General features: G+C 38.7%; 2 protein-coding genes across 2 annotated transcripts; one reads left to right on the top strand and one right to left on the bottom strand.

The window, feature by feature from the left end:
• Nucleotides 1-4,926: 4,926 nt before the first annotated feature.
• LOC100376163 (uncharacterized) lies at nt 4,927-56,392 on the bottom strand. The gene is made up of 5 exons (XM_006816203.3): nt 56,251-56,392; nt 21,691-22,075; nt 6,772-7,008; nt 6,453-6,671; nt 4,927-5,873 (listed from the first exon to the last, which is right to left on the bottom strand). The coding sequence occupies exons 1-5, from the start codon at nt 56,293-56,295 to the stop codon at nt 5,593-5,595; spliced, it is 1,167 nt and encodes a 388-aa protein (XP_006816266.1). The 5' UTR covers nt 56,296-56,392; the 3' UTR covers nt 4,927-5,592.
• A 10,217-nt stretch (nt 56,393-66,609) lies between these two features.
• LOC100376317 (uncharacterized) lies at nt 66,610-98,646 on the top strand. The gene is made up of 7 exons (XM_006816204.3): nt 66,610-66,740; nt 69,373-69,577; nt 69,729-69,823; nt 86,236-86,312; nt 87,194-87,280; nt 87,587-87,666; nt 97,667-98,646. The coding sequence occupies exons 1-7, from the start codon at nt 66,650-66,652 to the stop codon at nt 98,442-98,444; spliced, it is 1,413 nt and encodes a 470-aa protein (XP_006816267.3). The 5' UTR covers nt 66,610-66,649; the 3' UTR covers nt 98,445-98,646.
• Nucleotides 98,647-121,061: the final 22,415 nt, after the last annotated feature.

Here is a 121,061-nt window from a genome sequence, read left to right as displayed (position 1 = left end):
TGACTCTACAGTGTTATCCCAGAGGTGAGACACAGTATTATCACAGAGGTGAGACAGTGTTTTCCCAGAGATAAGACACAGTGTTATCCCAGAGGTGTGAGACAGTGTTTTCTCAGAGATAAGACAGTGTTATCCCAGAGATAAGACAGTGTTATCCCAGAGATAAGACAGTGTTATCCCAGAGATAAGACAGTGTTATCCCAGAGATAAGACAGTGTTATCCCAGAGGTGAGACACAGTATTATCCCAGAGGTGAGACACAGTATTATCCCAGAGGTGAGACAGTATTTTTCCAGAGATAAGACACAGTGTTATCCCAGAGATGTGAGACAGTGTTTACCCAGAGATAAGACACAGTGTTATCCCAGAGGTGAGACACAGTGTTATCCCAGAGGTGAGACACAGTGTTTTCCCAGAGGTGAGACACAGTATTATCCCAGAGGTGAGACACAGTATTATCCCAGAGGTGAGACACAGTATTATCCCAGAGGTGAGACAGTGTTTCCCCAGAGGTGAGACAGTGTTTACCCAGAGATAAGACAGTGTTTACCCAGAGATAAAACAGTGTTATCCAAGAGGTGAGACACAGTGTTATCCCAGAGGTGAGACACAGTGTTATCTCAGAGGTGAGACACAGTGTTATCCCAGAAGTGAGACACAGTGTTATCCCAGAGGTGAGACACAGTGTTATCCCAGAGGTGAGACACAGTGTTATCCCAGAGGTGAGACACAGTGTTATCCCAGAGGTGAGACACAGTGTTATCCCAGAGGTGAGACACAGTGTTATCCCAGAGGTGAGACACAGTGTTATCCCAGAGGTGAGACACAGTGTTATCCCAGAGGTGAGACACAGTGTTATCCCAGAGGTGAGACACAGTGTTATCCCAGAGGTGAGACACAGCGTGCTCTGGAAATGTATACATGTAAAGTGCAATAGCCATGCATACACAAGTGATTAGATTGACTGTCAAGTAATATATTGATATGTATTCACATCGACAATTCTAGTTAACAACAACAAACTAGATTTATTTTCGCCATGCAGCACTGTTCTATTACAAAAAGCATGAGCTCTATAGTATCAATGTAGCTTATCAAATTAAAAACAAATCACTAATTGCACTAAAGTCTTGATTAAATAAATAAATATAATTACACAAAAATAAATGCATGCATGTCAAGAATTTTTAAAGCTAAAAATGAGAAACCCAAAATATGGATAAATAAGAAGTTGCATAACTTAGTTTTACTGATTGATAGAATACAAATCTATCAGTCTGTGTCCATGACACAAAACCTACTGGAGTAAATAAATACGCACACATCTACGTAACTATCAGCTGCATAACTTGTTAAAAAGAAGATGAAATTATACTTTAAATATTTTTCATAAATGAAGCTTAATTTTGCTTTGCATTATGGGGATACCCATCTCAGTACAACAAACAATACCATCACCAATTTAAACACCATTTTAAAACTATTAATATCTTGTACAAAAATTACAAGACTATCAAAAAGAAAATACATGCAAAAAAGTATAAGAAAATATTTTTAGTTACATTTTCAGATCATAAATGATATATTCTGTATGCATTTTAACCTCAAAAAGAATTAGTAACAGTTTTAGTCCACAGTATCAATTTGGTCCATATTTTGCATTGATAAGTTTGCAAAGTTTCCACGTAGCAGTAATCACTGGAACAAAGATTCATGAGTAGAGACAAGAAAATAAATTGCCTCAAGTACTGTATCTAGTAGCAAACAGTATGTGTATATCAAAACCCAATGTCATGGGTAAATATAAAGCAGGTCACTGTGGCACCATATATGGCATAGTACAGTATAACATCATAAAGTAACACCATATATGGCATAGTACAGTATAACATCATAAAGTAACACCATATATGGCATAGTACAGTATAACATGATACAGTAACACCATATATGGCACAGTACAGTATAACATGATACAGTAACACCATATATGGCACAGTACAGTATAACATGATACAGTAACACCATATATGGCACAGTACAGTATAACATGATACAGTAACACCATATATGGCATAGTACAGTATAACATGATACAGTAACACCATATATGGCACAGTACAGTATAACATGATACAGTAACACCATATATGGCACAGTACAGTATAACATGATACAGTAACACCATATATGGCATAGTACAGTATAACATGACACAGTAACACCATATATGGCATAGTACAGTATAACATGATACAGTAACACCATATATGCCACAGTACAGTATAAGATGATACAGTAACACCATATATGCCACAGTACAGTATAACATGATACAGTAACACCATACATGGCACAGTACAGTATAACATGATACAGTAACACCATATATGGCACAGTACAGTATAACATGATACAGTAACACCATATATGGCATAGTACAGTATAACATGATACAGTAACACCATATATGGCACAGTACAGTATAACATGACACAGTAACACCATATATGGCATAGTACAGTATAACATGATACAGTAACACCATATATGGCACAGTACAGTATAACATGATACAGTAACACCATATATGGCACAGTACAGTATAACATGATACAGTAACACCATATATGGCATAGTACAGTATAACATGATACAGTAACACCATATATGGCACAGTACAGTATAACATGATACAGTAACACCATATATGGCACAGTACAGTATAACATGATACAGTAACACCATATATGGCACAGTACAGTATAACATGACACAGTAACACCATATATGGCATAGTACAGTATAACATGATACAGTAACACCATATATGCCACAGTACAGTATAACATGATACAGTAACACCATATATGGCACAGTACAGTATAACATGATACAGTAACACCATATATGGCACAGTACAGTATAACATGATACAGTAACACCATATATGGCACAGTACAGTATAACATGATACAGTAACACCATGTATGGCATAGTACAGTATAACATGACACAGTAACACCATATATGGCATAGTACAGTATAACATGACACAGTAACATCATATATGGCATGTCACTGTGGCACACACTGGCACCATGTAATGGAAATGTGGCGCTGTGCTTGGCATGGCACATAGGCTAACAATGTGTGAGGCTAACAATGTGTGATGGATGACCTTTAAATCATACATTACAGCTAATCGTGAAACAAGAGTGAAAGACTTAAATAACAAATGAGTAATTGCAAGCATGTTGCATCATTGAGTTAAGTTAGCTTTGGTCTGTAAATCAATTATACACATTACAAATGCAGTGAAAATATAAATTATGTACTCATTTTGCTGGATTAAAAATATCATCAGTACTCTATATATTTACAGATATGTTACATCTTATTGGGCAACAGAAGTATTCATACATTGGTAAGGTTTGGAAGGTCAGTGAAGTGGAAGGTCAGTGCTGGACATGTGCAATTGATTACCCAATGGGTGGACATGGGTGCTGGGTTACCCAATGGTAGACATGGGTGCTGGGTTACCCAATGGTAGACATGGGTGCTGGGTTACCCAATGGTGGACATGGGTGGTGGGTTACCCAATGGTGGACATGGGTGGTGGGTTACCCAATGGTGGACATGGGTGGTGGGTTACCCAATGGTGGACATGGGTGGTGGGTTATCCAGTGGTAGACATGGGTGGTGGGTTACCCAATGGTAGACATGGGTGGTGCGTTACCCAATGGTAGACATGGGAAGTGGGTTACCCAATGGTAGACATGGGAAGTGGGTTACCCAGTCGTAGACATGGGAAGTGGGTTACCCAGTGGTAGACATGGGAAGTGGGTTACCCAGTCGTAGACATGGGTGGTGCGTTACCCAATGGTAGACATGGGAAGTGGGTTACCCAGTCGTAGACATGGGAAGTGGGTTACCCAGTCGTAGACATGGGAAGTGGGTTACCCAGTCGTAGACATGGGAAGTGGGTTACCCAGTCGTAGACATGGGAAGTGGGTTACCCAGTCGTAGACATGGGTAGTGGGTTACCCAATGGTAGACATGGGTAGTGGGTTACCCAATGGTAGACATGGGTAGTGGGTTACCCAATGGTAGACATGGGTAGTGGGTTACCCAATGGTAGACATGGGTAGTGGGTTACCCAATGGTAGACATGGGTAGTGGGTTACCTAATGGTAGACATGGGTAGTGGGTTACCCATTCTGTAGACATGGGTAGTGGGTTACCCATTGGTAGACATGGGTAGTGGGTTACCCATTGGTAGACATGGGTAGTGGGTTACCCATTGGTAGACATGGGTAGTGGGTTACCCATTGGTAGACAGGTGCAGTGGATTAACTAATGGTAGATATGGGTAGTGGGTTACTCATTGGTGGACATGGGAAGTGTGTTACCCAGTGGTGGACATGTGCAGTGTGTTACCCAGTGGTGGACAGGTGCAGTGGGTTACCCAGTGGTGGACATTGGTAGTCGGTTACCCAATGGTGGACAGGTGCAGTGGGTTACCCATTGGTGGACAGGTGCCATGGGTTACCCAGTGGTGGACATGGGTAGTGGGTTGCCCAATGGTAGACATGGGTAGTATGTTACCCAGTGGTAGACAGGTGCAATGTGTTACCCAGTGGTGGACAGGTGCAGTGGGTTACCCAGTGGTCGACAGGTGCAGTGGGTTACCCAGTGGTCGACAGGTGCAGTGGGTTACCCAGTGGTCGACAGGTGCAGTGGGTTACCCAGTGGTCGACAGGTGCAGTGGGTTACCCAGTGGTCGACAGGTGCAGTGGGTTACCCAGTGGTCGACAGGTGCAGTGGGTTACCCAGTGGTCGACAGGTGCAGTGGGTTACCCAGTGGTCGACAGGTGCAGTGGGTTACCCAGTGGTCGACGGGTGCAGTGGGTTACCCAGTGGTCGACAGGTGCAGTGGGTTACCCAGTGGTGGACATGGGTAGTGGGTTACCCAATGGTAGACATGGGTAGTGTGTTACCTAAATGTAGACATGGGTAGTGTGTTACCTAAATGTAGACATGGGTAGTGTGTTACCTAAATGTAGACATAGGTAGTGTGTTACCTAAATGTAGACATGGGTAGTGTGTTACCTAAATGTAGACATGGGTAGTGTGTTACCTAAATGTAGACATGGGTTGTGGGTTACCCAGTGGTGGACATGGGTAGTGGGTTACCCAGTGGTGGACAGATGCAGTGGGTTACCCAGTGGTGGACAGGTGCAGTGGGTTACCCAGTGGTGAACATGGGTAGTGTGTTACCCAAAGGTAGACATGGGTAGTGTGTTACCCAAAGGTAGACATGGGTAGTGATTTTTAAAGGGAATTGTACAATATCATGGTATAACAATATTTATAAAATAAATGAAATCCCTATTGACGAAAGGAGTGAAACCTCATTCAATACTGCTGAATTTTTGTAGTAAAAATTTAATAAATTTGAAGGTGAATAATTTGTTTTCCAATTTTTTTTTTATCACAAGCATTTCTCAGCTTATCTTCTAAAATTTTTATAAGGAAATTTAAAATATAACAAATTGATTCAAAAACAATAATGACAGAATGACAAGTTTCTCAACTTTGGACATTATGCTCAGTTGTTGAAGACAAGAGTGCTTCACCTGCTCCTTCTTTATTTAACTTCTGCCACTGAGGAATTTCGTTGCGCTTCTGCTTCAGTCGTTGTCTTTCTTCCACTTGTTTCTTTCTTTGGTACAACACAACAATGAGCACAAGCATGAAAAGACAACCAGCGCCTAAGATGGCAGCTGCAAGTCCCGACCCACTACTGGTAGTATTTTCATGACCAATAGATTGTGGAATTTCTTGCACATTAAACAACGTCTCATCATGTGCTGTAACAGAAAAGTTGAAAACATAAGGAACTGAACACAGTTGTGAAAGTAATCCTGAGATGCATTTTAGCATCATTAGATTTTAATCTTTTCACCACAAATTCACAAAATAGTCTTTTTTTATAAAAAAAATACCACTTTTTTTGAGTAAATGCCGAAAATCGACTAAAATTTTGTCCGTTAGCTCCAAAATTAGGGCTCATTTCCAGAAATAGTGAAGAACATACGGGAAAAGTGCAGGAAAATTTGGGTGAAAAAGTCTGAAAAGGTTAACTTTCATCAATGGTTTTTTTGCTAAATATCTAAATTATTAAATTAAGCACAAATTTTGTTACTGGGTTTTAATTTAGCTGTCAGAAAATAGTAAAAACCAAATCACACAGCAAATAATTAAGCCAAATAGAGTACCTTCTTTTGTATTTAGGCATTATTTATACTTCAACCAACCTACTAACTAGCAGTTACTAGCAACCATTTACTTAAATCCTAACACCCTCGTCACTAGCAACCCATTTACTTAAATCCTAATATCCTAGTTACTAGCAACCATTTACTTAAATCCTAGTTACTGATGCTTACAGTTACGAGGTTCATGTGGTCTTTCTGCAGGATCTTTTTCATTTGTCGTCACCGAGTCTCTATGGTGACGATTTGTCTCCTCATCAAGTGGCAAATCTTCTTCAAAGTAGTCTTTAAGTTCACCATTAAGAAGGTTGGCATCAAAAAGGGACTCAGATTTGCTTTTAGTTTTCATAATTTCATTCATTGCAGTCACTGATTTTACAGTAGTAGTTTTAACTGAAAGAAAAACAATTAACATTGCCATCAATCAGACTTTCCTATTGGCTGCAGATTAATTAATCAAATAATATGAAAAAGCACATATTTTTGTAATTACCTTGGTTCTGTAAAGCTGCATACATCAGTGTATTCACCTTGGGTGGCAGGACATGTGATTTTGGTGTTGTGACATCAGTAACACAGACGGTGTCTTTGAAACGACTACCAAGTTGAAGTGTTGTCAGACCTTTCTCATGACAATTAGTCAATAGTTTGCATGTCTGTATGGCAGATAACTCCTCAGAATATGTGCCTTCCTTACAACGCTCACATACTGTATTCAACAACCTGCTTCCTGTGTGTACAAATTACATTGATTCAATAACACTCTTACAAATTAATTGTAGAAAACATACAAATGTAGATTATAAGATAGCATAATATGATAGAATTTTCACAAGTAATGCAGTGCACCCAGCAGCTTTATTTTATCAAGTGAAAATACAGCACTGATACACTGCAAAAACAATTACCAGTAGACATACATGTTACTGTACTTGCAAAATATCAAGTTGATCAGTTAAATCACTCACAAATACACAATATTCAGGGATGAGAATGAGAATTTTCAGCTGAAAGTAAAGTAGCCGGGGTCCGAACCTTCACCCCAGTTAGGTTGTAAAATCTGAAAACAAATTTTAGCCCACTGTTTCCATGGCAACAGCCAAAAATACCTTCGCGGCAATTATTTCACCCTACAATTCTAGTATTAAAATGCACGGACATACAGCTCATTCTACTCAGCTTGAGTGTGGGCAAACATTTACTGTATATTTTCATTACAGAGAAAATTGACCTCAAAGTTTGGGAAACTTCACCAGAAACGGCTTTTAACTCCTCTGTGATTTATTTGGCTTGACTGATTTTGTTGATACTCACAACTGCCATGATAGCAGCTGATTTTTGAATACTTTCGCCCCAAATTCATTACCTCCTACCAGTCTTGTAATAGCAGTGTTCAAATGATCATGCTTTTTACTTTGGCTACGTTGGGCACTGGTAAGGAATCACCGGCGCCTACATTGTTACACTGTATCGACATAATCCCAACGCAACTTTGAACTCTGAATGAACTGTAAATGCTGCCTTCATTCTAGAAAATACTATCGCAAAACGGTTGGAAATAATAAATGAAACAGCAGAATACGTCCTAGTAATAAAGTAAAGTGACTTCTAAAAGACTGAATGTGCGTTTTTTTTGTTGTTTTTTTATATTTAAGTTAATTTTATTTTTTTCAAAACAACAAATACACAGACAAGAAAAGAAAAAGAATAAAAGAAAAAAGCTTTACACACTAACCGGTTCACCACCAAGTGACATTGTCTTATGGTGCAAAATTGGCCCATTTTTCTAGAAACAAAAACGTGATGTTTCTTCTTATGGAAATCATATTTTCTATCTTTCTTATATAACTAATTTCAGCTTTAATGGCAACAAAGGATGGTAATTCTTTCTTCATTTTGCTTGTATAGATGCATTTTTTAAAGATTATAATTAAATGGTTCAAAAGGTGCAAAAAACTTTCATCACCTAAGAGAATCTGTTTTGCTGAAAGTGGCCGGGGGCACTGCAAAAGTTGACCCCATTGATCATAAAACCTTGTCCAAATATCTTGCACCACATGACAGTCACGAAAGAGATGAATCAGAGTTTCACTAAAGTTATGGCAAAATGTACACATGTCAGAAATAACTAAAGGTGATTGAAAGTGATATAGCATAGCATTTGTGTACAGGATGCTATGGTTTAATTTCCATTGAAATTCACAAAGAGCACTGCAAACTGTAACAAGAAATGGCATTGAATAGAAAAAATCCCATCCAGTTTCTACCCCCAACCCCTGAATGTTTTTTTCTGCAAACTTCGTATACAGGCTTGTTCAGTTACCACTTTATTTTTCTTCCCGATTCGCACGGTCAAAGTCACTTTCTTGTCAAGCCATGGCCCTGGGCCATGCCCAACGAAATTTTTTCCTAATGTTTTTATCGATCTCTCACACAGCTGACCTGTTGTCTTTTAACCAATTTCACCATTATCGCTGCATGAATCTTGTAAATAACGATCCAACGCAGCTAACAATCAAAGAAAGCTTAGAAAGAACTCCCGTGTGCTGAGCGTATTGGAGACACATTAAAAATTAATTCAAAATTACTTGAACTTGAGATATTGATGGAAATGCAGAAAACTAATTATGCAAATAAGGTAACTAATATGAACACATTTAAGTGTAAAACTAATAAGGTCTGCGCAATGTAAAAGTAATAAGATCTGCGTAATGTAATATCTATGTACCAAGTTTCATTGAAATGTGATTAGAACCAAAAAATTATTAATTATTGTGCTAATTAAGAGAATTAATATGAACAGATTTTAACCCAAAATTAATCAGGCTGTCTATTGTCCTAGAGCATTTATGTACCAAGTTTTATTCAAATGTGATGATCAATACTTGAGATATCAGTATTAATTAATTAATTATGTTAATTAGGTGATTAAGAAGCATAAATATTTACCAAAACTAATATGGTGTATAGTCCTACACATGTAGGTTCATTGAAATGTGATGAGCACTCTTTAAAAGTTTCATTAAAATTTTTAAAACTAGCGCCGAAGGCGCATATTAGTTTTTATGTTTATATAAGAGATTGCATACTTACCTTTGGTTAATGAAATTTTAATTTCATAAACAAATGGGATAATTGCCAATTATCATATATACTGTTTAAATAAAATCGAAATAACAGTGGATAGCTCCCGTAGGGGGCGTCCTTCCCCTGTCATCTGATTTGCATACTTCCAGATCTTTTTGACCACGATATTGATTCGTAGCTATTTATCTGGGGTGGTTTTGGGTGGGAAGGTAAGTATGCAATCTCTTATATAAACATAAAAACTAATATGCGCCTTCGGCGCTAGTTTTAAAAGTTTATTACAGAGTATTGCATACTAACCCCTTTGGTTAATGAAATTTTAATTTCATAAACAAATGGGACAGATTACCAGAGAATATCTCTTGGCAGATAAATACTACCCCACCTGATTATGGAATTGAAAAAATTCCATCCCCCTAACTGTATAACTCCCGCTAACTGAATAATTCTTGCAGTTGCGGGAAGTTACATGCCCTATTGTTTCGTTACAACTTGGCCTGTCACTAGGTAGCCTAACGAGTATAGGCCCTGTGACTCGGCCGCTAGGTCTTTCAGGTAATAAAGAGAGAAAAGTGTTGCTAGTTTTCCAGGACCCGGCTGCTAGCACCTGGGCTAAAGAAGCTCCGCTAGCAAATGCCAGTGTATTACCTATGCCTCTTAAGTCATGCATCTTGGCAGTGACTTTGCCTGCCTCTGTGCTCAAATACTTATCACTATAAGCGTGGTAAATTGTCTCTTTTACCCATCTCGCTAACGTGAATTTCGACGCCACTGAGCTTTGTTTACCTTTTTGGTAACAAATGAACATCGACCTTTGACCCTTTCTGACCCCGGAAGTACGTTTCTTATAATAAGCTAGCGCACGTACCGGACAAAGAATTCTGTCTTGTTTTTCATTGGAAATATTGCTCAGTGCCGGGATAACGATCGGAGTCGCCGTCTCGTGCAGTTTCTGATTTTTTCCTCTGAATTTTACTGATGTCATTAAAATCGCTTTATCGGGATAAAACACCGTAAAATTGTCTTCAAATGACAGAGCGTGTATTTCGCTAACTCGCCTCCCTGAAGCGAGTGCTAGCAGAAAAACAGCTATTTTCGTCCAGTCCTGTAGTGACGCCAATTCCTTCGGTTCGTATGGGAATTGTCGTAGCGCTTCAAGGACTACTGACAAGCTCCATGCAGGTGCTTTGTACCTCTCAATGGGGCCCGCCTGTGTAATAAAGCCCTTGAACAGATCGGAGATTGTCGGGTCATCCGAAATGTTTTTGCCTAGGCTTAGTTTGAGTACAGAGTTGATCGCCGATTTATAGTTTTCTACTGTCCCCGGTTTCAACTTTTTTTCGTTGATCAAATAAGAAAAAAACTCCGCTACTTGGGGCAAAGAGGAATAGAGTGGATGTATATCCCCTGCAAGACACCAATTACAAAATTTTTCCCAGTGGTATTGATACAATCCATTTGAGGAATCCCTAAGCCCAGCCGTCGTTGTTTGCGACACTTGGCTTGAAAACCCTTGCGCAATTCTAAATTGCTGGATAGTTTCCACACGTGAAGTTGGTACAGCTCCGGGTTGGTTGGTGTATAACCGCCGGGTTGTGTCAACGTGATTTCTTGTGGCAGGCTTCTCGGATGGTCCGTTAGCAGAGACAGCAGTAACGGAAATCAAGTCTGAGACGGCCAGTTCGGTGCCACTAGAATCATGTGCGAGTTCTCCGATTGTTCCAGTTTTTGTAACGTTCGGTGGATCAATGGAAATGGTGGGAATGCGTAACTGAACATTCCGCCCCACTCCATCTGAAGTGCGTCCCACGTCAGTGACTGTTTGTCCGGATAACGCGTCACAAAAACGGGACGTTTTTTGTTTTCCGGTGTTGCAAACAGATCTACCTGGGGTTCCCCCCACATGTCGAACACTAGGTTTACTGCCGTCTGTGACAGCTCCCATTCTGTGTCGTCGTAGGGTTTCCCCCGGGATAGCGAGTCCGCTACACCGTTTTGAACTCCCGGTATATGTTTGCACATCAGCTCGACTTTGTTTTGTGCACACCACTTTAGCACTGCTACAGCATGGTCATTTAACGACTGTGATTTCGTTCCCCCTTCCTTGTTGAGGTAAGCTACTACAGTCTGATTGTGGGATCTTATTAACACGGCCCGGTTTTTTACCGCTTTTTTGAAGGATTGCAGGGAGAACTGCACCGCTAGCATTTCCAGCCGGTTTATGTGAAATTTCCTTTGTTTTTCGTTCCACTGACCGTGTGCAATCCCGTCCATGCAGTGCCCTCCCCAGCCCGTCATGGATGCGTCCGTCACCAACGTTACTGTCGGCTTCGCCTTGTCCATAGGAATCCCGGCTGTGAGGTTCTTGAGGTTGCCCCACCACGGAAGTGATTCCAGAAAGGCCGGTGTGAACAGTACCGGTTTTTCGTATTTTATCCCGTCCTTTGATAGTCGCATTTTTAACTGTGCGTCTAACACTAGGCGTTGGATCGGTCTGGACTGTAGTGCCGCTCTCGGTACTAAGCCCCTCATCGAAGTTAACATCCCCACTAGTCGCATTACCTGGCGTAGTGTGGCTTGTTTTTGTTTTAGAAGTGATTGTATCATTTTTTGTACATTGTCGATTCTGTGCTGGGCTGGTCGGATCATGCCTTTCTCCGCATCCAGTTCCATGCCCAGAAAGACTATTTTCTGCGTCGGTATTAATTCTGATTTTTCCATATTTATCAGAAAACCTAGCTTTAGCAGTAGACTGACAGTCCGCTCGGTTGATTGACAAATCAGGTTCCGATTTTGACTTTTTATCAGCCAGTCGTCTAAGTAGGGGTTGACGTCTGCTGCGTTCTTGTGCAGTAACGCCACCACTGTGCGTAGAACTTTTGTAAACAGAAGTGGGGCTGACGTCAGGCCGAAAGGTAGGACGGTGTACTGATACGTTACACCGTTCACCACGAATCGTAACAAGCGCCTGCTTTCTGTGTGTATTGGTATGTGCAGGTAAGCGTCGGTCAAGTCGAGGGACGTCATCCAGTCCCCTTTTTGAATTGACGCTATCACTAGTGCCGGAGTTAACATTTTGAACGTTTCTTTCTTCACAATTTTGTTCAACTCCTTTAAATCCAGCACCAGCCTGTACCCACCGTTGGATTTCTTGACGGGAAATAACCTCGAGATGAAAGAATTTTTCGGGTTTTGTACCCGCTGAATTACCTTTTTTTCGAGTAGTATTTCCACGCTTTCTTTCAGTATTGTTGACTGAGTAGAGCCCGGTTTCCCCGAAATACATGTTCTTTTTTCGCATTTCGGTTCTTTTATCAACGGTATTCGATACCCGTGTGTTATTATCGATATCACATACGGATCGTTTATCGTTTCTTTCCACCGGGGAATACATTTCTGCAGACACAGTGCCACCGGCGTCGAGGGACTCACCAACCCTCGGTCGCTTGTGGCGGTATACATTGACATCGCCGATTTCTCCATTTCCCCCTGGAGTGAATGCGGCGTTATATCCCCGTTTAACGTCCTTCCCCCCCTTTTTTTTCCAACCTGGAGGGGAGTAGGGACTCTGCCTTACGGGTTTCTGTTTTTTCATCGGTCGATGCGTCATTCTCCCTAGGTCCACGCATTCGGCCGGTTGTTTGTTTATACGGTCGCCCACCGACCTGAGGTGCGGCCGACCGTGTTTTTGTTGTGCACGATTGAGTTCCCGCCATCCTGGGCACTGAACAAAATCGCTTAATGCACGATGTTTTGCACGACTTGGTTCCCGCCGACCTGGGCACTGAACCGAATCGTTTAATGCAAGTGGTATATGTGTAAGGGGATCTGTGGTTTGATTTGTTTGACAAAAATACTCGGAGACTTGAGTAATATTTGACATGTTTAATCGCACCTTGTTTTGATACATTACCATATTTGCTGACGTATAGTCAGGAAGACTTTTTAGTGTTACCAGTCTGTTTCGAGAATTGTTTATTCTGTCGCTGCTGGTCTCCACTTTTTCCTTTTGCCTGATTCGGGTTTGCCTTTGCGTTTCCCTTGGGCTGACCCGTAGTAGCTTGGTTAACTGGCTTCGCCTTGGTCGCGATGCTCTGCTTGTTATTAGCGGCTTGCTTGGCTTTAAAGGCGCCTTCGATCATCACACGGTTAACTTTTGCTGCTGCTTTCTCATCCAACTTAGAATTCACAGCGCTGAGTTTTCCGTCGAATAATTTGGTCCCTCTGAAATCGATCGTCGCCAATTCGTTCTTGATTTCAGCGTTGGCGGCTGTCTTTAGCATAGCGGACCAAACTGCTGCACGGCGAGAGTGTTGAATAGTCGCTCGTAACTGGAGATGACTCTGTATTATGTCAGCGTCGACGACGTTAGTAGCGACCAACAGCGGCTCTAATGTGCTAAACAGTTCATCCTTGGTGATGTTGCCTGTTTTGAATTTCGCTAACTGAATTTGTGTAGACAAACCGATCGAGAAACGTGGGGCGTCCGCCATCGGTGGAATAGGTAGAGGTAAGATTTTCTTGACCATAACCGCACCTTTTGTGATAGCATCGGAGCGGATTTTGAATTCGGGGTCCTCCTTGTCGGTACCACTCGCTGTTGTGGTTTTCGACGAGCCGGCCTCCCCCACGTTGCTTGTAGCATCTTCAGTAGAAAAAATCATGCCTGCCTCAGCCAGTGCGTCTTCAACATTTTCTCGCACCACTGTTGTGTAGGATTTTTTCTTTTCCGCCTGGAGAGCGCTGACACTCCATGCTTTTGGTGGTACCTCTTCGTCTACTGGGTTTTCCAAAACTTTAATTTTTCTGGTCAGTAGATCCACCTTGTTCTGTAAATGAGCTATAACACTTTGCTCATTGTCAGTCTCCTTTGGACGTTTTTGGCTGGGTTCGTCTGCCAATAGTTCGTCCTCAGCGTTGGTAGGTACCGATGAAACCGAAGACTCCTCCAAATGACGTTTTTTTGGATTTCTTCTTTCCTGATTTTCCCGTTGACTTGCGTAGGCGGGAATCCCAGTTCCAAGTTTCTATCGGCCAGGCGAAGCAAACACCGCAGTTGATGTGCCCATTACATTTTCTGCCACATGGAATGCAAATACGGTGATCATCGTAAGTGAGCATCGATATATGGCACTCTTCACACTTTCGTCCGAAAGTGTTTGAATCCGAAGTGCTGGGATGAACGGTGTTCAACTCTCCGGTATCCATATTTTCCGCCATCTTGAAACTGAAGGCGGGCTTTTGAGTTTTGTTACTAAAACTACAATTTTTTACTCAAGGTGACTAAGTACGAAGTTCTTGATGTCCACAAGAGCTTCCTGACACACTAATAGTTCGGTGGCTGTGTTGATGGGTGGTAACAATGTATTTCCACCGCAAAAACAATGATATTTTGGCAAGCCCAAATTTCAACCGTGAATCAATCTCGTGGTTAAAAATGGAAGTATGCAAATCAGATGACAGGGGAAGGACGCCCCCTACGGGAGCTATCCACTGTTATTTCGATTTTATTTAACCAGTATATATGATAATTGGCAATTATCCCATTTGTTTATGAAATTAAAATTTCATTAACCAAAGGGGTTAGTATGCAATACTCTATAATAAACTCAATGAGTGGTTCTTAAGACAAATTAACCAGTGTTCTCCCCAGACTCTAAGCCAAGCATTGCGCCTAATTTACATAACAATACATCTTATTTGCATAATTTTGTTTGCATAATAATTAGTTTCCCCAACAAACATTATAACTGAAATAAAGAAGAGATACATATCTCATATATTTTTTATCATTTACATTCATTGTGTTTTATGTGTGCATCAAGTCAAATAAAGTTTGAAATAGAACAGGAAAGAAATGGAAATACTTATAGCCAGTCAGTAAATATATTGTTTATCCGTGGAGGTAACTGGTTCATCATTATTTTGTGTACAAGTAGTCAGTTTTAGTGCCAATGTTACTGTCTGTTACTGAATTTGTTTGTTAAATTTGTAAAATCTGTATGAAGAAATTAATAAATCAATAATGACATTTTTTTTCTACAATGGCATTTCAAAACTAAAGTCAGTGATTTTTCATTGATCTATCTATTATTTGTGTAACGCTACGATCACCGTAACATTGTCAGCTGACGGCATTGCGTTGAACGGGTATTCACCGCTGCTGTTGCGATCATCGGCCCCTGACTTTTTGTTTAAAAATACACAAACTTAGAATGTTTGCTTAATTAAAATGATTCATTGATGATTAACTTAGAAATTACATCAAAATCGCCAACGAAATGTTGTTTTTAAACATCGCGGAAAAACATGCACTCTGCACCGCCATCTTTGTTACCTCAATCAAAATTTCCGTTGTAACCCAGCATGCATCGGTTGTGATGTCACTATATGCGTTACGTCGCCTTAGGGTGGCGTTCCTCGGTAATGACGCACTATGAATGAGGTATTTCTAGAGGTCAGGGTTCGTTTTTTCCTCGTCCGTCTCGTCTGCAGTTGAATAATTTTTACTTCGATTTATTTACAGTTTGTTTTTTTTCAGATGCGACTTAATTTCACTTGTTTTTTTTAATTCTTGGTAATTAGTGTCACTGGCGATGAAGTAGTAAAAACGCAATTAATCGCAGTGCAGCAACTCGGGATAGAACATCCCGACGCAATGGGCAAATTATTACTACCGTAGTATTTTGGGGTTTGCCAGCTCCGCACCCTTGATAGACTTGGTAACTTCTTGTAGACTTCCGTTTTTATCACTGTTTTTGTAAGGCTAACTATGTACAAAGGCGGGATTACCTTTCGATCAATACATGTTATTGTTTTAAAGATGTGCTAGACGAGGCTGACACTTGTAAACAATACAACGTGAATAAGCATCGCGAGCAGGATTTCAAGGATCGCGGGCGAAACAAAAGCGACGCGGCTGTTTGTCTAAGCGACGCGGGCCCGCAGTGCTTGAAAGGCCTGGGGAGAACACTGTTAACTAATTAAGCAAATTAGTAGTTAATATGCACAATAATTTATCCTAAAATTAATCAAGTCTCTGCATAGTCCTAGAAGATCTATGTCGCAAGTCTCATTGAAATGTGATGATTAGTACTTGAGATATCAGGTGAAGGGCTGAAAATTAACTAATTATGCTAATAAGGTGATTAATATGCACAAATATTTCTCCAAAAACTAATTAGATCTCTGCACAGTCCTCAAGTAACTATGTACCATGTTTCATTGAAATGTGTTCATTACTACTTGAAATATCAATAGCTGAAAATTAATTAATTATGCAAATTAGGCAATTAATATGTACTGATATTACCCTAAAAACTATCTGTGCAGTCTCATATGACATCTATGTACCAAGTTTTATTGAAATGTTATGATTAGTACTTGAGATATCAGTGGAAAAGCCGAAAATTGATTAATCATTATGCAAATTAGGTAATTAATATAAACAGATTTTTACCCAAAACTAATGAAATCTGCGCATTAGATCAGAGCATCCATGTGCCAAGTTTCATCAAAATCCAATGAGTGGTTCTTCAAATATCAGTGGAACAGTCATGGAACAGCTTAAAATCAGTTAATTATCATGCAAATTAGGTATTTAATATTCATAGATTTTTACCAAAAACAAATCAAATCTGCGCATTAGTTCAGAGCATCCATGTGCCAAGTTTCATCAAAATCCAATGAGTGGTTCTTCATATATCAGTGGAACAGTCATGGAACAGCTAAAAATCAGCTAATTATCATGCAAATTAGGTAATTAATATTTATAGATTTTTACCAAAACCTAATCAACTCTGCGCATTATCCCAGAGCATCTATGTACCAAGTTTCACCAAAATTTGATTAGTGGTTCTTGAGATAACGGTGGAACAAAAAAAGTGACATACATACATACATACATACATACAGACATACGGACATACAGACATACAGACATACAGACATACAGACAGGGTAACTGCAAAGACTCCCTTTTGTGCTTCGCACACACGTGAGTCAAAAATGGCGCCGTTGGTGAAAAGAAAAATTAAAGCTCTTTACTGATTGGCCCATCAGAGAAAACCCAGCTAATCATGTTAATCGTTACATATTACTCCAAACACTTTACCCACTTCGGATTTTACTATTGCACTGATGAAAAATGTCGCGAACATTCCGCATTGGAGACACCGGGAGTTGCAGCCGACAACAATGACCCAACAGCGTGTTTACTTCCGGTGAATGAACAAGATTTGTTTTCTTTTGAATCAAATCACACACATGTTTGAGAAATAGTGGATCCCATGTCAGTCGCCAGTCAGTTATATTTTATCAATATCAAATAACACCCAATAAGATTGTGTCTTGAGTTATGTACCAAGTTTAAGATAAATTCTGTCAAAGTGTATCTGAGAAATGTGTATAATGTCAATGTTAATGTGATCAGGGTTCTCCCCAAGAGACAGAGTGCTGGACGGTATGAATATTCATGAGCTCATTAATATGCATGAACTAATTAATATCCAAAATGGCCACAGGGAATGAGTGTTTCTTTCAACAGAAGTCAAAATACTTGCGAGAAGACAGCCTGGTCATATGCAGTTATATTTATTATACAGTATGGAACATTACATTACAACACAACACAACACAGGATAAATAATACACAAACAAATCATCTTTGAAGACATGATGCATAACAAATTGAAGGCACAAAATAATTACAACAGTTATAATATGAAATCATATTACTATTTGTTGATGTTAAATCTTTTTTTAAAACTAATGTTTTATGAAGTCAGCCAAAATAAAATAATGTTTCAAAAAAGTACTATAACTTATTTTCTGTATTTTTGTTTTGAGAAAAATCAATAGCTACTGGAAGTTTTGTTTGTATTTTTTGTTTTGTTTACGTGACAATATAAAATATATATTGTCGCACAAACATTCGGTTCAATCAGAATATTTGATCCAAGAAAAACGCAACTAATTTATTTCCTCCACATATGATGCGAGTTGAAAGCATGGTCGTTTTACCCGGGTTTTTAAATCGTGATTTAAAGAAAATTCAACTTTAAATAGTGACATTCGTCAAAATATAAACATTCACATTTTTAATCAAGCATTCGTCTGGACTTCTTGGTGATCAACAATGTCTGCGATGGTACATCGGCTGTGCTGGTCGTTTACCGATCATGCATGGCTGCCTTTGTTCTGCTCGGCGGTGATGATGTTGCCGCTACAAGTCATGGCGATAACTTGGTTTTAACTATTGACCTTATGTTTTGACGAATGGTTTTACTGATATTGATTTTATATATTTGACGTCACCCTGGCAGTATAAATATGGGTACGGTAATCCACTTTTCTATGCGTTACCGCCATGCTAAGTAGGGTTCCACACTTACTAGCGTTGATTGCCACTGGGCGTCTCACGTCGCTAACTCGTTGAGTTGAGTTTCACGCCTATTGTTTTTTTTAATTGGTGACACAACCCAAGCTTATTGCCTTCTCAAACATTCTTTTGTCTCTCAGAGCGTTTGTTGCGTCCTGGACAAAAACAATAGTGCCGGGGTAGCCATGTGTGCCGGTCGCTAATTCTGAGTGCCGGACAGCGCCGTCCACCATGGGGACAACCCTGTGTGATAATGTAAAGTTGAATGAAATCAGCGAATGCATGCCTGCAAAATTGTTGATTTTTGAAATCAAGGTTCATATTGTCATTTTCTATTTAGTACTACAGTGCCAAAGTTACAACAGTTTAATTAACATAATAATGACTGTTATGTCCATAGTGACATGATCAGTTCATTTAAGTAGTCTATTACTGAACTTTCAGCTCATGAATATTCTTGCATAAATTTGTATATAGCACAGGGTTGCTTAGAGTTCTGTGGGGATACCAGTCTGGAAACCACCGGTTTGATTTTGATCAGCTCCCTAATACAGTTGTAAAGTTTTATTGTGATCAGTCACTGTATGTCAGAGACGAGGCTCCAGAACAGCATTCATCTATTTTGAATTTGATCTGAGACAAACAATATGGTCCTGTAATATATGTTAAATGTATGTACCAAAACAAACAAGTCATTGTTAATGACAGTTCCTATTGCCAAAGATAAAGTAATATGACCAAAAAATTGCAAGATGCAAGTCTGTGTTTTATCTGATCACAAATTGAATTGTTATGGACATGTATTGCTGAATGCAAAATTGGATATGCAAATCACTGGTCATGTGACCAGGTACATTGTCTCTGATGGTCAATATTTGAGAGTGAATAAGGGACTAACCTAGAACAGGTGTATAACGAGAAATGAAAACTATACATTTCATTTTTATCATATTTGTTCACGTTTTGTATCTAAACTCAAGTAAAGTGCAGTAACAACTGCCAGTCAGACATTTCGATCCAACTGGATGAATGGACAAATGGAGAATGAAATATAATATAAAACTATATAAAAATAACAAGTCATCTGAAGATGACACAGTCCCCCACTTGTCAGATGTAATTATATTTGGCTATGAATTATAAGGTTTGAATGTATATGTATAAAATTGGATAGGAAGATTAAGTTGAAAATCAAAAGTATGTTACTCAAAGTTAACAGCTAGGACATCTCTATTAAATTTGGTAAAATGTGCATCAATTCTAACAAAAATTCACAATCTATTGAATATGGAAATTCAATTGAGTCAATATTTAATAGCAAATATATGAACAAGCTATTAACAAAAATTTTTAATTAATTAATTAAATATTCAAATTAGCTCATTAATTAAGTTGAAAGTCAATATTGCATAGCACACATCTCATATTGACTCTCATATTGACAGATCAAGTAAGTCTGTACCAACTTTGGTCTCATTTGGACTATTAGTTTACAAGATAAACAAAAATTCAAAATTCATTAAATATGCAAATGAGCTTGTTAATTAAATTGAAACTCAATATTGAATAGCATATATTTTATATTGACAAATCAAGTCTCTGCCAAGTTTGGTCTGATTTGGACTATTAGTTCATAAGATATTAACAAGGATTCAAATTAATAATTAAATATGCAAATGAGCTCATTAATTGATTCCTTAAAAAAATAAATCAACGTGCATCTGTAGAGTGGTCACTCTGTCTTTGTACCGAGTCTCAGCAAAATCGGTCCAGGCATCTCCAAAACAACCCCCAAGAAACTGGATTTTACAGGATTTTGACATTCAAAAAGGCCACCATGCAGCCATATTTTATCAAATCAGGAAATAGATCCATGTGAATATGTATACCTCCTCACTGTGTCTTTGTACCTAGTATCATTGAAATCAGTCAAGGCATCTCCGAGAAATATAAATGGACAGACAAAAGCCATGATTAACAATCAAAATGGCTGCCAGTCGGCCATATTTGATCATTTCAAAAAAGTAAAACAATGTGCATCTGTATGGGTGGTCCCTTTGTCTTTGTAACAAGTCAACAACAATTGCTCAAGCCATCTCCGAGAAATGACAATGGACACACAAGGATCGAATTTGACTGAATTTTGGCATTAAAATGGTCGCCAGTCAGCCAAATTTGATAGAATTGGAAAATAAATTGACGTGCACATGTATGGTTGACCACTTTGTCTTTGTACCAAGTTTCAAGTAAATCGGTCCAGCCATCTGAGAAATCACTCCGGACTGACGAGGACGAAACTACAAGCCCCCTCCCAGACTTTGTCCGGGTGGGGGTTAATAAAAGCTGTAAATGTATATCTAAGATCTGGGAATGGAAGAAATGCTTGATTGTGTTGGAACATTAAAATGATTCTCAAGCTGGTAGTTATCAAGAAGTTAATAATAAAATGTTGACAGACGATAACATTTATCAGGACAGGTCTCATTTGTTATTATTCATTTTTTAAACACTTTTAAATCAATCAATGTAATAACTGTACCAAACACAATGTTTAGTGGTAAAAGCAAATGGTGTGATTACACATCAACCAAGACTTTTCTGTTCAATTGGGATTCTTGCTGCATTACACAAGTGGCTCTATACAGGGCCTTTTTTAACACTTTTACCCTTAATTTCTCAGCTGGCAGTGTGTAAATTTCATTGGTGGTTTATCTAAGCAAATTTAGTTACAAGGATAATCACAAAGGAAAATTGTTTTAAAGGTAAACAATAGTGTTCCCAGGGACTGACACCTTTTCCCTTTAAACTATAAGAGAGAAGTTCTTGGGGGTTCATGGAAATTGTCTTGGTGTCCTTTGAAAAATACACATTTTCTTTATACTATTCTTATAGCCTAATTTAATTTTATCAAATTTTGCCTTGAAAATGAGTGTTCTCTCGACTTACCTCGTTGTTTGACACCACGGCCTGGAGGGCATTTCTTGTGCTGCTTACAATAGTGAACATGCCAATAATATCCATCTTGACATGCCTTACATTGAGTGTCATCAGTTGCAGTACACATAGCAGACATCTCATCTGGACACTCAGTACACTTGAAACATTTATCAAGTCCACTGGAATGAGGCATAAAAGATTCTGTTGGACATTTTGCACACGTAGTATCATTTGTGTTTAGAAAACAAGGTTCCTGTACATAGTATCCTGGTGGGCATTTTACGCATCGACGATGATGTCCAGTACTCGGATCTTGATATCTATATGTCTGGTGCACATCAAAAGATCGGACATTTTCTAAATTATTTCCAGTGACAAGACAGCAACACAAAACCTTTAAAAAGAAAATAACAAAATTTAAATGCAATGTCAGTGATTTGAATTTAATGTGTTGGACATAACATTGATATCAATACTAAATTTGAATTGCACATAAGCTGCATGTCTAACTGGAATGATTTTGTAGGATCCCCCCTCCCCCCCGAGTCAAAATGAAATTTCCCAAAATCAAGACAGCTTAGTGACTGCTGGGAAAGTCAGACTTTTAAAAAAATTAAAATGCATGTGACTGTATAAGCCAAAATATTGTGGCCTCTGAAATTTAGTTTGTATTTACACATAATTTGTTTATAAAATGTGAATTTCATTTTACCATAACTATATCAAGAAGTTTTTTTAAGATCACTGTGCCAATGTATGGCGGCACAAGTCAATTAGCATAACTAGTTGTGTCACAACAAATCTTTATGGATCAGTGGTACTTCATGTCGGTTTAGAGGACACATTGTACATGATGTAGAAGATAATTTTGTGTCATGTGATGGCATTTAACTTCCTTGTTTCTATGGCAACAAATTGGTACAACTACTACCTTTTATCTAAAATCTATTAGCATGAATAATAAGATTAATGTCTATCATTGACTTCATCTCTTTCTACTGAATCCAGAAGATTATCAATCGTCATAGTGATGTCCAAACTGACTGTTAATTGATGAGAGCTACATGTAGGAACTATTGTAATTAGGTCAGAAAAAAAAGAATCCAATGGATTTTAATCAGCTTAGCAAGCACAGCACTTTCTTTATTTCCTGCATTTATCTTCTGTAAAGATAATCAAAATCCCATAATTTATTTATGACAGCCTTCTGTCGCACTGTACGCGGCCGCTGGGCTGTCGCACTGTACGCGGCCGCTGGGCTGTCGCACTGTACGCGGCCGCTGGCTGTCGCACTGTACGCGGCCGCTGGCTGTCGCACTGTACGCGGCCGCCGCACTGTACGCGGCCGCTGGCTGTCGCACTGTACGCGGCCGCTGGCTGTCGCACTGTACGCGGCCGCTGGCTGTCGCACTGTACGCGGCCGCTGGCTGTCGCACTGTACGCGGCCGCTGGCTGTCGCACTGTACGCGGCCGCTGGCTGTCGCACTGTACGCGGCCGCTGGCTGTCGCACTGTACGCGGCCGCTGGCTGTCGCACTGTACGCGGCCGCTGGCTGTCGCACTGTACGCGGCCGCTGGCTGTCGCACTGTACGCGGCCGCTGGCTGTCGCACTGTACGCGGCCGCTGGCTGTCGCACTGTACGCGGCCGCTGGCTGTCGCACTGTACGCGGCCGCTGGCTGTCGCACTGTACGCGGCCGCTGGCTGTCGCACTGTACGCGGCCGCTGGCTGTCGCACTGTACGCGGCCGCTGGCTGTCGCACTGTACGCGGCCGCTGGCTGTCGCACTGTACGCGGCCGCTGGCTGTCGCACTGTACGCGACCGCTGGCTGTCGCACTGTACGCGACCGCTGGCTGTCGCACTGTACGCGACCGCTGGCTGTCGCACTGTACACGACCGCTGGCTGTCGCACTGTACACGACCGCTGGCTGTCGCACTGTACACGACCGCTGGCTGTCGCACTGTACACGACCACTGGCTGTCGCACTGTACACGACCACTGGCTGTCGCACTGTACACGACCACTGGCTGTCGCACTGTACACGACCGCTGGCTGTCGCACTGTACACGACCGCTGGCTGTCGCACTGTACACGACCGCTGGCTGTCGCACTGTACACGACCGCTGGCTGTCGCACTGTACACGACCGCTGGCTGTCGCACTGTACACGACCGCTGGCTGTCGCACTGTACACGACCGCTGGCTGTCACACTTTACACGACCACTGGTTTTCACACTGTACACGACCACTGGCTGTCGCACTGTACACGACCACTGGTTGTCGCACTGTACACGACCACTGGTTGTCGCACTGTACACGACCACTGGCTGTCGCACTGTACATGACCACTGGCTGTCGCACTGTACACGACCGCTGGCTGTCGCACTGTACACGACCGCTGGCTGTCGCACTGTACACGACCGCTGGCTGTCACACTGTACACGACCGCTGGCTGTCACACTTTACACGACCGCTGGCTGTCACACTGTACACGACCACTGGTTGTCACACTGTACACGACCACTGGTTGTCACACTGTACATGACCACTGGTTGTCACACTACACGACCGCTGGCTGTCGCACTGTACACGACCACTGGTTGTCGCACTGTACACGACTACTCAATACACGACTGTGTGAATACCTTTCTGCAATAGTGCTCCTGATACAATTCTGTACACACAGACATCAATAATGATGTCTTTGAATACACGAATTTTGATCAATAAAAAATCCCCCGAATGAATTTATCAAGAAAACTAACGTGAGATTTTTTTAATAATTTCTTTAAACTTTATTTTGTGAGGTAATTCTTTACGAGCTTGAAATGTATTCTTCCACTTTTTTGACTTAGTAAAATTTACCCTCTCAAGGAAGATATTAGCAATCCTATGTTGTGTGCATGTGTAATTTTCAACAAGATTCTGATATTTCAAATTTGAATGATGAATTCCATAACTGTAACTGACATCAAAAAGACAGAGGCCAACATACAAGCCCCTTCCTTCTCCTCTCATTAAACAAACTACTAATTACACACTAATACATTTATGTACATTTAAGTAGATATCATGAACACATGCCATTACTGAACATCAATGAAAATTGGGGTCAAGGAGAAACAAGAGTCCAAATAAGTGAAAACAATTCTTTTCACATTTTTTCTCTATTTTGACATGGAAGTTTCTCTTCATGTTTTGGAATCAACATACAGTGACATTTGGTGTATGTTAACACAGAAATATGATCAAATAAAATAAACAGTGTTACTGGCAACATTAAAAATAAACAAATCATGACATGATTCAAATTCATTTTTAGCAGACTGGACTTTTCTAGTCATAGGCCCAGGGAACTCAACATGTAAAATTAGGGAAAGTAAGGGATAGGAGTTATACCCAAGAACCTCCTCGTAAAAAATGAAAGCTTTAATCACTAGTTGACTTTGTTGACAATCAATCAATATTTTCCATGGGCAAGGCTGTATTCACTTAAAACATGGTTGGATGCAGGGACAACAGCTGATTGGTAAGGGAAGTAAAGGCAAGTACTCGCTTTGCATTGGAATGAATGGTACAGATGAGTTTATATGATTGTTTAGTTATATCACCACTGTACATGCAGGGCTCGAAATTAGCGATGGCCCTGCGTCCACAGACTACCAGTTTCTTTCTTGGGGCTATCACTTTTCAAATTTGGTAGCCCAACTGGGCTTCCAAAAATCTGGGATGAGACAGTGTTTACTCTAGGACACGTGATTTCCCGCCTACTACAGCAGTCACTAATTATTTTGCGCGTCCAATTTTTGATTATCACTCAGTAGTGATTATATTAACATATAAAATCAAAGAAAGTTTAGAAAGAACTCCCGTGTGCCGAGAGTAATGGAGACACATTAAAAATTAATTCAAAATTACTTGAACTTGAGATATTGATGGAAATGCAGAAAACTAATTATGCAAATAAGGTAACTAATGTGAACAGATTTAAGTGTAAAACTAATAAAGGTCTGCACAATGTAAAAGTAATAAGATCTGCGCAATGTAATATCTATATACCAAGTTTCATTGAAAAGTGATTAGAACCAAAAAATTATTAATTATTATGCTAATTAGAGAATATGGTGTATAGTCCTAGGTTCATTGGAATGTGATGAGTACTCTTTAAAAGTTTCTTAAAATCCAATGAGTGGCTCTTCAGATATCAGTGGAACAGGCATACAACAGCAACAACTTAACTAATTATGCAAATTAGGTAATTAATATGCACAATTATTTATCCCAAAATTAATCAGGTCTCTGCATAGTCCTAGAAGATCTATGTCGCAAGTCTCATTGAAATGTGATGATTAGTACTCGAGATATCAGGTGAAACACTGAAAATTACCTAATTATGCTAATAAGGTGATTAATATGCACAAATATTTATCCAAAAACTAATTAGGTCTCCGCACAGTCCTCAAGTCACTATGTACCAAGTTTCATTGCAATGTGATCATTACTACTTAAAATATCAAAAGCTGAAAATTAATTAATTATGTTGTCATGAATGTAAGCTGACATGTTTCGTTCTAATTTTGAAGCGACGTGCACAGGAACGCGAGAGAAGACTGGACCAACTTATTTGGATGCACAGAAACAGTATACAACGGCGTAACAGAATACAGAGTTTTATTAATGCATGTCGTAGACAGCGATCCAAATTTATTTTGTCTACGATTGGTGCTGCTGTACGTTCTACTGCAGCAACCCGATCAGTGTGGAAGCGTGTACACTGAGCTTGGTTGCCATTTTGGGAATGAGAAAGTTGGATACATGTATATTTGATCACGTGCATAATGTTCACACCCAAAGGTCGCCGCTGAAGGCGCTTAGCCCTACGCTAAGCGTACACACACACTTCGTTAGCCCGTGCTAAAGGTCTAGACCGCGTCTTAAATTTGGATCAGATTTAACCCGTACTTAGCATTCCTTAGCCCGTGCTAAGCGTTCACGCACGTTTGCTTAGCACGGGCTAAGGAATTTGACCTCTTAGCCCGTGCTAAGGAGCTGTGCGTGAACGCAACTATTGTGAGTTGTATTAAAATTCCATTATTAATTGTTCAGAATTGATGTTTTAGGTGGGTGGGGTAAAAAAAAATATTCATTTTGCTTTTCTGAGACAATTTATAACTTGTTAAACATATAATGCGATGTGCACTTGTAAACAATTATTACCTGTCCCTGTACCAACTTTGAACAAAACTGGAAGACACATATCTGAGAAAAAGCTGGTAACAGCTAGAAAAAGCTTCTTTTTTTTTTTTTTAAATTTTTGAGGAAAAAAATGGCCTCCAAGTCGTAAAAATTTATTCAATCAAACAGGTCATGAATGACACTGCCTTCACTTGTTGTCATTTGAAAGTTGCAACATATAATTTGTCCAGTTTTTGGCATGGACATAAATTGGCAAACATGATTTCTATGGCATTTTCAAGTTTGTAGCACTCTCCATCCTGGTCTCAGGAAGAACACCAGAGAGCAACAAACAAGTACAACAGGTAAAATGACATGTAAGTATGCAAATCACATCTGCAAATATGTTGAAGAGTGAGTCTGTGTTGGGTCTGTTTGGATAAACTTCCTTGTACAACTGTATTCCTAATACAAGGACACTCAATCACAGAACTGTTCCAGCGAAAAACTTCTGATATTTTAGACAGTAACAGGGCAATGATACTGTTTGTCATACAAGTACTACCCGGTAGCACCAGATGAGACACTGAGAAACTGCAATGATCCTTGGTGTACAGAACCTGAGACAACTTTACTTCATGTACAGGTCTACATGTAGTTTGTGGCCCTGAATTAGTTTCAATATCTCTAAATAAAGACAAGAGTACTTCTCATATGGCAATGATACAAATAAAGTGCAAGAATCCATAAAAATATTATCACGTTTATATTATCATGAAATTTAACTTTTATGTACAGAGAAACACATTTATGCTTTGGTTGACAGCACTTCTCAAAGTAAAAAAAAAGAGGACCTGCAAAACTTTATACAATTGTCAGACATGCAGCGAATAGTATGCTTTTGTAATATATGCAGTTCCAGTGGCTTTGTTTTCTGAAAAAAATATATTCTGGCTCTGCACCTGAAAAAAACAAAAAAAAAACATTTACCCGGTAGTCAAAAGTAAGCAGAAGTTGTAGCATATGTGCTCCTATTAGCTGTTAAATTTAATTAAAAAAGATATTTGTGCATCGTCTTTTCAGTACGAAAACATATTACCGGATTCGGCTGATACCCTGCCCTGGGCGATCTTATGGAAGAGTAGATTTTTTTTTAGAAAAATGTGGATCAAAAGATCGCTCGGGCGATGTTTTGGCAGATATTACGAAGCCCATATTGTCTAGAAAAATAACCCTGCATTGATAAAAATAGTCTCAGAAAATGTTTAGAAAAAATAATGTTTCGCTCTGACCAAATATAATCATGCGAAGTATAAATTCAAAGTGTTTTATAATACATTGGTGAGAGGTTGCATTTTACGTGAACAAGAACATGCACTAAGAAGGAAATGCAAGCCAAAGTCGAAACGGGGTGCATCATAGACATGACACAACTTGCGCTGCGACAACTGAGTGATCAGCGACATCATTTTGGGACGCAATTGAACTTCAAGTACTTCTTTTCGAAACTTGCTGAGCGGCGATGCTGACATCAAGTGTGTGTTGACCGATGTTTGACCCCAAGTCACGCACTGAACTGGCGCATTACCTTAGCAACCTTTTTCTTTCGTGGCCCGCGCGTCAATCTAGTAAAATTGTTATTATATCCGACGGTACTGTAATTACGCAACTTGTATGCAACTCTGTACTGGCTTTGAATATATCAACATCGTTTATTTAGTTCACTGCTTTTCTAATTACGCCAATTTGTTTACAATATTGCACGGGCTCTAAATATTTCAACTGTGTAATGCATTTCTTTCATGATAATTACTAGTACGCAAAGTTATTTTTTACTATTGTTAGGATGCTGACCCGGGGTATTGGGTCTGTGATATATTTCAATATTACCGACTTGATAATGCGTTGAATTCGTAATAATTACGCAAACATAAACATGGGCGCATTTAAATCATTAAAAAGGAAAGTAGTCAGGTGTCTACGAAAAGTCAAGAAAATATTTTAAATATTTTATTCGAAATGAAGTGAACATGTAATATAAACCGTAACATGCGTCAAGTTAAATTTTACTATAATATAATAAACTCTGGATCTGGACAGCGCACTTCGATCGCAATATTCACATACATTTAGTCTGAACTCTAATAACCACGCGGCATTGGGCAAGGACCTCCAGGGTTCATGACCGATATTTAAATTCGGGCCATCCAGCTTGACGCAAATCATTATAGTTACTTTTCATTTATTCACAAAATCTTTCAACTCTCACAAATACCACGAACACGAAGAGTTAACTGGGGTTAACTGAAAGGGAACGTCTTTTGGACAAAAAACACGTCAATACAAGATTATATGTGCAAGGTTAGATTTTTAGAACGTACATGACCACTTAACTCTGTGTGCATGTGAAACGCAGGAGACATTTTAGTTTGCCCATTTCTTGTTTACCGATCTTGAACTTTTTGTCTGGAATGCGCTACAGACAAAGATTAAACTTTACTGGTAACAACCAAGAGGCTTGAACCAGGAAGGCTTGGCTATTTTAAACTTTGTAAATAACATTCTTTTCAAGTGTAGACTTTATTCGAGTCTAATAAACGCAAGTGAAATGTATTTTAACGAGTAATAATACGCAACAACAATTCGTATACAGCATTGGTTTTATTGGAGTTTTATGCTTTTCGACTTCATAGTGAATTATTGTTAGCATCATATTTGAAATAACGCGCTCGATACAAGATGTCGGACAGGAAAATTGGGTCTGTAAAAATGTTTGTAGGTTCAGTCAGGCAATGTGTGGACCAAAACATCGCCCACTATTTGAAACATCGCCCATGGGCTGGGTTTAGGATGAGCGGGGTATCAGCAGAATCCGGTAGTTAATATATTTATACCAGCCAGAAAAAAATTGCATTAGGAATATAAATGGACAACAATTGATGCATGTCTAGCAATATACTGTTTGAAAGGCCGCAAGATGTAATGAAATAGCAAACCAATCACTACTCGAGTCGGACTGGCTGGGAAACTGCACAATACATACAAAAATGTATGCAAATGATATATGAGCAGCTCCACCAAATTTAAAAATATTCTTTCCATAGTTATGACTCTAATGTGAATGTGATTTTCTACTCCTTAGCAATACTAGCTTGTGTATTGTATTGTATTGTACTGTATCATGCAAGTTTATTGTGATTCTAAATGTGTTTGTACCGTTAAAATCCTATTATAAACCGCATACCTAATAGTAACCGCACCACTGATTTCGGCTTCAGTGTTAAAGAGTTCTCAACAAAAATTGAAAACGTGAAAAGTACCTATTACTAACCGCATCCCCAATTCAACAAGACCGTGACTGACTTTGTTTCAACCAGCTGGTACATTGTTCCCAATCCTATTCATTTGTTTCGACAACGTGCCTGAAAATATTCACAACTTTCTATTGTTCAGTAGTGTTAGGATGTCAAACACCCAGTGAAACTGCTTTTGTTCTTGCGACAACTTTTGTCAATACTCCTTATGAATATGTCTGCGTGTCGCAAGTTTTCAACAATGAGCTGTTATCACCAAAAAACTGTTAAATGCTTTTTCAATGCTCAGTTTATCTTTCAAAAACAACTAATTTCTTGATTTAAGAAAAACGTCATGTCGTTTTCCCATGGAAATCAAAGCCAAAAGATCGCACGACATTATCGATAAATCTCTTCCGGGTTTCGTGCACCATGAAGTCGGTGACCTGTCATTAACATATTTAAATGAACCAAGGTAATTTGAACACGTGGCCACCATCCAGCATTTTGATTGGTTAATTAGCGACTTGACCTATCTGGTCAAGTAACGTCTCGTGTGCATTCAAACTACATGGCGGATGTCTAATCGCATCGATCGTTTACATGTGACCGAAATAATTCGCTTACGATGAAACTAAGTTGAATTTTACTCGCATTTGATAACAATTCAACGAATTTATTTTTTGTACGTTAATATAATCACCACTGAGTACTAATCAACAATTGCAACACTTTGAAAACAAGTAAGCTGCCGTACCGTGATCATTTGCTACTAACAAAAAAATAATGCATATTAAATATAGTGAATATTTTTTGTTGTCATGTGAACAGTTTTTTTGATTGACTGTAATTTTCCAACATTTCATGACGCCCATTGTAGAACCAAATTATGGCCTTTCACTCCTCCTTGACGCTTATTTAAAAGATTATACGGCATCTTGCTTTTCGCCAGCCACGAAGGTCACATTAGTAGATGAACTTGATCGATACTGCCGACCAATCCGTGCATTTTTTATCGACGCACGACGGCATGCAAATCGAGAAAAGTATTGTCCTTGCAACAATTTATAATATTATCCATGCACACGAGGCATGTTTATTGACCAGATAGGTCAAGTCGCTAGTCAACCAATCAAAATGCTGGATGGTGCCCATGTGCTCAAATTACCATAAATGGTGAAAGCAACACAGAAGCTATTTACCGATGTTTTAGTGCGATCTTTTGGCTTCGTTTTTCATGTGGAAAAAGGCATGATTTTTTTTTAATCTACCCGATTTAGAAAAATGAATAAACGTACCGTCCCAAATAAGAATGTACTGGGTGGAATTTTTCAGGGAAAAAAATAAACGTACTGGTACGTTTATTTGACGTTTATTTTGGACAAATAGCGTTCTGGGCAAGCTCTCTGAGTAGCGACATATTTTTAACTTCGCATTGGCGTGATCAGTGGATTACGTAAATAAACCAACACTTTCAATGAGTACATGCCGACCCAACTAAACTTGAGGACAATAGCTGTGGAAATCATAATGTAAATGTTGCGGAAATCAAGCATGGCGATAATGATTTTGAGCGAGGCAGAGTCTGGCAAGCGTCTCAGAGCAACATTGCGCCGACACCACCACGACGTTTGAATCCCGGAGAGAGCACTGCAAACCTCTTAAATCACGAGGTAAAGGCAGTTTTTCTGGCGAAACTCTCGCCAGGTTAGCAATAGTTTCTCACGATCACCAAACCCAGGACACAAACGATAATACAAAGTGTATAAATACCATAACAAGCACAATTTCTTACCTTTGAAATTGACGAGACACAATTTTGTCCATATAAGCGTTGCGCAAATAAAGATACAATTCCGGGATACAATATCCTCACACAAAAATGACTGTGATTTCCACCGAGACGAGAACTGCGTATGCGTCATCAAAACTCGGATTAAACTCTGGTAATTTCGGGAAAAGTCGGATTTTCCCGCAGTTTTGAAGAAAAAATGTTAAAAATCAAAGAAAAACACAGTGAAACTTTGAAGAATAGAAAAAATAACTTGATGTGCATAATAGCACCATCAATTCCTGTCTCTGTACCAACTCTGAACTGAATTGGATCACACATGTGTGAGAAAAAGCTGGTAACGTGAAAATGTGCACACACGGATGCACAGACACGACCCAAATTAATACCTCCCGCCCGGATCACAGATCCGGCGGGGGCTAAAAATGACAAATATTGTCATTAAATGAAACAATCTGATGGAAATCCACCCAAGGAACCTGCAATTGAGCTGGTAATTTTCAAAGAGCTAAACATTTTTTCATCCAAAATGACAAAACAAATCTCAGAATCAGTTATGGTACCCAGATACATGTACCAAATGAGCTGGTAGTTTTTAAGTCAAAGATGGAATGGTTGACAGATTCTGCTGTCACCCCGATTAACTAAAAAATCAAAGAAAGCTTAGAAAGAACTCCCGTGTGCTGAGAGTATTGAAGACACATTAAAAATTAATTCAAAGTTACTTGTACATGAGATATTGATGGAAAAGCTGAAAACTAATTATGTAAATCAGGTAACTAATATGAACAGAACAGAACAAAAAAATTATGAATTATTATGCTAATTAGAGAATTAATATGAACAAATTTTAACCCAAAATTAATCAGGCCTGTCTATTGTTCTAGAGCATTTATGTACCAAATTTTATTCAAATGTGATGATCAGTAATTGAGATATCAGTGTTAATTAATTATGTTAATTAGGAGATTAATAAGCATAAATATTTACCAAAAACTAATTGGGTTTCTGCATAGTTCTCTTTAAAAGTTTCATTAAAATCCAATTTGTGGTTCTTTATACATCAGTGGAACATTATGCAAATTAGGTAATTAATGTCCAATTAAAACTAATCAGGTCTGCATAATCCTAGAAGATCTATGTAGCAAGTCTCATTGAAATATGATGATTACTACTTGATATATCAAAAGCTGAAAATTAATTAATTATGCAAATTAGGTAATTAATATATACTGATATTACCCTAAAAACTATCAGGTCTGTGCAGTGTCCTATGACATCTATGTACCAAATTTCATTGAAATGTGATGATTACTACTTGAAATATCAAAAGCTGAAAATTAATTAATTATGCAAATTAGGTAATTAATATGTACTCATATTACTCTAAAAACTATCAGATCTGTGCAGTGTCCTATGACATCTATGTACCAAGTTTTATTGAAATGCGATGATTAGTACTTGAGATATCAGTGGAAAAGCCGAAAATTTATTAATCATTATGCAAATTAGGTAATTAATATTGCAGATTTTTACCCAAAACTAATCAAATCTGTGCATTAGTTTGGAGCATCTGTGTGCCAAGTTTCATCAAAATCCAATGAGTGGTTCTTTAGATATCAGTGAAAAAGTCATGGAACAGCTAAAAATCAGCTGAGTATCATGCAAATTAGGTAATTAATATGCATGGATTTTTACCAAAACCTAATCAAATCTGCGCATTGGCCCAAAGCATCTATGCACCAAGTTTCATCAAAAAATGGTGTATGGTTCTTGAGATATCAGTGGAACAGACGGACACACACACACACATACATACATACATACATACATACAGACACACTAACTGCAAAGACTCCCTTTTTTTGCTTCGCACACGGGAGTCAAAAATAGTTTGATAAACCTTTCAATGAGCTACTAGAATTCCAAATATTAGTTTCATCTTTGATGAAATGATGATCCTTAAAGTTAGGATTGATAATTGTTTGAACCCAGAAAAATCAATGTGACAAAAATTCTGTGGAAATCTGTAAAATCCTTTTGCTGGTCTCTTTTGTAATGTGACCAGGTCCAGTCAACTGAAAATCCTGGAATTTTATCACCTAATAATATAGCACATATAGCTGGGAAAATTTGAAAATGCCAATAAGTTTTAAAATGTGCTTTTATTAGATTAGAAATTGTTACAACTGCAAATACTAAAAAGGTATTATATTTTTCGAGATTAATTATAATCATTTGCAGCTACAATTGTTTTCCATTTACAGGTTTGGCAGCCTGACGTTTAGGGTGTGGATATTAACCAGACGGATATACTGCATACGATACATGAATACACAGTTAATGCGACATATTATTTGTACATAGCTGTCCTGTCAATTAGCTACAAGATGAGTTACAAGGAAAACTACAGAATCAGCAAATAACAAGGCAAGGTACCATCTTTGATCCTTGTGAGCCTTGGGACATGCATGGTATGTTCACCTAGAATGCAGTTACATACATGTATACTGAATATATAGTTACAGATTAAATCCTCAAATGAATAGATGAAAAAGAATAGAACAGGGCAAAGGTGCCAACAAACTGTGATGAAACCATAAAAATCCATTAAAACTAAAATTACGGTAGAGAAGTATCGACTCAATTTCTCCAAAGAAATCTTGATTTATAACACAGGACACAGATATAAATTGAAATGGCCAATATAAAATCCAATTCAATGCTTCACCTGTGGCAATGAGTAAGTAGACTGTACAATCAATTCAACCCAGTGAACTGAAAAATCTGACAAAGAAGAGACATCAACATGCAGTAATGCAGTCTTGTTATTTAAGAGTATTCCCAAAGTATGCATGGAATGTGTGAATATTTACTGACAACATAAATTCTAGGCCAAATAAAAACAAGCAGCCTCTTGGCTGAGATAACTCCACTGTTAGTGTTAGCAATGCACATTTAAATTAAAGAATTGAAGATATCATTAGAAAATGGACAAATCTGAGAGAGGTCCACCTGTAGTACCTATATGTATAGTATCAAAGCAATCAGACTTGCGTTTTTTAACAAGAAGTCGAAAATATCACTATTTACCAAAAATGACAAAAATATTCATTAAAGTTGGAGAATTGAAGATATCACAAAATGAACAAATCTAAGTGAGGTCTACCCAAGGTACATAATACAATAAGAATTGTAGTTCTCAAGAAGAAGTCGAATAAATAAAAAGTTGACACAGACGACGATGGACAATCACTCATATGATAAGCTCTGCTCGACAAAGTCAAGAGCGGGGCTAAAAAAAATAATGTGTTTCCAGAAACCCAACTTTTCCTAGAATTTTCAGGCTGATCCTGTCTCTTTTCATGATCAAAATGGACAAGCAACCATACAAAATAGCTCCACTGTCCTACAAGAACATTGTGGTAGCCAAGTCAAGCAACGCACACCAATAAGACAAAACTAAGTTAACCCACAAAAAGGTAGTTTGATTCTGGATGTTGTGAACATGTCAACTTAACTTCATCAAACATCATCAATTTTCCAAAAAAATTATGTTCAACAAGAATTCAAAAATATTATTTTCATTTTTTTTTTACAAAAAATGGCATAAATAACCTCACCTCACCGTACAGTACAGTAGACTGTCACCGTACCGTACCGTACAGTACAGTACAGTAGACTGTCACCGTACCGTACCGTACAGTACAGTACAGTACAGTACAGTAGACTGTCACCGTACCGTACCGTACCGTACAGTACAGTACAGTACAGTAGACTGTCACCGTATCGTACCGTACCGTACAGTACAGTACAGTACAGTAGACTGTCACCGTATCGTACCGTACAGCACAGTACAGTACAGTAGACTGTCACCGTACCGTACCGTACAGCACAGTACAGTACAGTAGACTGTCACCGTACCGTACCGTACAGCACAGTACAGTACAGTAGACTGTCACCGTACCGTACCGTACAGCACAGTACAGTAGACTGTCACCGTACCGTACAGTACAGCACAGTACAGTACAGTACAGTAGACTGTCACCGTACCGTACAGTACAGTACAGTACAGTACAGTACAGTAGACTGTCACCGTACCGTACAGTACAGTACAGTACAGTACAGTACAGTACAGTACAGTAGACTGTCACCGTACCGTACAGTACAGTACAGTACAGTAGACTGTCACCGTACCGTACAGTACAGTACAGTACAGTACAGTACAGTACAGTAGACTGTCACCGTACCGTACAGTACAGTACAGTAGACTGTCACCGCACCGCACCGCACCGCACCGTACAGTACAGTACAGTAACCTCACCTCACCTCACCTCGCCTCACAGTACAGTAGACTGTAACCTCACAGTACAGTAGACTGTAACCTCACAGTACAGTACAGTAACCTCACCTCACCTCACCTCGCCTCGCCTCGCCTCGCCGTACAGTACAGTAACCTCGCCTCGCCTCGCCGTACAGTACAGTAACCTCGCCTCGCCTCGCCGTACAGTACAGTAACCTCGCCTCGCCTCGCCGTACAGTACAGTAACCTCGCCTCGCCTCGCCGTACAGTACAGTAACCTCGCCTCGCCTCGCCGTACAGTACAGTAACCTCGCCTCGCCTCGCCGTACAGTACAGTAACCTCGCCTCGCCTCGCCGTACAGTACAGTAACCTCGCCTCGCCTCGCCGTACAGTACAGTAACCTCGCCTCGCCGCGCCGTACAGTACAGTAACCTCGCCTCGCCGCGCCGTACAGTACAGTAACCTCGCCTCGCCGCGCCGCGCCGCATTGCACCGCACCGTACCGCACCGCACCGTACAGTACAGTACAGTAGACTGTAACCTCACAGTACAGTACAGTACAGTAACCTCGCCTCGCCTCGCCTCACCTCACCGTACAGTACAGTACAGTAGACTGTAACCTCACAGTACAGTAACCTCACCTCACCTCACCTCACCTCGCCTCGCCTCACCGTACAGTACAGTAGAGTAGACTGTAACCTCACAGTACAGTACAGTGACCTCACCTCACCTCACCTCACCTCACCGTACAGTACAGTAGACTGTAACCTCACAGTACAGTACAGTAACCTCGCCTCACCTCGCCTCACCGTACAGTACAGTACAGTAACCTCACCTCACCTCACCGTACAGTACAATAGACTGTAACCCCACAGCACAGTACAGTAACCTCACCTCGCCTCGCCTCGCCTCGCCTCGCCTCGCCTCACCGTACAGTAGACTGTAACCTCACAGTACATTTGACCGTACCTTCACCGTACAGTAGACCGTAACCTCACAGTACAGTACAGTAACCTCACCTCACCTCACCTCGCCTCACCTCACCTCGCCTCACCGTACAGTACAGTACAGTAGACTGTAACCTCACCGTACAGTACAGTAACCTCACCTCACCTCACCTCACCTCGCCTCACCGTACAGTACAGTAGACTGTAACCTCACCGTACAGTACAGTACAGTAGACTGTAACCTCACAGTACAGTACAGTAACCTCACCTCGCCTCACCGTACAGTACAGTACACCGTACAGTAGACCGTAACCTCACAGTACAGTAGACCGTAACCTCACAGTACAGTAGACCGTAACACCTCACAGTACACCGTACCCTCACAGTCAACACAAGTACAATTGTCTGTTTTAGAAGTAGCACATAAATCACCATTTATTGAATCAACCCAAAATATTATTTTAATTAAAATTTCCATTTTCACACTAGAAATAACAAATATTTTTACTACTCCAAATTAATTGAGTTTTAGTAATGGAACCAGTTTAATGGTAGATATGCTGTCATCAGATGTCAGTCAATTACAGTGTAAAAATTGACTGTTAACCAATTACCATGGAAGAGTCTTCTCATTGCACTTTTGTATCTTTTTTTAATGGAATAAGCTTGGCCTTCAGCAAAGAAAATCAATATTTTGTTCTTATTTGTTTGAACCCTGAAGACAGTATGCGTCATGTTGGTAAACCAATATAATGTGAAAAACATAAAATCTTTTGTAGCAGTAAAAATTCATCTGCTGCATGAAACAGCAACTACCCGACTGCCTCGGTACCCTACCCTACCCGACTGCCTCGGTACCCTACCCTACCCGACTGCCTCGGTACCCTACCCTACCCGACTGCCTCGGTACCCTACCCTACCCGACTGCCTCGGTACCCTACCCTACCCGACTGCCTCGGTACCCTACCCTACCCGACTGCCTCGGTACCCTACCCTACCCGACTGCCTCGGTACCCTACCCTACCCGACTGCCTCGGTACCCTACCCTACCCGACCGCCTCGGTACCCTACCCTACCCGACCGCCTCGGTACCCTACCCTACCCGACCGCCTCGGTACCCTACCCTACCCGACCGCCTCGGTACCCTACCCTACCCGACCGCCTCGGTACCCTACCCTACCCGACCGCCTCGGTACCCTACCCTACCCGACCGCCTCGGTACCCTACCCTACCCGACCGCCTCGGTACCCTACCCTACCCGACCGCCTCGGTACCCTACCCTACCCGACCGCCTCGGTACCCTACCCTACCCGACCGCCTCGGTACCCTACCCTACCCGACCGCCTCGGTACCCTACCCTACCCGACCGCCTCGGTACCCTACCCTACCCGACCGCCTCGGTACCCTACCCTACCCGACCGCCTCGGTACCCTACCCTACCCGACCGCCTCGGTACCCTACCCTACCCGACCGCCTCGGTACCCTACCCTACCCGACCCGACCGCCTCGGTACCCTACCCTACTCGACCCGACCGCCTCGGTACCCTACCCTACCCGACCCGACCGCCTCGGTACCCTACCCTACCCGACCGCCTCGGTACCCTACCCTACCCGACCGCCTCGGTACCCTACCCTACCCGACCGCCTCGGTACCCTACCCTACCCGACCGCCTCGGTACCCTACCCTACCCGACCCGACCGCCTCGGTACCCTACCCTACCCGACCGCCTCGGTACCCTACCCTACCCGACCGCCTCGGTACCCTACCCTACCCGACCGCCTCGGTACCCTACCCTACCCGACTGCCTCGGTACCCTACCCTATAGACTGACTCGGTAGCCTACCCTACAGACTGCCTCGGTACCTTACCAGACTGCCTCGGTACCTTACCAGACTGCCTCGGTACCTTACCAGACTGCCTCGGTACCTTACCAGACTGCCTCGGTACCTTACCAGACTGCCTCGGTACCTTACCAGACTGCCTCGGTACCCTACCTGACTGCCTTGTTTACAAGTGTCTGTCTTGTCTTGAACAAATTTAAAACAATAACATGTATTGATAGAAAGGTAATCCTGCCTTTGTTAGCCATACAAAGATGGTGATAAAAACGGTCTGCAAGAAGTTACCAAGTCGTTCACGGGTGCGGCGCCTCTAAATCCAAAAACAAATACTAGAGATAGAGTAGTAATTATTTGCCCATTGCACGTAACAGCTACAATTTGACAAAACAAGTCTCACAAAACACAAACACAGCATACACCGGAAAGATCTATACCGATTTGCAGTTTTTACTAGTCAATTGCCGATGGCACTAATTGCCAAATATTTTAAATAAACAAATTCAAATATAACAAGCCATGCATGGCACAGTCCTCGTTAGTTATCAAATTATAGTTTTGTTTATAGTAATATAGCTGGAATATAACCATGTCAGGAATATGATTTTTTTAACATTAAAATGATTGACATTTGTATCTGATCGTCAAACAAATACTTGACCATATTGAGAGATATTGCTCCGGAACAGCATTCAAAATTAGCCATTTTGAATACATGTATATATATAACATGATACATGTATATATAACATGATGTTGAACGAATATATAAAATTTACATATAATAGGTCAAAGCATATGGCTCTAGAAGCCCAATCATTAAAACAAAATGACGAGCATCAGGAACCCATAATGTCTAATGTATGTACAGTACAATGTGCACACAAGGACCCATGTGTTCTCGCCATTGGCGAGGCAATGGCGAGGCCATGTCCCGCCAATGTCGAGCCAATGGTGTGCCAGTGGCGAGGTCATTAAAGGGCTCGCCCTCAAAAAAGCGAGCCCAAGATCGAGCTCGTCGCGGTCAGTTAAATACGGCGCGCCTTATTTAACTCGGCGCGATCACCGGCGCGACCGGTATTTCTTGGAACACCAAAACATAAAATATCACTTCAGCGTGGTTACACGAGTGTTGTTTGAAAAGTTAACAAATGTTTGTTTTGTTGATTTCATCATTAAGATTTGTCAGATTGAATTATTTCCCAGAGATTTCCATAATCTTTACAGACCCGATCGTTTTGTGAGATTTGCGTGGGTATGTGTACGTGTATCTGATTGTCGATTTCCTATCATTGGTAGTTGTAAAAATAAAACAAAACAAAAACACTCTGTGCCGAAACCTCAGTGACAACACGATTTCCAAATATATGTTATCATGTTGTTTTGATGATATGCGAGTAATTTTGCCATGCATGTAAATCAGTCGGTGTCTGGTCCACCATTATATTACCGATGTCTTGATTCACCCCTGCACCGATCTGGAAAACGGGTCTCATTATGTGACAAAATAATCGTCACAAACTGTTTGTGTTCACTTAAATTCCAATGTATAAACCGTCATCACGACGTTCATGGAGGTAAAATGCTAGACAAATTAAAATTGTTGTACGTGGAGTCATTGCATGATGTATGTTTCCTTTTCACAGTTTAGTCAGAGGTCAATGACAATGTCGTAACAAAACCTCCATGCTAAAACCATGTGGTCAGCAACAGAAATTATACAAGTATGTTTTCGAATTAGATAATATAATAACCGCGCTTTAACTAAGACATAACCGTCAAGTTCTCTCTGTCCTGTGTTCACGCGAACTTCGGTAAGATTTTTTTAATTAAAATGCCAATGCGGTAAGTGTCGCCGAGACCTAGACGCAACAAAAGAAAAATGAAAAGCTGTCTAGCTGGTTGCCATGACGTCGACTTTTGAGGGCACCGCTAGCCAATAATACATATGGATTTACGTAACTCTGTTGTTACTTTGTACTAAACGCCTGTTTTGTTGCATAGTGCGATGCATTTTACTCAAGCGATTCCCCTTAATTATCGTGACGCCGACCGGTCACGGTGCTTCCCTTCGATTAACAACCGATATTTTGCCGTGTAACTATTATTGGAGACTATCGCGACGTTTTCCTGTGATTTTTTATGTTATTATTATTGGCTAGACAGGCTTTTAATTTTCCTTCTTAAATTTGTAAATGTGAGTGGAACGGATGTATAGGGGAGATGAGATGGGAATAATCTGAGTTACACACGAATTATTATTTGACATGTCATATTTAGTATCACATACTACCAAGTTGCTGAATATGTTTTTGGTAAAATAATAAAGACAGTGTACACTCGAAAATTTACTGTGTCGGAAAATGTATACTATCATTACAATTTTACCAATAAATGGAATGGAGGGAAGTAGGACTGACTTCCGTGATAGGAAGAACAGATATCTTGTAATGTGTAGTTTACTCTAATGTAGCGACAGTTACGTAACATCATGCAAGCCTTCAATTTCTACTTATAGTACAGTATAGTACAAATATTGACTAACAGTATTGGGTTACTAAGTTTTCATTGTAGTGTTCAGACTAAAGGTTCAGACTAGATGCATATCGTCCCAGTTTTCTATCTACATTTGTACTCCACGACCTGTACAATTTCCAAAAATACATATACTAATTAAGCCAAGCAAAAATATAGGAAAGATGTTTACGAAAGATACCTGAAATCAAGAATGCACGGCATCCGCATACAATACTACATTGCATATATTTTACATTAATTGTATACGTAAGATACTGCTTACCATTTAATATAAATTTTATATAATTTCATTGCTTCAGTCAAAATGTACTAACAAGTAAAACGTGTACATTGTGATAGTATTATAATTTGCGTTGATGTGGATTGCATTCTTTATAATGTCATGTAGGTGTTATTTAGTATGTTTGGACAGAACCTCAAATCTCAACGCTGCAATGTTCGCGAGTTATTCTGATCGTAACCTGGCCTATTTTTATGAAGGCTTGTTTTGCAATATAATAAGTAGCTAATTTTTAATGACGCAATATAATGTGTACATAGATGATATTGGTGACGGTACCTGATATGTATCGTAAAATCCTGTGACACTGAATGCTGTTCCACATTTGCCGTGGCCGATCAATACATAACTATGACTATTTTGTGTGTATACTTGAGTGTCTGGAAAATTGGTATGATGACAACCGTTTTCATGGGATTAAGCCTCCGCAAATGAAAGCAAAAACAAAAATGGAAAGAAGGTGATGATGTATACGATAGGACTATCAGAAAATAAGCCGAGTTGTCATTGGTCTTTTCTCACGGCGAAAATCATCAATAAAATGAGCTTGTCTAGTTTAACAATAACAATGTGTTCTGTATTTTATTTTGTAATTAATTTATAGCCAGTTTCATACACTGACGTGAGTGAAACAAACATCTGACAAGTGAGGCAATCTTATACACGTTGTATGTCATGCCTTTTTACGTACACGGGCTCGATGATGTTACTGGGCACGTCTATGGGCGTCTAGTGACTCTGATGTCCACTGAATATGTACTTTTGCACATACATTTGTATGTTGGTTATCAGTGTTGTGTATTACACAGGGACATGTTTAATGTATGTCAGCGCGTATCTTGTTTTTATTCTTTTCAAACCCATTTGCGTGTTTTCATATGCGGTGTGCAGAGTTACTAAACCATTGGTGTAACATGCAATTCACTTGTAGATTCGGCACATCGCGAAATGCGGGCTTCTGATTGGACGAGGGACTGATCAGTGTCACTTAGAATTTAAACGCCAGTTGTGTCAGAGTTTCCGACGTGAATAATATGTGTGCCTGTGTGAGACCATGGTGTAACTTTATTTCAATAAAAAAAATGATTGAATAAAGTACAGAAATATAACGACCAGCATGGAGCATAACAAATGTTTTATGTGTACTGAATTATTGCAAAAAACTGTTTTACCATAGTTGTTATTCTGGATGATGTGTTGGTTCTGATAGGGACCATTTGGTTAGTATACGAGTTATTTAATACCGTATTGGTATCCAATGTTATCGAGAGGACGTTCCAGTGTTTTAACAGCAGTGGCGACAAGTTTCAGAAAAATACTCTTGTTTTCTTGGCTACCGAGAATAAATCAGTGTAGCCATTAATTCAGCAGCAGAGGACCTTTTTTTCTTCACTCTGGTTGTGGTTAACGCCTCGTCCAGTTCGTATGGCTGGTCGCCCACTATCTACATGCCGTCGACGTAGTGGCGAGACCAAACAGCAAGAACCCCGTATATGCTTTAACTGTAACTGTAACTGCAACTGCAGCAGAGGGAACAACTACAAATGTTTAAATTTACTTTCTTTTAGGCTCGGTTATGATATAACCAGTTTTAAATTAGGGTTTGGCCTAATGCCTGCAGGTCATGGGTCACATGCAAATACGATATTGATCAACGAATCAGAGACCCACTTTGTGACCTTTAATCGAGGATTAACTTAAGTAAATAAACTAACTCACAAGTCGTGGCATTTTCAAACTAATATATCAGCTATTCATGTTCCGGGCAAGCTTAATCATATCCCAGATGCCATCTCGCGCTTGCATCAGCCAGGCCAGTATGCTCGGTTATGTGGCCTGCTTGCTCCATTTCAAAACCGCACCACCCATTTTACATCTACCCCAAGCCTTCAGCAGCATATGTCTCATGCTAGTTTCTGTCACCTCCTTCCACAGATTCTAAATTGGAAAGGTTGGAACAAGAACTTGATGTGGAAATTGCCATGTATAGAGGAAACACCTTTGCAGCCTCAACTAAATCCACATACTCCACCCACCGTCGTGCCTACCTCGCCTTCTGCATTCAATTTGGATACGCTCCAGTCCCAGTAAATGAGCTTGTCTTGTGCAGATACGCAGCTTACCTGGCCAGACGTCTGGCTGTCAATTCCATAAAACAATATCTTAACATTATTCGCATTCTGCACATTGAGTGTGGGTTTCCCAATCCACTGACAGGGAACTGGCGTCTGTCGTCTATTTTGAAGGGCATTGCCAGATGTAAAGGCACTGCTGTGCATCGTAAGCTGCCCATTACTCCGTCACTCTTGTTAGGGATTCGTGCACAGCTTGTGTTTTCAAGTTTGGAGGACACAGTTTTCTGGGCGATTTGCCTGTTGCTTTTCTTTGGTTTGTTGCGCAAATCTAATGTTTTGCAAAAATCCTGCAAAGATTTTGACCCCTCTCGACACATTATGCGGAAAGACTTTCGTGTGTTCTCATGGGGCCTAGCTCTGACAGTACAATGGTCAAAAACCATTCAAACTAAGGAGCGCCTGTTGTTAGTTCCACTGCCAATGGTCCCAAACCATCCTCTCTGCCCTGCGGCTGCCATATTATCGGCCTTCCTCATTACCCCTGGCCCCCCTGAGAACCCAGCCTTTTGCTACCCCCCCCCCCCCCACCCACCCAGTCACTGCCCCTCTTTTTACCAAGCGTCTTGTCTCCTTGCTGACACCTTTAGTGTCTGACATCTCGCAATTTTCCACCCACAGCTTTCGGCGGGGAGGGGCCTCATGGGCATTACGGTCTGGTATCCCATCTGAGCTCATAAAATTATTAGGTGATTGGAAAAGTGATGCTTAAACAGCTTTCCGTAAATATCTCCACCCCTCTTTTCCACTCCGTCTTGAAACATCACAGCGCTTTGCATCCAACCTCCCTACTCACTAATGGTGTTTGGGTATTTTGGGGAATTTCATTCGTAGTGTTTTCGGTTTGTAGTACATACACAACAGTTACCAGTGGTCTCCCCTGGATCAGCCTTACAAGTGATTTATATATCACCTTTGAACTGTCACCTTTGACATTTCCAACGCTAGTTGTTAAAAGGGCAGACCACTGATCTCATCAGTAGTAGTAATGTGAGTTTTTAGATTAGTAATAAATACCCCCTACTGTACCCAAACACCGTCTCTGTGTGTACTTTGTGCTGCCCCCGTCCTTAACAAACCCAGATTTAATGACCATGTTGACCTTGGTACTGAGACCTCTCAGGCAGTGAATAAGTTATTACAAGAGACCATTTGTACCGGTCTTTTTTGCAGTCTCACTGCGACGTTTACGTTTATAGCAGGCGGCTGTATGTTAAGAAATGTCGCGCTGTGTAAACTTGCCCCAATTTTTATTATTGACAGGAAAACAGTTCTTCCCCGTTTTTTTTTTAAATAAAACATCTGCTGTTCATAGTATTATCAAGACCGTTGGCATGTTTTAGTTTGGCAAACAAATTTTTCAAAAAAAAAACACGTTTTCCCGAAATTTTCAAACTGTCTGTAAATCACCCCAGACCAGGAATGGTTAACCAGGCACACGTACAAACATCATATTTTTCACCCGTTTTTCGCAAAAATAAAACAACTGTCATCAAAAATAATAATATTTTCTATTTGAATCCAAAACTGTCTGGAAATCATTCCTAGGTCAATTTGATGAACCTAAGTGTGTCGTTGGGACCAAACGGGTGACCTATGTTAACCATCACACCGTTGCGTTATTTATTTTTGATTGGCCAAGAGACTTTAGGCAACAACAAAAAAACGAATCTGACGACGTTCGTGCTTGACAAAATTATTGTAAAGTAAAAACAATTCACCCGTGCATACTAATGGGGGGTTACCATTTTTGACGGCCTGCTACGACAAACACGGTTTTACACACGACGTTTTAAATAAATTAGAGGTGAGGATACATTGTTTGAAATCGTTGGTCCTTTTTTTGTTTATCTTATCCGCTCCTGTTTGTTTCTCAAATTAGTTGTTTGCATATCAATATGTCCGATGCAAGGTCACGCTATCACTTTTGAAACAGGTCATTTTGGGGTTTTCATCTGCCGATTTTACTAAACTAGAGCTCGTCTTTTTTCAAATTTGTTTGCAATTTCTTCTTATTTTTCGATTACCCTACAAGTGTTACAAGTGTTTTTCAAATTATTAGCATCTTTTAACAAAAATAGTGTATGTTTAGTGTCATCGGATTAACGCTAAACCACAGTCCCTCCCTTGTTGACGGACTGCGACTAACCACAGCTCTAACATAAATACCTCCATGGTTCAGGCAAACTATTATTATTTTCCAACATGTGACCTTTAGTTTGGATCCAGTATGTTACTTTTTAAAACGCGGCGCATGGATACAACTGCCGAGACTCATCCACTGAACTAATAGGAAGCGTGAATCTTTTTTAGTTACCGTGCGTGAATAAACAGCGTCCTAGCACAGTAATAATTGTGTAATTTATTTATTTTTTCAGACGACTCTAAAATATATATACATGTACTAGTACGTTACTGGGGCGTTGTGTGTCCATTTAGATTGAAAGCTGAAAATAAGTATGCCAATTGTAGTAATACTACCATATAAATGCAAGACCAACACACGCGCCATTATTTTCCATCTCCCGTGGGAACGACATAAACAATTGCAACCTTCTGATGTTCAAAGCACAACTTACAATTAGTGCTAAGCGGGCGTCAAATAAAAAATCCCTTTTCGAGACACCATTTAATAATTCGACAGGGATTTTTAATTTGAAAACGTCTTGCATAATTTCTGTGACGTTAGGTGCCGACCAAGTGGTTTCATTGACCTCTGACTGAACTTTGAAGAAAACGTACATCGTGCCTACGTGATGCCACCACGTAATTTAAATGAACAATTTTACTTTGTCGTGGCATTTTACCTCTTTAAACGTCTCATAATTATAGCGAGTTACAGTTGGAATTTAGGCGAGTAAAAAGGTTTGTGACGATCATTATGTTGTGTAATGAGACCCGTTTTACAAGATCGGGGTTGGGTGATTCGGAGTGACGTTTGTTATCTTACAGTGAACCATGGTCGGTTCACGCATCAAATTCAGACTCAGACTCGGGATGCCATTGAGTTTTAATTTAGCAACTACAACACTACTTTACGCAAGACAAGACAAGCAGAACAGGACAGGGTACACAACAATTCAATCCCCGGTTAACTTTTTCAGTAACCGTTTCCAACTCGCAAATCAACAAACACGCACAAATTTCAATGTTTAATTTACCACTGGCCACGCTATTTGCAACACATTACGCAATTTATCCGTTATTTAATCTACATTCATAAACAATGTAAGAGAACTGATACTATGTTTTCTGTTGTGGTGAAAAAAAACATCGGTCGCGCCCGTGATCGCGCCGAGTATAATAAGGTGCGCCGTATCTGACTAATCGCGCCGAGCTCGACCTTGGGCTCGCTTCTTTGAGAGCGAGCCTTTCAACAGCCTCGCCACTGGTACGCCACTGGCACGTCATTGGCGAGACATGGCCTCACCATGGTCTTGCCACTGGTGAGAAAATTGGGACCTTGTGTGCACATTGTACTGTACCAAGTTTGAACAAAATCCACCCATACATGCTTGATATTTGATGATTTTTTAGCACAAAAATGACCAACATTTGGAATAGGATCATCAAACCAATATATCTGTTTATCTATGACATGATGTATAATGAATATTTAAAATTTGAAAATATTATCAGTCAAAACAAGTCTGAGATATGAATCTAGAAGCCCATTCATTAAAACAAAATGGCCGCCAGACAGCCATTTTGAATCCGATCTGAAAAATAAATGATGTGCATCAGGAACCTGTAATGTCTAATATATGCACCAAGTTTGAACGAAATCCATCCATAAATGCCAGAAATGCTTGATATTTGATGATTGTTTAGCACAAAAAAGGCCACCATTTGGCCATTTTGAAGAGGATCGTCAAACCAATATATGTCTTACTATGACATCATGTATAATGAATATTTAAAATTTGAACATAATCAGTATAAGCAAGTCAGAGATTTGGCACGAGAACCACATTCATTAATACAAAATGGCCGCCAGTCGGCCATTTTGAATCTTATCTGAAAAACAAAATTATTTGCATCAAGGTCTAAAATGTCTAAAAAATCCATCTGTAAACAGCCGAGAAATGGTTGATTTTTTGGATTTTTTAGCACAAAAATGGCCGCCATTCGGCCATCGTGAATCAGATCGTGAAACAAAATGATGTGCATCAAGGTCCTATAATGTCTAATGTATATACCAAGTTTGAACAAAATCTATCAGTAAACAGCCGAGAAATGCTTGATTTTTAGGATTTTTTAACACAAAAATGGCCGCTATTCGGCCATCTTGAATCAGATCGTGAAACAAATTGACGTGAATATGTATAATATCATGTATGATGTATGTGTGAAGTTTGATTGTGATTGGTCCAGGCATTTCTAAGATACAGGTCCGGACGCACACACAGACACACTGAGGTCAAAACATAAGTCCCCATTTCGGACTGCGTCCGAACGGGGACTAAAATAAAACAAGCAGCCTGTCGGCTGAGATAACTCCGATGTTAGCAATGCACAATATGTATAGTATTAAAGCAATCAGAATTGTCGTTTTAAACAAGAATTCGAAAATATCACTTTTTACCAAAAATGACAAAAATATTCATCAAAATTAGAGAATTAAAGATATCATCACGAAATGAACAAATCTGAGAGAGGTCAACATGTAGTACCTATATATGTAATATCAAAGTAATCAGACTTGTGGTTTTTAACTAGAAGTCGAAAATATCACTTTTTACCAAAAATTGCAAAAATATTCACCAAAATTAGAGAATTTGAGATTTTGACATGAAATGAACAAATCTGAGAAAGAACCATCCAAGGTCAGGGGTTGAAGAATATGGAATTTTTCCACTGGTCCAGGACTAGTGATAAGAAAATTGTCACTAGTCCGTGTAATAATTTCACTGATCCTGAATTGATGTTTTAACATTATTTTTTATTTTCTAAAAACATATTTCATTTTTAATACATATACATGTACATGAGTAAGTTACTTTTCTGATACAATCTCAGGTAATGGAGCATGTTCATCAGTTTTAGGTTGAGATAACTTATGTCCTGATATATGCCTTGAAGTTGACGAAGATAACAACCATTCAACAATTGCTGGGTAAGGATTATAATCAGCTAAAGCAGGTCCTTCAGACATGACAAATAATTGGTTCTGAAAATTGTTATGATTTAGTCTAGTTCTGAGTTCAGTTTTTATAACATTCACATTAGAAAAACCTACCTTACAAGCACTAGTACTAAGTGATACTGTTAACATATATTCCAATAATTTCTCAACTGGTGCACTAATAACATCATTTGCACTCTGGATGATTATTGTGTATACATCTAAAAGTGTCTGTGACTTGTGTGTTTTGCAATAAAACTTCAAGTTTAACCAATCATTAATTATTGTCTCTCTTTCTGATTCACTGAAATATGACTTGACTACTGTATTGTTCATGAGTTCAGCAGTCAATAAAATATTCATATTCGTACCAGGAACAGTTTTCAGAGCATTTAACTTCATAATAGTTTGCTCAATTTTATCAAGAAGTTCAATAATTAACAACATGTCTTGCTGAAATACCCTTGACAAATTTACAATAATTGGAAGAAAATCTAACAAAAAATAGAGCATCTTCAAGAAAGATGATGATCTAATCGCCTTTAAATAACCCATTGCGCGGTTTGCATCATCGGCTCGATTACCAGCAGTATAATTTTGTTCTAAGTGTTTTACAACTGTTTACCGCTAATATGACTTCACTGCGCGTTCTTTGCTTGCCAACCAGCGAACTTGTTTGACTGACAAGAAATGTGCTAAGTCCGTCTCAAATATATTGGCAATCTCCTTAAAGGGGAGCAGAGGTGTGGCTTTTGACACTCTGTACATGAAATCTGAGATCTGAGTGGGAAGTTGGGCAAAATGAGTACTGTGGTTCAAGTGATATTAGCATATTTCTCATTTAGTTTTAACTCAAACAATATTTATTTACTCACTGTTTACTATAGCAAGAGCGCTGTACGTGTCTTCATTTTCAGGTTAGTTCTTCTGCCGATTTCTCGCAACAACAATGTGATTTTTTATTTGGGATTTCGAGAAACTTAACATGAATCGTTTCATAGTAGCATTTCTATGGGATTGACGTACTAGCATGAATGGGTTCAATTATCATTGTTCACTGATGACTTCATTTGACTGGCCCTCTAGAGGCGAAATGACACCAGGAAAAGCGAACGTTTGTCGTCTGCTTCACAACCCGTTTTATACCCAATATTTAGGGCATTTCGCAGCACATACAAGTTGTTTTTATCGACAGAATTCATTCATAGATCTCAAATTTCATGTACAGAGTGTCAAAAGCCACACCTCTGCTCCCCTTTAAGTTCACGTCGACGTTTCAGAGAATAGTGGTAAAAATGAAATATCCCCTTTAACGTGGCCTCGAAGTCTGATATTTGTTTCAGTTTTACAAGCGTCCAAAATCGCCAATTCCAACTTGTGCGCCACACAATGAATACCAATAGATGACGAGACAACGTCTTTTATTTTCGTGACGACACCCGTCTTCTTTCCCATATTCACGGAGGCACCATCAAAGTTTGATGATATAAGAGATGTTTTTTTCTCCCTATCAGGGTTGAGATTGTCCAAATTTAAATCAACACTTGATAATCCATTCGTCAAGGCATCAAAAACCCCCTGTGATGTGGCATTTTCTACCGATGTAATCGCAACCTCGCGGGTGACAGGTAACTTGGTACGTGGCCCAACATAGCGCACATAGATAATTTCCTGTTCAATAATTGATTTGTCGGTACTACCGTCGCCAAGAACACTGATAAAATTCACTGTCTCAATTTCTTTGGAAATGTCCTTTCTTAATGTTGAAGCAATGTGTTCCATAAATTCCGTACAGCCATGACTATTAACATAATTTTCTCCAAGCTTTAATCCATTTTTCTTTTGAATACCACAAATAAATTTGAAGTCAGAAAAAGGCTTTCCTGCTTTGGCGACCGCATATGCGGTGTTGAATAAATATCTTATTCGGTCTTGGTTTTCTTTACCCATTCGCGTGAAGGATTCGACGATACGAGTTTCAAATACATTTTACTGTGACACTGGCGTTGCTGCTTGGCCATCTTTATCTCTCAAGAACTGTCGGCTACAGGATAAGTGTTCGTTGGTGACATCGTGAAATCGTAGCGGATCGAGTTTCAAATTAGTCGTTCCTTTCACTAAGTTTGGCAATATTCACAGAACATACATGTAGTATTCATAACTTCATCGTAGCGTACCCAAGGAAATTCAGTTGTCCAATGTGACTTGAATGTCTGAACACGTTTCTCATGATCATATTTCTTGTCCTTCGTCAAGTTCGCGAGTTTCTCTGGTTCACTATGACTTGATGTCACATTGTACAGTCAAACCTGTGTTAACGGCCACCTGGATATAGCGGCCACCTGCCTATAGCGGTCACAACCGAACAGTCCCTACGAATTTTACATGTAAAGTACCCTGTTTACAGCGGCCACCTGCCTAACGCGGCCAACGGCCACGCTTCAGCGGCCGCAGTGAACAGTTGAACTGCATATAACGGACATAGTTCCCGGATGTCTTGCAGACTACTGCCTTCCACCTCAGACAACTAATAAGCTCACAAAGGACAAAGTTAGCACGTTTTCACACCTTTCATTCAACCAATGGCTTCGGCAATTATGTTTTATTCTTGTTTATAATTCAGTTTACCACGGCAAGCACACCGTACCGATGGCTATGGAACGCCAAAAACATAATTACGAATTTGAAAGTGTCTTGATAAAAAAACATGCTGTCATTAATGTTTTGTTGAAATATGTATACCATTGGAATAACTTACAATTTTGTTCAATTAATGAATCGAGCAATCACAACGATGACGACCCGCAAAAGTTGTGAGTCGCCAGGACACAGTCAGGGTCCCTATGCATGTGGCTGGGGTGAATCGGAATGCCGACGGTAAATCCCCGATCGAATTGATTACCAACAAAAAAAACATAACAGCTCACTTATTTCTTAGTATCGATATTTATTCACTTTGAACTCCTATAAATACCGATAAATACGCATGTAACTGGAACTGATAGCAAAAAGTAAAAAAATCAACGCAACGGCCATGCCAGTTTATCCATCCAAATAAATTATGCTAATTAGCCTTGCGCATGTGCGTTCTTGTTCTTCCGGGGTTATGATAACTCGGGTCAAAAAGAAGAGTCGTTTCCGTTAGCCCTGCGTTAGTGTGTATCGATCACTGCGAGGGAATGTGTGTGCGGTATCGTCTCGTTGTCTAAACTAAATTCGTTCAACAATTTTTTTTCGTTCGCTACTGCCTCGGTACATGTAACAATAGATGCTTTTAACAATGATGTTAAATTGACCCCAGTTCGCCGGCCCATTATTACCTCCATGGCTGGCCAAAGCCACCAGGCATATTTCACATGTTCCTATTGTTGCACCAGTACAATAACATGGAAGTCGCACAGATTTCGATTGCGCAAAGTAATGTTTTGATTAGGGATCAACCATTTCGTAAGTGAGGTAGGTCGAGAAAATTTTTGAAAAAAAATGAACGAAATGTTTAGGGAATTGTGATTTGGGAGGAAACTTTCAAGTTGTCACAAACATGTAACTGGAAGGATACAATAGATAAGTGTTCTTTCCGTATACCTAACGTTGTAGGGATCAATAAAGCACTGCTAACTGTCCCTCTTCCTTCTCCTTGAAAGAATTTGCTATAGCCCAGAAACATTCCGATTTATTAGAACAGTTACCAGACATAATAGATATTTAAAGAAACAAAGAAATTCAGAATAGCTAAGCAAAGCAAGCTGAGTGATTTCTTTAGTAGGAAATGAGACTCAAACTGCTGCTGAACATCAACTTTACTGTACAATTACAAATCTTCAAATAATTTTCATACTACTCATTATTGTGCAATGATCGATTTTTTGTGAAATGATTTTAGTTGACATAATACAATTTAAAATCAACATTTTCATTTGTAATAAAGTGTTTGGATACTGTGCACAGTAGTGTAATAGTGTTTCAAATGGGGTTGCGAGATCCGTTTTAATACATTCAGTGCCTAATTAATATTCATGAATAAATTAGTGAACCTGTATAGAAAGGCCACCTGTCTATAAAGGCCAAAATTTCAAAGTCCCTTGGGTGGCCGCTATAGACAGGTTTGACTGTACTTCTGTTTTTTAGACAGAACTTCTTCTGTCTCATGGGCATCACTCACATTAGTTTTTTAGTTTGACTAAACCCAAAATCAAACAAACAGTTACTCATGGCTGCTGTACACAAATAATGTTTGCGCGTACAAGATTCATTGTATGCTGTCACGCACAAAGTAGTCCGACATCATTGATGTTTCCGCGCTCTATATTATTGACCAATTACAGTCTGCGTAAGAAAACGAAGGACGTTACTACGTTCCACGTAATAAACTCAGTTTCGAGACTACGAATATTAGGACTGTTTTTAGATTAAATTGTTATATGCAGACACCTTTATTATTTTTTATCTATAAAATCAATGGTTCGACAGACTTTTAGTGCTTTTAATCCGGAGGTCCGTCAAAGTAATTTATGAATCCCAGACCTCAGACCACCGTATTCTTCAACCCCTGAAGGTACTTGCATACCAAATTTGTAAACATTCTGATTTGCGGTTTCAAAGAAGAAGTTGAAATTGTAAAGTTGACGACGAGAACGGACAATCAGTAATATGAACAGCTCTGCTGTGTCGACAAAGTCAAAAATATCATAAAAACTATTTCTGTATTTGTCCGATAAGCCACTCATCCAAAATCGTAGCAATGGATGTTTCGGCAGATCTTGTGGTGTACATGTAGATCAAAGTTTCTGAAATGAGCGATAAATGTTCTAATTAGAACATTTTAAAACATTTCAGTTTTTCCTGGCACAAAAAGTACAACACAATGTGAAATTGTGACAAGTGTGAATATGTTTGCCACCACCGAGCATTCTGATTGGTTTACCTATTAGGTAAAATTACGCAGTTTCAACTAATTTATGCATGAAACAAACATGGCAGATATCATTTCACATCGAGTCGTGCATGCGACTAAAAACAGACATTTGCTAATGATGAAAATGAGTGAATTTTACAAATCTACAAACTGATATTTTTACGCTATTATAATTGCGACTGAGTAATAAAATTTTAACAACTCAAAAACAAGTAAACTACTCCCCTGTGAATAGCATGAACAATTTACACAACTGATATTTCCTACTCAACCAAAGCTTCATTTTTTTCACTTTCATTTATCAAAAAAAAAAAAAAAATAACATTTCATATTATTACATTAAAATGTATTTTTGGCTTATCTGAGAATGCAGTCTTTTTTTTTTAATGGAAACATCTCAACTGTTTGTGACACACATTTTAGAACATTCTCACCTGATGAGAACACTGACGCCAATATTTTGATATCTTGCAACCCCTGTTATGACTATTGTATTTAGGCTACCTGTATATTCAATTATTGGTTATAAGATCGCCCTATACAATGTTTTGAAGCCAGAACTTGCCTTGTCCTATAAAACATCACTCTTGCATCACGATAATAATTTTTCAAGAACATGAATTAATAGAATCCAAATGGAAATTATTTTTTCTTGTGTGCAAATTAATAGAATAATTTTTGGTCAGATGAAAATAGATAGATACAGACATAACATTTATCATGATCCAATCTAGTATTGGTAGGTTTATTCAGAAATTCAAAAATTACACAACTGGAAGCTTTGTAGATCAGGCTCAAACAGTTATCCAATCAAAAACAGAGATATTACTTACAGCAAACACAAACAAGATTTGTACAGAAAAACAGCAATGAAATAGATAAGCCCACCAACAGAGAAAGTGTCAATTTTGTTTTGATTATCAAGGATATTGCAACATTATTGTGACTTTACAAAGGAAGTTGTAAAATTTCTTTATGAATCTTATTTACGGTCCTTCAACAGTCTGGGAAAGTGGATAAGGTTATTGCAACATTAATAGGGACTTGTCTGTATGAATCTTGTTTGCACCTGCTGTAATAATATAATTTAATAATAATTAAAAATACACATTTTTCTATTACTATATATGAAGCAAGAATAATGAGTGTAATTGTGGATAAGAATACTTGTCATTTTTTCATTTGTTTATAATATAAATTCTCCTACAGATTTGATAATAATTTTCTATTTAATGGGAAATATTACTTGACAATAATTAATGAAGTGATAGATATTTGGGACATACATCTAATCTTCTATTTCTTGAAGTGAACATTGACATCAATTTATTGGATTAGTATGCCTTCTCTTTTCAATGGCTAGATTAAGAATGCTTGTTTTAAACTTTGAATTCTTTGTTTTGGATTCAGGCCAAGTTTTTGAAAATGAATGAAAAAGAACAAAAATTTACACATGGTGGATCAATCGTCATATATATTACAGTTCCTAAAGAAGAAAATAGTTCACCCTACGAACAAAGATGTCATAGGTATAACACTGTCACAAAGACTAAATATTGACTTAAGAAAAGATATAGCTGCACACCACAGCTATGAAGTAAACACTTTAACAGTTCAAAGGTCCCCAATTGGACATTTTACTTGCAGTATTTACTAAAGTAAACTTCGGTGTGTTCAGTACATTAGACCAGTGTACAGTGACGAGGGAGTTTACTCAGTCAATTATTTCGTACCAGGAAGATAAAACTTCGAGTCAAAATTGGACAAGTTGGTCACAAGTAAAACAAATGAAAACAAACTGAGCGATAGTACACAGTCATGTTAGATAGGAGATATCAGCTGAGAAAAACAGGTGAAAATCCATGACTAAAAACGCGATCATCGTCACGCCTGACGAGGACCGGTTGAGTCGTGGAACCACAATGCCGGAAAGACGCGGGAAAATAATCCCATTTGAACCGTCGAACGCGAATCTCTTTGTCTCTGTAATCACGCCAAACAAGAGATAGGACAACAACAGTAGAAACAAATGAATTAAACTTAAATTATATGTTCGTGTAATTGCGTAATCAGATTAACTCAATGTTGTTAAAATCACGATTAATTACCGGTAGGTCAAACGAAGATAAGGAGTAACGCCCGTATAGTGACAACGATATGCGACATCACGGTCATGAAAACATCATCGGCTGTAAGCATAAACAATTTAGATAGTGAACGTCAACTTACCATCAAACTTGCGAGAAAGGATAACATATCGCACAAGGAGCTCATGGTATGATTGTTGTTTTTTTATGATGACATGAAAACGGAAATACTTCGAGGAATGATGGTTGGTAGTGCTGTTGCCCAAGATGACTGGCGGGTGCTGGTGACGTTTACACAGTATGACCTTTTGACCTAAATTTACATAACATTGCCACAATCTGGCCAATCACATGTACGACTGACTGAGTTGGAAAACGATAAAATCATGAATTAAATTATGATACACATACAGCGACAACTTCATTTGGAACACAAATTACTAAGTATTCCAGCGAATACAATAAAGGGATGGACCATCAGATTTTGGGAGGGGTTGTTCATTACTGAAAAAAGTAACATGACTGAAAACGTATGAAAAAAAAAGGTTTAGTAAATGCAGCATGAAAAATAATTTAGAAAGATACGTTCAAACTAAGTTCAATCCATGAATTTGCTATATTTAATTTTTCGCATAATTCTGTATAAACAGTGTATTTCATACAGCCAACTCATGTTGAACACTGCAGTACGAAGATTGTTGTAATGGTGGATGGTACCTAAATGGTATAAGCCAACTCATCATAATTTATGATAAATTATTGACGATCTGCTCTACTGGGATTGTCATTTATAATAATGGTAATAATACTTTATTGACATCATTCTGTTTGAAGAGAACATACAGCCAAGTGCTAAACTAATAATTAAAATTAAAAAAGGAAGAAATAAATATGTAGTTTAAATAAATACATATTTAAAATTAGGAAATATTGATATATATATTTAAAATGCACCACATTTTCTAATATAGTTCGCAAGTTCCTTATCTACATTGCTCATAATGTATATGAACTTGTCATCTGGTTTCATCAATGTAAAATATGGATGTATATAAGCAATTTTTTCCAAACAGCTTACATCTTGCATTTTTATGACTTGGACAATCAATCAGGAAATGGAATCCATCCTCCACTGCATCCGTATCACACTTTTTTCATACCCTTTCTTCAAACTTTATTTTTTGTCTAACATGCCTACTCTTCTCTATCATTAGACCATGGTCACTTATCCTGAATTTACAGATACTTTTTCTATAGTGGGGGTCTTTAATTCGTGTTAAATACTGTTCCATTTTGAATTCATTTTTGAATTTTACAAGTTCTTAATTTATTATTTTCACCTGATGATGATTTTTTTGAGGTTATTTGTTTTTTCCATAATTCAATATAATTCTTTTCTATTTGGCTACTTATTTGTTGTATATTTTTGTTTACCTCTACTCCAAAATCCATTTATTTCACTTCCTATTATTTCCTGCACTGATTTTGCCCATTTTAGCTGATTATTAATATTGCATTGTAATTGCATCATTTATTAGGATGTGTTTTTGGTATTGAAAATATTATGCCAATATCTAATCATCATTTTATTTATAAAGACTGATATTGGTTGCCTGCCCAGTTCACCACGCACCGCTAAGTTTGTTGACGTCTGATTAACATGATGTAGTAACATTTTAGACATTTTAAGGTTGAGCATTTCTGGGTGACTTCTGTCTGTGTATTTTTCTGAACCCCAAATCTCACATCCATAAGTCAGAATGGGTCGAATTACATGGTCAAACATGTTTATCCAAGTTGGTATACTTATATTAGTTGATGTAGTAATTAATTTCTTAATATAGAAAAAAGTTTTCGATGCCTTTTTATATAATTTTTCTTTTGCTAAATCAAAATTTCCACTAGGTTTAAATTAGGTTTAAACTAGGTTTATATGTGTCAATCCTCATTTGACTGGGCCGATTTAATTCAAACTTAATATGCAGGTCACGCCTTCACTCTAAATTCCGAGAAACAAAGATGGCCCTTGGTTGCCATGGAAACAGCAAGCAATTATTTTTGAATACCTTCGCGCCAAACTTCGGACATATCTCATTCTACTAAGCTTCAATTTACTCTCTTTTTTGATATTTTTGTCATTGCTGAAAAATGTGACTTCGAAATTGGAGTAACTTTTTTAAAGAGGGATGGTCGTCACCTGCGCACGCGCGGGAATTGAGTCCCAAGCGACGATAACAACACACGCTATAAACGCAAAGGCTCATGGGTAGATGCTTGTTTGTAAACAATGACACGCTATGCCCATCTGACGCATGCGCAGGTGACGACTCCCCGGCTTTAACTCTTCCGTGATTGTTTTTGGTTGGGCCGATTTTGTTCATATTTTCACACTACTTAGGTGGTATACTCTGATAAAAAAAAAATGGCTAACCGTTGCAACTCGATAGCCAAAAGATTTTTGAGTATCTTCGCGCTAAATGTATTTTCCCTACAAATCTTGGAGTAAAAACCTCTGACATATCTCGTTCGCCCACAGTCACTATTTTGTTTATCGTTATGTTAATCTAGTCTAAATCGTTATTTACACTCGAATTCATTGGTTAAGGTAGCGAGAAGGGAAATTTTCACTTTTTTCTTGATTTTTCAAAAATTGATAAAACGGTTACTTTAGACCTTGATACATCATCCCAGGTTTACAAAAGATCGAAATTGCGAAATAACGTTGCTCAAATTAGTGTTTTAAAACACTAGCAGAAAAGACTACAACTGGCGTTTCGTGGATATTTGCATAATGTTTATCTTTGAAAGGGTTTAAATGATAACATCTTATCTGTATACTCTGTTGTTGACGATTCTGATATAACGGGTGATAAGCTTCCAGTTGCAAACAATGCGTGTTTATCTAACGTCCATTGTCAGCATTATTGTCAGTCGAGACTTCGTCGGAGAAACATGGTCATACAGTACTCATTTCGCCCAACCTTCCGCTTTTTCATCGACCGCTTATTGCTTAATTTCCGACCACGCGGTCTTGTCCGACCGGAAACCGACCGCATTTTAATCGCGTTTTTTTTTCGCTCGCTCGCTCATTGAAAACATTGACCGCTCGCCCAAACACTGAAAACTGGCACATGGGTGGTCGAAATGGTGGTTTTGATAGTAAAGTGTGAACATACAACTAGTATTAACTATTATTACATTCTGAACGACACTTCAAATCTAATAATTGTATTACACTTGTATCGTGAAAGCAACTGAACTGGGACCTCTTGTTACGTGTTTTTGGTGCTTGTTCTAGATGTAATATTTTTTTTTTTATTTTAATGAGACAGTTACGTGAAAAAAGCCTAGGTAACTCCTTTTGACAGAGCAGAGAAACGAGGAAATGTTAGTGATTTATTCCAAAAATAACGATACCGAATCCACATCGGTCCTTGTCTGGTAAAATTTGACATTCAATTTTTAAAATTAAGTCACGATCATTGAATGAGCTCGGTCTATACCGTATACGTACCGCAAAAGTGTTCCCACAAAAAATGGGCGGTTGGATTGTACGACGACCCTTCAATTAGCGTCAAATATGCTTTGTTACAACATCATTGATTGGCTGAGAGTCAACTGATCGGAGCACGACCTGGGTCACAGAACCATATTTGTCCGTATTATCAACAGGACTTTGCAAAATAACCACACCCACATTTCCAATCTTTTTTAGCGCGGAAGTTGCCAACAAATGTAAAAAAAAAATCGTGAATTGCATGGATTCGAATAAAATAAAGCAAGCGATTGACAAGGATGATTATTAATATTTTCCCCGATGCTCTTCGAATTTTTATTTTTTTTATTTCAAGGTAAGAAATGGCTAGTTTAAGTTGCATCGTTTTCAATGCGGTTGTTTCACCGCGAACAACTCTAGCTCTGTGACATTCCAAACAAACAATCGAAATTACCAACGAAAGACGAGATTTTTCTAGATATTTACAAACATACTGTCATGACAAACATATGTAGCATTAACAAATACACAAAGAGGTGTAATATTAGGTTTTATTTTAGGCTTAGAAATATTTTCTTTCACTCAGCTCATGCATGTAACTGCCATTTAGCTTTACGGTCCTTCAGCATCGGGGGGAAAACAACAATAATTATACAAAACACATTGCGAAGACTCAACAATCAGGAAAGAAACCCCAGACAACCATGTCGTACTTGTGTTGAAATACATTTGATATTTCACGTCAGAATATTGTTTAAAATAAAATATTCAGTCCAAGCCAAATCGAGGTCAAAGGGTCAGGTTGCGTGCATATAATTATATATAGTTAAAACAAAAAGTATTTGAACTTTTGTCAACTGTTCAACATCTATAAAAAAACAGAAAGACAATTATAAGACAATGTGAACCTCGGAAATTATTCTGTTAGTCCGAATTTTAAATGCGCGCGAGCGAGCAAGTGGGCGGTGATATTTCGGGGTTTGCGCAGTCGAAAAAAAGCGGAAATTTTCCGGTGGAATTCAACAAGCGGTCGCAAAAGCGAGAGAAAAAGGTGATTGGAAAGCGGAAGCGGGCGGGAGGTTGTGCGAAAGGAGTACTGTAAGTTTGCACAACTTTCTTTTAAATCGTTTTATTTTCCAAGTCAATATTCTATTTTACTAATACATTTTTTTTCTAACGCAATGGCGAAGAAAAGAAAGAAAGCGTTGACAGACGAGGCAAAGAAAAATCTGCCACTCAGTGTCGCACTCTGACACAGCAATTTTTTTTCAAACATCGGCCATTTTGTTTCACCATGAAAACCGTTTTATTAGATGTCTTATCAGAGACACTTGAAGGATTAGCTTGTTTGTAAACTGTCAGCGTGTACAGTGGGACAGTAATGTTTGTCAGAGGATTATCCATCGTTGTTCGTTTGCATAACAATGGAAAACCCGAACGTTCCTGGAGTACGGACTCAAATGCCAGCAGTTTTCTTCATTTTTCACGCTCGAGCTTGAAATTATTTATTATCTGACACTCTTTATGAGTTCTATGATATCAGTGGTTAATATGTTTGGCCATTTTTAGTGTATATTTATAATAATGCAGCAAATCTACAGTGTTTTATTAACCAAAACTGTTTTTCGCGTTTTTCTCGAGTTGAAGTTTTGATCGAGAACGACTCATTGGGACCGCCGCCAAATCAAGTGCGTTCGGACTAGGACATTCAAACTCGCAGTTATCGTTCAAAAGATAATGATGGTGCGAAATATGTCTGGGTTTTTAAAGAAAATGCTTTGTCACAGAATAATAGTCTGTTAAAGGTGTCAAGTATGAAATAATTTGGGGACAAAAAAAAAAAAACCTGCATAGAAATCGGAATAATAGGTATTTTGATTATCGGAGACGCATTTCAATGGACTTGATTACGGACAATGCATGACGTAAATTTCACCTGGAAATTCCGCAGTGTTCTCTCGCAATCGCGGACTTAGTCATTTTTACAAGGTTCGCCATTTTTGATGTCACGTGATAATTATGTAAACAATGTTTGTCCAGTTTGTGCGAACTTGCACCTCTATACTTAGTCTTTTGATATATATAACCTAAATTACTGTTCTGAACGAGACAACAGACAGAGACTGTTTTATTTAAAAACGTCACAAAACCTTCTCGCTACCTTAAAACTGACTAAAAAAACTAGTAACTCCTATTATTGTAGGTGTGAATTGTGAATTACTCAATAGGATGCGTGCCACTGCATACTATTGACTTTAAAGGGCGGTGGTCGTCGCGCAGCGCGTGTTCGAACTTCATGTAAACAAACAATGTATTTTACACGCGTTGTGTACGTTGCTACATGGAGCTAAAAAAATAGTCGGCAGAAGTCATGGTAACAATAGCATCAAAGGGAGTTCACTCTCCTTCTTTTTTTTAGCTCCATGGTTGCTATAGTCCCATCATATCGAACAGGACGCGGCGTGACGACCACCGCTTTTTAGTAATGTACTCTACGGGTCAAACCTTGCTGGTAGTTTATTGGCACACGTTTACCCGAGGATTTTCGAACGCACTCGCATTTACCTGCTTCGTGTGTTTTCGCAATGTCATTCTAGTGCTGAACGCACTCGCATTTGCCTGCTTCCGAGTCGTGTGTTTTCGTAATGTCATTCTAGTGCTGAGCGCACTCGCATTTGCCTACTTCGTGTGTTTTCGTAATGTCATTCTAGTGCTGACGCACTCGCATTTATCTGCTTCGTGTGTTTTCGTAATGTCATTCTAGTGCTGAACGCACTCGCATTTACCTGCTTCGTGTGTTTTCGTAATGTCATTCTAGTGCTGAACGCACTCGCATTTGCCTGCTTCGTGTGTTTTCGTAATGTCATTCTAGTGCTGAACGCACTCGTATTTACCTGCTTCGTGTGTTTTCGTAATGTCATTCTAGTGCTGAACGCACTCGCATTTATCTGCTTCGTGTGTTTTCGTAATGTCATTCTAGTGCTGAACGCACTCGCATTTATCTGCTTCGTGTGATTTCGTAATGTCATTCTAGTGCTGAACGCACTCGCATTTGCCTGCTTCGTGTGTTTTCGTAATGTCATTCTAGTGCTGACGCACTCGCATTTATCTGCTTCGTGTGTTTTCGTAATGTCATTCTAGTGCTGAACGCACTCGCATTTACCTGCTTCGTGTGTTTTCGTAATGTCATTCTAGTGCTGAACGCACTCGCATTTGCCTGCTTCGTGTGTTTTCGTAATGTCATTCTAGTGCTGAACGCACTCGTATTTGCCTGCTTCGTGTGTTTTCGTAATGTCATTCTAGTGCTGACGCACTCGCATTTATCTGCTTCGTGTGTTTTCGTAATGTCATTCTAGTGCTGAACGCACTCGCATTTACCTGCTTCGTGTGTTTTCGTAATGTCATTCTAGTGCTGAACGCACTCGCATTTATCTGCTTCGTGTGTTTTCGTAATGTCATTCTAGTGCTGACGCACTCGCATTTGCCTGCTTCGTGTGTTTTCGTAATGTCATTCTAGTGCTGAACGCACTCGCATTTACCTGCTTCGTGTGTTTTCGTAATGTCATTCTAGTGCTGAACGCACTCGCATTTACCTGCTTCGTGTGTTTTCGTAATGTCATTCTAGTGCTGAACGCACTCGCATTTACCTGCTTCGTGTGTTTTCGTAATGTCATTCTAGTGCTGAACGCACTCGCATTTACCTGCTTCGTGTGTTTTCGTAATGTCATTCTAGTGCTGAACGCACTCGCATTTACCTGCTTCGTGTGTTTTCGTAATGTCATTCTAGTGCTGAACGCACTCGCATTTACCTGCTTCGTGTGTTTTCGTAATGTCATTCTAGTGCTGAACGCACTCGCATTTACCTGCTTCGTGTGTTTTCGTAATGTCATTCTAGTGCTGACACACTCGCATTTATCTGCTTCGTGTGTTTTCGTAATGTCATTCTAGTGCTGAACGCACTCGCATTTACCTGCTTCGTGTGTTTTCGTAATGTCATTCTAGTGCTGACGCACTCGCATTTACCTGCTTCGTGTGTTTTCGTAATGTCATTCTAGTGCTGAACGCACTCGCATTTACCTGCTTCGTGTGTTTTCGTAATGTCATTCTAGTGCTGACGCACTCGCATTTACCTGCTTCGTGTGTTTTCGTAATGTCATTCTAGTGCTGAACGCACTCGCATTTACCTGCTTCGTGTGTTTTCGTAATGTCATTCTAGTGCTGAACGCACTCGCATTTACCTGCTTCGTGTGTTTTCGTAATGTCATTCTAGTGCTGACGCACTCGCATTTGCCTGCTTCGTGTGTTTTCGTAATGTCATTCTAGTGCTGAACGCACAAGCACATACTTTCAGATTTAACCGGAAATGAAATCTGTGAGTTTTAACCTTTTGATCGTCGTCGTTTCTGTTCAAATCGGTCAATTTTAATTGTTATTACTTTCTATAAATGTATGTGAACGCTTCGTAGTTTTTTTAGGACAAAGCGTAAGGTGGACAAATTTGATGAAAAAAATATGTTCTTTCATTGGCAACGCCAGGAAATCGAGCGGATCGCCAATCAGCCTACCGGCATGTCATAGCAAGGGTTAATAAAACACCATCATTGGCATATTTATTCTTAAATTAAAAAAGATATTTTGTTACTAAATAATTGTCAATTATTATTTGGGAAACAAATATTTTTAAATGAACATTGTTAGCAATGCAAGATAAAGGCAAGTAGTATGAAAGTGATCGAGTGTATGATGAGATGGTAGTTAAACTTTCTAAATTCATTACATGGATGCCTCAAAAAAGAAGAGATCGCCATTATTGTTTTCAAACAAGACACTACATCCGTTCAAATTTACGTACATGTATTTACGAAATAGTGAACTGTCATTTTATATGATTCGTTTTATTTTTGACATTTGTACATGTACCTTTGTATTATTTCTAATCGATTATTATGTGTAAAATGATGTATGACTTCTGGCAACAAATACGCTGATGTATTATTTTGCCTGAATTTTACTGACATTGCATCGTTATTTACATACCGGTGGATAACGTTCAAAATGGACGAATTTCTAGTTCTTTTTGTCAGCGCCATCTTGATAACCATGAACAATAATTAATTTCTGTTATATATTTTATTTTTCGTTAAGATGTGTGAATTGAGTCAATATATTCAGATAACTTTAACGCAAATACTGAATATTCATGTTGTCAAAAAGTTCACCTTGAACAAATACTAAATAGTTCACCTTGAACAAATACTAAATAGTTAACCTTGAACAAATACTAAAAAGTTCACCTTGAACAAATACTAAATAGTTCACCTTGAACAAATACTAAATAGTTCACCGTGACAGATTTCAAATTATGAAACCTGGACAAATGTCAGATAAGGTCACCTTGACAGAAGTCAATAGGTCATCCTGACAAAAAGTCGAAAATGGATCTTATTAACAAATATCATCAGCAATTTTCAATAAATTGTTCAATAATCATGAAATAAAACTTAGAGGGCGCTATGAACGAAGCATGGATATATAGATATTTGTATAAATTGGAATGTACAGCAAATATACCTGTAGTAGATATAGTATTAGCATTAATAAATCCTCTGAAAGTTACAAAGCATACTACTATAACAATATGTGTATATTTCGTACCAATGTTTGTCCAGGAGATTACCTGGCGGCCAATGTCGCTATTGTGCCTTTTTTTTACTATTCTGACTACTAGTATTGAAAACACCGTGAGTGAAATGCATAGGACGTTGATAATGCTGTAGGCTAGAGGATCAGTTTTATTTTATCTACCTTTAGTAGTATTCTAGCTACGACCAATTAACTACAGACATGTTACCGACAATGGATATTTGATATCATGTATCATGCAGCTAAAATGATTAGATATATATAATCATGAAAGCCTGACGAGGTCGCGTGAGTTGCGCCCTCCGCGGTGCTCCAAACCCAACAGTGACGTATGAGGCTATAATCATCATAGCTACATACATGTATGTACTTATATGATCGTAGGCAGATAAAGGAAAACGGAGACGAAATCATATAACATACAACATTAACAATGTATTGTGCAATTTACAGGTCATACGCGCGACTGTGTGTAAAAGTTGTGTTTTCATTAGTCGGAATAGTAAAATAAGCACACTATTGAGACTAACATTGGCTGGTTTGATTCAACTGCCATTGGAATTTATAAGCATTCATAAAGAAACATGTTTGTTGTGCCGATAATGTACATTCCATGCAGGTAGGAATTTCTTTTATGTACATTTATAAAATATTTATAAAACATTTATTCCTGAAGCTCCTATGGTAGTCATTTGATACAGTAAATTACCCACTGCGGGCTTCCTTCAGTCACTGGCCGATTTAGCGAAATGTAACCTAAACGCGTGTTGATTGGATTCTCAACAATCATTTGAATTGTAAAACATTTATATTGCATGACAATGAGGAGCATGAATCCTAGTTTAGAAACATATTTATAAAAAAAAATGTTAATACAGATCAGCAGCTCAAAATTGTCTCCGTTCAAAATGCGCGCGCAAGCCTTCACATGACACAGACTTCTAACGTCTATTATGATTTATAAATATGTATAACTATAAAACATTTATAACGACCACAGCTTTACATCCTTCACTGTATATTCGAGTTACGCATCCGTTAGACTCGTACCTTGTCACATGTGCCTATGTTCGCTGAACTGTGCGTCAGATCACGTGACCCGGCTGGGCGTGAGCATGTGCGTAGAGGCGGGGACCAGCCAAGTGCCTATGAAGGGCGTGTACGCAAGGGCTCACGGGACAACGTACGAGTCTACCAGCAGTTTACCTCCAGTCTACCTTGGCTGGTCCCCGCCTCTACGCGCCCAGCCTGGTCACGTGATCTGACGCACAGTTCAGCGAACAGTCCACCCACCCTCAGGTAGGACAACGCCATCAATCGTTTGTATATTAATTGCTTTTGTTTTATTTATACAGTAACCGGAAATGTTACAAAGCTGCGCGACGAATGTGGACTGAGTTACATGAATATGGCTATTTGTAGGTTTTATGCTCAGGGGCATTGTCGCTATGGTGACAGATGCTGGAATGAACACCCAGCGAACGCAAGTCAAGGTGAGTAACACTTTTTTGTCGTTGGTAAGGTCATTCCACCACGTGGGGGACTGGTCTGGCTACATTAAATCATGGACGTACTAGCCATGATTAAATATAGGGACTAAAATACGTAAAACTTTGTAGTAATTTTTCTTACGTAATCGTTTTCATTTACAACAAATCTAATACTAGTATTCCGATATATCTTGTTTCCTTTAGAACACTCAATGGAAACAGTCTGGGGCAACGCCATTCCAAATACATACGTACAAGATTTCGCAAATTTGACATAAACCCGAAAATAAATACAAAATGTTATACTACATTGTACCGGTACGTTTAAAAAAATCTATAAATAATTGATATTGGCAACTAGTTTTAGATATATTTTGAGTCAGTAATTTAGCAAAGCAATTCATTTGATGCTCATATTTGCCCTGAAGTACACACACTGCTCTTTGCAGCTCAAACAGGTCTCTTCTTTTCACACTCATCCTCTTTCTCACTTTCCTCATTTTCAAGCCAATTCAATTGCACATACATGCTCCAACATTGCTACTAGCAATATCACACATTATCTTTTGTATTAGCCATGAATAATTTCTGATTATTGTATTCTTAAATATTTGTATAATATGTGTTGTCATAGTGACTATAAGTAATTATTTAGTATCAAAATACAATATTATACATTTGTCACTGTTGCCAAAAGTTACACCGTAAGTAAAAAATATCACCAATTTCCGCCATCTGAAATGTGCCTCATTATACATCGAACATCGAAAACAATAGATTTGAAGCATTTGTGAACATTTTCGAAAGCGTTATACAGATGCATTTGAATGTCTTACTTGAATGTGCGTTATGTTTATGTTACGTTCACACACTTTGCCTTTGTTTTTGCAGAAGCACAATCGCTTATGATCCTGTCACTGAAAGCAAACATTTTTTGTTGCCATTTGGCGCTGTAATCAATCTCTCATTAAATCATATTATATTGCATTAAATTTCATGCCAAACTGTAGAATCAAAGACCATTTATTTGTCCTCAAAATACCTAAGCAACAAAAGGACTTCCAGAAAGCCTTTGATTCCATCTGGCAACTTATCCAAAGTGGTATTACAGGTAAATTCTACAACATCATAAAATCCATTTATCTGAACTCAACAGGATGTGTTAAACTTAAACAGGGTGTAACAGACAGCTTCACAATTAATAGAGGAATTAGACAAGGGGATGGACTCAGCCCACTTCTTTTCAATATCTATGTAAATGACATTAAAACATCATTAGACTTGGCTCGTAATGACCCACCAAGTCTCTTAAACACAAGTCTGCTATATGCAAACGACCTTGTAGTGTTATCCCAATCATATACAGGACAGGACAAATTGAAATTCTATGTTGATTGGAAGGAACTTGAAAATACAAAAAACTACACAAATCAGGTAAATTCACCAGAGCACAAGAAGACCTCAGGGCTAGAACAATGAAGGCATGTTTCAAAATGAAACAAATGCTATTCTCAGAAAAACTAATTCCAATCAAAACATACTTAAAAATGTTCGATACAATTGTAAAACCAATTATGCTTTACTGCAGTGAAATTTGGACGAGCGAGAACATCAACAAATCGCATCTTATGGCAAATCTGTCTACACCAATGAAAAAAGTACAAATACATTTCTGCAAATACCTTCTAAAAGTAAATAGCAAAGCAAGTATTTTGGCAAGCCTACTAGAGTTTGGAAGATATCCACTCCTAGCAACAAGCTTAAAATATATGATCAAATATTGGATCAAAATAAATAATTCTAACCCAAATTCGCTAGTACATGAAGCTTGCAATCTTGGAATACATCTTGATAAAAAAAGAAAAGACAACTGAGTACCAGACCCTCCAAATCATAGAGCTGCTACAAAAAATGTATGACAAAACTCAGAATAAGTGCTCATACCCTCCAAATCATAGAGCTGCTATGACAAAACTCAGAATAAGTGCTCATACCCTCCAAATCATAGAGCTGCTATGACAAAACTCAGAATAAGTGCTCATACCCTCCAAATCATAGAGCTGCTATGACAAAACTCAGAATAAGTGCTCATACCCTCCAAATCATAGAGCTGCTATGACAAAACTCAGAATAAGTGCTCATACCCTCCAAATCATAGAGCAGCTATGACAAAACTCAGAATAAGTGCTCATACCCTCCAAATCAAAAGAGGCAGATATACATGTATACATAACCTTTTAGCGGAGGACCAAATTTGCCCAGTTTGTTACAAACAGGAAATTGAGAACAAAAACATTTTCTTCTCAATTGTAATCTATACAAGGAGGAACAAGAAATCATGATCAAGAATATTAAATACAATAAAAGCAACTTGAGGACAGATGATGACATAACAATCATTGAGCTAAGAAAATTCATCCACACTTGTTTCAAATTACAACAAGAAAAAATGCTAGATGCCTCAACCAACCACCAAATAATTTAATTTTTTTTTTCTTCTTTTCTCTATTCAAATGTCTGTGATTGTTTTGTGTTTTTTTGTTTGCTATTGTTTTGTGTTACTTTATTGTATTTTCAACTAAGATCCCACTCTGAGATATGGTTTCAATAAAGATTATTATTATTCTATTTGCAGGTTATGGCCAGCAGCAATGGTCCCATGGTAGTGGCCGGGGTTACCGTGGTTCGTCTAACCAACAGTGGTCAGATCAGCGTCATGACGATGGCGGTGGAAGAAGGAAAGTTGGCTTTGTTCCGTCAATGCAGAACCGCTACTCACCTCTTGACCAATCATCATCTACCTCCCAGCATGCACCATCAGTTGATAGACAGCAAATTCTGTAAGTACAGTTCTTTGTGTTGTAGCTGTGTACTCATAATAACAGTACAGTTTTTATAGACTACATACATTACCTTACATGTACTCATATTAACAGTACATTTCTAATAGACTACATGTACTTATATTAACAGTACAATTATAATCTGCAGGGAGACTGTGAAAAAAGACATGGAGGAGTGGTTACAGTCGGGAATGTGGATGTTTTCCAGTTATGGTTTTTCTAAATCACAGAAATCTTTGGCAGGTTGGTATCATCCTCAGTTTGCTCCATTTATTATTCCTTTTGTTTTCTTTACTTTGTTTAAAAGTTTGTTCCAAAACAAAGCAAGTTTATTTTCAGTATTATGTCATTGTAGCTTTATTTATGCATACTTTTTTTTAATTTTTTTTTAAAAATTAATTCTTTTATTATAAATTATTGACTAATAGTGCCGGATCCTGCCGTAAATTGGCCCGAGGCTGTTAAACTGCATTTTTGGTTTTTAAAAACTTTGTCAAGCGGAGCTTATCATATGAGTGATTGTCCATCGTCGTCCATATCAACTTTTTACTTTTCAGTCCCTGTTCAGGCGAAGCCTGAAAGGGGAGTATTAGATTTACTTTCTGTCTCATTTTGAAGTTGCTGCAAGTTATCTATCACATTTTCTCAGGGACTCTGCAGCAGATGTCAATGAAACTTGGCAGATTGATTAACAAGTATGTGTTACATTTTTTCCAAATCTGAAAATCCTAAGTGGGACTTTTTCAAGATTTTCATCCAAAATTACCTCTCTCCACTACACTGACAGAGCAACTGAGCATGCTCAGAATAATTGATTCTGTTAAATTCAGATTCAGATTCATGAATTCCTGATTTCAGATTTACAAGTTTTACCAAATTTATTCAATCGGTAGTGTATACTTTTCAGAACTCAGAGCCTCAGAACATGCGTTATAGTAAGTTGGTGTTATTAAAATAGAATATAAACTTAGAAAATGAAAGGATTTCTCAGACGAAGTCTTGACTGTAACAATGCTGACAATGGACGTTAGATAAATATGCATTGTTTGCGACAGGAAGCTTGTCACCCGTTCTATCAGAATCGTCAACAACAGAGTATAACCGGTAGTATAGCTGTCATGGCAAACGTTGCACGTCGTGAATGATTTTTTTTTTCACTGCATGCAAATTATTTTCCTTGATGCACTCAACAAAGTCAAAGAAGACGTACAACATTCGTTGCAGAACGCGTGAAAAGTACTTCGCGTTCCACTCGCTTTGAAGGTGCCGCCTATGCTAATGAGCATAGTCGTCGGGACGAAGCCTTACAACTCCAAGATGGCGATAACGTAACACCGTATTAAATAGGCAGTCAAAACCACAGTCCCCAGTGTTGAGGGACTGTGTCAAAACCAACGTGCACATTACACTATTTAATTTTTCTAGCCAGTGGTGTGATGTGTCTAAAAACCGTAAACCATGTGACATTTGCTTGGTCCCACAATTTGTCTTCCATGTGCTTGCCGATCACCGAACGGTAAATATTGTTTATACACTTTTTTTACTGTACCTTTTTTACCATTTAAAACTTAATTTTTTATAAGGCCTGCGGTGGACATCGACCATTGGGATTCGCGCTGTTCGACCAACCAACCAATAGGAATCATGCTCTTCGCAGAGTGACACGGCGATCCTGTCGCAGAGTGCAATAATCAACATTCGGCGAGTCGCACAATCGCGTCGCAGAGTTAGATTTTAGACCCCCTTACATACATGCATATTTGGTAGGATTACACCTTGACACGAGTAGATGTGCTTCTGACAGTAATGACCATGCTCTTCCAAAAATATGCAAATTAGATCAATGCAGTTAGTTGCTGCTATCTCTACCACCACCATGTTGATTTTATTAGTCCCCGTTCGGACGTAGTCCGAAAACGGGGACTTATGTTTTGCCCTGTGTGCGTCCGTGCGTCCGTGATCACCTGTATCTCAAACATGCATGGACCGATTAAGTTCAAACTTCACTCATACATCACACTTTATATGGGACATATGCACATGCATTTTTTTCATGATCCGATTAACGATAGCCGAATAGCGGCCATTTTAAGGCCGAAAATGCATCAAAATCGCACATTTTCACCATTCCGAACCTGGATCTCAGTTATGCATGGACGGATTTTGTTCAAATTTGGTACATACGTTAAACATAATAGGACCTTGATGCACGTCATTTTTTTTTCGGATCAAGCTAGAAATGGCCGACTGGCGGCCATTTTGTTTTAAAGAATTCAGTTCTGGATCCGTATCCGAGACATGCCTGGATTGATCAAGTTCAAACTTCACACACACATGGTACATCATGTCACAAATAGATATGTGCATTTGTTTCATGATCCGCTTAACAATAGCTGAATGATGGCCATTTTAAGGCCGATAATGCATTAAAATCACGTATTTTCACAATTCCGGAACCGGATCTCAGTTATGCATGGATGGATTTTGTTCAGATTTAGTGCATATATTAAACATAATATGAGCTTGATGCACACCAATTTTTCTTCGGATCAAGTTCAAAATGGCCGACTGGCAGCCATTTTGTTTTAAAGAATTTAGTTTTCGATCCATATCTCGGACATGCCTGGACAGATCAAGTTCAAACTTTACATACACATCATACATTATATCATACATATGCTTGTGCATTTGGGCCAGTCCTTTTAAGGTCAAAAATTCGTCAAAATTGCACATATTCACCATGGGTGAATATAGTTCACACTTCTGATTATGGTACCTTGAATCACGTTGTTTTGTTTTCCAAATCGGGTTTTAACTGAATACAGTTCAGCATCCATATCTCAGGCATGCCTGAACCGATCAAGACCACACTTCACACACATCATACAATGTGTTGTACATATGCAGGTGCATTTCGGATCAGACCACTAAAAGTGGTCTGAGATTTTGGTCATGATCTGCTTTGAATGTATATGTCACTCAAATATGACAATGACTTGTTCATATTTGGTATGATAACACCTTGGCACGAGTAGATGTGCTTTTGCCAATAATGACCACACCCTCCCAAAAATATGCGAATTAGATCAATGCAGTTATTTTCTCTTATTCCAGAGAGCCCAGGAACTATAATCAACTGAACGCAGTCCATATGAGCCGTGTGTGTGTGTGTGTGTGTGGGGGGTGGGGGGTATTGGCTGGTACGTAGCGTAAGAAATAGACATAGAACAAAAATATGCAAATTAGATCAATGCAGTTATTTGCTCTTATCCCAGCTACCATTGTGCCAATTTAGTTCATGTGTGGTAGGATCACACCTTGAAATGAATAGATGTGCTTTTGGCAATAATGACCACACTCCTCAAATTACATGTACACAGCTTCTACAATTGTTTAACAATTAACAGATGTTGTTCTATGTACAATGAATACATTTTAAATAATAAACCTCACTGTGTTAATAACAAATTGTATTTGACAACATAAAAATGATTTCGATGCCCAGTGGTGATTTTGAAACAAACCCAGGTCCTGGTAATATACTAAGACCTGAATTAACAAAGACGTCATGTACATCAAGGTTCACTCAGATTAATGAATGCAGTTTCTTGAGCAAGTATACATGTATGACAAATAGTTTTGTTGCACTTGTGTACTCTGAGATTCTGAACATTGTTCAGTGGAAGTTTTTAGTTGTTAGTACACAACTAGATTATGGGAAATCACTTTATGATGAGTTGTACCCACATAGAGTAGTTATTCATTCACCTGTTTGCAGATGTAATACTTTATAATCAAATAACGTGGACTGTGACATTCATGTCTTGTTCGACTTCTCCTTGAAAACTACAAATCTGAATGCTTTGATACTTGGTGTATATGTACCTTGGGTAGACCTCTCTTAGATTTGTTCATTTCATGATGATATCTTCAATTCTTCAATTTGGTAAAAACTTCTTGTTAAAACCAATTGCTTTGATATTATACATATATGTACTAGTCTCATGTCCCAAATAAACGTACCGAAAAATTCCTTCCCGGTACAATTTAATATGTTCAATTACCCACCATAGACTCCGGTCAGGGAAAATGACTATTTTGAACTGTAGGCATTAATCAGCGATTCTGCCAATGACTGAGTGATAAAATCTAGGTCAGGGGAAGCCCCATGAACCCAAGATTCTTCTCCCTTATGTCACGAACCATGTAATGTGGCGACACCATCTTACCCTGTAATTCACTCTTTCTTTATCTCCGTACTGACGAGGATGAAGTCTAGCGGCTCTGCCTGGAAGACCTGCCTTTTCCTGTCCAGGTTTCTGGCTTGGGTTGCTGCCACTGGCGCGGCAGATGACACTGTGGGTAGGATAAGTTTTTCTTATTATTTTTACCCTGTGTCGTTTTTCCCCTTTGTGTGTATAATTTTTTACAACTAAGAAAATAAAACCCGGCGACACAATTTAACCACCTTGTTGGTTTTCTTTGTGTCACCTTTTCCAACTGTATTTCGCTTCCCTCATGCATGTCGTGTTCATTTTTATGACAATAATGACAGCAACAGAGACTCGCCGCCGGTTTTGTGCAGTGGTTATAATCAGAATTTACCAGCATGGAACCCACAAATTGCATCCCTGGCAGGCCGGGTAGATGCAGTCGGAGCGAGCTGTCTCCACTGCGGCCCCTCGACCGGCAAACAGGAAGAAACACAGAAAGCATCGCTCGCATTCAAAACATGTCTCTTCCGGGGAACCCCTGTTCCCAACCACGACTCTCCCGCTGATTTGAGTGAGGCGAGGCTGAGGCTCAGGCTTGTTGCACCAGGTCTCCTCTGGGACCTCGGGCACTAAATGCGAACAGGGATGCTGGCAGCTAAGCCTCCGATTTCGGGGCAGGGCTCTCGCGTCAGGGCACATGTTGCGCCTCCCCCTACTCTCAGCCAGCCAGGGTTTGTCACGCGGTACCGGACTTAGGAACTTACCTTTGAGTCCAGGCTCCACTGTGGGTTTGACTCCCTTCTTGCCAACCCACGGGCATCCCCAGAGGGAACCAACCCTGTCATGAGAAGCACAGTCGAACCCGCTCTCGCTCACATATTTAAGTTGAAAGGAGGCAGTTCATCCACGTCAGATACAGCCGATACCTCGGGCGGTCCCTCAGAGTCTTCCATCCATAACGACTGGGTGAGCCACGTCGTTAGGGTGATCATCTATCCTAGTGACACGATGTATATACCGCCACCCTCGATCTTAAGGCAACCACTTATTGTTGCTTCAACGCTTATGGGATCACAGGCATCGGGATCCAAAGCAACCCCGTCTGCATGTCTCCCCTGGCCCAGCCGAGTGGGGCGCAGGGCGTGCAGATGGTGTTGATGGGCGGACGTTGGTCAGCCGCAGAGGAGGTAACGCCTAAGGCCCCCAAGTGGGGTAAATCTTATGCAAACGCTTTCCGCTGGACCAAACGCTACCCGGTCGTGTGGTTTCGAGATCAGACCCCAAAGTGTGGGATGAGACCAAACTCCCCCAACCGGATCCCAAGGCTCCTCCCCCAGACCCTGGTACCACGACTTCCTGTTTGGCACACCGAGCGGCCGCGTTCCATGGACGTTCTCGCCAGCTCAGCCTGAGATGACAGAGTTGCTGGAGCGCATTATTGTTCACGCCCAGGACTCTGAGACCTCGGAGGCAGAACGCAACAGCCTCCTAGACCAGGCGACACATTTACTGGTGGGCCACCGCACAGCAATGTCACCTGGCTCTCCTGGCCGGGGAAACAAGACGCGGTCTTATACGCGCGTGTTTTCGCCGGCGAACTGAGTCAAGTCTCAGTTACGCAGACGTGACATCTTCCACCCTCTTTGATGGTGAGATGGCTGGTGCAGTCCAGGAGCTTCGGAGTACAACGAACCAGATGGTTTAGGTCGAATCCGCTAAACAGAGGGCGCCCCAAGCACAGAAAACACAATGCCCTAAGGTGACGTCTTCTAGCCAGAATCAGCCAGGAGGCAAGTACTCATACCCTTACGCAGAAGGGAAGAGCGGCGTGCCCTCAGGAAAGAAGTAACCATCCTTCTCGTGCGGTCGTCCACCCCGGCAGTGAGGGAAGCATGTTTGACGCTTACCTCTGCGACCGGGAGAACGGGCATGTGTTCGGCTAGTGGCCAGGTCACAACTTAGTGACGACTTCAGGTCTTGGGGAAACTCACCTCATGGGAGAAGAGAGCAACCACCTCGCAACAATCACTAATAAGTACTAATCAACAATTGCAACACTTTGAAAACAAGTAAGTTATTCACTTGTGAAATACAGCATGACCGGATTGCGCTACCATACCGTAATCATTTCTAAGCAATGTCTTTGTTTTTATTTGAAACTTCTAAAAATAATTTGCGTTACCAACAAAAGTAAAAGAAGTAATGCATATTAAATTAAATTAGTATTTTTTTGTTTTTTTGTCATGTGAACAGGTTTTTTGATTGACGGTAATTTTCTAACATTTCGTGGCGCCCATTATAGAATCAAATTAAGGCCTTTTCACTCCTCTTTGACGTCCATTTAAAAGGTTATACGGTATCTTGCTTTTCGCCAGCCACGAAGGTCACACTAGACAAACTGTGCATTTTTATCGACACACGGCGGCACGCAAATCGAGAAAAGTATTGTCATTGCAACAATTTCGCTCAATGAGTCACCATTGTACCATAACTGATTGGCTGGAAAGTTTCCCCAGCCAGGCCGACTCGGGTAGTGATTGGTTTGCTATTTGAAAAAAAAAATAAAAAAAAAAAATTAAGAACATACAGAGAATTAAAACCCAATTATGCTTTTGAAACCTACCTTGTTATCCTGCAAAATATTGAGATGCGCGAAAATTCAACTAAATTCCACCTCAGTGACCATAACTTGAAAATTGAGACTGGCAGACACAAAGGAATACTCCTTGCTAATAGATTATGCAATCTTTGTGATCAAAATGAAGTAGAAGATGAGTATCACCTGTCATGCAAAAGATATACCCCCGGAAGAAATGTCTTATTTGAAATGGCAAAAACCAAAATCCAAAACTTTTCCACCAAAGACACAATTCATAGCCTTGCTAAACAACAGTGGTCTAACACTCCCTGTAGCAAGGTACCTAAAGAAGTGTTTTGAAATAAGACAGCAACCCTAGTGACAATCTTTTTTCACAGTTTCAGTTTTGCATTTATGTCCCTTAAAATATTTAAACAAATTAGGCCCCAATGTTTTGTAAGATATTTACATAAATCAAGGACATTCGGTAGACTGCTTTCCTACTGCTGTTTCAATCCTAAAACTTATTATGACAATGCATATTCATACCAAACTATGATAAAAAGGAAATAATATTATACAACAAAGCGAAAAGTCACCAGAGTTCAACTATCTTTTTGAAACTTCTTTTCGAATATACCAGGTTAGTTAATATGATTTTTTTGTTGAAGAAAGATGACACTGAGTGATACTGGATGACATTGTAATGAAATTTTAGGCGATCCACTTTTTAATTCATCAAAAAAAAAATGTATCAAATTATAGATTAGCTTCTGCAGTGTTTTCTATCGTCTTGGGTGGTCCAACTGTCGGCATAGGTGTATTTTTCAATGAAAATAAAGTAAAAAAAAATATTTGATGATAATTTTATGAAGTTTTGAACAGCCATGAAATCAAGGGTGATGTTTTCGATGGGCCAATTTACAGCAGAATCCGGCATTAATTCATACATACATGGTTGACAAATTGTCAGAATGTAAATTTTCACAAAACAAGCATTCTGGGCATTTTTAAAACAAAGTCAATGTAATTTCATGATTCATGGCCCAGAAATTCCATATGCTCTAAAACTGCATTCAGTCAGGTGGTATTGATATGCAATGCAATGATCTATGGTAATCTGTCAAAAGGTGGCTTCTTTATACAAATCACTATACTCATAAAAATGTATAAACCCATTTGGGCAATGTTTTGGGAGACCACCAAAACATCTCCCATGGCTATGTTTTGGCACTTTTTTCTCCACATTGGTTGTAACTATTTTTCATGCCATTCTCAATGTCAACACAGACTAGACATGCTTTCTCATAATTTTTTCTACACTTGGTAATGTAAAAACTATTCATTTGTGGTTTCTGATAATTCGTGAACTCAATGATTTTTTAAAAACTAATTTTTAAATGTTAATAATTAGTAAATTTTCGGCTTTTCCAGTGAAATTTCAAGTACTAATCATTACATTTCAATGAAACTTGGTACATAGATGCTCTATGACTGTTCACAGACCTGATTAGTTTTGGGTATAAATCTGAGCATAATAATTACCTTATTTGCATAATGATTAGTCAATTTTAGGCTTTTCCACTGATGTCTCAAGTAATAATCATCATATTACAATGAAAACTGGAACATAGATGTCATAAGACAATGCACAGACCTGATAACTATTGGATTAATATTCATGCATATTAGTTATCTAATTTGTATAATTAGTAAATTTTCAGCTTTTCTGCTGATGTTTCAAGTACTAATCTTTACATTTCCACTTGGTACATATAGATGTTCCATGACAATTCACAGACCTGATTAGTTTTGACTTAAAAATCAATGCATATTAATAACCTAATCAGCATATTGATTAGCGCATTTTAGGCATTTTTAGTCCCCGTTCAGACGCAGCCTGAAAAGGGGACTTTATAATTACGGTTTTGTCCATTTTCCGTGTCCAACATTTTCTCAGAAATTCTGCAGCAGATATCAGTGAAACTTGGCAGATTGATTAACAAAAATATGTTTAGTAGGCACACAATTTTTTTTCCAGATCTGAAAATCTCAAGTGGGTCTTTTTCATGATTTTCATTAAAAATTACCTCTCCCGGGAACATTGGCTGAACGACTGCGCATGCTCAGAATAAATTAATTACTGTAAAATACTTTATTTTTGCTTGCAACTTTTTTTTGCTGAAGGAATGTTTCATTTAAAATAAAATCCAGCGAATATACCAGTTTTCTTATATTTTACATTCAACTTGTCAAAAATCAATGAAAAATAAATTCAATACAAAACACCCAGAAAAAGTCTTTTCAGCAAATGATAATTCCAGCTGAAATAAAGTATTTTACAGTAGATTAGATCTGTGAGTAACGCTACTGTTTTAGGGCACGTGATTTCTTCATTGCGTACAGTACTGTTTATACGTGTATTTTGTTCGGCTCAGCGGTCTCATTGATTTCAAGAATTTCAAGAAGGCGGCAAGAACGTGAACGTGTTTGCAAAGGTAAGTTCTCCAGTTTCAGTAAAATTGAATGTATTGAGGTAGGATTGGTGTACGTACCGTGACGTACGGATGTGAATATTATGATGATTGCCAGCTCTATATTCTTGTGAAAATCCAAAAAGCAAACAATTGTCTCCAATTTACAAAACTAGTTTGTAAATTGTATATCCTGTCAAATTATTGTACACGAACGATTAATTCATGTAAATCGTTTTCCGATCTTTTGCTTGTGTCGCGATTTCCGAAATATCCACAACTCGGGGGGGAAAGAATGTCCCTGTGTCCGAACGGGGACTAATAATTCGGTCTCCGTCCGTCCGTCCGTCCGTCCGTCCGTCCGTCCGTGCGTCCGTGTGTCCATGCGTCCGTGCGTCCGTCCGGAGTCATATCTCAGAGTCCCTTGGACCGATTCCGTTCATTCTTTGCATGTGCCTAGTACTTTATGTGGGACATATGCACATGCAGTGGTTTAGCGATTCGATTCAAAATGGCCGACTGGCAGCCATCTTGTTTTTTGAAAATGTTGTATTTTGGACATGCTTTGTCAGTTTTCATTCAAACTTGGTACATAGATTATACATGTTAGGATACATGTCCATGATGATTTATTTCACAAATGGATCAAAGATGGCCGACTGGCAGCCATCTTGTTTTTTGAAAATGTCGTGTTTTGGACATGCTTTGTCAGTTTTCATTCAAATTTAGTACATAGATCATACATGTTAGGATACATGTCCCCGACCGTCCGTGAGTTCCTGAGTCTGTCCGTCCGACTGTCCGTGTGTCCGTCTGTCCGTGCGTCAGTCTATCCAACGTCATATTTCAGAATCCTGTGGACCGATTCCGTTCATTCTTTGCATGTGCCTAGTACCTTATGTGGGGCATATGCACATGCAGTGGTTTAGCGATTCGATGCAAAATGGCCGACTGGCAGCCATCTTGTTTTTTGAAAATGTTGTATTTTGGACATGCTTTGTCAGTTGTCATTCAAACTTGGTACATAGATTATACATGTTAGGATACATGTCCATGATGGATCAAAGATGGTCGACTGATCTTGTTTTTGTTTTTTTATGCGGTATCTTGGACGTGCTCTGTCAGTTTTCATTCAAATTTGGCACATACATGTACTTTATACATGTTAGGATGCATATCCATGACAATTTATTTCAAAATCTGGTCAAGGATGGCCGATTGACAGCCATCTGACTTTTTGGCCTTACTACTATATTTCCACAATTTATGTACCATTTTCATTCGTATTTGGCACATACATCATACATATCAGTGTGTTTCATAATCAGATCAAAGATGGCTGAATAACGGCTGTTTTTATTATGGCCATATTACTATGACACGAAACACGTGTTTTGATGTAAATAAACAATCTGTTGTATACGCCACTTGGAACTCAAGTTTCAAGGACATGCTCGCGACAACCCCTCCGCTTTAATATGACGAGCACAAAGAGAACTTAACGGGGACTGTGTCATTTTCAATGACTTGTTCATTATATCATAGCAGGTTGCCTATGATTATATTCGTATTGGTTATGTTGTAAGCATTAAACTGTTGTAATCACAATGACTGTGTTGTAATGAAGATTTTGCCGATCTCGTGCGATTCAACATGGCGGATGTACAGTGACAACACGTGTGTGGATGGTCGGTCGAGTACAGTCTGCAACGGACCATGAAATTGCCCGGTGTTTTTTCGGCAGTTTTTTTAGTTTTTTTTTTTTAATATTTTGGATATTCACTCCTGACGCTTAAAATAGTCTAATTTATATTTTACCGTAGTCATTGACACCTATATTCAAGAGTATGAAGTTTCTGTTAACAATGTTAAATTATTCTTCAAATGCTCAGTTTACTTTTGAAAACAACTAATTTTTTTATTTAAAAAAATCATGCCGTTTTCCCCGTCAAAATCATAGCATAAAGATCTTGCTACAACATCGGTAATTCTACTACCGCGTTGCGTTCACCACTAGGTCACTGAACCGTCATTAACATGTTTAAATGAGCCACGTGTAATGAAAACATGGCGGATATCGCATCGAGCATTTACATGAAATCATTCGTTTACGTTGAAACTAAGTTGAATTTTACTTCCAATTCATAAAAATTCAACGAATTTACTTTTTGTACGTTATTATAATCATTACTGAATAATAATCAACAATTGCAATACTTCGAAAACAAGTAAGTTATTCACTTGCGAAACACAGAATGACCGGATTGTGTTAATACCTTGATCAGCCTGCCGTGATCATTTGCTACCGGTACTAACCACTAAGCAATGTATTCGTGTTTGTATTTATTTGAAACTTCTTTTAGAACATACTTTTCGTTATCAACAAAATTAGAAAAAAATAATGCATATTACATTTTTTTAAATTTCAACATTTCACAATGCCTATTTTAGAACCAAATTAAGGCCTTTCAGGGATTATATAAGTACATGTTATTATGTAATTCATTATGAAAACTGACTAAATTAAATCTTATTTTTAATTGTTTGAACAGAATTATTATTTATATCGGTAATGACGTTTTCATCCAATATTAATTGTGCAATTGTTAAAATGCTTACCTACACATTTATTGGTTTTGTTTCTGTTGGCCTGAAATAGACATTTGTAAAAAAAAATTAAAAAATCATGCTTGATTAAAATTGAAAAAAAAAAAATTTAGCCATGTAGCCCTTTCCTGTCATTTGTTTTCAACTTCTTCCAAAGTAAAACTGGCGAAGCCTTGTAATTGCCATACAATCATCATTTGTGGGAAAACTTGTATGTTATTGAAAATCTTTATTTTGTTGTCTGTGAATTAATATAATATTTGAAATGGTGTAATGGTGCAAAATATTCTCAAACAATCGGTCTTCTGGTGGCACTACACTGCGCATTTATGCACAGTCAGTATCCCAATGCACGATCATAGCTTACTAAGTGATGATGGTGGTTGAAATGAAAAACTGAATACAAAAATATAGTCCAGTAACATCTCAAACAAATTTCTGTCTGCTGTGAATACTTGTTTCGTTGCATCAAATGAAAATCGCAATTTTATGATAGAGCTTGCGATATTGTGCATCAAATGCCATACAGGGTCAAGTGATTGACCAATAAAAAATGTGGTTTTTATGTATCAGGTCATTGAATGTATCCAAAAACATGGTACCAATGATCTGAAATTTCAGGAGTGCTCGCTGAAGGCTTATCATTCTTGCATATTGTCTTGTGTTAATAGATACAGTTCATGCTGTAGAACATGAATCAAACTCTTACACTGTTCAAAAATTAAATTTATTTCTTTTTTCTATCTAGAATTTTAGTATTCTCAAATTAATTTTAAATATTACATATATCTATTCTGTACCACATGTTCTTTTTAAGCCATCTTTGCTTATACTTATTTTTAACTATGATTTTTTTTTTTTTACAGGCAGCAGGGTTATTTTATATTCCTTTCTATATTGATCTATTTACCCTTTAGTGGCTCATCTTCAATACTGCCCTATAGTGGCTCATCTTCAATACTGCCCTATAGTGGCTCATCTTCAATACTGCCCCTTTGAGACATATTATTCAAGCACAGTAATATCAGTCTTATAAAACATTGTAATTTGAATTTAATAATATCACTGATAAATATCACTGTACTAAGAAGACAATTATTGTTACTGTGTTTTTGAATTATTATTTTCCCTGAAAATATAGCTTTACTGCATTTACAGTTTCTTAATAAATGTTGCTGTATGTACAGTAAATACTTTTTAAACAATAAACCATACTATACTTTTAAGAAATGTTATTTGTACAATGCGAGAATGATTCTATTGCTTGGTGGTGATATAGAAACAGATCTAGGTTCTCTTGATATACAAAGAATGTAAGGGAAGAGTAGGAAATCAAACGGGCGGTGCACCGCGGTCATTACCGCGGTGTACCGCAGAACGCCGGGGAGAGCCGCGGACTGCTTATAATTAGAGGCCTCTACCGCTGTACCGGTCACAACCGCGGTCCTCGGTAATGTGTGAAATACGTACTTAACAGTTTCTTTGTTATTCCATGAGTCATTGTTTTAAAATCCGATGCTGTAAATGAATACGATATGTGCGCTTGTTTAGTATTTAGTACATGTATTTAGCGTCAATTTCCAAAGTGATGCGATACAATTTTTCATGGTACATGTAGGTATACCTTTATTACACTGGAATAAAGTTTACAATTGAAAAGAGGACAATTTACAAAGTTTCAGCGTATCCAAGCCGTATCCTGGTTCTTGATTGATTTGGCAGTATCATGTTCACCATTTGTGTCACACTCCAGAAAAAATGGCCAGCAAACGAAAAACGGGCGAACTAATCAAAACAGGTCAGGCTGTCTTGTCTGCATTGCACTGACAATGACATGATTATTTTCTGTTTCGTTTCATAAATCTTGCCTTGTGCATGTATTCTTGGTTGACAGAATCTTCTTTAAACAAAAGACGTTATTTTTCTGTTACATGTTCGTGTTCCATGGTACTCGTGAGTGTGTAAGGCATTTTGAATGAATAATTATTGACTTTATGATACCGTATGATAACGCGAGCTGGCTCGATTAGAATTTCATTGCGCGTGGACCGCTGAGGTCATTGCCCGTTACTGTGCCAACCGCACGTAGTTCAAAAGCACCTGACGTTGTTTTTGTTTTTTTCTTGCGATCGAATACTCTGCGTTCAAAGTACGCTGCCCCGAGTTTGAAATTACAGTAAATTGTAACGCATGGATTTTATTTACATGAAATTTAGTTTATTTCAAAATGATATAGATGTCAAACCATAATTATTATTATTTGAAATGTTGTTTCTTGACTTGACTTTTCTGGTTTTAATGTTTTGTGTGTGCGTGTTTGTTTACAATATCATTATCAACAACAGTTATTCAGTGGCCCCGTCCGTCTCTGAGGCAGTAAGTCGCGGTTTCGACTAAGTCGTGTAGTTATAAATTATACAAATTATACGAAAGCAACGCAATTTCAAGTCGACAAAGTTGAAATATTCACAACCTGTACGTAAACAACGGAAAATAAGTTTGCGTAATTATTACAAAGGCAACGCATTATCAAGTCGGCAAAGTTGAAATATTCACAGCCAGTACGTAAACAATGGAAAATAAGTTTGCGTAATTATTACGAAGGCAACGCATTATCACGTCGGCAATGGTGAAATATTCACAACCAGAACGGTAACAATTTTTACGTAGGCAACGCAGAGCCAGTAAATATTTGCGTAATGGGATGTGTATAATAACAAGGTTAATGCGCGGAGCGCGAATGGTCACCAAGGTAACAACCCACTTGTTCAGCGCGTGACTTGGGGTTAAACTTGGGCCAAGGTTTATTAGATTAGTCAGTTTCGCCAAGAAGTGTGCTATTTTTTTCGCTGATCACCCAGTTGTTGTAGTATATATTGTAGCACCAAGTGTGTGACACTCCCTCTTCGACTTCGGCTTCGGCTTGCTTTTCCTACTTAGTGCATGGTCTCGAGGTAACGTAAACTGCGGCCTCTCATCAAGTGTTTTACACTTGGAATTTATACTTCGCCCGATTATATTGGTATACGCGAAACATTAATCTTTTAAAATAAATCCTGAGACCATACATGATGTAAATTCAAAATAATGTGATATTATTTTACATTATGTGGGGTCTACATTATTCTGGGTTGCTTTGCGATGTTATACCAAGACTCATGAAAATAAACTAGTGTTCTTCTGCAAACTAATAGACGATTTTTCCAATCTTCTGGTACCACTCGATTTTTATTATTTGAACTTGGCGGCAAGTAACATTTAGTTTCCCAGTCTATTGTGTCCATTCATAGTCTTAACAATAGGGTGTAAATTGCCATGCGAGCCTACCGTACATGACCGCGGTAAACCGGGGTTATGGAATCTATGCATAAATTTGCATAAAATGCGGTCGACCGGCGAGCACCCACCACCACCGCGGTAATGACCGCGGTTAACCGCGAGTTTGATTTCCTACTCTTCCCTAATTAACATGTCAAGTCAAAGAAGTTATTACATGTACTGAACATCAGGAGGGGTCACTCAGATTTATGAATGATATCTCTGGAGCAAGTACGTGTATGACAAATAGTCTTGTTGCACTTGTGTACTCAGAAACTCTGGACATGAATCAATGGAATTCTTCAATTATCAGTAAAATATTAGATTACGGAAAATTACTTTATGATGATGTGTATCTGCATAGACAGAATACTGATTCATCATCCTACTTGCAGATTTCAGATTTAAAAGTTTGCTTCTCAGTTGAGTTGTATCAATTTTGGTGTTCTCCAGGTATATTTTACTGATCATTTTATTGTCTTGTGTTTATACTAGCATGCACTGTCATGGTTTATATGCTCAGGGCAAATCACTGCATCAATCACATGCAATAGAGTTCGGCAACGTGATATCACATGCAATGCAAAGCAGTTCAGCTAACTGATACAGAATAACCTCATTATTGGAAGTATATTTGGACGGTTAAAATGGATTGGTCTAAGAAAAGAAAAGAATTTAACTACACACTGAATATATATCACCAAACAAAGTGTAATGCTGTAACCATCACATCTGCACACAACCTAATAGCGAGTGTAATATTTTAACGGGGACTCTGTCATACATGACTTGTCATTTGTTTCTTAAGTACCATTCAACAGATTTTGATGAAACTTGGTACATAGATGCCCTTTGATAATGCGCAAACCTGATTAGTTTGGGTTGAAATCAATGTGATATAAGTACTGTTGCTGATAGAGACATGCAACTTGTGCTATGATTTTGTCTGACAAGATATATGACCAAAATATCAAGTCATCATATAGAGTCATTATTTCATTAATTATTTTTGATTGTTAAACCATAGCTACTTGAAACCCTGCAAATCATTGCTTGCTCTTGTATGCTGTATTTGCTTCATGCCTCCAATATCTTCAGCACACATGAGTTCTTTGATTACCCTTGACATAAAAGCAATTACTACAGGCATGTGGCAAGAAAAAGATGCATATAGAGCATTATACCCATCTCTATACAATACTGCATTAAAATTGACACACAGTTAATGCATGGAGCCCTTTGGTAGACATGCATATGCGACTTGGACTGCTGCTAAGAACAACACAGAGACTGTGCATTGTTACACTTATTAAAAGTAATATTATCTTACAAGAATTTTACATTTCCCATTCAAAGATTTCTCAGAAAGATTTGTGCAGATAAAACAGCAGCAGACGATACAGACTTTGACATTAATTTGCATATGGACAGTAATGTTGAGTTGTTATTTGCTCATTACATTAGGCTTGGAAGACACTTCCCCAGAAGAGCTACGATATTTCACGTATGAAGCCAGAGAAGCTGGTAAATGGAACCAATATGTAAGTTCTAATGGCTCTACCATCAGGAGGAAAACACATTGTCTGTGAAGACAAAAATTATCAACCAAACCCAGTAATCAGGAGGCAGTAAATAAGAAACAAAGAAATTTCAAACTCTACATTTTGCATCAGAACCATTCTTCAGTAGTATCACAAGCCAAAATGAATTGACAAATAAAATAAGAAACTACCGGGGTAATCAGGGCAAAGAAAGGGCACTAAAATATATATTTATTCCAGCTGTGAAAGTGTGCCCAACATGAGGATGATGGGTATTTTTGTGTCATTCTGATTTTTTAGGTTTGTTTGATATTTTGTTTCTCAGAGCATCAGTTCTTGGTTTATATGTGTTAATGTATTTGCACTGATATCTCAAGAACTATGTATGCTCCACATGGTTACAGTACAGTTTGAGTGTAACTTAACTTTCATCTGGATTACAAAAATCACTGTATATTCCCTAAATATGTCTCATATTAGTAATTAAGTTATATAAAGAGCAAGTTAAAATTATTGATAAAAATAAAACCAGCCTGGAAGTTAAGTAACGCTCAGGAATTTGTTTATGTATTTAATATCTATTTTCTATAATAATTATCTAATTATTTTAAACCACTCATCAGATTTCAATGAAACTTGGTACACAATAATTATTCCTTTTGTTATAATATTTATAGAGATAGGTTTCTGTTAGTATTATATACTTCAATTATGTGGATTGCTTTCACAATAAGTGCATCTCAAAAACAGAACTGTATCAGTCAACATGCTTCTTGTTTTATAGGCAAATCTTCAATATTTCTGGCATGTATTTCATGCCTTCATTACCCTCAGTAGACAGGAGTTGAAGCTTTCATTGCTTTTATTGGTTGTAATTTTAGAGTCAAGTAATTACCCAGTCAGTTCTTGAAGTGACTAAAAGACGAAATGATCTGAAATTCCCTGACGCAGCAATTAAGACAAAAATAGTAAGTATTGAATCTGAAGGACATCTTGATGCATTGCATTTTGTTTCAAAGAAGATGTCATATTGTGACATGCCTGGCATGATTGCATTTGAAAGTTACACAAACATATCATGAGATACATGTGAATTTATTTGTTTCATAATGTCTGACCAGCGGCCATTTTTGGTGGCCATTTTAAATCTTCCAAATTTGGGAATAAAAATCACAGAACAAAATTAGAATCAGTTTAGAAACAGTACAGTTTAGATAAGTTAATAATAATTCCCTTATAAAATATGAAAGAGATTTTTGTATTTATTCTTATAGATTCAAGTTTATATTGGTAATACAAACATAAGAACAGTGTTTTCATCACCATTATCAACACATGCTATACTCAGTGGAAGGTGAGTTTAATATATACAGTGAAACAAGTATCAAATGAATTCTAATTTAGGCGTCATTTTTGGAACAATTCAATCATTCCTGACACCTAAATTAGAGTGGGATGCTTTTCGTAGCCACTGATACCTATTCAAGATTACAATATAGTTTATTCTGATTAACATGGAGGATAAACTCCTTTTTGACTAAGAGCTGCACTGTTATCATTGGAAAAGTGTCAGTTTGTCTTTCAAAAATTACTCCTAGTAATTTCCTGTTTTTCAAATCATGTCATTTTCCCTGAAAATCAAAGCAAACAGATTTTACTTCAACATTGATGAATTAATTTGGTTGTTGTGTTGGCTGCACAAAATTGGTCAATAACCAGTTCGATTTATTGGGTCAAAGAGCACAATAGTTTCATGCATGAAAAAAGACATGGCAGATATTATTTCAAATAATTACCGGTAGCTTCTCAGCATTTTTTTTTATTTAAAACTTGTTCTATACTTGTCAGTACCAAAAAAAAACACCCCAATCCATATCACATTAAATCACTGGGTATTTTTGGGAGGGCAATTTGACTGTTTGAGATGTATATTTTCACTCTCATCAATGTCATTGTCTATGCCATATTTAATTTATATTATTATATTATTGGCACTGTAGGAAAAAGTTGAAAAACAATTCTGTCCATATTGACAATGATGACTGCAGCATCAATACATTGTTTTGTCTGAACTAACTTGAACTTGTACCATAATGCATCTGTGTAGATCGTTATCTAAGTTTGATTTTACTTCATCTCACCTGTATATTTAACAGAGACTAATGGTCAATGCTTTATGAAAAACATATTTTTTTATTATTTTTTATTTAAATGTACATGTAGTAAGGGAGTCTCTTGGAATAATTAGTCTCCATTTGACAAAGTCCAAAACAGGAACTTAGGTTTTGTTTTCTGTCTATGCATCCGCATAGTTGTGTTTTAGTCTACCCCAAATCTCAGAGGAACAACATTTAATCAACAGACCGTTAACGGCAAACAGTATAACTCTACCCACAATGCACTACTACAATGGGTATTGGAAAATCTCAACAACTTGTAGGGAATATAAATGTATGAAAAAGCACTTCTATATAATTATTATAAATGAAAGACCAGTTAAATAAAAACTGGCAGATGAGGGCGCTCTCCGTCAATATCGAGAGCTGTCCGGTGACTAGTATGCTGGTAAGGTAACTCAACGGAATGTGTTCTAGCATTTATAGAACACGAACACAGTAACTGCTTTAACTCGATATCGTTTACAATGAAACAGTACTATTCACTACATTCAATTACCCACCATAGACTCCGGTCAGTCAAAATGACTATTTTAAACTGTAGGCATTAATCAGTGATTCTGCCCATGACGGAGAGAGAAAATCTAGGTCAGGGGAAGCCTTACGTCATATTACGTGATATTCACTCTTTTCTTTATCTCCGCACCAACGGGGATGAAGTCTAGCGGCTCTGCCTGGAAGGCTTGCTTTTTCCTGTCCTGGGTTCTGCATTGGGTTGCTACCACGGCCGCGGTAGTCGACACTGTGGCTGGTAGGATAGGTTTTTCTTATTATTTTTACCCCTGTGTCGTTTCCCCCTTTGTGTGTATAATTTTTTACAACAAAGAAAATAAAACTCAGTGACAAAATTTAACCACGTCGTTTCTTTGCGTCACCTTTTCCAACTGTATTTCGCTTCCCTCATTCATGTCATGTTCATTTTTATGTTTTACCAATGTATTTAGAAATGGATAGATGTAATGACAGCACCAGAGGCTCGCCTCCGGTTTTGTCTCCTTATTTTTCGAGGCGACTGTGCAGTGGTTATAATCAAAATTTACCAGCACGGAACCCCCATTCGAAATGCTATTTCTGCCATGACTGCATGCGGGGTTCGGGGTTTTTGCCTTGAAGGCGTGTGTTTTCACTGGAGTTCTGAGGCCTGGGATGTTTTCCAGAGCCATGCAAAATCGCTGAGACTGACCGCGTCGCTCGTATTTCACAGCAAGGTCGCTCGTCCAGTAAAAACCGACAACGGCGAGGCTGTACCCCTAGAGGTCTTTCCTCCTAAGGGGCCCGTTGCGGATCCATCCTCACACAGCGCCAGGTTTGCCGCTGAGATAAGGGCTTTGGGCAAAGGACTGTCAGGGCAAATTCGAATCTCGGGTGCCCCCCCCTTTCGGGTTATGTACAGCCCCCTACATTTCACCAGGTGGTGCTGCTACTTCACTAAACGCTGAGAATTCGTTCTTGTTCTTGCTGGTTGATGGAAGGTGAAAAACTAAACGATTAACCATGGGAGGGTTAGTGACAGTGACACAACAGTGTACAACAGTGCTTAAAAATATGGAAAATAATAAATGTCCGGGGATGGACGGTTTTAGTGCCGAGTTTTTTTGGTCTGACATTAGGCAGTTTGTTTTAAATTCATTAAACAAAGCATATACTTCGGGGTCATTGTCTGAAACACAGGGCCGTAGTATAATTACATGTATCCCAAAATCTGATAAAGATAGATCTTTCTTAAAAAACTGGCGCCCTATCTCACTGTTAAATACAAAATATAAAATTGCATCGGGTGTTTTGTCAGGTAGAATGAGGAAAGTGTTGCCTAGTATTATTCATAGTGATCAAAAGGGTTTTCTAAAAGGACGGAATATTGGTGAAAATACGTGTTTAGTTTATGATGTATTGCGTGGGTTCATTGTAAAAGACAATCTGGGCATGCTTGTTCTGCTCGATTTTACAAAAGCTTTCTTGGAATTTTTTTGACAAAACGCTAGATTTTCTTAACTTTGAGGAACCATTCAGAAAGTGGGTTGAAATCTTTTATTCCAGTGCCTCAAGTTGCGTAACTAACAATGGTCATTTTTTCGATTTTTTTCAATTACATAGGGGGGGGGGGGGTGCGACAGGGTGACCCTATATCTCCATATCTTTTTATTCTTTGTGTTGAGTCGCTTGCCCATAAAATACGTCACTGCTCAGACATTAGTGGGGTGACCTTATGGACACAGGAATTTCTTTTAGGTCAATACGCAGATGACACATTTACCTTTCTTGATGGTTCAGAATCGTCTCTAAAAAGTTTATTTTTTATACTTGAACAATTTGCATACATTTCAGGTCTCCAGATAAATCATGATAAAGCAAGAGTAATTTGGATAGGATCAAAACGCCACTGTGAAGAAACTATGCTTCCGCACCTAAATTTAAATTGGTCTGACAAGCCTTTTACATTATTAGGTGTACATTTTGACAAGGATTTAATTCTGTGTGAGAAAATTAATTTTGATGACTTGGAGACCTTTGACATTATGTGGCATGGTGACAGTAGTGAAGACATTAGCGTTGTTGAAAATGGTACACATATTATCTGTGTTGCCTCCTATGCCAGTAAAACAGACAAAGTCTATTATGAACATTTTTTATGAATTCATTTGGAATAAAAAACAAGACAAAATTAAAAGACTTCGTTTGTGTTGTGAATACCACAATGGCGGTTTGAGCCTAACTCATTTACCATCTTTTATTGAATCGCTTCCTGTCTCCTGGGTAGATAAGCTGTTATCTAGCCAATATGATGAAAGTGGCTGGAAACGGCTATTTCAAGCTTATACTACCGTAATATGGATTGCTCATGTTTTAAAGTTTTCAGTCAGAAACAAGCTGCTGACTTTGCTGAAAAAAGGTTAAAGTCAAACCCCTTTTGGTACCATGCTTTTCTGAGTTGATCTAAAACAATTACGGTACATGTACAATCCCTTACTCAAAGCAATGCATTTGGTTTAACCCTGATATCTTAATTAATAAGCAAACTATTTTCTATAGAGGTTGGTACCAGAGTGGTATTGTATTTCTTTCGGATGTACTGGATGATAGTGGCAATTTCCTCACCTTTAAAACTTTCTCAGACAAATATAACATATCATCAAATCAATTTTTAAAGTATTTTGGTCTTATTGATGCTATTCCTGGAAATTGGTTAGTTTCCTTGAATAGCAGAGATATTGAAAATGAATCTACCCTTATCCATATTAAAAGAGCTTAGTCAGAAATAGTGGAGAGAGTATATAGGTTAAACCTAATAACTCAAACCTGTGTTGAAAAGTGGGAGAGGTTATTTGGCACAAATCTAAATTTTGAATATTATTTTAAACTACCTTTCATTATTACTGATGATGTATCACTCAGAAATTTTCAATACAGACTGATTAATAGAATTACCACTACAAACAGGTTTTTAAAAATACGTAATATAGTTGATACTGATAAATGTACTTTTTGTAACAATTTTCCTGAAACACTGCTTCATTTGTTTTATAATTGTATTCATGTCTCCTCAGTGCATCGCGATCTTGAATTGGCTCTTGACAATAATTGTAATATTTCAGTAAATTTTTCATCAAAAGATGTCATCTTGGGATTAAATGTACATGATTCTAATTTAAATTCAGACTACATTCTTTGTTTAAAAAACCTTTTACTGCTGATGAAAAAATATATTTTTACCTTGCCCGTACCATCAAAGATGGAAGGAAAAGGTATATTAAGGGTTAAATTTTTGTTCGGCGTTGTTGTCGTTGTCGTTGTTGTCGTCGTTAATAATTGTTATTGTATGCACAATAACTTTACTAATTCTATTCTAAACTTTATCAAACTTGGTCACCTTATTTATCAGTATAAAGTCTTCCCTGAGTTTGAACAACAGATGTCCTGTATGAAAATATCATGCAAAAATTGAGAAAATCTGATAAAATATTTTGACTGTTTCTACTTGACTGATCACTGGTGATACACATCAAAGGTCACTGATCTCAGTGGAATTATGCATTGTTGTATGTGTTCAATGAAGCAAATCATTTATCTTGTAATAATATCATTGGTAATGTATATCCCAAATCCCATGGGAATACTATACTGAGTTTTAAAACCAACTCATGGAGAGATTTTTTTTTTCACAGTCTGATACACATTTGCAAATCTACCAATAAAATCTTTACAAAAAACAAGATGTCAGAAAATCAATATAAGCACTCCTATGAACTGGGTGCCAAACTTTGATCATGATTTGAAGCTAATAGAAAATCTCTTTAGTTCAAACTTATCAAATAAAAAAACAGTACATAAAAAATACATTAAAAGCAAAATGTTGCATCCACATTTTGAAAAGAAAATTGTACTAAAATATATGTACCGTATTTATCCGGGTATAAGCCCAGGGTCTTGAACATGGAAAATTGTCAAAAAGAAGGTGTGGGCGTTTGCCAGGAGATCCCCGGCAAAAAAAACGAAAATTCGCGAAAATTGACAACACACAGATCAAACTGCGGCAGGGAATAGAACGGCAAATGAAAACATGCAACCGAAATAAATGAACAATATGCAACACTAGAAGTAAAACAAAAATAATGTATTGCTTATAATGTGACAAATATACCAGAAATAATAAAAATCGACAGTGAGGAATCATTTGAATTAGGATTTTCCCGCCGACAAACACGCCCAATACGCGTGAACTCAAAATGAATTAAAATGTCAGGGGTTAAACTGCGTAAAATGATTTCCGGTTCCGACAAATTACGAATCAACCGTCATACAAATTCAATAATAATTTACAAATTTACACAGTAAAAATTATATAAATTCATAGCTGTTTGAAAAAAAACATCTCGGATCTTTATTTGTACGTTCATTGCCATCTTCGTCAAACTCAAAACGATCAAATGTCGAACAAAATCCCTACAACTTATTCGTCGATATCGTCCCACACAATTTGGACTTAGCACTTTTAATCCACGGATTTCGCAGTCCGTCAGCTTGGCACTTTTCATTCATGTCTAATCATAATAAAGAGACAAGAAAAATGGGGTCGCTCTGCTGCGATGGCACACGATGCTTTTGTTTACAGTCTAGCAATCATCTTTGACCTTTATGCATCTGCTTTACTGATTGGCTAAGAATGACATCACTACTAGTATTTCATCATAAAGGGCAAATCGTGACATTGCTTTCTTATCAGACTGTTGACTTCTCTCTCCACTGGACACCAACTAACTATTTAAGTTGATTTGCATACAAAGCAGAGCTTGCAACATGATAGCTATTCATAGAGGGTGTTTTGTTTTTTTACTTTTCAAATAATACACTAGTCACACAATGAATATAATAAGGCAGTTCATATTTGTCTCAGTGAATCTTTAATTTTTGACCTGTACAAAATACTCGGACAAAAGCCAGCTAAGATTTTCTGGTATCTTGCATGTTTTATGAATCTATTCACGTCTTAATGCAGCACTTTTTTCTGCAATGAGGCATTTGTTTTTATACTAAAATATCTGAATTACTTTGAATAAAGCTGGAAATTATGTCCCTTAAAATAATTAAACAAATTAGGCACCAATGTTTTTGTAAGTTATTTACATCTATTAAGGACATTTGGTAGACTGATTCCCCACTGTTGGGTCAACCCCAAAATTTGTTTGTATTCAAAATTAATTATGACAATGTATATTTATATTGTAACAAACTATGATAAAATGAATTATATTATATAACAAAGGGCAAGGTCACCAGAGCTCAACTATGTTCAATAGTAGGTACAAAAAAAAAAAAAACATCGGTACACATCAATCCATACCTAGACGACTGGTTATTACATAACTCTAACAAGGGGTTATTAGCCGAGCAAGTAAGACTAACACAGAATTTACTTTACCAGTTGGGCTCTTTAGTAAATCAGACAAGTCCCATCCCTACCAAATGCAACAGTTGGTGTTCCTGGGCATGGAGTTCGACACAGAGGTAAGCTTGGTATAGCTATTTGAAGCGTGTTACTTGGCGCTAAGCAGCCTAGCCGAAAGTTTAGTCAGCGTTCCCTCAGTGTCCCTTCGAGAACTAATGCGGATCATCAGAATGATGACTTTGGTTCGAAGGGTAGTTCCTCAGGCCGCATTACGCAGCCGCCCGGTACAACACTTGTTGCTACAACACCGAGCTCACCTACGGGAACTAGACAGGTGGGTATTGATCTCGGACCAAGTGAAGGAAGCCCTGCCCTGGTGGTCGTCACTGGCCAACCTCGGACAGGGGGCCCCCTTGGACCCACTCGCTGCAGCTATGACTCTGGTAACAGATGCCTCCTTCCAAGGTTGGGGAGGGCACCTATTGGACAAACAAGCCCAAGGTATATGGCCCGCATTAGTTTTGGGACTACCATATCAACCGACTCAAACTGAGAGCAGTGTACTTAGCACTACCACGCTTTCTACCCATAGTTTGAGACCACAGAGTCCTGCTCCGCACAGGCAACCCAGCAGTGGTCTCCTTCAACAAGGGGGGGGGGGGCGTGTTCCCCATCATTGTCAGTCCTAGCAGAGCAAATTCTCTTTTGGTGTCTGGAATACAATGTGGAGCTAACCACACACCACCTTCCAGGGGTTATGAAAAGTCTGGCAGACGCCCTTTCGAGGCGGCTCCGTCTCTAGAACACAGAGTGGCAGATACACCAGTGGGTAGCCTCCAGGCTGTTTTCGCTGTGGGATGGTCCAAAGATAGAACGCCTAGCTCTCGACGTACGTAGCACTCCTGCTGACTCCAGGAGCCTGGGCCAGGGACGCCTTCCCGATCCCATGGACCCACATAGATGTGTACGCCTTTCCTCCCTTCCCGCTAGTTCACCGGGTACTGGAGAAAACTTTGACAGGTGCACACCTGCATATTGACACTGGTCGCACCCAATTGGCCAACCAAGGCCTAGTTTCCACCTCTGTTGGAAATGCTAGTCAAAACTTACCGGATGGCGCACTACCAACAAGCCCAGCGATGTATCACTTGCACGCATAGAGGCTCTCAATAGACTCGCACAGGCGAAAGTCTTGTGTGAGCGGGCTGCCAACATCCTGGCCAGGGCGAACAGGGATTCCACCAATGCTGCCTACAATTCAAGGTTGCGAGCATACACTGATTGGTGTAGCAAAAGGGAGATTGATCCATACCATCCCTCTATTGCCAGATAGCAGACTCCTTCGTCCACCTGTTTGACGAAGTGGGTTTGTCATACGCAGCGATCGTTGGCTACAGGTCGGCCTTGTCCCCCACCATTGAGAACGCTTTGGGAACAAGACTAGCCGATTGTCCTATTATTAGGAGACTATTTACTGCTTTCCATAATCAGAGGCCGTGACCCCGAACAAGGGAACCCAACTGGGATTTGTTGGTTGTGTTGTCCGCTCTAAGTAGTCCGCCCTTTGAGCACAGGCAAGGCAATACACCACCCTCTTTTGGGGTCTTAGCTAGGTGATGAGTGGTAGTTGTAGAGTGTATCATCCCGGACTGGCGTCTGCCTATAGTTCAAAATAGTCATTTTTACTGACCGGAGTCTATGTAGGTAGTGAATTTAGACAGAGGGTTCTCCGAACCTGCCTATTCACATAGTTCATACCCACCATAGCGTTGGTCTAGTCTTCGGTGCGGAGAGAAAGGAACCAGAGTGAATATCAGGGTAAGATGGAGTCGTCACATTACCTCGGTCACATGGTTCGTGATGTAAGGGAAATAAATCTTGGGGTCATGGGGCTTCCCCTGACCTAGATTTTATCTCTCCGTCATTGGCAGAATTACCTTGGGTAATTCTTTTAGATTTGTTCATTTCATGATGATATCTTCAATTCTCTGATTTGATGAATATTTTTGTCATTTTTGATAAAAAGTGATATTTGTGACTTCTTGTTGAAAACAGCAGGTCCAATTGCTTTGATATTACATATATAGGTACTACATGTGGATCTTTCTCAGATTTGTTCATTTCGTGATGATATCTTCAATTATCTAATTTTGATGAATATTTTTGTCATTTTTGGTGAACAGTAATATTTTCAAATTCTTGTTGAAAACTGAAAATCTGATTGCTTTGATACTAATACATATTGTTCATTTTCTAATGATTTCTTCAGTTCTTTAATTGTAATGTGCATTGCTAGCAGGGAGCTATCTCAGCCGACAGACTGCTTGTTTATTTAGTTGACCTTTGGCCGACCCCCCCCCCCCCCCCCAACATTAAACATTTCATTAACTGTTTCTCAGTCTTGTCATGACAGATTTCAATCAAACTTAGTACTGGAATCCTGGTTCATAACTTTGTTTCACTATTTTGATTCAAAATGGATGCTTAATTGTTAGAGATAATTTTACAGACTTAGTTTAAATTTGAAACAAAAACAAGAACTAATGGGTTGAATGTTGTCTTCAATTATTATTGGATTTACATGAAATTTTGCTGAAAACAAATGAAATTAACAAATTTTAACATGTCATCAACTGGGGGATGCCTATGTGGATTTCATTTAAATTTGAATATCACAAGTAACGGATTACTGACATACCTTAGTTTGTTTTATGAGTTGATTCAAAATAGCCAACTGGTGACTATTTTTGCCTGAAAAAATCAACATTCGAAAATATTGTAAACTGTTTCCTAGGCATGCCCTGACTAATATCATTCAAACTTGGTTTGACCATCACACATAATGGGTTACTGTTGCATACAAGTTTGTATAATGATATACATAAGCATGTCAAGTTGTTTTGATATTTGATGAGCTTTGACCAACTTTTGGCCATTTTTAGTCCCTGTTCGGATGTAGTCAGAAAAAGGGAACTTATGTTTTGCCCTCCATATGTCCGTGCGTCCGAACCTGTATCTTAGAAATGCCTGGACCATTCACAATCAAACTTCACACATACATCATACATGATATTATACATTGCACATCAATTTGTTTCACGATCTGATTCAAGATAGCTGTATGGCAGCTATTTTTGTGCTAAAAAATCATCAAAATCAAGCATTTCTTGGCTGTTTACAGATGGATATTGTTAAAACTGTTGTTTTATAAATTTCTATAATAAATGTTCAGTTCTTAGTGAAAACAGTAGTAAAATCTTACTTCTCAATTTATGGTGTATTTGTTGTTGCAGTGATGGTATACAGGCAGAGAATACAATTAGTACTAGTAGTACACCTCTGGGTTCTGCCAGTCAAGCTACTTCTCTTTTTGGAAGCCAAGGAACATTTGAAACAAACACAACCATCTTTGGAAACCAATCAGCCACAAGTACTCTGTTTGGAAATCAACCAGCTGCAACCACCAATACTGTGTTTGGAAATCAACCAGCTGCAACCACAAGTACTCTGTTTGGAAATCAACCAGCTGCAACCACCAATACTCTGTTTGGAAATCAACCAGCTGCAACCACAAGTACTCTGTTTGGAAATCAACCAGCTGCAACCACAAGTACTCTGTTTGGAAATCAACCAGCTGCAACCAACAATAATGTGTTTGGAAATCAACCAGCTGCAACCACAAGTACTCTGTTTGGAAATCAACCAGCTGCAACCAACAATAATGTGTTTGGAAATCAACCAGCTGCAACCACAAGTACTCTGTTTGGAAATCAACCAGCTGCAACCACAAGTACTCTGTTTGAAAACCAACCTGCTGCAGCTTCCAGTACCATTTTTGGAAATCCACCAGCATCTGGTAGTAGTGTGTTTGGAAGCACTGCATCGATATCCCAGACACCTGGTTTATTCGGAAACCCTCCACAGACTGCTGAATTCGTCACTTCCACAGCTTCAGATAGCTTGTACACAAACATTTCAGACCTTACTGATGCAGAGAGAGGACAATTCGAAAGTAAAACCTTCACTCTTGGCAGGATTCCTGTCAGACCGCCCCCTAGAGAAATGATCTAGAAAACATCTAGATTTCTGATGAAATGAAATGATGGTGTTCAAAGTTGTTGGAACCTTTAACATATCAAGTATCATGTAAACCAATATCAATAGCATCCATAATTTATCTGCCTTACCTTACTGAACATCACCAAGCAATTTCTTGGATTCGTTTGTGCTTGTGTTTCCTCAGCTTATGATTTCATTAAATTCTCAAATCACATACACGGATGGACTTTACTATAAAACCAATATTTTTAGTGAAGCATTTTTTATTTAAATTAATTTGTGACACATACCATACTTGGTTTGCTTCCTGCAGAATTCATATAGCATGCTAGGATTTATCGTACTGCAGACAAATTATAACTTAGTTTATAAATGACATGATAATAGTATGTCAGTATGATCTGTATTTATAGGATAATTTACTTGTTGTGAAATCATTCAGATATAGCATGTCACAAGGACTGCAGACCCAATTGTTATACTATAAGTGGCCGATGACAAGAACATTATCTGGCTTACAACACGTCAACCAGGGGTGAATACATTGGATTTGTATGAATAATCTTGTTCCTTTTTTTCGTTTATATTTTACATAGAAATTAACGAACCAGGAAAATAACATCTATAATCGTCCTTTGGAGTTTGAATGATTGTGCCATTATTAATGTTTACTATATTAATGTGTTTCAGGCTTTGTTTCAATTGTTATTGCAAGTGATTGAGTTAATCAGCTTATTAATAGTTGCGTTCACGCACAGCTCCTTAGCACGGGCTAAGAGGTCAAATTCCTTAGCCCGTGCTAAGAAAACGTGCATGAACGCTTAGCACGGGCTAAGGAATGCTAAGTACGGGTTAAATCTGATCCGAATTTTAGACGCGGTCCAGACCTTAGCATGGGCTAACGAAGTATGCGCGAACGCTTAGCCCAGGGCTAAGGGCCCTCTGCCGCGACCTTTGGGTGTGAAAATTGTCCCATGTTCGTATAACGACAATATTCCACCAGTCATTACTCCGCGCTCGCTTCCACACTAATTGGATCACTGTAGTAGAGCGTACAGCAGCTCCAATCGTAGACAAAATAAATTTGGTTCGCTGTCTATGACATGCATTAATAAAACTCTGTATTCTGTTACGACCGTTGTATACTGTTTATGTGCATCCAAATAAGTTGGGCCCGTCTTCTCTCGCGTTCCTGTGCACGTCGCTTCAAAATTAGAACGAAACATGCCAGCAGCAGAAATAGAACCTCGCGCGTGTCATCCATTTTTCGTTCGTAAATAGCGGCTTACCAAAGGTCACCGACTAATGGCACCCCTTAGCCCGTGCTAATGACTGGCCCTCCCTGTGCGTGGACGCAATTGGGTCTAGCCGAAATGCAAATATGCTAGATAAGCCTAAATCAGCTTAAATCTTAGCCCGTACTTCGTGTAACGTGAACACAACTATTATTATTCATCACAACATTTTTAAGGTCTATGTGTAAACATGGTTCATTACAAAATCCAACCACTCACATCAAATTCCTGGGGTTTGCTTTTGAGCTTGAATTTGTAAGTTCAAATCCATGTCTAGTGGCTCTGCTTCTAGTTCTGTCACTTTTGAGTATTTTCTGTATTTAAACAATGAGAGAGAAGGTCTCTTAAAACAACAAGTAACGACTTTGTATCTGGATGGCTTGTGGCAGTGCAATAACTGGATACTAGTATATGCGATCATACAGATAATGTCAAAGTTAATGTTGAAAACACAAGTTAAGATGCTGAAAGGTTACAAAACTTTTGAATGCTGGAGCTTTCAAATTTAAGTTCTTCAACATTAGCTTTCAACTAAGGTTTGCCGACAATACAACTTTACAGGGATCTCTGAAGCAAGTTAATAAACTTGCTCACTAATATGCCAACTAATTTGGTTTTGACTAAAAACATACAACTTTACAATAGATAATATTTATTATGTGTTCATGTTTGAATGAAGAAATGCAGCAAGCAGATTTAAGCATGGACCTACAGTAAAAGGATTACAAAAAATGGTTGTTTTTAATGATTAATATTTTTCTTGTATCTTGTGCATGATTGTTTCAAACTAGCGCTGATTATCAATCTGTTGATTCACCTCAGTTCAGCTATCAAGCAAAGCGAATATTATTATGGATTGTCTGTCTTCTCTAATTTTTGGTAAAAAAAATACTGTTTCTGACTTCTTCCTGAAAAGGGACCAATTACAAACAAGAAAAGCAATTACATAAAAAGGACTATGTCATTAACAACTTGTAAATTATTTGTTTCTGTGGTACATTATTTAGTCAAGTTTAATGAACAAGATAGAAACATAAGCTCCCAGGGACATCAATACAAATTTCAATTTAGATTCAGTTATATAATGGTTTAGTATAACAGTTTGTTGACATTTAACTTATGCTTTTATCCTAATAAAAATGTCCAGCATTATAATACCACTAAAAAAAGTGTGCACTGAAGGTTCAGCAGTGAATGACTTGTTTGTTCATTGTATTATAATGCTGGACATTACTGCTAAAATATTGATAAGCTAGGGGATATTTATTTACATGTGAAAATAAAGGTAAATTTGATTGTCTACCTTGCATTGCAAGAAAAAAACTAAAATTTTGCAAAGCATGATGGGTAAAATTCACTACGTTCAATTACCATAGACTCCGGTCAGTCAAATTGACTATTTTGGACTGTAGGCATTAATCAGCGATTCTGCCAATGACAGAGAGATAGAATCTAGGTCAAGATCTACCCCAAGATTCTTTTCCCTTATGTCACGAGCCACGTGATCGAGGCCATATGGCGGCGCCAATACGGCTGGCTAATCACTCTGATTTTTTCTCCGCCTCAAATGGATCGAGATGAAATCTAGCGAGCTCTGCCTGGAACGCTTGCTTTTTTCCTGTCCGGGTTTCTAGCTTGGGTCGGCATGCAACATTGTAGCTGGTAGGATAAGTTTTTCTTATCATTTTTACCCTCGTGTCATTTTCCCCTTTGTGTGTAGCATTTTTCACAACAAAGAAATAAAACCTGGACGTTGTAGCTTAATCACTTGTTGATTGCGTTACGTCACATTTTACTACTGTAATTTGCTTCCTTCATGCATGTCGTCTTCATTTTATGCTTGATCTACGTATTTAGAAATGAATAGATGCAATAACAGCTCCATGACTCGCTGCCGTTTTTTGGTCTCCTTGTTTTTGAGTCAACTGTGCAGTGGTTATATTTAGAATTTACCAGCATAGAACCTGCATCCGATATGCTTTTTGCAGTGGCTGCATGCGAGGTTTGGGGTTTTTGCCTTGAAGGCGTGCATTTTTCACTGGAGTTCTGAGGCCTGAGATATTTGTTCAGAGCCATCAAAATTGCCGAGACTGGCCGTGTCGCTCGTTTTTTCACAGCAAGGTGAAAATCCAGTAAAAATCGGTTAAAGTAAGTTGCGTGGTTGGCATGAGTGGAAATTTCTCACACTCAGCTACCAGTGCTTCGCGTACCGGGACGTCGAGTAGGAGGCCCGACAGTGGAGGTACGGATATTTTTTCCGTCTCCCCCCGCTGATTGGAGGGCATCCTCACAGTCTGTGTTTACAGGCAGTGGTTTACCCGATTTTACTGGCTACAGCGAGGCTGTGCCCCTGGAGGTTTTTTCCTCCTATGAGGCCTGTTGCAGGTCTCTTTGTGGATCCTTCCTCGCACCGCGCCGGGTATGCCTCTGATTTGAGGGCTTTGGTCGAAAAGCTGTCGGGGCAAATTGCATCCCTGGCAGGCCGGGTAGATCAGACGCAGTCGGAGCGAGCTGTCTTCACTGCGGCCTCCTGGTGGGCAAGCAGTAAGAAACACGAAAGCATCGTTTGCATTCAAACACACTCTTCCGGGGAACCCCCCGTTCCTAGCTGCGGCTCTCCCACTAATTTGGGTGAGGCCGAGGCTCAGGATATTGCACCGGGTCTCCTCTGGAGCCTCGGGCACTGAATGCCAACGGGGTGCTGGCAGCCAAGCATCCATTCTTAGGGCAGGGCTTTCAGGGCAGGGCACACGTTGCACCCCCCTAGCCAGCCAGGGTTCATCGTGCGGTAATGGTACAACGGTAACGAATTTACCCTTGTGTCCGGTCTCCGCTGTGGGTTTTGACTCCCTTCTTACCCACCCACGGGCGTTCACAGAGGGAACCGACCCTGTCATGTGATGCAGAGTCGAACACGATCTCTCTCACATAAGTGAAATGGAGACACAGTTCGCTCGCGTCGGATACAGCCGGTACCTCGGGCGGTCTTCCATCTGTAACGACTTGGTGAGCCATGCCTTTGGGGTGATACAGAGTTTCATCATTCCTAGTGATATGATGTAAATGCCCCCACCCCTGATTCTAAGGTGACCACTTACAATTGCTTCAGTGCTTATGGGATCACGGGCATCAGAATCCAAAGCAACCTCTGTTCGTCCGGGTGCAGAGTGGGACACAGGACGCGCAAACGGTGTTGATGGGCGGACGTTGGTCAGCTGCGGAGGAGGTAGCACTTAAGGCCCCCAAATGGGGTAAAATCTTATGCAACACTTTCCGGTTCTTCTCTCCATCCACCGTTTCGACTGGCTAGCCCCACTAGACTTAAGAGGGGCCTACCTGCACATACTGATGCACCCAGCGAGTTGCCATCTCCTTCGAATCGCCCAGCTGGTCCAAGTATTCGAATTTCGGGTGCCCCCCGTTCGGGTTATGCACAGCACCCTACGTGTTCACCAGAGTGATGAAACAGGTAGTGCTGCTGCTTCACCAAATGTCGGTACACCTCAATCCGTACCTAGACGACTGGTTACTACACAACCTGGACAAAGGGTTAATAGCCAAACACGTCAGGCTAACACAGGATTTACTTCACCAGTTGGGCTCTTTAGTAAATCGACAAGTCCCATCTTGACCCAACGCGCAGTTGGTGTTCCTGGGCATGGAGTTTGACACAGAGGTAAGCTTGGTATAGCTATTTCAAGCATGTTGCTTAGCACTAAGCAGCCTAGCCGAACGCCTAGTCAGCGTTCCCTCAGTGTCCCTGCGAGAACTAATGCTGATCATCAGAATGATGACCTTGGTTCGAAGGGTGGTTCCCCAGGCCGCTCTATGCAGCCGCCTGGTACAACGCTTGTTGTTACAATGCCTAGCTCTCCTATGGGGACTAGATAGGCAGGGTTTGATCTCGACCAAGTGAAGGAACCCCTGCCCTGTTGGTCGTCACTGGCCAACCTCGGACAGGGGGCCCCCTTGGACCCACTCGCTGCAGCTATGACTCTGGTAACAGATGCCTCCTTCCAAGGTTGGGGAGCGCATCTATTTGACGAACAAGCCCAAGGTATATGGCCCCCGCATTAGTTTCGGGACTGCCATATCAACCGGCTCAAACTGAAAGCAGTGTACTTAGCACTACCACGCTTTCTACCCATAGTTTGAGACCACAGAGTCCTGCTCCGCACAGACAATGCAGCGGTGGTCTCCTTCAAGAAGGAGGGGAACGCGTTCCCCATTGTTGTCAGTCTTAGTGGAGCAAATCCTCTTTTGGTGCCTGGAATGCAATGTGGAGCTAACTGCACACCACCTTCCAGGGGTGAGGAACAGTCTGGCAGACGCCCTTTCAGGGCGGCTCCGTCTCCAGAACATGGAGTGGCTAATACCCCAGTGGGTAGCCTCCAAGCTGTTTCGGCTGTGGGACAGTCCAAGGTTAGACCAGTTTGCCACACCCCAGAACGCCAAGCTCCCGACGTACGTAACATTCCTGGGCCAGGGTCGCTTTGCTAACCCCCCTGGACCCACATAGATGTGTACACCTTTCCTCCCTTCCCGCTAGTTCACCGGGTACTGGAGAAAACTTTGATAGGTGTCACCTGCATATTATCATGGGTTGCACCCAATTGGCCAAGCAAGGCCTAGTTTCCACTTCTGTCGGAAATGCTAGTCGAAACACCAGTAGTGCTTCCGGACTTACCAGACCTGCTGTCCCAACCAAATGGCACACTACCAACGAGCCAAGAGGGTATCACTTACACGCATAGAGGCTCTCGGTAGACATACGAAAGCTTTATCTGAGCAGGCTGCCAACGTCCTGGCCAGGGCGAACAGGGATTCCACCAATGCGACCTACATTTCTAGGTGCGAGCATACACTGATTGGTGTAGCGGAAGGGAAATTGATCCATACCATCCCTCTATTGGCCAGGTAGCAGGCTCCTTCGTTTGACAGTGTGGGTTTGTCCTACGCAGTGATTGTTGGCTACAGGTCGGCCTTGTCCCCACCATTGAGAACGTTCGGGAACAATACTAGCCCAATTGTCCTATTATTAGGAGACTATTTACTGCTTTCCAGACTCCGAGACCCCATATAAGAGAACCGCTCAACTGGGACTTGTCGGTTGTATTGTCCACTCTAAGCAGACCGCCCTTTGAGCCTCTCTGATCAGCACCACTCAAATGTTTGACGTGGAAAATGGTCTTTCTACTGGCCCTCGCCTCAGATGGGCATTGACCAGAGCTGGGGGCATTGTCCTTCTCGGATGATGTACCACCGTTATGGACAATCAAGTTGTGCTAAAGACATGAATTGGGTTTCTCGCCAAGAACCAAATCCCAGGACACAATCCTCACCTGATCGTCATCCCCCGGCTGTCAAATTTTGTCGGCCTGGAGGGTCAGGAGGAATTGTTTCTTTGCCCGGTTCGAGCACAGAGTTGCTACCAAACCGTACTAAAGATTCAGGACGGGTGCCAGGCACATAGCTTTGTGTTATGGCCCAGGCAGGCAGGATAGGTGGTTTACTGCAACTGTATTTAGAGGTCTATAATACTTTAACTGCCTCAACACAGAGCTTGCAGAGACACCAAGTATGAGCGCATGAGGTCTGTGTGATTGCTAACTCACTAGTCTCTAAGAGACACCAAATCTAGGAGGGTCTCTTTAGGTTGGGTCCTGTTGTCTTGGTTTGCTGATCCAGCCCGAACGACCACAAGGGTCCCTGCGCATAGGCAATAGGTCAGTCTCTGCATTTTTTGCGGAAAGATTTCTCTACCATCAGCACTCCCCTGGAATGTCCCAGGTTATGCTTTGCGGCATATGCCCTCATGCAGAACTGTTTTGGTCTTTCTTCGAAAGCTTACTACCCCCAGAATTGGGTTGGGGTCTAGTATTCTCGGGCATACCGAACCCTGTCACCGTAGCAGCATTTTGGCTTCTTGCTCTGGGGACAGCACAGGCAAGGTAAGACACCACCCTTTTTGGGTCTTAACTAAGGTGTTGAGTGATTACTGTGGAGTGTTTCATCCCGGACTGGGAATAGACTTTCATCATTTTTCTGTTTGCTCGAAAAACCTGCCACCTATCTACAGTTCAAAATAGTCATTTTGACTGACCAGAGTCTATGGTGGGTAATTGAACGTAGTGAATTTAGGCAGAGGGTTCTCCGAACCTGCCTATTCACATAGTTCATACCCACCATAGACTCCAGGTCCCCCCCCCAACCACACCACTTTTTCCATAGTGTTGGTCTAAGTCCTCGATGCAGAGAGAAAGGAACCAGAGTGGATATCCAGTCCTGATGGCACCGCCATATGGCCTCGGTCACATGGTTCGTGACGTAAGGGAAAAGAATCTTGGGGTCATGGGGCTTCCGCTGACCTAGATTCTATCTTTCCATCATTAGCAGAATCGCTGATTAATGCCTACAGTTCAAAATAGTCGTATAGTCATTTTGACTGACCGGAGTCTATGGTGGGTATGAACTATGTGAATGGGCGTGTTCGAAGAACCCACTGCCTAAGTCCAGGCTAGACTAAGCCCTGTTTTTTGATTACAGGCTAAAGCTCTTGCATCTCTTACCCCTCAAAAAACACTGCCCCCCCATTTATTTAATATATACAAGCCACGAACCACTTTTATCAATATTTTATACTGGTAACCTAAAATTTGTCAAATGGGAAGCCAAGTATTTAATGGCCTTAGATTTTACAAACATAGGGCATGGAGGCAATTCTATTTTTACCTCGATGCATAGGGCAATGTATTACAGATTTCAAAAGCATAACAAAATGATAAAGATATTAATACATGGACACAAAGATACAGAAAGTGTTGTAGATTGGGAAGATAATGTTTTGGGAGGAAACGTACCGAATGTGTTAGAGCATTAGAATGTGTTAGAATATTTCCCACCATGCCTTGCAGATTATACATTTTATTGTGTTTTTGTGGTGAACCAATCATTTATATGCGATTTGGGATCTCATGAATATAATACCAACATGATACAGATATTTGTGTGTACGTAGGATGTACATGTAATATCCACATGATATGGATATTTGTGTGCACGTAGGTTGTACATCTAATACCCACATGATGCAGATATTGGTTTGTATGTAGGTTGTACATACCCACATGATATAGATATTGGTGTGTACGTAGGTTGTACATGTAATACCCACATAAGATATTGGTGTGTATCTAGGTTGTACATGTAATACCCACATGATATGGATATTGGGGTGTATGTAGGTTGTACATGTTATACCCACATGATAAAATATTGGTGTGTACGTAGGTTGTACATGTAATACCCACATGATATGGATATTGGTGTGTATGTAGGTTGTACATGTTATACCCACATGATAAAATATTGGTGTGTACGTAGGTTGTACATGTAATACCCACATGATATGGATATTGGTGTGTATGTAGGTTGTACATGTTATACCCACATGATAAAATATTGGTGTGTATGTAGGTTGTACATGTAATACCCACATGATATAGATATTGGTGTGTATGTAGGTTGTACATGTAATACCCACATAAGATATTGGTGTGTATGTAGGTTGTACATGTAATACCCACGTGATATGGATATTGGTGTGTATGTAGGTTGTACATGTTATACCCACATGATATAGATATTGGTGTGTATGTAGTTTGTACATGTAATACCCACATAAGATATTGGTGTGTATGTAGGTTGTACATGTAATACCCACATGATATAGATATTGGTGTGTGCGTAGGTTGTACACGTAATACCCACATGATATGGATATTGGTGTGTATGTAGGTTGTACACGTAATACCCACATGATAAGATATTGGTGTGTACGTAGGTTGTACATGTAATACCCACATAATGTGGATATTGGTATGTATGTAGGTTGTACATGTAATACCTACATAATGTGGATATTGGTGTGTACGTAGGTTGTACATGTAATACCTAGATGATAAGATATTGGTGTGTGCGTAGGTTGTACATGTAATACCCACATGATATGGATATTTGTGTGCACGTAGGTTGTACATCTAATACCCACATGATGCAAATATTGGTTTGTATGTAGGTTGTACATACCCACATGATATAGATATTGGTGTGTACGTAGGTTGTACACGTAATACCCACATGATATGGATATTGGTGTGTATGTAGGTTGTACATGTTATACCCACATGATAAAATATTGGTGTGTACGTAGGTTGTACATGTAATACCCACATGATATAGATATTGGTGTGTGCGTAGGTTGTACACGTAATACCCACATGATATGGATATTGGTGTGTATGTAGGTTGTACATGTTATACCCACATGATAAAATATTGGTGTGTATGTAGGTTGTACATCTAATACCCACATGATGGAGATATTGGTTTGTATGTAGGTTGTACATACCCACATGATATAGATATTGGTGTGTATGTAGGTTGTACATGTAATACCCACATAATGTGGATATTGGTGTGTATGTAGGTTGTACATGTAATACCTACATAATGTGGATATTGGTGTGTGCGTAGGTTGTACATGTAATACCTACATGATAATATATTGGAGTGTACATAGGTTGTACATGTAATACCTACATGATAAGATATTGGTGTGTGCGTAGGTTGTACATGTAATACCTACATGATAAGATATTGGTGTGTACGTAGGTTGTACATGTTATACCCACATGATAAAATATTGGTGTGTATGTAGGTTGTACATCTAATACCCACATGATGGAGATATTGGTTTGTATGTAGGTTGTACATACCCACATGATATAGATATTGGTGTGTATGTAGGTTGTACATGTAATACCCACATGATATGGATATTGGTGTGTATGTAGGTTATACATGTAAAACCCACATGATAAGATATTGGTGTGTGCGTAGGTTGTACATGTAATACCTACATGATAATATATTGGAGTGTACATAGGTTGTACATGTAATACCTACATGATAAGATATTGGTGTGTGCGTAGGTTGTACATGTAATACCTACATGATAAGATATTGGTGTGTACGTAGGTTGTACATGTAATACCTACATGATAAGATATTGGTGTATGCGTAGGTTGTACATGTAATACCTACATGATAAGATATTGGTGTGTACGTAGGTTGTACATGTAATACCCACATGATATAGATATTGGTGTGTACGTAGGTTGTACATGTAATACCCACATAAGATATTGGTGTGTATGTAGGTTGTACATGTAATACCCACATGATATAGATATTGGTGTGTACGTAGGTTGTACGTGTAATACCCACATAAGATATTGGTGTGTACGTAGGTTGTACATGTAATACCCACATGAGATATTGGTGTGTATGTAGGTTGTACATGTAATACCCACATGATATAGATATTGGTGTGTACGTAGGTTGTACGTGTAATACCCACATAAGATATTGGTGTGTACGTAGGTTGTACATGTAATACCCACATGATATAGATATTGGTGTGTACGTAGGTTGTACATGTAATACCCACATGATATAGATATTGGTGTGTACGTAGGTTGTACATGTAATACCTACATGATAAGATATTGGTGTGTACGTAGGTTGTACATGTAATACCTACATGATAAGATATTGGTGTGTACGTAGGTTGTACATGTAATACCCACATAATGTGGATATTGGTGTGTATGTAGGTTGTACATGTAATACCCACATGAGATATTGGTGTGTATGTAGATTGTACATGTAATACCCACATGATATAGATATTGGTGTGTACGTAGGTTGTATGTGTAATACCCACATAAGATATTGGTGTGTACGTAGGTTGTACATGTAATACCCACATGATATAGATATTGGTGTGTACGTAGGTTGTACATGTAATATCTACATGATAAGATATTGGTGTGTACGTAGGTTGTACATGTTATACCCACATGATAAAATATTGGTGTGTACGTAGGTTGTACATCTAATACCCACATGATATAGATATTGGTGTGTGCGTAGGTTGTAAACGTAATACCCACATGATATGGATATTGGTGTGTATGTAGGTTGTACATGTTATACCCACATGATAAAATATTGGTGTGTATGTAGGTTGTACATCTAATACCCACATGATGGAGATATTGGTTTGTATGTAGGTTGTACATACCCACATGATATAGATATTGGTGTGTATGTAGGTTGTACATGTAATACCCACATAATGTGGATATTGGTGTGTATGTAGGTTGTACATGTAATACCTACATAATGTGGATATTGGTGTGTGCGTAGGTTGTACATGTAATACCTACATGATAATATATTGGAGTGTACATAGGTTGTACATGTAATACCTACATGATAAGATATTGGTGTGTGCGTAGGTTGTACATGTAATACCTACATGATAAGATATTGGTGTGTACGTAGGTTGTACATGTTATACCCACATGATAAAATATTGGTGTGTATGTAGGTTGTACATCTAATACCCACATGATAAGATATTGGTGTGTATGTAGGTTGTACATGTAATACCCACATAATAAGATATTGGTGTGTACGTAGGTTGTACATGTAATACCCACATGATAAGATATTGGTGTGTACGTAGGTTGTACATGTAATACCTACATGATAAGATATTGGTGTGTACGTAGGTTGTACATGTAATACCTACATGATAAGATATTGGTGTGTACGTAGGTTGTACATGTAATACCCACATAATGTGGATATTGGTGTGTATGTAGGTTGTACATGTAATACCCACATGAGATATTGGTGTGTATGTAGATTGTACATGTAATACCCACATGATATAGATATTGGTGTGTACGTAGGTTGTATGTGTAATACCCACATAAGATATTGGTGTGTACGTAGGTTGTACATGTAATACCCACATGATATAGATATTGGTGTGTACGTAGGTTGTACATGTAATACCTACATGATAAGATATTGGTGTGTACGTAGGTTGTACATGTTATACCCACATGATAAAATATTGGTGTGTACGTAGGTTGTACATCTAATACCCACATGATATAGATATTGGTGTGTGCGTAGGTTGTACACGTAATACCCACATGATATGGATATTGGTGTGTATGTAGGTTGTACATGTTATACCCACATGATAAAATATTGGTGTGTATGTAGGTTGTACATCTAATACCCACATGATGGAGATATTGGTTTGTATGTAGGTTGTACATACCCACATGATATAGATATTGGTGTGTATGTAGGTTGTACATGTAATACCCACATAATGTGGATATTGGTGTGTATGTAGGTTGTACATGTAATACCTACATAATGTGGATATTGGTGTGTGCGTAGGTTGTACATGTAATACCTACATGATAATATATTGGAGTGTACATAGGTTGTACATGTAATACCTACATGATAAGATATTGGTGTGTGCGTAGGTTGTACATGTAATACCTACATGATAAGATATTGGTGTGTACGTAGGTTGTACATGTTATACCCACATGATAAAATATTGGTGTGTATGTAGGTTGTACATCTAATACCCACATGATGGAGATATTGGTTTGTATGTAGGTTGTACATACCCACATGATATAGATATTGGCGTGTATGTAGGTTGTACATGTAATACCCACATGATATGGATATTGGTGTGTATGTAGGTTATACATGTAAAACCCACATGATAAGATATTGGTGTGTGCGTAGGTTGTACATGTAATACCTACATGATAATATATTGGAGTGTACATAGGTTGTACATGTAATACCTACATGATAAGATATTGGTGTGTGCGTAGGTTGTACATGTAATACCTACATGATAAGATATTGGTGTGTACGTAGGTTGTACATGTAATACCCACATATTGTGGATATTAATGTGTACGTAGGTTGTACATGTAATACCTACATGATAAGATATTGGTGTGTACGTAAGTTATACATGTAATACCTACATGATAAGATATTGGTGTGTACATAGGTTGTACATGTAATACCTACATGATAAGATATTGGTGTGTACGTAGGTTGTACATGTAATACCTACATGATAAGATATTGGTGTGTACGTAGGTTGTACATGTAATACCTACATGATAAGATATTGGTGTGTACGTAGGTTGTACATGTAATACCCACATAATGTGGATATTGGTGTGTATGTAGGTTGTACATGTAATACCCACATGAGATATTGGTGTGTATGTAGATTGTACATGTAATACCCACATGATATAGATATTGGTGTGTACGTAGGTTGTATGTGTAATACCCACATAAGATATTGGTGTGTACGTAGGTTGTACATGTAATACCCACATGATATAGATATTGGTGTGTACGTAGGTTGTACATGTAATACCTACATGATAAGATATTGGTGTGTACGTAGGTTGTACATGTTATACCCACATGATAAAATATTGGTGTGTACGTAGGTTGTACATCTAATACCCACATGATATAGATATTGGTGTGTGCGTAGGTTGTACACGTAATACCCACATGATATGGATATTGGTGTGTATGTAGGTTGTACATGTTATACCCACATGATAAAATATTGGTGTGTATGTAGGTTGTACATCTAATACCCACATGATGGAGATATTGGTTTGTATGTAGGTTGTACATACCCACATGATATAGATATTGGTGTGTATGTAGGTTGTACATGTAATACCCACATAATGTGGATATTGGTGTGTATGTAGGTTGTACATGTAATACCTACATAATGTGGATATTGGTGTGTGCGTAGGTTGTACATGTAATACCTACATGATAATATATTGGAGTGTACATAGGTTGTACATGTAATACCTACATGATAAGATATTGGTGTGTGCGTAGGTTGTACATGTAATACCTACATGATAAGATATTGGTGTGTACGTAGGTTGTACATGTTATACCCACATGATAAAATATTGGTGTGTATGTAGGTTGTACATCTAATACCCACATGATGGAGATATTGGTTTGTATGTAGGTTGTACATACCCACATGATATAGATATTGGCGTGTATGTAGGTTGTACATGTAATACCCACATGATATGGATATTGGTGTGTATGTAGGTTATACATGTAAAACCCACATGATAAGATATTGGTGTGTGCGTAGGTTGTACATGTAATACCTACATGATAATATATTGGAGTGTACATAGGTTGTACATGTAATACCTACATGATAAGATATTGGTGTGTGCGTAGGTTGTACATGTAATACCTACATGATAAGATATTGGTGTGTACGTAGGTTGTACATGTAATACCCACATATTGTGGATATTAATGTGTACGTAGGTTGTACATGTAATACCTACATGATAAGATATTGGTGTGTACGTAAGTTATACATGTAATACCTACATGATAAGATATTGGTGTGTACATAGGTTGTACATGTAATACCTACATGATAAGATATTGGTGTGTACGTAGGTTGTACATGTAGTACCCACATGATAAGATATTGGTGTGTGCGTAGGTTGTACATGTAATACCTACATGATAAGATATTGGTGTGTACGTAGGTTGTACATGTAATACCTACATGATAAGATATTGGTGTGTGCGTAGGTTGTACATGTAATACCTACATGATAAGATATTGGTGTGTACGTAGGTTGTACATGTAATACCCACACGATAAGATATTGGTGTGTATGTAGGTTGTACATGTAATAACCACATGATAAGATATTGGTGTGTATGTAGGTTGTACATGTAATACCCACATGATAAGATATTGGTGTGTACGTAGGTTGTACATGTAATACCCACAAGATAAGATATTGGTGTGTGTGTAGGTTGTACATGTAATACCTACATGATAAGATATTGGTGTGTACATGGGTTGTATATGTAATACCTACATGATAAGATATTGGTGTGTACGTAGGTTGTACATGTAATACCTACGTGATAAGATATTGGTGTGTACATAGGTTGTACATGTAATACCCACATAATGTGGATATTGATGTGTATGTAGGTTGTACATGTAATACCCACATGAGATATTGGTGTGTATGTAGATTGTACATGTAATACCCACATGATATAGATATTGGTGTGTACGTAGGTTGTATGTGTAATACCCACATAAGATATTGGTGTGTACGTAGGTTGTACATGTAATACCCACATGATATAGATATTGGTGTGTACGTAGGTTGTACATGTAATACCTACATGATAAGATATTGGTGTGTACGTAGGTTGTACATGTTATACCCACATGATAAAATATTGGTGTGTACGTAGGTTGTACATCTAATACCCACATGATATAGATATTGGTGTGTGCGTAGGTTGTACACGTAATACCCACATGATATGGATATTGGTGTGTATGTAGGTTGTACATGTTATACCCACATGATAAAATATTGGTGTGTATGTAGGTTGTACATCTAATACCCACATGATGGAGATATTGGTTTGTATGTAGGTTGTACATACCCACATGATATAGATATTGGTGTGTATGTAGGTTGTACATGTAATACCCACATAATGTGGATATTGGTGTGTATGTAGGTTGTACATGTAATACCTACATAATGTGGATATTGGTGTGTGAGTAGGTTGTACATGTAATACCTACATGATAATATATTGGAGTGTACATAGGTTGTACATGTAATACCTACATGATAAGATATTGGTGTGTGCGTAGGTTGTACATGTAATACCTACATGATAAGATATTGGTGTGTACGTAGGTTGTACATGTTATACCCACATGATAAAATATTGGTGTGTATGTAGGTTGTACATCTAATACCCACATGATGGAGATATTGGTTTGTATGTAGGTTGTACATACCTACATGATATAGATATTGGCGTGTATGTAGGTTGTACATGTAATACCCACATGATATGGATATTGGTGTGTATGTAGGTTATACATGTAAAACCCACATGATAAGATATTGGTGTGTGCGTAGGTTGTACATGTAATACCTACATGATAATATATTGGAGTGTACATAGGTTGTACATGTAATACCTACATGATAAGATATTGGTGTGTGCGTAGGTTGTACATGTAATACCTACATGATAAGATATTGGTGTGTACGTAGGTTGTACATGTAATACCCACATATTGTGGATATTAATGTGTACGTAGGTTGTACATGTAATACCTACATGATAAGATATTGGTGTGTGCGTAGGTTGTACATGTAATACCTACATGATAAGATATTGGTGTGTACGTAGGTTGTACATGTAATACCTACATGATAAGATATTGGTGTGTGCGTAGGTTGTACATGTAATACCTACATGATAAGATATTGGTGTGTACGTAGGTTGTACATGTAATACCCACATGATAAGATATTGGTGTGTATGTAGGTTGTACATGTAATAACCACATGATAAGATATTGGTGTGTATGTAGGTTGTACATGTAATACCCACATGATAAGATATTGGTGTGTACGTAGGTTGTACATGTAATACCCACATGATAAGATATTGGTGTGTGTGTAGGTTGTACATGTAATACCTACATGATAAGATATTGGTGTGTACATGGGTTGTATATGTAATACCTACATGATAAGATATTGGTGTGTACGTAGGTTGTACATGTAATACGCACATGATAAGATATTGGTGTGTACGTAGGTTGTACATGTAATACCCACATGATAAGATATTGGTGTGTACGTAGGTTATACATGTAATACCCACATGATAAGATATTGGTGTGTACGTAGGTTGTACATGTAATACCTACATAATAAGATATTGGTGTGTACGTAGGTTGTACATGTAATACCTACATGATAAGATATTGGTGTGTATGTAGGTTGTACATGTAATACCTACATGATAAGATATTGGTGTGTACGTAGGTTGTACATTTAATACGCACATGATAAGATATTGGTGTGTACGTAGGTTGTACACGTAATACCCACATGAGATATTGGTGTGTATGTAGGTTGTACATGTAATACCTACATGATAAGATATTGGTGTGTGCGTAGGTTGTACATGTAATACCTACATGATAAGATATTGGTGTGTACGCAGGTTGTACATGTAATACCCACATGATATAGATATTGGTGTGTACGTAGGTTGTACATGTAATACCTACATGATAAGATATTGGTGTGTACGTAGGTTGTACATGTAATACCCACATAATGTGTATATTGGTGTGTACGTAGGTTGTACACGTAATACCCACATGAGATATTGGTGTGTATGTAGGTTGTACATGTAATACCCACATGATAAGATATTGGTGTGTACGTAGGTTGTACATGTAATATCCACATGATAAGATATTGGTGTGTACGTAGGTTGTACATGTAATACCCACATAAGATATTGGTGTGTATGTAGGTTGTAAATGTAATACCCACATGATAAGATATTGGTGTGTGCATAGGTTGTACATGTAATACCCACATGATACAGATATTGGTGTGTGCGTAGGTTGTACATGTAATACCCATATGATACAGATATTGGTGTGTGCGTAGGTTGTACATGTAATACCCATATGATATAGATATTGGTGTGTACGTAGTTTGTACATGTAATACCTACATGATAAGATATTGGTGTGTGCATAGGTTGTACATGTAATACCCATATGATACAGATATTGGTGTGTGCATAGGTTGTACATGTAATACCCATATGATACAGATATTGGTGTGTGCGTAGGTTGTACATGTAATACCCACATGATAAGATATTGGTGTGTACGTAGGTTGTACATGTAATAATAATAATAATAATAATAATAATAATAATCTTTATTGAAACCGTATCCCGGAGTGGGATCTTAGTTGAAAATACAATAAAGTAATACAAAAAAGATAAAAAATAACACAAGACATTCAAAGACAATAGAAAATAAAAAATAAAATTAAATTATTTGGCGGTTGGTTGAGGCAACTGGCATTTTAAGATTTTTTCTTGTCGTAATTTGAAACAAGTGTGGATGAATTTTCCTAGTTCAATGATTGTTTTGTCATTTTTAATTTTTAGTATATTTGTAAGTTTTTCGTCATCCGTCCCCAAGTTGCTTATATTGTATTTAATATTCTTGATCATGATTTCTCGTTCCTTCTTGTATAAATCACAATTGAGAAGAAAATGTTTTTCGTTTTCAATTTCCTGTTTGTCACAAACTGGGCAAATTCGGTCCTCCGCTAAAATGTTATTATATCTGCCCCTTTCGATTTGAAGGGTATGAGCACTTATTCTGAGTTTTGTCATAGCTGCTCTATGATTTGGATTTTTGATTGTGGTGAGATATTTTTCATATGCAAATTCTGTTTTAATTTTCCTATAGGTTCGTAACTTGTTTTTATGGTTTTTACCTTTATTGTCATCGTGTAATGTTTCTGTACTATGTATTTCAAAGGATTGTTCTAGTTTGCGCGTTACTGTTTCAGTGATTTGTTTTTCATCAAGAGATTTATGGTTTTCCCAAATATTTCCCATATTTAAATTTTCTAAAATTTGTTTTATGTCTGTTACCCAGTTGTCTTTTCCTTTTTTATCAAGATGTATCCCAAGATTGTAAGCTTCATGTACTAGCGAATTTGGGTTAGAATTATTAATTTTGATCCAATATTTGATCATATATTTTAAGCTTGATGCTAGGAGAGGATATCTTCCCAACTCTAGTAGGCTTGCCAAATTACTTGCTTTGCTATTTACTTTTAGAAGGTATTTGCAGAAATGTATTTGTACTTTTTCCATTGGTGTTGACAGATTTGCCATTAGATGCGATATTGGTGTGTATGTAGGTTGTACATGTAATACCCACATGATATGGATATTGGTGTGTATGTAGGTTATACATGTAATACCCACATGATAAGATATTGGTGTGTATGTAGCTTGTACATGTAATACCCACATGATAAGATATTGGTGTGTACGTAGGTTGTACATGTAATACCCACATGATAAGATATTGTTGTGTATGTAGGTTGTACATGTAATACCCACATGATAAGATATTGGTGTGTACGTAAGTTATACATGTAATACCTACATGATAAGATATTGTTGTGTACGTAGGTTGTACATGTAATACCTACATGATAAGATATTGGTGTGTACGTAGGTTGTACATGTAATACCCACATGATAATATATTGGTGTGTACGTAGGTTGTACATGTAATACCCACATGATAAGATATTGGTGTGTGCGTAGGTTGTACATGTAATACCTACATGATAAGATATTGGTGTGTACGTAGGTTGTACATGTAATACCCACATGATATGGATATTGGTGTGTATGTAGGTTGTACATGTTATACCCACATGATAAAATATTGGTGTGTATGTAGGTTGTACATGTAATACCCACATGATATAGATATTGGTGTGTATGTAGGTTGTACATGTAATACCCACATAAGATATTGGTGTGTATGTAGGTTGTACATGTAATACCCACGTGATATGGATATTGGTGTGTATGTAGGTTGTACATGTTATACCCACATGATATAGATATTGGTGTGTATGTAGTTTGTACATGTAATACCCACATAAGATATTGGTGTGTATGTAGGTTGTACATGTAATACCCACATGATATAGATATTGGTGTGTGCGTAGGTTGTACACGTAATACCCACATGATATGGATATTGGTGTGTATGTAGGTTGTACACGTAATACCCACATGATAAGATATTGGTGTGTACGTAGGTTGTACATGTAATACCCACATAATGTGGATATTGGTATGTATGTAGGTTGTACATGTAATACCTACATAATGTGGATATTGGTGTGTACGTAGGTTGTACATGTAATACCTACATGATAATATATTGGAGTGTACATAGGTTGTACATGTAATACCTACATGATAAGATATTGGTGTGTGCGTAGGTTGTACATGTAATACCCACATGATATGGATATTTGTGTGCACGTAGGTTGTACATCTAATACCCACATGATGCAAATATTGGTTTGTATGTAGGTTGTACATACCCACATGATATAGATATTGGTGTGTACGTAGGTTGTACACGTAATACCCACATGATATGGATATTGGTGTGTATGTAGGTTGTACATGTTATACCCACATGATAAAATATTGGTGTGTACGTAGGTTGTACATGTAATACCCACATGATATAGATATTGGTGTGTGCGTAGGTTGTACACGTAATACCCACATGATATGGATATTGGTGTGTATGTAGGTTGTACATGTTATACCCACATGATAAAATATTGGTGTGTATGTAGGTTGTACATCTAATACCCACATGATGGAGATATTGGTTTGTATGTAGGTTGTACATACCCACATGATATAGATATTGGTGTGTATGTAGGTTGTACATGTAATACCCACATAATGTGGATATTGGTGTGTATGTATGTTGTACATGTAATACCTACATAATGCGGATATTGGTGTGTGCGTAGGTTGTACATGTAATACCGACATGATAATATATTGGAGTGTACATAGGTTGTACATGTAATACCTACATGATAAGATATTGGAGTGTACATAGGTTGTACATGTAATACCTACATGATAAGATATTGGTGTGTGCGTAGGTTGTACATGTAATACCTACATGATAAGATATTGGTGTGTACGTAGGTTGTACATGTTATACCCACATGATAAAATATTGGTGTGTATGTAGGTTGTACATCTAATACCCACATGATGGAGATATTGGTTTGTATGTAGGTTGTACATACCCACATGATATAGATATTGGTGTGTATGTAGGTTGTACATGTAATACCCACATGATATGGATATTGGTGTGTATGTAGGTTATACATGTAAAACCCACATGATAAGATATTGGTGTGTGCGTAGGTTGTACATGTAATACCTACATGATAATATATTGGAGTGTACATAGGTTGTACATGTAATACCTACATGATAAGATATTGGTGTGTGCGTAGGTTGTACATGTAATACCTACATGATAAGATATTGGTGTGTACGTAGGTTGTACATGTAATACCCACATATTGTGGATATTAATGTGTACGTAGGTTGTACATGTAATACCTACATGATAAGATATTGGTGTGAACGTAGGTTGTACATGTAATACCTACATGATAAGATATTGGTGTATGCGTAGGTTGTACATGTAATACCTACATGATAAGATATTGGTGTGTACGTAGGTTGTACATGTAATACCCACATGATATAGATATTGGTGTGTACGTAGGTTGTACATGTAATACCCACATAAGATATTGGTGTGTATGTAGGTTGTACATGTAATACCCACATGATATAGATATTGGTGTGTACGTAGGTTGTACGTGTAATACCCACATAAGATATTGGTGTGTACGTAGGTTGTACATGTAATACCCACATGATATAGATATTGGTGTGTACGTAGGTTGTACATGTAATACCCACATGATATAGATATTGGTGTGTACGTAGGTTGTACATGTAATACCTACTTGATAAGATATTGGTGTGTACGTAGGTTGTACATGTAATACCTACATGATAAGATATTGGTGTGTACGTAGGTTGTACATGTAATACCCACATAATGTGGATATTGGTGTGTATGTAGGTTGTACATGTAATACCCACATGAGATATTGGTGTGTATGTAGATTGTACATGTAATACCCACATGATATAGATATTGGTGTGTACGTAGGTTGTATGTGTAATACCCACATAAGATATTGGTGTGTACGTAGGTTGTACATGTAATACCCACATGATATAGATATTGGTGTGTACGTAGGTTGTACATGTAATACCTACATGATAAGATATTGGTGTGTACGTAGGTTGTACATGTTATACCCACATGATAAAATATTGGTGTGTACGTAGGTTGTACATCTAAAATATTGGTGTGTACGTAGGTCGTCTCGGAGATTCTCACAAGACTCGTGTCCTTTGTCTAGTATCGCAATTGGTGAAGAATTGGTTAGTGCTTCGTCAAGTGCTAGAAACTTAGGTGTCTTGTTTGATTCGCAGCTATCTATGGAAACACACATTTCTACTATTTGTAGATCTGGATATTCCCATCTAAGAAATATTAATCGTATTCGTAAATCATTATCCCAATCTGATACTGAAAAGTTGGTACATGCATTCATATCTTCTCGCTTAGACAGCTGTAATTCATTATTGTCTGGTCTCCCTGTAACTAAGATAAAACCTCTTATTCGTGTACAAAATGCAGCAGCCCGCCTTGTCACTCGTGCTCGAAAATATGACCACATTACAGACATTTTTATTAAACTTCATTGGTTACCAGTTGTACAAAGAATCAATTTCAAATTACTTT

The sequence above is a fragment of the Saccoglossus kowalevskii genome, chromosome 15, assembly GCF_978046115.1.
Source record: "Saccoglossus kowalevskii chromosome 15, keSacKowa6.1, whole genome shotgun sequence".
Classification (NCBI taxonomy): domain Eukaryota; kingdom Metazoa; phylum Hemichordata; class Enteropneusta; family Harrimaniidae; genus Saccoglossus; species Saccoglossus kowalevskii.
Note: the sequence above shows the minus strand (reverse complement) of the source record. Positions and strands in the feature narration are given on the sequence as shown.

Coding starts and splice junctions, on each gene's coding strand:
- LOC100376163 (XM_006816203.3), bottom strand. CDS start 56,295: ATGAGCTCCTTGTGCGATATGTTATCCTTTCTCGCAAGTTTGATG. Junction 22,076..56,250: donor CCTTTCTCGCAAGTTTGATG/GTAAGTTGACGT, acceptor TTCTTTTTAAAG/GTTTTGTGTTGCTGTCTTGT. Junction 5,874..6,452: donor ACCACATGAACCTCGTAACT/GTAAGCATCAGT, acceptor TTTCTGTTACAG/CACATGATGAGACGTTGTTT.
- LOC100376317 (XM_006816204.3), top strand. CDS start 66,650: ATGAATATGGCTATTTGTAGGTTTTATGCTCAGGGGCATTGTCGCTAT. Junction 69,824..86,235: donor ATCACAGAAATCTTTGGCAG/GTTGGTATCATC, acceptor TCATTACATTAG/GCTTGGAAGACACTTCCCCA. Junction 87,667..97,666: donor CATGCTATACTCAGTGGAAG/GTGAGTTTAATA, acceptor TTGTTGTTGCAG/TGATGGTATACAGGCAGAGA.